General features: G+C 24.7%; 1 protein-coding gene across 11 annotated transcripts; it reads right to left on the minus strand.

The window, feature by feature from the left end:
• Positions 1-18,627: 18,627 nt before the first annotated feature.
• Positions 18,628-79,633, minus strand: LOC129611120 (PDZ and LIM domain protein Zasp-like). Of its 11 annotated transcripts, XM_055524078.1 has the most exons (15): positions 79,486-79,633; positions 79,220-79,394; positions 78,451-78,584; positions 70,738-70,832; positions 65,676-66,045; positions 63,255-63,449; positions 60,973-61,093; positions 45,579-45,747; positions 44,587-44,727; positions 25,174-26,121; positions 24,085-24,966; positions 21,495-23,217; positions 19,234-19,417; positions 18,923-19,162; positions 18,628-18,829 (listed from the first exon to the last, which is right to left on the minus strand). In XM_055524078.1, exons 1-15 carry the CDS (start codon positions 79,497-79,499, stop codon positions 18,752-18,754), a joined length of 5,469 nt encoding a protein of 1,822 aa, XP_055380053.1. In that variant the 5' UTR covers positions 79,500-79,633; the 3' UTR covers positions 18,628-18,751. The 11 variants fall into 11 exon arrangements, with proteins under 11 accessions (XP_055380053.1, XP_055380050.1, XP_055380059.1 ...); XM_055524075.1 differs by having other exon boundaries at positions 24,085-26,121; positions 65,676-66,012; XM_055524084.1 differs by having other exon boundaries at positions 21,495-21,963; positions 24,085-26,121.
• Between the last annotated feature and the right edge of the window lie 64,546 nt (positions 79,634-144,179).

Consider the following 144,179-nt stretch of genomic DNA (forward strand, 5'->3'; position numbering starts at 1 on the left):
TATCAAGAAAATAATAAAAATTTAAATAACACAAAAAAACAATGAAAACAATATCAGTTATTCAATTAATAACTGCGGTAAATATTCAATTAATTATAGAACAGTTTACCGCAGTTATTAATTAAAATTAAATTTTTATTGTAATTTCCTTTACAATTTTTTTCTATTATTTTATTCCTGTGGTTGTTTTGGACTATTATTTTGATAATTTGGATTTAGATTAGTTATTTTGTAATACAAAAGCCCATAAAATATTAATTCAAACATATACAGGACCTTTAATGGTACAATTTTACATTTTTACCGTAGATTGTATGAATTTTTTGTTTGTAATTGTTAGACAACAACAAAACTTTTATAATAATTAAATTTTTAAACGCAATGGATAACTAGAATCACTTAATTATTTAAGTATATACATAAACACATTATTTATATACTTATATGTATATTTGTACATAACTTATATTACGATATACATTTAATTACATAGTAATTTTAAATAGCTACTAATACTTATTTTTGTTGTTGAAAAAAATGTTCATCCTTTTCAAAATATAATTTATGTGTTTTTCTTTATTTCTATTTATATTTTGTTTTTCTTATTATTTTTATTGTCCTTGTTTATCCTAACATTAATCATAATTTTTGTTTTTTTTTTTTTTGAAAGAGTAATATGGTAAACAAACGAATAAACAATAAGGCATAAAATGTTTGTAATAAAAAAATGTATATTACATATATAAGGATATAAATATATATATATATATATATATATATATATATGTATACATTATTTGCATATGTATTATAATATAGTCGAATAAAATAAGTCATAAAGGATAATAATGAAAATATTTATATGAAGAGTATAAAAATCGAGGAAAACAGAAATTAATTACGTTCTCACATTAAATTGCGTACGCGGTGGAAATTATTGTAATTATAATATTTATGTAAATGTAAAACACAATACCTATATACCTATATACTTGTATACAGTTAAATAATAATACATTTACATAATTACTTTGTTATTTTTTGAAGAAAACACAAAATTTGTAAAAGAACACGATAGCATGCTATATTATATTGACAGTGTTTTCTTATGAGAAATATTATTAGAAAATAATGAAGATTTTAAAAATAAATCCTCTGTATACATAGAATTTTAATATTTGAATTTTTATGGAACATAAATCATAAAAGATAATATTATTTACAAACAAGCCTAAATAGTACTTTAAATACGTAATTAATTACTTATTAATTGATAAATTGAATGAAATCGTTGTTATAGCAATTTTCTTGCATATACATACAAACCTTACGATTTTTGAAACGAAATTGAGTTTCTGAATCCTGAAGTTCAATAAATTTTATTTTAAAATATAAAAGTTTCGAAATATTTTAAATAATATTATGCCAGTAATATTATATTGGTTCAATAACATTTTAAATTCGTTTTATCGAATCATTCACCTATATATTCTGGTAGTGGTATCGAATGCAAATATCGCATGAAATAATACTATTACCTCTATATATTATGCTAGTAGTCGTAGTGATAATTAGAGCAATATCAATCTTGACCTCATGGCAGATGTCGAAATTATCACATGTTCTCTTTTTGTAGAACTTTTCATGTGCCGTGATATAGTTATTTTCTATCACCTCAGTGTTTGCACGCGACGCACTATCTTGTCAGTAAAATTAGAAAAATTGGCGAAGTTATATAGTAATAACAAAAATTATTTAATTAAAGTTACAGTAAAAATGTTGCTCTAATAATTTTTATACTGGTAATCGGGATTTTTTTATTTTACAGAACAGAAAAGAATAACAAATATGAGCTTCTAATAAAATTAAAGGTAGACATTGCTGATATACCAAATTCTACCAAATATTTATACCAATTATAATAGAATGTGGGTGATAATTATTTTGTTTGTATTCCAAAGTCTGCAAACCCATTTTGTTTCACAATCTCGCTAAAGCATAAAATTTGAAAATAAGAAAATACTGTCATTTATATTAGCTGTAGCCTGATTTCGTTTAAAAATTGAAATAATTCCAAAGCTAAATAATTTTGTATTTATATTTAAATTTGCATATACAAAAATAATTATGTAATAAGAAATAAAATTAATTATTGTGAATATTTTAAAATTTTAAGTATACATAGATTTTAAATTATTTTTATTGTTTTATGGTTTCTCTTTTAATCATGTAAATTTTCAATTATTTTTAAAATTAAAAATTTTAAACAAAAAATTAATATTAAAAATGGAAAAAAAATGTTTTCCTTAATTTTTAAAATTTAAGTATAACCATTTTTTTTAAAAATATTTCTTTAACATTTTAAACATAAAAGATTTATAATGGGATTAAATCCGAAAACAAAATTATGAAAAATTAAACGAGGTATTAAATGTTATGATGAATGCTATTTTGATTTATACGCCATTTTCGCAATTTCTGAATTAAGTATACTTTCATAAGTTTTTGAGGATAATCTTTCAAAATATGTTATCCGTTTTTCAATATCTAATTTAATTGAATAGATATTCAGCTGTTACTTTGGTCCATCTCCATTTTGTAAATTGTTTTGGGACCAAATTTGATTCATATCCAAAATCGTTGGCGTACGTATCGAATTTTCATACAATTTGTTTTGTATGAAAAAAAGTATACAATGAGAATATGAATGAAAATAAAATTACAAACTTACAATTTCAAACAAATTTCAGAACATACAGAAATCTGTTTTCCATAATATCTAGTTCTAAAAATTTCGTTTACTAAAAATTGCAGATATTTTACAGACTTATATAATATTAGTCTGGAATTTATCTGATATTTAGCATCAAATTAAAATAGTTTATCATTTGGTCTCTTCAGGAGATCCTATTGTTATATGGTCATAGACAAAATATTTGATAGGCAAACTCTATATGAACTGGTTTTTTTCTTCACCAAGAATTATTAATTTATATTTAGACACAAGTCTTATTAATTTTAAAATAATTATTTATTATTCATTAACATTTAACTGAAATATTTAATTTTTGTCTCTTAATGGGATCATTTATGGATGTATGAAACATTACATTCGCTGCTTAATATCTCAGACTGCACAAATTGGCAGCAAAATTGTAATTCCGACATCATGTTATTTTAAAAAAATGCAAGTTTTATTTTAATAATATTTATCATTTGAGAATAGGTCTCTTAATTTTTGCTAACCAGTTATAGTTTCTAATTTCCACAAATCTTTTGTATATTTACATAACACTCTTGTATACTTTCATTTGAAATAAAAGATTTTTTTTTCCTACAAACATAATATTTACCAGTACATTACAAAACTTTTTAGACATCATGTATCAATAATTAAGAAAATTGTAATAAACAAAAATTAAACTTGAAAATAATTAATAGGACAAAGAGCAAAAGAAAATTTATTATTGATTATTTAGAATATTTAAGAAAAAAACAACAATGAAGAAGAAATGTTGATAAAAAATAACAAATTATAAAATTATGTAAAAAATTATAAATTAAAAGTCTTAAAAAATTTTTTTATAATATTATATGAAAATAATTAAGAATTAATTATAAAATAAAATGAAAATATTCTATTTAAACTCCTGTAGCATTTAACACACACACAAACAAAAATATTCTATTATTAAAATAAAAATATAAAAAATTTATGAATAAAAAAAAATAATTATAAATAGCTATACATAAAAACAAATTGTATTTAAAACTCGTGTAAATATTTAAGAATAAAATCTATATATATATATATATATAAAAACAAAAAAATTATAAATATAAAAATTAGAATATAAAAAATTAAAAACTGAAATAAAAACTGAAAAAAAAAAATTAATTATTATTACAAAAAATATAAAAAAAAAATTTAATATTATAAAAATAAAATTGTATTAATTGAGAATGAAAAATACAAGAATAATATTAAACAAAAAAAAAATATTAATTATAAAACGATTAATTATTATAAAAATTGAACCTAACCATAGAAGAAAGAAAAATTAATACAAAAACAAAATACAAAAAAAAAACTACATCTAATATACAATTACATATAGAAATTATAAAAAATAAATAAAAAAATAAAAAAAAAAAAATAAAAAAAGAAATAAATCAAATAAATGTTATGAAAATTTGTTTAAAAAAATTAATTCTATTTCATTTAATTAAAAATTTAAAGGTCTATTGTATTTGTACCCGGTCTGCTCTATTTATTACAATGTCTACCTCTATTATACTTTACGATTTATCGACAATCCTTGAATTTCTATTTCAATTATCACTCACAAAAAACGTAATATTGAATTGAATGTTCTATTCAATTTACCGTACTGCACAATGCAGATTTTATTGAACTCCGTAAATATTGCGAGAATAACAAAATAAATACACGACCCCAGACAAATGTAATTCGAATTATAAAGTAAAGCTGCATTATTTTACTTTATACAATACAATAATAACTTTTCATAAGCAGAATTATTTGTGATGTTTAGTGACACAGCAACTGACTTTAACTGTCAGATATATTGAGCATAGCTGCTGAACTATTATATTTCATTATGGTATTATAACACATATTATGTATAAAACTAAAATATGATATTGCTTATAACGTCCTAGAAGTGCGTACAGAACAACAAAATGGCATTTGGACACTTTGCACCCCAATATATTTTTAATCTAAAATAATTTTCTAAATATTTTTTAATATACCCGGTTTATATCCAGATTAAAAAGAAACTGCGAGTAGTTAAAAGGTTAACTACTGCAGGATGAGACTGCTTAAATTAATATTGCTTAAAATATGATGTTAATTAAAATATATAAGTATGTGGAAAGTAAGTAATATAATTACATATATATAAAATAATTAAAAAATATATAAAATCATTATCTTAAAAAATTAATGTCCGCCTGAGATAATATTTCATTCGAGTAGTCCAAAAATTTTATGAACAGAACGAAGTCAGAGTCTTGCCGAAATACTATTTTAAATAAAAATTATTACTTTCGATTCATTTTTTAACAATATTGAGCCTTATTCTAGTTGTTGCGTCACTTACGTGACATTTTTCATTGTAGGTGTCACATCTTTTGTCGTATCCTGGTTGTCGAGTGACGTGAGTGCGAGAAATAATATTATAACAAATTACATTTTAAAAAGAAAGTTTGGCAAGTTAAGATCAAGCTAAAAAAAATTTTCAGTTTATATATTTTTATTTTTAAATAATAAAAAATGTCATTTGCATTATGGTTTACGGATTCTTCTCACTCCGGTAGTGTTGAAATTAAAAACAAAACAACAATTAAGGATCAAAAGATTTAAGATTAGCGACAGCTCTATAATCCATTGGTTTTGCCAAAGGGAGTGTAAGCCAATACAATAATTTTTTCAAGTAAGTAAGTTACAAACATTTTATTTTATTTCATTTTATTTATATTTACTGAATATATTCAAAGGAAAAACGAGTACCTGTAAAAGGCGTTTTCTGACATTAAAATTCCAATTCGTCAAATTTATAAATACTTTTACGATAAAAACAAATTATATATCTTATGGCTTAATTTATGTATAAAATTAATTTTTTTTATTATTTTGTTAAATTGTTTTGTTTTAACTTAAATTTTTGTTGTATCCTTCTTGCTTGTCACTTGTTAAATACTTTTTGAAAAAAAACGTCGTTTCGCTACACCATATCTCGCATCAGAAAGACAACTAGAATATGGCTGAAATAAATTTTCCAGTTATTCCCCGACAAGTGTCACTGCGATCGCCATTTAGAATTTCAATTTCAAGTCGTAGTGACAATTGTCGCTCTACTTCGACAACTAAAATAAGGTTTATTGTATTTTGTAATTTAAATAGAAAATATTGTCATGACCCGCATCTCAGTCTGTTTTTACATGATATCGTTTACACTGTGATATTATATAAATTATTATTCCAAAATGTATTTAATTTAAAATAATTTTAAAGTTAATAGTGTTTTACTTACTGACCACGGTTCAATATAATTTAAACAAAAAATCACGTGCTTCGCTTATTTCTTGCAATTTTATTTGCAAGATCTGTATTGCCAATCCTTTAATTTTCTAAACTAAAAAATAGCAATATTTTTTTAGGATTAAACTTCAACAAAATTTTAAATTATTTTACGTTTTTTTTCTGTCTTACCAAAAATTAACCAAAATTCTTTTACAAAATTATCTTACCATTTGTTTTTCAAATAAAATTTGGGGCGCCATAATTTTTCAGAAACTTACATTAACTATGGCTTGTTTCTAAAATCCAAAATTCACTCTTTCTATCATTCTGATTTATTCATCAACATTTCCACCTGCTGGTGTTTTGCTACATTGCGTTTATTAATGTTTTTAATAAAATTTTTTAATAATAATTTTTTATTACCTTATATAAATTCGGATTTACTTATAATTACTTACATATAATATAATATTTATACATCCGGGTATACTGTAGTAAATCATATTTTATATTATCCTTTATTTATGACTCAAAAAAGTAAAAGAGAAATTAAAGTAGATCATATTGTAAAGCTCTTTCTGACCTAGTTTCTACATCTACATGAGGATAAAAGGGAAAAAAAATTCATAATTTTGTTAACCATGTTTTACAAAAAAGAAAAAAAATTAACATGGCACGAGTTGTTGATACCTTTAATACTGCCTTACATATTACACATATAGACATCTTATATACATATATTTTACATAAATTATGTGCACACATTCGGTTGTAAAGTTATTTAAATATAAGGATTGTGAATTTGCATGAATATTTTAAATTTTATATTAAAAAGTACGTAGACTTTTGTATTATTGGTTCTCATAAATCTATATGAATGCAATCCGTGTAATACTCTGATGTCATTATAATTTCAATTATAATTGCATTGTAATTATAAAATCGTCATCAATAATTATTATTCTTAATGTAATTACAAAATATTTTTTGCTTCGTCTACATATCGTATAAGTAATTTGTTGAAAAGAATTTTAATTTCCATATTAAAATATAAATTTAATGAAATTGAAAGTAAATATCGTCACCCACATTTCCCATGTCACGAAAATATCGCCATCCACATTTCGAAAGCCTAACGCAAATCTCCGATCGGCGTTTTTATAAACTAAGTTTACTTCAGGATCTGGTTTTGAAATAATTTCTAAATAAAAGTAAAAAAAAGTAAATTCCAAATTAAATTTTCATTATTCGGTTATACTACAAGTAGCAATAATTCCATTTAAATTTAGAACAAAGGAAATGAAAGATTGTTTACCCTATTATAATATGGCAAATATGCCAAAAAAAATCATATATTTTGTTTACGCTGAAGACTTATTTCTTCTTAGCTCGACTTTGTTTTAAAATGGTTTTCTAATTCAATGGCACTATATTTTCTACAGTGAATACCATTCGGACAGACATTGAAACTCTACAAGAGTTATTTACTTGCCGCATGAGAAATTTGAATAACAAGAACGTTTTCTGAATTATGCATAACTCATTCATTTTCTTTTATATAACAGTTAAAGCTTATGGTAATTATAAAGAAAAGTGCGAAATTCTGCAACTAGTTATAAATTACCTTATTAAAGGTCCTGAAAATTAAGAAAATTTGGAATTTTAATTCTGTATTACTTCTTACCGATTGACTAAAACCGCGAGATACACAAACAAAAATCTTCATTTCGAACAGTATTGTAAATTTATTAGCTAAGAACGATAAGAAATAAACTTCTGAAGTGTAAACACAAGTAATATATATTTGATCAGCGTCGAATTCTGAAACTAAAAAAAAGAAACATAAGGCAATCAGTAGTCAATTTTATTTAAACGAGTTTGGTAATAAGGCTAATAATAATTCAACAAAATTATATTGCTATTGAATAATTTCTGACAATAGCTGCCATACAACTTACAAACAAGTTTAATCATATCTTAGAAGCTATGTAGACTAAAATATTTAAATTGTACATAAAAAAGTTGAGCAATACAGCCACTATTCTGATAAAATTTTGGTTCTATTTGCATAAATACTTACGAGAATGTACAAACAATTTTAACAATCTTAAAATGTTTATTACACTGTTCAAACTTTAACTATAACTAGTTTAGTAATAGAGCCGACTTGCTGTTAAAATGTTAACAGGAGCTGTGTGAAAACTCTTATTACATTCGTACGGGTATCATTAAAAACATTCGTACATGTATCACAGAATTAACACGGTTAACCCAATTTTTTTCTTGTTTTACCTTATAAACTGTATAGGGTAGCATTCAGTCATATACCTAAATCTTTTTAGCCGCCAACTTTATTTCTCTAATTTTATTCTTAAAATTACTCACATAATTTCTCTATTAAATTTTTTAAAAGAAAATTTAAAGCAACACCTTTAAAAATTGAATTAAGTAAAATCTACTTAAGCACCAATTTACTTGTATCTATATAATTTAAAATTTAACAAAATAATTAAATTTAATAATGACGTGAAAAATAATCATAATAATTCGACCGGTTTATAATTATTATAAAATTTTCGAAGTTTTCACGTAATTTTATTATAACTATAACTACTTTATTTCTCATTAATTAAATTTCGCTCATTTTATCCCGGTTCTTCCTTAAAAATCCATTTTCTCAATGAATCAATTTGTAATCAGGTATTGTACATATACATGCATGTTTGTATATCAGGTATACTAAAAGGATATTTCCACAACCATTTCCACCTCTAAAAATTTTTTTTTTAATTTTTCTTTAAAAACTCATTCCATTAAAATTTACATTGGATTGTCATGGAATCATAAAGAAAAAAAAAATTCTTTTCAGTTCTTATTTTGTTTTAGTCTGCTCTTTTTTTTCATATTTAATTACAGCTAATTCTTGATCCAGTACATGCAGTAAAGTGCTCCCAAGAAAAGGAAACCAAAACGAAAAAAAAAACAAACAATCGCAAATCTTTTTTTTTTGCGCGTCGTTAGCTTTTTTTTCCGTTCGTTTTCTCTTTTAGCATTAATTATGGAATATGCTTGGAAATCCCACTGAGATTTTTTTAATAAAATTGCATTGAATTAACAAAATTGCTACCTTGGTTGCGTCCATTTACAAAAAAATTAAAACAATAAAAACCTTTTTTAAAAATGGGAGAAATGTAAAAAAAAGAGAAAAGATTTTTTGATTTTAATGCAACGCTCCTCCCTCCCTCCCTCCCTCCCTCCCTTCCTCCCTCTGTCATCGTATTTCTTCCACCAAAATTATATCTAACTGAATGAAAAGGATATCCTCAGAATCCAATGAAGCATTAAAGCTTTATATAGGTACGAAAAATTTTATTTTTACTTTTTTTTGTTCTTACTTAATAATTCCATTCTTTGCGATTATTAAATTCTCTGAATCAGCAAAAATATTAAAGGGTTCCAGAAGCCTTTTTGTATTAAATTCCATATAAAATAAAATAATGAAAAAAAAACGAATCCAGTTACAAATTCCAAACACCATTAATATAAAATTCGTGACCATAAAATTTTTTTCAACAAAAATTTTTTTACCCGAAAAGAATAACTAACAACACATACACAACCTAACAAACCTTAATGGCATACTAACGTATACTATTGGTAAGAAATATGCTAATAGGGGTGTACACACAGGTAAGAATTTAATATTTCAATTTATAAATTAATAATAATGCATGTATAAACGGATATGTGTGTGTAGCAACAATATTGCTATGGTTATTATAGTTTCTCATTCTATTCAATCTGTGTCATGATTAATTTGATTTTACCTTATACTTCTGGAAATTCTATTGTTTATTGGAGTTCATTTTTTTTGGTTCTTCTACATGGCAAGAATATGCGTTATGAATAAAGCAGAAAAGAGTAGTAGAAGGAAGAAAGGGAATTGTTGTGACGCCAAAATAAAATTTTTTATTGTGTGATTCTAAAGTATTTTATTGAACATTAACACAGTCCCAGATAGTTCTTTTTCAATTTATTAAATTCAAATTAAATATTTTGAACTATTGAATTTATAGAAATTTAAATTATTAAATTTGAAAATATTTTAAATTACATTAAATACACACATGAATATTAGAGGCAAAGTAACAATTATATTAATGATGGCGTTATTCAAACGCAAATGATACACTAGGTAAGTAATAGGCTCGCAAATTTAAAAAATATGAAGTTAATTCAGAAAGTGCAATACTGTGATTTGTTTTTCTATGCGGACTATTTTTATGCGGTTTGTGTTTCATATAAAAATTTCTTGAGCAAACATATACATATATGGGGTTGTTCAAGAAAAGCTCACACATAGACAGTCTTCAAAAAATGTGGAACGCTCAAAGTTCACTTAATATGTTTCACTGCCATATTACGTTTATAAATTTATAGGACAACTTAATCTTTCTTAACCCTACACATTCGGATCATATATCAGTGATTTGTTTTTAAAGTGAGCTGTCGGGGATTTCGCTATACTTATCATCGACAAGTTACTGATGGCATTAAAATTATCGCTAATATTGCATTTTAATTTTATTTTAGTGGCATAAACTTGCATAAACTTTTATATTAGAATTACAACTTTAATAACTGAATTTCTCTTAGACATTCGAAAAATTTATTAAGCAGTTTTGGCTATTTATTTCTGCAAAACTTTTTTATCATTATTTTTTCGAGGCATTACGGATTAAGTTTCCAGTACGATAATTTCATAATTCTGGAGCATTCTTCAGTATACTTATAGTTCGTCTTTAATTTTAGTTTTTTAATAAGAGCATTTTACCCCAACCATTTTTAACTGGTTAGGATTTGATAATATGCACTTGATTTCTATCCTATACCGAGATTGGCAAAACAACAGGTTCGTCCGACTTTTGTCATCTTATATTATATACTACATTGATAAACACGTCTATAGCCTTCCATAAGAGTTTTTGATTAAATATTTTGAAATATAAGTAACTGGATCCCATGTAATTTCATACAAATTTCAAATGCGCCTAATTAATTTGTCAGTACGGTCATTAAAATATGGTTTAAATTTTTATTTTGTTATTGCTGACCTTATCCACAATGATTATGACAACACAAATATTTTCTATACTAAAATTTTTTTGTGGTATTTTAACCAACATAAATTTTTTTTTATTTTTACCACTAACTAGAACTCGGTTTTAAATTATTTCAATTGTTGTATGTGTACACAAATTTTAAATGAATCAAGGTTGAGCCTATATAAAAATTGGTTCTATGTAATAATCATTTGGATGAATATATTTATTTATACACTAATAGTATGCAACTCAATATAACAAGTTTTATTTATTGAAATAAAAAAGAAATAGAATACGAATTAAAAATTTAAATTTTCTAGGCAATGGCACTATTACAAAACTAATGAGCTCTATTCATGTTTATAGTTTATAATAAAACAAATCGCATAAGAAAGCTGGAATTATTATAGTTATTAAACCTACGTCACATTAATCGATAGAACCTGTTGTTGAAACAAAAAGAAATTATTTTCAGTGGGATATCAAATCTGAATTGGCTTTTCTTAATTTCAACTTCTGTTCTGGATGCTTCTTGAAGAATTGATAATTTTTTAGGCTGGCAACAAACCTGCTCCCGGCGAAGTGGAGTTTTACGAAGGTCTTGTGTTACATTTTTAGAGTAGGTCTCGGAAATAATAACCCATACTTTATCGGAAAATTCAAAACGAAATTATATTATTATTACAACCGTATGAACGTAACTATTATATAATAATTTTAGTCCTTTTCTGTAATGCTTTAGCTGAACAGCTGGCAGTACCTTATTTACGTAATGAATGTAAATATCAATACGAGTAATGTTGGTCATTTAATGTTCACAACCAGATTTATGATTACACAAGATTTTTTACTATGCCATTTACAATTTCAAATATTTCCTTTTTTAAAATATTTTAAATATTTTTAATAATAATTGTTATATTGCAATAATTCCATGTTTACAAAAACAAAAATGGAAACAAGAATTGCCAAAATAATGTGGTTTTGTTAATGCGATTTTTTAACAACTCAATTTTCAGATATAAATACGCATAGATACAACTATAAAAGAATAATTAAATTGTTAAAATTTACAATTTTATTAAATTTATTTACACATATAATGTAGATATGTATTGTGGGCACAAAATCCGATATAAATATTTAATTTCACATATATGTACATATACACATGTTGTATAGAGCTTTGTAGTATTTTAAATAATGAAAAGAAGCATTAAACACCATCAGTAAATTAATTATAATTAATTACTTATAATACAATTACATATACACACATATAATATAATATAGTTAAAATATTGTAATTCACATTTAATTTTTACATCATTTTAATGAAAATTCATCATTATATTTTGAATAAAATCTAAAAGAATATTATGGGAATAGATTCGTTTTCCTACTATATAATAAGCCTACTTATTTTATGCGTGTACACATCATACATATTTAAATTTAAATTTACATTCCATATTTCCCATTGCATACAGTGCCGGATCTATCATATATGCAAAGTAAGCATTTGCAATGAGGCGCGCAAATAAGGAGCGCCATTGAAAATAAAGTAAAAATAAATTTTAAGAAATAAAAAATTTTTTTCAAAAAAAAATTTCTTTCTATTTATAGCCTAATAATTTGATTACATCCATCTATATACAAACATTGGGAGGAAGCACACTTTTTGAAAATCTCGTAAGGCACAGAACAAGTTAGAGCTGGGCCTGATTGTACATGTACAATATATAAGTTTAAATCTTTACCTCTTGCCAATTTGGAGACTTATTACAAATAACTGTAAAATAAAAATTGTAACTGATTTTGTTTTGGCTATCTGTAAGTTGTCTATTTGCGTACTTTTTCACAAAAGCCTTACACATATTGTGAATTTTGTTTTGGGTGTAATAGTGCAGTCAATTGTGTCAGAACAGTTTATGTCTGCAATATTGTAGTATTTTCATAATTTTGAATTATAGCTTATATGTACATAGTGATCTCTCTCCCATACGACTTCGGGTTAAAAATTTTTTTTGAAGAAATTATGAATCACGGACCTTTATTCACTACAACTACAATTGAAATGTAATTGCGTTGATAATGTCATTAAAAAATATTTTATGCACATGGGAACTATGTTTTTGTAAACTTTTAATCGAATTCTCCAATATATAAAAAAATAGTCACAATAATATAGTACACTTATATGTATTAAAAGAATTGGCCAATTCCGATGATTGACATAATCAAAAACTGATAATATTAAAGTCAAGATAAATTAGTAGTCTGTGTATGTGTGTGTATTTAAAACAAAATTAAAATTATTTTTATTTCTTCAATTAATCAATTCAAAATATTATAAAATAAATGTTGGGCAAACAAATTCTGTTATATGTATATTACTTTTCCAATTTGTGTCATAATATTATTTTAATTGCCTTTTGTTATATTATGAATTTTATCAATTAAATTATTACCATAAGTTCGTACAGCCATATCTGATGATTTCATTTGCATTTCAGCAATATTAATTGCTTGATCAACAATCATTTGGGTATCCTTAATAATTGGTTTAATTTTCTCACCAACATTCTCCAATACTTCAATTGTTTTAATTAATTTTTCAATTTCATTCTTAATTATATCTTCAACACTTTCATTTTCTTTTAATTGATTTATTTCAAATTCATTAAATGACTTTGTATCGGTAGTTTTTGTACTATTCATGATTGGATCAGTTGCAGTAATTGGATGCTTTAAATTATAAAACATTTAACTAAATTAATTTGAAAGAAAAATAAGTAGAAATTTTTAATTATATTTGTTTGACTGTATATTTTATAAACTTACCACAATTAAAATGGAAAATAAGGATAATATACAGGATATAATAAAAATTTTTCCTAAAATTGATTCCATTTTGAAATTTATGTTTAATTAATCTTAGTTAAGTATTCCGAAGGAAAAGAACAAAATTATTAAAAATTTTCTTGACTGTAAAGATTCTTTATATAGCTATAGAGGTTTTGATTTTTTTTTTTAAACTCTCGATAATGGGTCCATGAATTTTCCACCCTTCTTATTATAATAATTTTTAAACATTTACGTGTTATTATTATAATTGAGGTTATTTTTATATTCTTTAAAAAATTATTATAAAAATTATTATGGAGAATTACGTTTTTAATGTTATATAGCATTATTTCTGATAGCAGACATGCAGAGTATATAAAATGCATGCAAATTTATTAACAATAAATACCCTTTTTAAACGACATTTGTAAGAGATATGCAGTGTTAAGATTTTAGCATTTTTAATGTCAAATTTGCCATGATGAATTTTACCTTTTTATTGAGTGTTTAAAAGATTTTTGGCATGCAAGTTGTTTTAAAAAAGCATTGAAAATCTTTGCAAAAATGTTCCTCAAAAACTTCAAAATTTTTAAAGTTTTTAAAATTTGTGCATAAAATAGTATTTTATTTTGCCTAATCTAGCACAATTTGTTCGTTTAAATATCACAACACTGAAAATATATGAAAATCTAATTATGCACACCAACTGTCGGCAAACTTTTTTGGGTTATGCGCAAATATGTACTATATGTGAGCATGAGTATGGGCAACTCGAGTTTCTTACGTTACCTACTTAGAATAAAAATGACATTTTCAACTGATTTTATTGATTCTTTTTTTGTTCTGACAAATAATAAATTTGCATGGAATTTTATGTTCCTATTATCTACAATTGAATTTTCAAATTTTTTTGATAAATTTTAATAGTCGCAATCAAATATATAGTATATGATGGGCCACATTTTGAAATTGAATGAGGTGCATGCTGTCATCCTGGGCCGCACTTTATCAACGTCTGATATAAATAATTACTAAAATCGTTCGGTTCAATTCTAATAAAATGATAATTGATAGTTGCTAGAGCATCCGCCTTAAAAACCGTAAGTGACTGGTTCGAGTCCAGTTCGAGGAAAAAAGTTTTTTTATTTTTCTGCTTTGACTCGTTCCTGTAATTACGTCATCTATTTGTTCTGCAGTTGTGTGAAGAAATTTTCATTAGTTATTCTTATAAGAATTCATAGTATAAGATAAACAACTACACGTTGTATTGGTAATTAGCAATGAGATAATTGATGGATTTTTATGGACCAAGTAAATTCTAATATATAACACAAGAGTAATATTATTTACATATTTAATTTGAATGTTCCATTTGCGGTAGTCGAATAGTATAATATAAGAACTTTCTACAATTTTACAAACTCAAATAAAATGCTAGTAATTTTGGAATATATTAGGAATACAAAACACTTCGAAATCATGAATACTTTGAGACCCATTTTTTTATTAATTTCTTTCCTATAGCAACTAAAGTCATATTGCCGTGACTGGACTGTATTAGCATTACGATGAATTTCTAATATAACAAGGTTTTTACATTGAATGTGTCATTCGATTATTCGATATATTTATTTTTGTATCTAAATGATTTTTATACTTAATGGGCTTATATTACAGTTAAATTGTCGAATGGAGAATAAATTGTTGTCAAAGTTTTTGTAAAAGGAAATTAACTTGGAAAATTTATTTGAAATTATTGCAAAACTTTATAGTAAAATTTATTAAACTTTTATTATTTGTTGAGAAAAAAATATATTTTCGAAATAAGTTTAAATAATTATTGTTATTTTTATAACAAAGCATAATATAAATAAAAAGTTTTCTTATTTGTACTTGTTATGTACTTACATAAGGTTTGTGTATGATCCAATTTTGATTTTTTCATATTTTAATACAGTCGTAATCTGTAAGGTTTGGTTTTAGGGGTATAAATTAAAGGTTGATTTAAACGTAGAAAATTCTAAACCATAAAATTTTATTTTCAATGTTTACATAAGTTTTTAATGTAGCTCGAGTTTAGAGAAAACTATTCAAGGTTGGCCCAGAACAAAATCGAGTATATAACAGTGAATATTTCTTTCTATATGTGCGAATTTCAAAAAACATTAATGAGAACCGGTAAAAGGTATTTTAAACTATACGGAAAAAATCAAATCAATTATAAATAAAATATTCATCTAAGTAAAAGCATTATTTCTCTAGACAAAGCATTATTTTTTCGTACTTACCCACCTACCCAATACATTAGAGTTTTTAAATTCTTAATAATGCAAGTTTTATGGGAATTAATAATAATTTTTATTTTACTAAAGTAAAATTTCTTTGCAACTGTTTTGTTATATAAAATTCTACAAGCCGTCATTTTCTTCAAAACTATGAGCTCTATTTTGAACCCACAATCGTGCTGTTACTCAAAAGTATAATTTATGCATCTACAAACTTAATTAAGAAGTAATCAATTCTATGCGATAATACAGAATATGACTACAAAATGTATTTATAACCCTTATCCCATAGTAATATTAAAGTTCTTTATCATAAACTTATGCAAATTTCACCGCTAATTCAATTAAGTATCAATATTGCATATCTAAGTATTTTGATTATTTTGTAGCTAAACGATAAATAAACTTCTTTTATATAAAAAAAACAATTTGGACTCTAGCAAAAATGTGAAACTCGTATATTTGTGTAAAGTTGACTTGCAATTCACAAGTGATTTGGTACTATGTAACAAAATCGCGGTGCAGAAAAAAATTAAAGTGGCTGCATTTTCTAAAAATTTTTTCAGTTTTTATTATTTCTAACAGTTATTTCAAAGTAAACATTTAAGCTATTTTAAAATGTGGAAACATTTAAATGTACATTAAGGAGGCGCTTACAGCTAATTTTTCAAAAAAAAAAAATATGGATTGTAACAGATTTTTATTAAATAGGTTAAGATTTAAATATTGCTTTTGTCCAGTAAACCATTTCACTTATTATAACCGAAATTTGTACGGCTATAGAAAAAAATATTAAGTTCTATAAAAATAAAACTGGAAAAGAGCATTGTCGACCAAAGGGAAGCAAAGCAAATCTGGCATAATGCATGAAAACTGATGGTGATGGGATAGTTTTGTATTTTATTTTGATCTATAATTATAAATTGTTGATTACAAAAATTTAGTTAAATGCACTAAATTTGAACTGCAATAAGATTCGTAAAGAAAATGGCAAGTGTACGGAAATGTATGCGAAAGGAAGCATTCTGTAGTACAACTTAGGTTACTTTCGCATACGGAAATTTTCGATATTCGATTTACATAGTGTCGAAATTTTAGATGTGGAAGTCGTTTATACGTATGCAAATCGTACTACATGGTACGCCATCAGTTCTAGACTTGAGTTGTTAAATCGAAACAGGTTATTTTACAAATCACAGAACAGAGTCTACATCTACATTAGGGGCCGGAATTATTTGCATTATTTTATCATACTTTTCTATTATCTTGCGGATCTTATTGTGGGTAATCTACTGAATATTTTCAAATAATATAGATAGAAAACGTAAGAGGGAGAAAGCTATTCGTAAATAATACTGTGATAAAAAGAAATAAAAACACATTTTTTTTTTAAACTATTTTTTATATATTTTTTTAATAATTTTATTTCGAAAGTTTCTTTTATATATGTATGCGAAACAACACAATAATAATAATATGCTTTATACAATAATAATAATAATTAATATATTTAATAATATTTTGTAACAAAAAAAAAAATATATAGAAATAAGAATCAAAAAATTAAATTGAAAAATTAAAAAAAAAATTGTATATTTTTAATAAAGCAATTATTTAAGCGCGATGATCAAAAGTTAAAAAAAAAACAAAACATTTTTTGCTTCAACCTACCAAAATATATTTTTTTTTTTTTCTGAAATTTTTTGAACCAACCTAATTTTAAGTATTTAATTGCATGTTAGTTAGTGTTTTTGTGTTTTCATAGAAACGATATTGAATTTATTTGTTTCTGTTGTTTAGTAACGATTACAACCTTCGCGGAAAAGATTCTCGTTTTTACCGTTTAAGTGTATATCGTAAAAATATGAATGTCGCGAGAGTGTTTTTAATAAATGGTTTGTGTTTTTGCTAATAATATTTTTCTTATTTAGAAAATTTATTCGATCAATCAAATTTTATCGTATTTATATTTGTTGTAAATGTACTAAAAAAAAAAATAATAATAATAATGCTAACAAGATCGTTTTTTAAACAGCCATTAAATAAATTAAAATTATTTTCTTTTTTGTTGCTAGCTTTATTATTATAACGTATAGTAAGTGTTAAACATGCGCAAATAATAATATTGTGATCGTAAAACGAAAAAAATTCCTTGGGTTTTGAAAATCTCGACGATAGAATTGAAGAACATATAGTTTTAGAATGATGTTTGTGTCTGTGTGTATGTTATGTAATATTATATGACGTATGTGTACATAAATATTAACTAAACAATTAATTTTATAAAAAAAAAAAATTAACCGAAATAATTTAAAGTTTCCTTTTCTTTTTTTTTTGTAGAAAAAAAAAAATTAAAAGAATATAAAATTTATGAAATTATTTAAAAATTTTGATAAAATAAATTCAAAGAAATCGAAATATTATAATTTATGTATGCATTTTTAGAAATATTTTTAAATCAAAATTTAACGCGCATGATTTTTGCAGAATGGGCGACCGCCTTTATTGAAGAAACTTTGTCCTTCCAAGTTCTTTTTGCACATCTAAAATTGAAAGAAAACGAAGGAAATAATATTAAAATTGATTCTATAAAATTCCGGTTAGTTTTCGCAAATTATAATTATTGTTCAACTTACTGTGCAATTGAAACATTGGCTATGATAATTATGATTTAAGGCTTCAACCCATCTATCACCAGCTTCAACTGGGAAACCGCATGCAAAACATTTTGTTGTAAATAATTCATTCCAATCGGCTTCACAGTAGGGTTCACCATCTTCTAGGAAGAATGGTGTATTACCAAATAATTTACCGCAATAGGCACAAGTGAAACATTCCGGATGGAAATGTTTACCAATTGCATTTAAGCAATCACCCTATTTACAATAATTAAAAATAAAATGTAAAATTTAATATAGAAATTTATATAAAGTAATAAAATAATTACCTTAATCTTTCCATTACACTTGCTGCAAGTTGGTGCTAAATATTTTTCAAAACAGAATTCGCAATATAAATCACCTTTTTCTTCAACAAATCCAATATCTTGAAGTGGACGGCGACAGCTTCCATTAACGCACATAAAGTGATCTGGGCACCAGATACGTCCCAAAGCAGTAATAAATGGTCCTCTGTTCGTTAAAAAAAAAGAAAAAATATTATTAAACAAATATTCTTATTTGTGATATTTTATATATTATGGTCAAAAATAATGGTGGACGCACAAAAAATTTAAATCTTCAAAATGTGTTAACAGGGATATTTAGGAACATTATAATTTCACTTACCTTTTGATTTCTTTGTTACAATCACAGCAAATAATTGGTTCCTTACCATCATATACCTTTAAACCTTTTGTGTCGATTTTGTTTTCATTACTTTCTATACTATCATTGCCACCATTCACATCAGATTTTTTACTTTTGTTGATTGCGGTGTTATCGTTATTACTTCCATTTAACTTGTTACCACTTGCACCATTCAAATCATTATCTGTTATTTTATTTGGTACGTTTTCAGGTGTTGCTATTGAATTAGATACTGAAGATGAAGGAGAACTTAGCATATTATTAACAAAATTTTCCGATTTCATACTAGATTTTAAATTTTTAAGAGAATTTTCATCATTATTTTTCTTACTACTATCTATATTTTTTTTGTTTTGTTGATGCTCATCTAATTGCTGTTGAAAAGAGCTAGCAACAGCAACAGCTTCATTAATAGCATTCATCAATTGATTATCTTTTTCGATATATGAACGTCTATCAAATGCTTGAGTACTTAAACGTCTTGAATCATTACGATTACACTTTTTATTTTCTCGATGAATTACAGCAGTAGCACTTTCAAGTGGTCTCAATATTTCTCTATTGTCATCATCATGTACTGTATCGGATTTGAGTGTATTTGGTTTCGATGTTGATGTTTCTTGTAACGCAGTATTTGTAATTTGATTACGAATATTATTTGGGGTTGGTTGGAATGATGAAGGCCCACTTTTAATATCATTATTAAATGTTTTTCTTGCTAAAAATGGTGATTTTGTTACTTTTTCGCCTAACACGCTTAAATCATCCTTTACTGTTGTTGCTTTAGACAGATCTTCCGATATTGAAATTTTATCGTTAGGTTTAGTTTGTTTATTGTATTGACCAGATTCAATTATATTCCTATTTTTAACGGGATTATTATTAATTGCATCAGAACTTCCTTTAGAATCGCAGATATCTAGAATATTTTTCATTGGATGTGAATTTAATAACTTTTTTGTATTTGAATTTTCATTATCAAACACATTGTCATTATTATTTTGTTTAGGAGATGATTTCGTTTTGATTAAAGTATTTCTGGGGGATGTTGATTCTAAATTTTTATTGTTGTTGTTTTGAGTTAATCGTGCTTCCAACATATTTGATATAATTTTTCCTGCTTCTGACATAAAATTATTTTTATCCTCAACTGAGATTTTATCTAATGAATCAGTAAGCATTTCAGTAGCTCCTATTGATGTTGAATAATTGCTCCCTTTCGGTGTATTTTCTCGTGTAATAACTGAATTGTTTAAATTTAAATCTTTATCAGGATTCATAATTGAAATTAATGATTTTTCTAGTGTCGATTCAATATTCTCTATAGAATTGCTATCATCTGACTGAGAAATTGTTTTTAATTCCTTATCTATAATCGAAGGTATAATTTCTGATGGTGGTGGCGTTGGTGGAGCTGGTAAAGTTGAAATGTCTTGAAGACCTTCAATCAAACTTTGTTCGAGAAATTCTGGTGGCGGAGGTGGCGGCAAAGGCGGAGAGTCACATGTATTAGTAACATCTTTAAAGAAAAACCGACAAAAATAAAAATCAACGCCATGCATATTATAGCAAAAACGAAAACACAAAATATATTATCGAAAGCAAACAGAAAATAAAATTAAAAAGTGCCACACAAAAAATCTTATTTAGTAATATTTGGCTTGTAAAATTGATTTCTTTTTCAATCGTCTTTCGAGAAGTTTAACTCTTTCGAAAAATTTGCACACAAAAAAAGCCTTACCTATTTTACTGATCCAGAGATAGGATATTAGTAATTAAAAAATAAAAAAAAAATCGATAAATAAAAATCTTAAATGGTCATTGGTTTAAGAAACAAAAAATTGCGTATTATATAGAAACAAAAAAGAACAACTCTGAACATTTCTTAAATTTCTTTCACCTGATGTGAGTTTGACAAGCACCACATTGTGGAATACGAGATCCTGGTCCAACAGCTTTGTTCAAAATACCCCGACCACGTTTTGGAGCAGATGTAGCACTAAATGATCCACCAGATTTTCCACCGACACCTGTATCAGCAGCAGATTTTGTATCAATATTTGTTGTTGAATTAATAGAGCTAGTAGTTTGATTAGAAGCAAAAGAAGCAGAGCTTGCAATAGCTGATTGCATTGATGTTGTATTAAATGTGCTATTTGCAGTAGCAGCAGCAGCAGTAGCAGTTTGCTTTGTCTTAAATAAGTCATCTTGAATAAGTTGCTCTGGAGTAGGTGGAAAAATAACTTGTCTAGTATCATGACTAGCAGATGATTGTTGCTTTGGTGTTGTAACACCAGATGAAGGAGTTGGTAGCGGATGTGGCAAAACCTGAATTGCACCAGGTGGTGGTGGTTTAAAACCAGCCGGACCTGTAGATGCAGTCGGTCTATACGTATTAGTGCTGCTAGTAAATTTTGAAATATTTTGTTCTTGGGTATCCCTACTTGTAGTAGTATTGGTTAGAGATGATGTGATTGTGTTAGAATTAGAAGCAATAGAAGAGGTACTTAAATTTGATGTTAGAGGTCCACCAACATAATGTTGAGGTGCTGTTGGTGTTAGGGTAGGAATATCACTCGTCATTAGTTTAGATTTTTGGCCAAATGTTAGTGAAGATGTTGTTAGTGATTGACTTCTTTTGGATATTGATGATGCAGCACATGCAGTAGATTTCGACTGTGTCGCGTCTGGGATTTGTTGGTTGAATTGGTCGTATCGGTGAACGAACCCTGGAGGCGCCCCAGCCAGTTTGTTATCAGAGGGTGAAGGAACGATATATGTTGGCATTTTAGGTTGATCGTGTGGAGGAAGAACTGGTTTAATTGGAAAAGCATTGGACGGGGTTGGAGATTTGGTCTCGGGAAATCTAGTCTCAGATCTAACCCCAAGATTAGCAGCTCGAGCGCTAATTGCTTGTGATTGCGAAGTAAGACTGGAAATTTCCTCTTCAAGACCAGATAGACGTCGTGCTTGATTTGCCACAAAACCGGTTTTGCCATATTGGTTCTTTTTTTCTCCTTGGCTTTGTGTACGTATTTCAACAGTTTTAGCAGATTGAGAGTGTTCATATTCTTCCACAACCTTCCTACGCCTTTCAATTTGCATATTACCAATTTGACTCTTAGTTTGTGTTTCCTGTTCAGACTTTTTCTCTTCTTGTAAATGGCTCTCTTTTTGTTTTGTTTGCACATGTAGGTCGCCAATTTGTCGTTCTTGTATAATTTCTGGTTTATCAATAAGAGAACGTGAACCTGAATCCATTCCCGTTTGATAATGTGATAATATTTGTTCTTGTTGTTGCTGAGCCATCTGTGTACCCAAATATGACTGACCGGTTGTTATTGAACCACCCATAGGGCTACGTGGTACCACATTCAAAGTATTTTCTTTAATACGTGGTGCATGAATTGCTATTGTTTTTAATGGGTTTGGTGGTGGACCAGGTGCTGGTGAATGTGTACGATCTGGGAATGGTGAAGCTGACCTCCGATCGTATGGTCTGGCTTCAACAGATGAACATTCTTCGAAAACTAGTTTCTCTGGTGTCTGGTAATATGGAATTATTGGCGCTGGTTTATTGGTAAACGAAGGCGTATATGCTCCAGACCTCACCGAGTGATCATCTGGAATATCATCCAATGATTGAAAAGTCATTGTTATTGGCCCAACTCGATTTTCAATAATAAGTGGCACATTAGGAGTTGTTGTACTACTAGTTGTAATATTAGTTGTTGAATTACCATTTATATTTACAGATCGACTGCTTGCTGCTTCACCTATTGCATTAGGTGTTTTTGTCGATGATGGTACATTAAGGTGATGATTACTTGAAGGCATAGAGGCGGGTGAAACACTGCGTAAAGTGCGATGCATTTGAGGTTGTTTTGGTTTGATATCTGGATTGGGAGAAGGTGAGCGGTCTGGCATTGGAACAAAAGCAAGTGGTACATTATGCTTTAAATCTTCTGGTTCAGGAGTTCTAACTGGACGTTGGGATGGTAAAACCGTCCAATTTCTTTGGTATTGCGGTATATTATCTGGTTTATGAAGCCCACTTAGAAGGGATCTTTTTGCATTTTTCGAATTTATTGGGGGAAGTGAAGCAACTTGCGCATCATGTTCTGAGACTTTTGTAGCGTCACTGACTGATTGCTTCTTTAGTTCTGTCATATTGGAACCATCTTGTGAGGATCTTCTCTCCGTAGGTATGCCAGTTTCTGTATTGGATTGGAGATGATGATGGGTTTCAGACTGATTAATGGATTGCTTACGAGTAGACTGTTCAGTCATGCTTTGTTGTAATAAAGTGTGTTGATATTTTTGTTCAAAATAAGAGGGAGGCTGTAATTCACACAATTCAGGAAATTCAAGTGAATTACGTGGTGTACCACATAAAAATTGGGATTCAAGGTTTGATTTAGTGAGTTTTGATTCTTTTTCATTCGAATCTGATTGATTTTGGAATGACTGTTTTTTTGAATCGTAATCACCTAGAGAGACAAACGCTGAAATTTTGCGATCCATACTTTCTTGACGTTTTTCGAAAACTTTTTGTTCTGTTTCAGCTTTTTGTTCTTCTAACGAGAGATGAATATACTCAGGCTTTGTTGGAGGCTGATCCAGGCCAAGCTTCAAAATATTGTCAGTTGAAAGAGGAGAGTAAGCTCGTTCTGGGGCCGTGATCAAGGCATCAGAAAGAGTTAGTTTTTCGCTGACTGTTGGCATATCTAAAAGTTGAGAACATACATCACTTTCAAAACGTTTATAGGGTTCATCTGGAGCTGTTATTAAAGCAGAAAGCATTGGAGATTTTGGTCTAAAATCTTCTTTTGTGTAGGGCGTCATATCAATAGGCGGCGGCATATAGGGTTTTGTCTCTTCTGGTAGAGGAATATATTCACCAGCAGCAGGTGCAAATTGAAATTTATATTCAGGTACGCTAGTTAATGTTTTTGATATTTTCGATCCTTTTGGTGGTTCTTCTTTTAAGATACTTTGTTGAATAGTTTCATTTTGTGATTGATTTTTTTTACAGCATATATTTCCTTTTGACATGGGGCAAGTTGTGCACGGAGCTTCTGCCGCTCGTTCGGAGCACGTACCTGAGCACACATTTTGACAGCTTTCTATACACGTTAATTTGCTTGTATCACCTGGAATTTTACTTGAAGATTTACACTCAACGGTACTGCAATAGTATTCGGCGGGTTGTGTTGAAGATGTAGTTTGCTCTGTCTCTGCAGTTAAATCAGCTGCTGATTGCTCCTCCTGAATGTCTGAGAGATATTCGTCGAGGCCAGGATGTAATTCTATAGGCTTATCTGGAGCAATTGTAAGCGCTTTCACCATTGGATTTATCCATTCTTTCGGCACTGGATTAGGAATATTTGATGGAGGAAGTATTAGCGGCGGGGGAAATATAACCTTTATTTCCGGTGTTGGAGGAAACAGTCTTTCAGTAGATTCTTCAATGGGTGTAATTATAATTCTTCTGCCTGTATCTTCAGAAGAACCCACTGAGGATACCTTCTGAGGGACAATTATTTCCTCAACAACGGATTGTCGACGTTCTTCTTCACCTGGTTTTGATTGTTCTTTCTCTTCTGTAACGTTCTTTTCAGTTGTTTGTTGAGCAGTTTCATTTACAGTCAAGGTTTCTTCTTTTTTGGATTTTTGTTCTAAAGTTTCTTCGCTATCTAGGAACTCAACACGCCTTGGTTTGTTCATTGGAGTCGGACTAGGTGTTACTTCCCTTACCATGTCAATTAATTTGTACATACTAAGAGTACTTTGCAAATTATCTGCACATTCTTGAACACTTCTTCTTCCGCTTTGAATGCTATGAATATCAGAAGACATAGAATAACAATGATCTTGCTCTTGTCGAACATTATGTTGATCTATTTCCATGTGATAATCATATTCAGATCCAGATTGATCATACATTTGTTGCATTTGATAGGCTTGCAGTTGCGCTTGATACATTCTATTATATTCTTCTGATGTTGTAGTTGTTGTTGTAGATGTCGATGTATAGCTATCTGAACCACTTTCAACTTCAACATGGTAATGTGAATTGAGTTGAGGAGCTGATCTAACTTGCCATTGTTGTTGCTCTTGCTGTTGCTGTTGTCGGCTTTCTTGTTGAGATAATTGTTGTTGTTCGTAATATTCTTGCGTCTTTTGTTGTGTTTGTACCGTTTTCTGTTGTTGTTCTTGTCGCTGGACTTGTCTATGTTCTTCTTTTACGATTTGTTGTCTTTGTATTTCTTCTTCTTGTTTTCTCATCACGTCTTCTTGATGTTCTTTTACAAGTACGTGTTGTGTTCCCGGTGGTGGTATGTATATCGGAGTTGCAGTTGGTGCCATATCCTGTGTTTCACTTTCTTTCGGTGGCCACGTGAAAGGACGTGTACTTACTGGAGGTTGATTTAAAGTTTCAACTTCTAAGTCTTCGAAGTGATCTGGATGTTTTACTTTCGGTTGAGGTTCTTCCTGGATCTGAATTTCATTTTGCGTTTGTCCCTCTTTTTTTTTATTTATTAATTCAATCAATTAAGGATTAGGGTAAATTTTGTAATTTTTTTTAATATTTATTAAATGAGTGCCGATTTTCAAGAATATGTTTTAAAAGGGATATTTTTTTATGGGATAATTTGGCAGTTGTGTTTTCGTTTTGTATTTGTATTGGTGTTAAGTTTAAGTTTAATTTTATAATAATTTCAAATTTTGTTTCATTGTTTGTACAATATTAATCACACATTTCAGCGTATCGTAAATAAAACAAAACAAATTCAAATAAACAAGATGGCAGATGATGATGAAATGTTTGAAATGTAAGAAGTTAATTCAAAATGGTCGCCAATTTTTTTTTTTTTTTTGTTTTTTGAACAACACATAATTTTATATATGTATACATGTATATATATACATTTTTATTTTTTGTATTGATGAAAACGATTAATGAATGTAGAAAGCAGACGATTATAGAATTTAATGTGAAAAAAAAAAAATTTAATTAAAAAAAAAAGAAAATAAAAAAAATTAAATTAGTACCGTTATTGTTAATAAAAGCCTTCTTTCTTTACTTTGCAATTCAATTTAATATGAACATACACGTAAATACTTTATATATATACATATAAATTTAGATAAATACATACACAATGAAAACACACACATATATACAATAAAATAAAAATTGTTTTCAATTGAAAAAAAAACGACTACATTTTTAATCTAATATCAAAACAACGTGGTATTCGAAATATATTGGAAGAATCAATATCAAGCATCATCAGTTAGCAGGCATCTATCTATATTTAAAGACAAGTTTTTTGGAATTTACAAATTTACAATTTTAAAGGTTGAAAGCATAATTATAAATTTAGCGATTTTGTACAATAAAAGCAGAAATATTAAGAATTCATAAATATAAAAATAAATTTCCTAGAACTTATACTATAAGTATTTCGTTGTACTTTCAAATCTGTATAACAGTGTCATATGGAAGTATATGAACCAAGTATGAGAGTTATATTGTAATAATATCGTATATAAGCGTGTATGTGTTTAATAATAAATCAATATTCTTTTGGAATAAATTAACACGTCCTTAAAAAGAGAAAAATTTAGTAAAAAAAGAAAGAAAAAAATCGCAGCAGGATCTCATGAATTAGATGAACTATTTATTTTTAGTAATAAATTTCTTCCATTTCATTACACGTTTCATGAGCATATACATATAATTTATATGTACAATAACATGCAACATTTTCCATTATAATATTTATATTATACTGATTACTTTCTATAGTAAATGAATAGAAGAGATTGTATAAGAATTTTTTCATATTAATTTTCCAATACCATATAAGATATTATTTATCATAGCTATACGAAGAAATTGTCATTGTGATAATTTATTATTTTCACATGAACAAGTAAATTACAACAAATTTTGCATAATTTTTTTTTCATAAGTAATTTTATCTATATTATTTTTCTTATATTCTATTTTAAAAAATAAATCTGTTTTAACAATAGTGTTTACTTACTCAATTTTTTTTTAAAAAATTCAAATTTCAATTCTTTTTAAAAGGTTGTTATCGTAAACTACACAAGAAATACAGAGAAAAAAAAACACAAGCGTTTAAATTTTATAGAAGATGAGAGTGTAGTAAGTTGTTAAAGAACTTGTTAAAATAAAATCTTGTGTATAGAAGATATTGAAGAAATTTATAATGGAACAAATGCGATAAAGGCAAAATAAGGATTGAATAATAAGTAGAAAAAAAAATTTAATTTAATAAATTTTTCAATACTGTAGATCAATTACAATGTTAATGGTATTCTCAAATTTTTAATTTAAACTAAATAGATTTTTAATAGAGCATTCAATTTAATCTGAAATAATATCGCATGTTTAAGAGAAAGAAACTTTAGTATTGTAAAAATATTATTAATTACAAGGAAAGGTTTTTATTATTGTCAATTTTTCGTATCAATTATTTCTTCGTGAACAATCTGGTATTCATTCACAAAAATACTTAAAAAATATCCTTACAATATTCTTACATACGTAATATACCACAATAGTCTCTTTGAATACAAAAAATCCAGCAACATTAAAACGTATATTAAGAATCGCAATTGAAGATATGAGTGAATGAAGGTGTCAACTACAGTTTTTGAATTTTCGAATAAATTAACCTTATTTCAAGGCGAAATAATTTAAAAGTGTTACATAACATCTTTTAAAAACAAGCTGTATCTTAAACTGAGTCGTTTTTTTTTTGAAAAACGGGGTTTTGTATATGAACAATAAATATAAAAAACTTTAACTTATGCAATTACTTAATTTTCATAAAAATTGTAGATGACTCATTCTTATTCAATAGTGTCTTCAATTCATATTTTGACTAACTAATTAACTGAGCAAATATTGAGAAATATTTTATAAATTCTCCGATAATGATATTGAGCAAATTTTTTTTCAAAAATAAATCTAAAGGACATTCAATTCCTTTCACAGAAATTACAATTTAGCATAAAAAACTTCTACAAAACTTTTATAATATTTAAAAAGTTTTAGTTCTGATTCAAAGAAAAAAGAACGTAAAGGCTTTTTATAAATAACTAAAATGAGATCATAGTGAAATTTTTATTGTAAAAAAAAAAAAAAATTCATTTTGATTTTTCCTTACTTTTCTAAAATTTTTAAAAAATTTCAAAACAGAAATATTTTATTTCATTTTTATTATTCTTTTCGTTTCTTTGCATTATGAGTTGCTTACATACTGCCTGTACATACTTATATATTTCTAGTTTATCCTTCTGTTATCCTGTAATATTTTCTTCTTTGTCATGAAATTTTTTCTGATATCATTTTTCTTTTTTGTCTAAATTTTTTATTTACCTCGAATATATTTCATTATTCTTTCATGTTTTATAAATGGATAATTTCCTTCCTGGCAAATATACATACAACATACGTACGTATAACGTATATAGCCAAAAGTGATTTTTCCTCAATTCAATTTATGCGAAGATTACATTTGCATAATACAAACAGAATATTTTGCATGAATTTCGTTTCAAAAAAAAAAAAATTACAAAAACAAAAAAATTAAATTCAATTTTTAAAAAAGTCACATAAAAAATTAATAAGTTAAAAAAGGTAGAAAGATAAAAATCAAAAAATATAAGTGAATTGAAGGCATCCTAAATGTATGCAATTTTTTTTTATTCTTTGAATTTTATTATAAAAAATTTTCTAATCTTTAGAAGAACATGAATTGTAAGAATTTTGTGTCAAGTTTTATTCTTAAAATATTAAATTATTAAAATATTTTTTTATTATTAAAATTTAAATATTAAAATATTAAAATGTCGTATAGCTATATATGCCGTAAATATTTTTGAATATTTGTAAAAAAATTTGCAAAATAATTTGATCACTATGAACTGAATGAACAAATGTTTCATGTTAATTCAGAAGGCTAGGACTACTTAATTCAGAAGACGTTTTGAAGCTTTAGTTCATACAGAAGTATATTCGAAAATATTAGGGCTTACCTTTTAAGTATTCAATAGTAAACTTGTATTTTTACAATTCCATTATTTATGATATTATAATTTTGTGTGAATCTTAAAACCAAAATAATTTTAAGGTAAGAAAAGTGATAAGGTAATAATTTATTAATGAGAACAGCCAAAAAAAACACTAAGTTATAAAATTCTAAATAAAATAGAATTATTTTTTCTAATTCAGAAAATCTGCTTGTAAATTATTTCAACAAAATATCCATCGTGTAAAGGGAATAAAAAGAATAGCGAAAATATTTATGTTAAGAGTTGCAATTAAAGTACTGAAAAGCAAATTGAAGACTTAAAGTTAAAAGAAAAATAAAGAATATTTTAAAAATCGAAAACAAAATGTTGGAATGCAGATACTATGTTTAAAAAATACTCAACATATAAATAATACGAGTGGCATATATACGCAATAATACATGAAAATACAGTGCTGAGCGAGAGCTATATTAAAAAATTATTAGACTATTCTTAAAATCACAATATAAGACATTAAAAGAATAAATGTTAAATAAATGTATGAGAGAGTGGGCATTTTTTTCAGAAAAATTTAGGAGTTTTTGATTGGATTCGAATTTTAAATGGATGAATAATGTGTTATTCCTTCAATTTATTGAATTGAAATTTGGATATTAATTACTTTTGTTCTAAGAAATTTTTTGAAATTTTTATAAATAATAACAAAATTAAATAATTTTTAACAATTATAATGAAGGAAAGAAAACATTTTAAAATCTATTCTGGCATAAAGCTTTAAAAAGCTTTCTCACTTTTATCCACTGGATGTGAATTAGATGTAACTATTGTAGAGCATGGAAAAGTGTTCACAAGAGTAGAAAAACTAAAGACTTAATTTCTACTTGAATTAAAATCCGTTTGCGAAACAAGGTCCTTTACCAAATATCCTTTATTTTGCTCCCAAATATTGCATACTTATATGAAAAGAATTCGTCCTTAGTTTCTATTTTAAACTAAAAATTTAATAAAGTTCAGTAGGTATAGACAAAAATGAGTCAACTAAAATAGACCAATATTTATATAGAGTTCATATTACAAAGGTATATAAAATTAATCCTAAAGGATGAAAAAATAGGGACGCTTAGAAAAGAATTGCGGATAAAATTTAAACACGAAAAAAAAAATCAAAAAAAAAAAAGCAAGAAAATATGACAATCTACTGATGTTTATATACATACGTTTGTGTGTATATAAACATCACAAAGATTTTTCTTTTCAGTAAAAATATAAAAAAAAATGAGTTAAAAGAGAAAAATTGCAATAATTTTATCCAATTTTCAATATATTTTCCGGCATAATCATATAAACAATTTTTCGAAGAGAAAAAAATATTTTATACGTATAATAAAATTCCACTTCTATTGAAATAAATTTATGTAGAAAAAAAATAATATTGTTAAACCCCGCGATCATGTAACCAAAGAACTATTGTAAGAAAACGTAGAATATTGACAATAACACCAGCCTTCTGTCATGTTAGTCGAATCATTCTAAAATATTTCATTCGCTTATTAATTCATCCAAAGTATTGTTATTATAAAATCAAAAGGATTCTCTCTTTTTGATTGAAAACTATAAATTTTATTAAAGAATTTTATATAAGGACATTTCGAATTTCATAAACTAAATAATTTGAGTTGTGAGTTAAATACTTTCAATTTTAGGCTCACATCTTAGATAAAGATACGACTATTACTTTGAAAAGTATACGACGTTATTACATAACAATAAAATGAGAACATCTATTAAAATATTAATGTCCTTTTTACGCTATTATGTTTTTTATTTGCATAATATAGAGCTGTACGCACAAATTTGAATAAAATACGTGATTTTTTTTTTACATATTAATAAAAATAATGGAAAGAAAAAAAAATCCTTAAAACATTGAATTTCATTTTTAAGTGCGATCATATTGTTCATTTAATGTATACTATAACCTTGACGTTCTTTATAATGGATATGAACCTAAGTAAACGTGTATTGTATTGTTAAAACTAAAACATTTATTTCCAAGATAAGTGATCTGATGTCAGTTAGTAACAAGAAATTACTATACAATGTAGATAGGTACTTGTTTTTATAACTATATTTTGATTTTGTAAAGAATTACGAGTATGTTAACAAAATCCAATACAAATTCTATTACTATACACTCAACTGAGATGAAATCTAAATTTTTTTTTTCTGCATAATCCTTCTACTTCAGATATACATATAATATGTGTGTATATAAGTGTCATGCGAGGTAGTGAAGTATTCAAATTTACATGAACGCCAAAAATTTATATTAAAAACAAAAAAGAAAATTATGTTAACAATTGAACATTGAATAAAAAAAAAAAAAATACAAAAATAAAAGAAGGAAATAAAATGTTTTGCTTTTGTAATTTTTTCATCCTTTTTTTTTTAAAGGAAAAAAAATGGCAGAGAAATATAAAAATCCATTAAATTTATTGAATCATTTTTCAAGCGTTTTTGTTCCTTTAATTTCTTTAATGTACACATTCACTATTTATACTATACAATATCAAATATGTACACATATATGTACATGTTATGTACATATGTTTGTGTACCTTTAAAATATATTATAAAAATATTAAAAATTATTTCTTGTACATCTCATCATACATTCTTTATGCAAGCCAACTAAAAGACAAAATATATGCAAAAAGAAAAGGAGTGAAAATAATATTCTCATATAATATAGCTTTTTAACCCTTTCCCAAAAAAAAAAGTAAAAAAAAAATAAGAAGAAAGAAAAATGAAAATAAAAAAAATAAAAAGCAAACAACATAAATTTTAATAATATTCATCCTTTTAGCACGAAGATGTCGCTGCTATCATAAAATATAAAGACCCCGCTATATTCACTTAACATAAGCATATGCATGTATATATTATATATAGGCTTATTCAGAAAATATATATAAGAATGTAAGAATACGTGCATTTAAGCGTAGAAAACAAAAATATTACACATGTCACATGAACGACCTACATCCTTCATCCTTAATCATACATACACATTTACTATTATAATATTATTTTCAGAGCATATAGCTAGCGTATGTAAGAACATCAATATATACATAATAATATGAACCTAACTAGAGGAAATACTGCCAGGTTTTTAGTCTTTCTACTTTACTTTTCATGTACTGTAAAGCAAAACAACAACAAAAAAAAACAAAGAAAAAAATAAAAATTTTCTTTACTTATTTTTTTTTTGTTCCCTTTTTTTTTTTCTTAATAATTTTACCGTTTTATTCCTTCTATTTTTCCGACATAAACAAAATAACAAAAGAAAAAAAGAAAAGGGAAAACGTTTTTCCGCAATTTTCTTTCATTTTTAATTTTTTTTTGTTTTTATTGTTTTTATTTTGTAATTTCTTATTTTTTGTTCCTCTCATTATTTTTTTTTTGTATCTCTCATAATATTTTCTTTTAACATTACGCAGAATGGTTTTTTGTGTCAAGAATTTTTATTTTATGTAAATACGTGTATGTATGTATGTATGTATATGAGAAAGAGAATGGCAATAAGCTTCTTTCGAACAACTTATCATGTTGATAAGTTTATCTATTGCATATTTTATTTTATATCTGGTCTTTATGTACACTTTAATGTATTTAAGTGTAAAGAAATGAAAGTACCATAATATCTACATATGCATGTATGGGAATTTTAATTGTACAATATTAATTGAACAAAACAATTTAGAAATTACGTTCAAATATACGGAAATTAAGAATTAAAATGATTTTACATATTGTGCTTAAAAATTGTTACCATGCAAAGTAAACATGTGCCATGAGCGCCGGAAAACGGGACAGTAATTATTATGCGCAATATGCAATGTTTACTGCAATATGCACTTTTTGGAAAGTAAAAATGAGAAATTATTCTTTAAAAATTCGAACTACTTTTAGAATGACTTAAAATCAATGTAGCACTTAAAATCAATAAAAAATCAAAAATGGCGAAATTTTTTTGATTTTTTTTCATTTCATTGGGGCCTTTGAAATCTTGATATAGAAATGGTTTTTGTTCTATAACTTGTGTGCCATAAAAAATTTTGGGACATTTTGTAACTTAAATAAAACATTAAGCAGGTGGGCAAAATTCTGTTAAATAGAATTTTAAAATTTCGTACAAAATAATTCGGTTAAAGAAAACTAAAAAATAAAAAAAGGGAAAATTTGATTTTTCCTAAAGTATGAAATATACTTAGAGAAAAATTACTTGGATAAGTAGAAATTTCATGAAAATTCGTTAAAATCCCTGAAACCCAGAAACTCAGAAACCCTTGAAATCTGGCACCTAGTTCGGAACAAAAATTTTACCAACATTTGATCCTGTAACCAATGGTATATGTTGTTATATACTTTCGTGACACCCTGTGCATATAATATGTAAAGGATTTCCATATTCTTAAAAAATTAAAGAGATTGGAAAAATTTACTACATATTTAAAAAAAAAATTGACGGTCACCAAATTTTTTTCATCTACATATATTTTGTTTGTTAAACTACCAAAAAATTTTGCAGGATATCGCTATGAATTTTTGTCCTTTATTCGATAATTGCATTTACTATACGATAATTACGCAGGTTATTTAAGCCTTATAGCTCTACTTAGAGATCACATATGTATGTATGTATGACTTTTTAATAATTTCATATCTTATGAAACGAATGTCATTTTTATGTTTCGTTCCTCATATTTTTTTATTATTAAAAATTCTATTATCCTACTTTCTATTTTCCTCAAATTTTTGCAGTTTTTTTGAATACTTTTATTTATTAATTTTTTTTTCTCTGAAATTTCCTCCTTATCATTGCTTCTAATCTTGTAAGTTAGTATGGAAAAGAGATGAAATTTTCAAGATAAAATACTTCTTTTTTCTTTATAATAAATGAAATATTTTTATTCTTGCTTTTAGAGGAGGAAAAAATACAATGTGGCACTTAAAATAGGCAAAACAATTTAGAAGCTAAAGAACAATATTAAAGAAATACAAAATTGAATGGATAAAACCATAAAAAATAATTTATCATTAAATTAGGAATGGTCGTGACTTATAAGACGCGTAGGCGAATTAAAATATGACAAAAATTTAAATATGATTTTATTAAGGGGTTTTATGCTTCCATCAGGATTTTTTTTTAAGTATAGTAGCTAATATTTTTATTTATATACCTTTTTTTTCCCGTTCTCATGACATTGTTCATAACGCTTAATGGTAATATTTTTACCGAAAATTTAAGGGTATACGTAATATGTATGTACCAGTAATTTGTACATATATTCTTGTAATTTTCAAGATTTTATTACATATTTTAATTTTTATTGTAATTATGTATGTATGTGTATACGCACAACACACATATATATATATGAATATAATAGATTATTACAAAAAATTTGTAGACACGCTTTATGCATTCCAGTTTCAGTTTAAGTGCTGCTGATTTTTCATAACATAAATTTTCAAAGGATTTAAGAATAAAAAAGCAAAAAAAAATAACAATAACGAGCAGCAAAAAACAACATAATTTTCATTTTTTTGTTTTTTCTTCTCATTCTTCCCATTTATAACGTGAAAGCCATTTTGTTCAATTTTCATTTTATCCATAATACAGCTAGAGCTACTTTACATCATATAAGTGCATAAATGCTTACAAAAGTATATATACATATGTACATATACGTATCTGATATTACATATACAACCACATAAAATAGGTCAAGGCCAAGAGTGTACACATTTTCTAACCAGCTATAATATTATTGTATTCACATATTGTAAAAAAAAGAAAAAACATAATTCTAGAAATATAGAAAAATCTGTTATAAGGAGGATAACGAGTGAAAAGAACCTTGTATAATAAATTTTTTATATTTTCTGTTTGAATAAAATTACCTTTACAGAAAAAGTAATTTCAATATAGATTATAAAATATTATAGAAAAGTGTAATGAAAAATGAAATGAATTTTAATGGAATAAAATCAAATTTAAAGAAGAACTATATAAAATGAAAATGTAAAGAAAAAGAAAAAGATGAATATAGAAAAATAAAGTAAAGAATTCTAGGTGACTTTACCGATCGATCATTTTAAATTGTTCTGCATGCTTATTGAGTTTAATATTTCATCAGAAATTAGAAAGTGTATAAGAAACGATTTAATTTTTGAATTGATATGTTGCTATTTATAACAGTTTTCAAATTGGATAAGGATTGGACAAAATTATTTTGAAAGAATTAGAATAATCTCTCAGTGCAGGTTGGTTGAATTAATTTTAAATTTTTAAGCTTATCCTTTTGATTTAATAAATTTATTAATCCGTTCATTTGAAAATCATCCATTCATTGTAGTAAATTTTAAAAGTTTTACAAAAATCCTATACATATACGTTTGGAATTGCCTAAAATAAATATTTCCTATCAAATTGTTTTTAAATTTGATTCGTAAAATTAATTGTATTTGAAGTAGTATCTCTCTTATTGCAATATTATAAGAGGGAGGCAGAGGGATCACATATTTGAACTACTCATTAAACTGGAGGATGCTATACAAAATTTAGAGTGTGTAAATAAGAGTGCGTTAAGCCATTTGGGACCGTTGTCATGCCACTGGATCTCCATGTTCCCACCTTCAAGTGAGCCAGCCCGAATTCAAGACATATAATCAACACAATTTGTATTACTGGGAATTCATCGTTTACAAAGTAATCACCCAAATCGGAAAAATTTTTTTGGAATGATATATGAAAAATTTTAAAATTCTTTGTGTTATAATCAATAAAACCGTTCAAAATTCTTTATCAACAAATATCATATTATCTAATCTGTTTTATGCACCCAAAGTATACCAAATGAAAAAGTCAATTTATTAAAAAAGAAAAAGCGTTGAGTTGAATAGAGTTGTAAACTTAGAAAAATTTTATTATAGAAATGGAAGAAATTTATTCAAATACGATATTTATATTAAATTACTATATTATTTATAGTTTTTCCATTTTATTTTTTTTTTTTTGTAAATGATATGGAAAGTGCACGTATATAATACGCTTATTTATATTATAGATTTAAAAAAAGAAAAACCAGAAATATTATAACAAAGATTTTTTAAATAAAAAAATCTGAAACTAGGTTATATTTTTCTTTTCTCTATTTATCATCATAGAATTAGTAGTAATAATATTAATGTAAGGATTAAATTCAAAGAGAAAATCACAAGATTTTTTTGTATAGTAATACAATAAAAAAAATAATAATATAAAAAATTCTAATTAAAATTTTAAATTAATCCTCAAGGACAATATTATATTCAGCAGTGTTTTCCTCTGATTACTACTTATATTTACTTCATTAAATTAAAAATAATTGAAAATATTGTGGAAAAATTAATTTTGTATATTATTCAATTTTGCAAATTGCATTCGATTTCAGAAAGAAAACTTTTGTTTCATTTCGAAAAAATTAATAGTGACAGTCCAGTGGGGAGAATAAATTTTTCGACAATTTAATAGTAAATTCATATTTTTGGCAATGAAGTTTTCTTATTTTAATTTTGCATCGTAATATAATAATTAACTAATTTGAATGGGCCATTTTACAATTTGCAAGAATTGAAAATATTAAAATAATAATTAAAATGATACTTGGAAGAATATTTCTTCATTTTTTTCGTTCCCAAAACTATTGGGCCAAAAATAACCAACAAATAAGGCAATTTTTAATTTATAAATGCATTTACATGAAAAATTTTAAAGGAAATGATATTTAGAAGAAATTTTAAGGAAATTAAATAAAAATTTTAAATGTAACATTGTAACGGTGACTAATTAAGATTTTACTATAATTTAAGTAATTTCCAAAATTAATAAATGTAAAAATCTTCAATATGTCAACAAAAACTTCAAAAATTTTTAATTTTACTTAAGAATTAGCAATTTTTGCTGTAGAAAGGCTTAAAAGTTCCGAATCAATAATATTTTATTATATTTAATAACCAATAAATTAAAATTTAATTCTAAACTAATATTTTTTGTATATAATCTAAAAAAATCACTATTTTCACTAAATTGAAATTAGTTCTTTATTATATTTTAGTATAGATATTAAAATAATATTATAAAAAATAAATACACACAAAAACACTGTTTTTTATTTGTAATTTTAATTTTAAAATAATTATGTGATTTAAATTAAATATTTTTATAAATTAATAAATTAAATAAAAATCTTGCCACAAAATATTAAAATGTGGCGCTTTTAATATGGTTACTGTGTTGACGCAAAATAGAAAAAAAAATACAATACTTTTATAATATTTTACAGAAAAAAAAAGAAGAACGAAATAATAAAAATCTACAACAAAAATTAAATTAAATCACTCAAAAGTTAAAAAGAGACAACAAAAAAAAATTTAATTTATATTTGAATAAAATTTGTAAAATATCATAATATTATTGAGTAATTCAAAAAAAAAAAAACATTAATTGAAATTAATAAAAATAAAAATAGTTAAAAAAAAAACATTTAACATATATGAGTTTTTTTTTTTTAATTTTAAGTAATAAAAAAAAAATATTTACCTTGGCTAAAGTACTAAATCAAATCCAATTTATAAGCGATCATCGCTTTCAACATCTTATATACATATAGCTAAACATTTCGTATTGGAATAGAAATCGTACTATCATATAATCGAAAATTTTCGTAATTACAATACAATATGGCGACATTCATCTCGAATTTATTTTCCCTAACAAATTTTATTTTCTATATTATCTATAAGAAATTCGATAATCTTTATAATATATACGATAATAATTAAGAAACATTACGATAATTATTATCATACGGCAACATTTTTTTATAATAATAATTATTACATATAATTTCTATTAATTATTGTGAATAATATTGTGAATAAATTTTGTTGATTTTAATATTAATTAAATAGGCCCATTATTTTAAAACACAATACACGTCTATAGTATTATTGCATTACTTATATATTAAAAAATAAGTCACATATCTACAATAATTATTAATTTATCACGGAAAATTTCACATTTTTAATTTTCTTTTCCAAAAATTTAGTACTTTGGCCCACAAAAATATTTAAGAACCTATAAAAAGAAGGTGATTCTTTTGATTTAATTAAAATATTTCATTATTTTTAAAGAATATGGGTTGTAAATAAACTCGTTTATGATTTCACTCACATTTATTTATAATATTTAATATGATTATATAATATTATTTACAAAAAAAATTAAACAATAAAAATTTTATGTCATAATTGTCATAATGAAAAATATTAACATATTTGCTTTTCTTTATATTGCAACAAAAATATAATATTAAAAATTTATAAATTTCTCAAAAATAATATATAATCAAAAAGCAATAATATGTTGTAAAACAAAATGTAATATTATTAAAAAATATGTTTTGTATAAAAAGAAAAGGTGTGATTTTTAAAAATTTAATTAAATATAAAATAAATATATAAATATTTTTTGATTATATAAAAATTTTATTAAAAAATATAATTTTATAAAAAACTTTTAATTAAATTTAATAACACAGTAAAATTTCTTTAATTCCAACTGTTAATAACATGGCTGTAGTTATAAAATTTAGTTTCATAATTAAAATGTTGCATTCATTTATGAATTTAATAATATAACGGCAACACTTATTTTTTAAACTCAACTATATCTCTCATTTTACTATGATGGAAACTGAGTTCAAATTATAATGATTTTACTGTGTTATTCAACAAAAAAAAAATTAATATAAATTTATAATAATTATTTTTATTTTTTTTTATTTTGCGTCAAGTAACCATTATGCTATAAAGACTGTAATAACAATAACAATTGTATATATTATATATATATTTAAAAAACAAATTGATGTATGTAATTTTTGAAATGAGTAGCAGCTATTTGTGTGCATTTATTTAATTATTACTTCTTATATAAATTTAATTTTAATTTAATTCCGGGAAATATAAAAATTTCATGATTTTTTTATTATTTTGTGTGTTGATGTGTGTATACATTATATAGGAACTATTGACGGATTCACTTCAAAAAAAAAAAGTATATTTTGTTTGTATATAAATTTGAAATGATTAAAATCATATTTTAATGCCATATTCAAATTCAATATTGTTGTGAATTTTTTAATAGTAATCTAGATTTTATTAAAAGAGGAAAAAAAATAAAATAAAAATATTTATGTTTAATTATATTATATTAATTATTATGTTATTTAATATACTTTTGAAATTTTATTGCATTAATTAATTTAGAATTAATTTTAATTTTCTTCAATTTTATTTTATAGGTTTTTATATATGTGTTGTGTTGTAATTAATTATAATATAATATATTCAAATATGTTATAATAATTATATTATTTTATGGAATTTTATTTGCCATTTATTTTGGTATTCCTATTGCTTATGCTTGGAAAACTATAAGTAATATTGAATATTGAATTATTATTATTATAATTATGATAAATAATATTGATATTTTTTAAATACAAATTTATTTATATTATTGTATTTTCAATTTTAAGCCTCCCAAAACCCTAATGTCTTACAATTTGAAAAGAAGGAATTTCAAAGATTATAATTCGATCCCTAAGTAAAATATAATATTGTACAGAACTGCTTGAAATTACAGAATATTTTTAAGTAATAATTGCAAAGAAACGGCAATTTTTTTTGAAGATTTTGCCAAACATCCAATCCGTAACTGTATTACATACATATCTGAGTCGTGAAATTTGAAAATATTAAAAATTCTTTAATATAAAATTGTTTTGGTTGTAAAGTTTTATGCCCATTATATTATATGAGTTTATGCCCTCCTACAGCTAAATTTAATAGAGTTTAAATAGACCACTAGTGTTGAATACAATTCATCCGCCATATATTATATTTCCTTATACATTAAAATAATTTTCCTGTCATAACAGCAATTTTGAATGTAAATTTATATGCATATAATTTAATTTTTACTTTACAAAATTATTTACTGCTTCGAAATTGAATGCTATTTTAATAATTATAGTAAAAACTACAATTCATATAAGGTGGGCACATAACCCTTATTTTACTGGGATGAAATTGTTATTAAAAAATTTTTTTATTGTAAAATTAATATTTTTTGTATCAATTGGAAAAATTGATAAAAAAAACCCCATTTTTTATTTTTTTTATATTCATTGTTTAATTATTTCTAATTAGTTTGAAAAAATTGTTTCGCTTTTGTTTTAAATTGCATAAAATATTCATAAATTATTAATTTGAAATCATTGATTTCCTGTAAAATTTTCAATTCGATATTAAATTCAATATGCTTTAGTACAATTATTTTTGTATTTTTAAATAACAATAGGCGAAAAAAATAAATGTGAAAAAAAAAAAAATTCGATATTGTTCAAAAAATTATTAAAAATATTTTTTTTTTTTTATTTCACAATAAATTTAATTCATTAAAATAATTTATAAGCACGCCTATAACAATATAATGCAAAATAAAGTAACCATATGGTGAATACAAAAACAATAAATAAAAATAAATAAAAAATATAGCTGGCAACTTTTTATTTATTTATTTATTTAATAAATTTTTATGACTTTTGGTTCTTTTACCTATTCATTGCATATTTGACCATATACATACACGTTGTTGTGGTAATAAATAATGTATATACATAATATGAAATTTGTGTATACAGGGCCATTATACAATCTACCTACATATGTACATATACTAGTGAATATTCACTTAATTAAAAAAATTTTTGAACTTTAATAATTTTATATGTAAATATTTGGATTATTTTTGTATAATAATTTAATTTAGTACTTTATCTACATATACATATGTACTAAAATGATTACATCTGTTCGATTTGAAGAGTTTCGTACTTTCATCTTGAACATTAAAACGCAAACTACTGTATTATACCTAATTTATTCTGAGCCTTTGACGTAGTCTTAATGCAAGGTAATTATTTAAAAAAAAATATTTGGTGAATGTATTTTGTGATTATATCATATGAGAGAATTCTTATACTTCAATAAAACATTTATAATAGTTATGGAATGAATATTCAATAAATTAGGTAATTAATTCATAAATATTATTAAATATAATATTTTGAAAGACGACGTAAATTTCTAAATAGATTTATTTTATAAATACAGTTGTGGTGACTGCATTAATCGCATAACTTATGACGTTCATATCATTGTCACACCGTGAGTAAAAGGGTGAGAAAATTCAAAACTAATTGTAATTTCTGAATGATTGTCTATATATTTAAAATAATTTTAATGATCTAAATAAATTTTAATTTTCATTACAATTTATTAGAAAAATATGGTCGAAATTGCTATTAAATAAGAATTAAAAGTACAAAAGATAATTGGAATTAGAATCTTACTCTATTTAACTAAGCTTCTAAAATATTATTGAATAATTTCGGAAAAAAATTAAACACATAGATATTAACACAAAAAATTATACTGCTTTTATGTTATACAAGACGAAAATATGGAAATAAGTAGAAAGTTCACAAAAGGTTCTACCATATACTTAACAATTACACGCCATTTTCGTTTTTTGCAATATACAATTCACATTACGTTACAATATTCACAATTATACAATACGTTATTAATATTAATTATAATAAAAATATTGGTATATAATAGTATGTAATTAACCCTAAAATAAATAGCCATTATATAATTAAAAGTAATAAAAGAGTAAAAAAATAAAAATAAATCTAATTTAATTAAAAATGATAATTAACAAAATGAATATCGTAAATATGTGAAATAATAATTATTTTACCTATACTAATAAATTAACCTAGAAGTTAATTAAAAGATCAGTTAATTAACATTTTTGTACAAATAATGAATAAATTCCCAGCATAAAAAACAAATTATAACCTCAGTCAATAAACTCTAATAAATCTAATTTAAGAGTTTGTATTATTATAGACATAAGGTTTCTGATAATTTAATAAATATTCTGACACAATTCGAACTCTACATAATTGAAATATTCATTCATTTCATGTTTTTATTGACAAAATATACCAATTTAAAAAATATCAATTAAATTAAATTGAAACAAAAAAAAAAATAAATTTAAAAAAAGGAAAGAGTTAAATAAATACAAAATAAATATGTAAATGAAAATATAAATATTTGTACAGGTGTATATATTAAATAAATTGAAAAATGAGAAAGGATATTAAATTACTACGTAAATTTATTTTATTTATTTGTTCTTATTGTTTAAAATAAAAATTAAAAAGGAAAAATCTCAAAAAAAATGAAAACACAAAAGAAGTAATGCATCTCTTTTTTCCAACAATTTTTCGGTATTATTTTTAAATAAGGATGATTTTTTAAGGAATTGGAATAGAAGAAATAAAACCAAAATTAAATCATAATTTTTTCTGAATGGTATATGCTGGCAATATTGTCTACAATGAAGCAACCAAAAATTTCTTGTTTTATTTTTTTTCAAAAATTATCAAAATAATTAGTGTAAAAAATGTAAAATTTTAGATTTGTAACGATACGCCAACTTGTTTGCACTTATCACACTTAAATTTCAATATTTTGCATTATATTATTTGTTCTATTAAGATACTACGAGTATATTGTCAAAAACTACCAACTACCACTAATTCTTAAGTGTTTCTACGGAAAGATGGAGAGGGTATTGTTAGAATAAAATAACTTTTATTTTTCAATATAACTTTCGAGTATTTGACTTAATTTTAGAAAATCCTTATTATGATCAGCCTAAATCTACATGATGATGTAAGAAATCTATATAACACACTATTTTAGCTCATGTGACATTGCAATTTGTTTCATGACATAAATTTGTATGAATTATGAATATAGATAGATACCTAATACTTCCAATATTTTCTTAATTTTAAAATTTCATGTTATAAACGAATAATAAAATTTATGAAATAATGAATTTGTTTTTATTTTTATTTTGTTATACTAGCATGTATATTATTATTATTATGCAATTTGTATTCATTTATATAAAATAATATATAAAAAAAATTATTAAATGAAAGAGAAGGAGAAAAGAAAATGTATAAGATGTAGTTTGATATAATAAATTTTCCTTTTAATTGAATTAATTATTATACGCTTATGTATATGCATGTATGTATATTATATGATAGAATTTTAAATATTGATATTTTATTTCATATTATATACTTATAAGGGAAAGTATAATTAAAATTATATGCAAATATTTATTTTTAAAATTTTTAATGAAAATGAAAGAGGAAAAAAAATTTTTTAAGAAAAAAATTTTCAAGGATAATTGAACTATGTATAATAATTATATTAAAAATAATATGAAAATAGAAGTGATATAGAGAAATGAAGACAAAAAAAATAGCAAGAATTATAATGTTATGAAATTAAGCCATTTTTATTAAATAATATAGTCATACAGTCCTATCAGTTCAGTTGCAAGCTTTTAAATTAAAAATAAATGCTTTGCGCAATTTTAATGCATAATTTTTAATAAAATTTTTTTTTCTTTTTTTGGAAAATTTATTTTCGAGAGGAATACATATATACTTTTATGTATATTTGCGATGAAAATATTTTTATTAATTTTCATAATTTTAAAAACGAAAAAAAAATAAAATAATAAGATTTGCAATCTCTCGAATTTAGATTTTCATTTCATAAAATAGTAAATTTAAAATTTACTATCTTTGATTTTCCCTTTATTTTTTTGTTTTTTTTTCAACTATCACATTTCCTACCTCCTCTATTGTAGATATTAACATTATTATAAGCAGATTGAATTGGTACTGGTCTGGAGTATGTATTTGGACCAAATGTTACATGACTTTTGTTGGCACTATAAGCGTTGCTACTAGAATGGCTACTGTAGCTATGACGTCCTATTTTGTATATATATTTTTTTGTTTTTGTTTTTATTTATATTATATATGTATAGTATATTTAATAGCAAATTTGTTTTATGTTATATACAATTATATATTATACATTATATGAATTTATATAGATATATAAATATTATTTTTTTTTAATTCAAAGAAAAAATATAAAGGTAAAAAATAGAAAAAAAAATTTTTATATAAAATTGTTGGTATACATTGAAAAAATGAAAATAAAAACAATAAAATTTAAATATAAAACAAAACAGAACAATAATTATTATTTTAGAACGAATTTGTAAATATAAGAAGGAACCTATTCTGTTCTATATATAATATTATAAAAATATTAATTGTAAAATAAAAAATATTTCATTTAGAAAATTTTTAACTACAACAACACATATTGTTTTTATAATCAAAAATAATGATGCGAACAATTAAAAATATTTATAAAATGTGTTTTTTTTTTTTGCTTTCGAAATTATTTACAAAATATAATTTATAAAAATATTTTATTTTAATTTGAAAAACAAATAAAAAAAAATTTTTTTTTTGAATCAAAAAATTTTTTCTTTGATTCAAAAAAAATTTCTTTTTAAATCAAAAATTTTCGCTTTTAAATCAAATATTTTTTTTTTTCCAAATTCCGGTCTTTCTTTCTAAATTCCGAAACATATTTATATTTTTATTAATTATATTGATATTTTACAATGTTTTATACATATATATTTATGTACATAACAAATTATTATATATCATAAATTATTATATTATATAAAATTTAAAAACATTTAAATAATATTATAGATGTATATTTAATATAAAATATAATTAAAAAATTTCAATCTTACCTTGAGAGGAACCAGTTCTTGGTAATGTTGCATATGGACTTTGTGCAACAATTGGTGCTGGTCTTGGTTGTGACCAACTTGGTGCTCCAGATCCTGGTGATCTTTGACTACCAGATGGTGGACTCAATTGACCTTGATTAAATGGTCGTGGTGCATAACCTTGGCTTACCTATAAATTATACAAAAATAAAAATGACAATAATAATTAATAAGATTTTAAGTAAATGAATGTAAAATAATTTATAATAATAATAATTAAATAAAAAAAAAATTAATAACTAAAAATAAATAATTTTTTTTATTGGTGGTCAAAGTTCTGTTATACAAGATTAAAATATTATTATTGCAATATAGTGTTAGTCTTAAATATCTTGGTTTTAATTAGACGATTATGTTTTTGAAAATAATATTAATTTTGTATAAAAATATATTTTTATTTTCTTATACAGTATTTTCTTATATAGTATTTCATAGGCAAGTTGAATTTAAACCGAAATGCAATAAATTTATACTCGTACTAGTTCTTAAGTAAATTTAAATTTATAACAGTAATAATCCAAAGTATTAATCTCAGAATATGAGTAATATAATCAATAACAATATACGATGCAAAATAATATTCCAAATTATGCAAAATATTTTCCCAAATTTCCAATTCATCATAAATTGAAAGTATATTATAAAAATTTTATCATAAACACACACATTATTCTCAGCACTAAATAATGTCCTTTAATGTTTTGTATTTAAAATGAAGTTGAATGATTTAACAACCTGTTATACCAATTATTTATTGTCTAAGATGGAAGAAAAATGTTCTGATCTTTCATAATTATTTTATGTGGAACCAAGCTTTAAGTCATTATTGCTAAAATAATATTATATAAATGCAAACTTTGACCACACAATATCATTTTATATGCATATACCAAGAAATAAATTATAGAAATGAGTAAAATAACGTAAGATAAAAAATGCCAAAATTTTTTCAGTTTTTTACAATTTTTTTTGTTAAACAGATGGAATTCGAAATGTGGCAATTACAAATTTTATAACCAAAGTCCAAAATAAGGTTCTAAAAATTTGAGTAAAAATTTTGATAAATATTTTTTTTGGGTGCAGCCAGAAATAAATGCAACTACGTGCTAGTTTCTAAAATATTTTCATTTCTATAATTATTGAAATTTTTTAATAAAGTTAAGTTTAATGCTGGTTTTGTTACTAAGGGCTCTTATCTTCTTAAAACCTATTGTTAGTCACATGAAAAATTTTTGTTTTAATATTTATAAAATAAATTTTGATTTCATTATTTTAATAAAACTTAACAGAAGCGTGTATAATTTAAGTTTCTAAAAGATATTCGTAATATATAAGGAAATGACAGAGAACAGTAAAGGATAACAGCAAATCTAAAAAAAAAATGATCAGTAATATTTAAACAAAGCCCAAAAGCCATAATAATATTTTAGTATAATCATCAACCATCAAACATGTATATAGAAGGTACCCAAGAACAACAACAATAACAGTAAATAATTTTATTATATAATCATAACAGTTTCTCATTTTATTTTTACTTTGTTTTTTCTAATAACAACATCATAATTACATTGTATTTAATAATAAATACAATTTAGCGTTTTCTTTTATCATAATTTACCTTGCTATAATCAACGTGTATTCCCTTACCAGGTGGTATAACACTTCTAATAACATTACCCTGAATTGTTACATATTCCATATGGGATGGTGGTGGAATACTTGGGTATGGACTTATACTACCATAAGTTGGTTCATCAGGAAACGGTATTGTTGGGTATGGGCTAATACTACGTTGTTCTAAATTGCTAAGACGCCCGGTATCAATAGATAATTTATCACTATAATGATTATGGTATAGCATATTTATAGGTGTTATTTTTAAATCTTCTTCTTCTTCAAATAAATTATTTGAATTGCCTTCAATATTATTTTTATTAGTGTTCGTTATTCGATGGTTATTGCTATTGTTATTATTATTATTATTGTTTTTTGTATTTTGGTTAACGGCTGTTTCAATTAATTTTTCTTCGATTCCTTTTGTTATCTGTGATACTAAAGATAAAGGATTTGATAATAATGATGTAGATGAGGACGATGATGATATTTTTAAATTATTTTTAATGTTTTCTTCTTTTTGTTGTTGAGATTGTTGTTGAAATTGTTGATTATGATTGTTATGATGATTATTATTACTATTATTACTGTTATTTAATTTATTTAAATCTTCACTTAATATTAATTTTTCTTTAAAATATTTTTTTGTTATATCTATTGGTTGTGTTGATATTGTTGTTGCTGTTATATTAGCTGTTGATTGTTGTTTTAATAAATTTGATGAAAAATTAGAATTTTGATCAATATTTTTAATATTATTATTATTACTAGTATTATTAGTATTATTTAAATAAGAATTATGTTGATGAAATATTGGTGATATTGAGGGATTTGATGATACTCCTGATATATATGATGATGCTGAAGATGATGATGATGATGATATTTGATTGCCGTATATTGATGAAGTTGTTGTTGTTTGTCCAGTACCAATACCACTACTACTACCACTACAGCTTCCTAAACTTGATTGTCTTGAATGAGCTGGTGATAATGATATAAATTTTAAATCAGGTGACGGTGCCAGTGGTATATTTATTAATGTTGATAATGATCCTGATGTAGATATATTTGATATTAATGATGATGATGATGAAGATATTGGTGTTGTCACTATTGTTGTTGTTGTTGTTATTACTGATGATGATGCTGTTGAAGTTGGATTACAATTTGATTGATTAACACTACCAACACAAGAAGAAGATGATGGAGAACAAAAAGAAGGAGGAGAAGATGAATTTTTTTGTCCTATTAAATTTGATGATGTTCCACTTATTGAATTATTATTATTAATACTATTATTGTTATTGCTATTGAGAAATGAAGATGACGATGACAACGATGATGATTGATATGATGAATTAGATGATGAAGTTGATGCTGATGTCGCTGACGATGAACTACTTGTCCGCGAATGTGATGCTTTTATTGGTACATTATTATTGTTGGATTGTTGATTGTTACTGTTATTGTTACTAATACTGTTATTATTTGTGTTATTATTCAATACAATTGTTGTAGTAGTAACAGATGCGGATGCATTTGTTTGCTCATGCTGAATTTAGTTTTTTTTTTTACACACATTTAGGTTTAATCGCAAAAACATTAGACGAAATAACAAAAAAATTAAACAAAATTGCACACATTGGTATTAATTAAATCCAGAGGTACGTAATTTTTACGACAAGTTTTAGTTTTTTTATGTCAAAAATAAAAAAAAAAACACAAAATAAAAAATATATAGATTATGAATTAAAATGAAAAATAAAATATTAGTGTTGTGTTATGTAATAAATTAGAAAATTTCGATTAAAAAATAATAAATTTAAATATTATTTTATTTTGTAGTTCTCAGCTGATTAAAAATAAATTATTCGTAAAAATTTATAAAAATAATTGAAAATCCTTGAAATTAGATTTCTAATACTCTTATTGAAACCAGTGACAAACAAATTTAGCATCCACTAAATTTTTTAAAATGATATCACAATTATATAGGGTGAATACCAGAAGGAAACCAAATAAAGATTTAATTAATTAGAATAATTAAGCTAAACAACTGCAATACCACACCGAATTCAAAAATCTATATATTGAATAAAAGAGAACCTAAAATAACAAAACAGTTTATCCGATCACCACGTTACCTTATAAAAGTATCGAACCCCTTAAGGTCCCTGTTATAAAAAATTTATAAGTCGACAAATGTCATATTTGGGGTATTATTGGAGAGACTTCGGCAATACCTACATTTTTTCTGGGAGATTTTTTAAATAACCCCATATCGGTCGGTAAGTTTCGATAAAAAAATTGACAAAAACATGAAAAACACAGTCTAGATCTAGATATTTTGTATGACTATTAATTTACTGTTATATTTTAGTAGGCTTAACAAGAAGAGACAATCCGTGATCACAGAAGAGGCTTTAGGGGTATGACTCAATTTACTGAAGAATTTACGAGAACTAGAGTAAATAAATAAAGAAACCACTTGCTTATTTCGAAGATCGCAGCAATTCAAGATAAGTTAGATAATAGAATATTACAAATAATTATAGATCTGTTACTTAATTTTTGTTTTTGGAAATTTTCATGTTATTTTGCAAGTTTTTTGTCTTATGATTGTGAATTAAATGAATACTAACATTATCAATTCATTTGGTCTTCATATTAAAAGAAACGAATGTAATTATTGTGACACCTTGTATCCATAAATAAAAATTAGCTATATAAACTGAATTTAAAAAATATCGACAGAAATAAATGAGTAATTTATTATTATTTCAAAAAAAAATTACAAGAACAAATTAAAAACAAATTAAATGATGTCAGATTAAAGAAACCAAAAATAATGTTCCCTACTCTTCTTGATCTTTTCTTTAACATACAACTGAGAAAATTAAAAAGCAAATCAATAAAAGAAAAAGGGAACATAGATCTTAAAAATGAATACAAAATGCATGAATTTTTTTTTTCATTTTGTAAAATGGTAAAATAGATGGTGCCAAAGATCTGGTTTTTTCTTTTGTATGTACTTTGTATTTGCCCCCCTTTTTTTTACTTTAAAACACAAAACATCCCTATTATCTTTATTTTACCCCATGAACACATAACAGAATATTGAAAAAAACAAAAAAAATTAAGACAAAATTTTAGATGAAAATAAGTTGGCAAACTATATTGAAAAATATTTCAAATTTAATGGCTTAGATTCAAATTATTTGGCAACAAAATTGGATGTTTTTGTGCTAATTTTTGGTCTTTTAATTTTATTTTTCTATTCTATTTTTTTTTAATTTATTTCAATTTTATTTTATTAATCCGAAATGCTGTTATAACAACTAGTATTTTGTGTAAAAAGTGAATTTAATAGGTAAAATAAATATTTTTTTTTTTTACAAAATTATTTATTATTATAATTTTGGTGTTACAACCAACTATAGTTGCTAGTATAGTTTTGTATTATAAGCAATATAAGAAATGAAAAACTATCAGGAAATCCCAAATTTTAAAAATTTAATAAAAACGAAGAATAGCTATTTATTTTTTTTTGTATAGTGGAAAATATAAGAGATTTTGTGCCAAGAAGTAATAAGAAATTTGTAAAATTTAAATGAATAATACGATATTGTCGAGACAATTATTGCAACAAATGTTTCTAAAATAGAAAAATGCATTTTGTATCTTTCCTCTCACTCAGTCTCCTTTTCATACGTGTGACTTGACTTAGCATATTTATAATATTAAGAATTTTTTTTTAATAAAACATATGATATTAAAAACAAAAAAAATTGTACAAAATTTCAAAATTTTATTTAAAACTTAAGGGAGATCACAGACCTTAAATACATAATGTTTACGTTTAAGAGTAAAATTTTTGAAAATTACCTTGGTCTATAGTAAAAACATAAAATAGAAATGTTTATGATTTTTACTTTCTGCAGAACAATAACAATTTGAATTTGAATGATGTTTTTTAATTATAATTAAAATTAATTTTTGAAAAGAAAAGTGTGAGTAATAAGAGAGCTTGTTTTTCTTTCAGGAAAATTTTAAGAAAAACTATTTCGCAGCTATTTTATGATTTTATGTAAGAATTAATCTTACAAAAAAAAATTGGTTTTGATAACCATTTTTATGCATTATGGATTAAATTTGTTAAAATAACAAAAATTTTCAATCCGATTTTTCAGATTTCAAAGAGTTTGGTGTGATCATACGCATTGGTTTGTTACTGTCGGTTAGGCTTACAATTTCATTGTAGGTACTCGTAAATATATTGTAGGTGTCAACAACTCGATTGAATTTTCTTATGATCTAACGTAGATCTAACGTAGTAAACTTTATTTAAATTTTTGGCTGTAACAATGCTCAAATAAAGTTAAGATTAATTTTATTGCATCCAAGTATTTGAAATAGAAAATTTCTATTCTGCATTTACAAACGAATATTACAGAAAATCTGAGTTCATTCGAATAATAGTGAAATTTAAAAATTTTGTGTTGACATTATTGAATGTTGACCATGTTATAAGAGAATTCTAACTCGAATTTTAACTAATACTGTGGGGAAGATGGACTCCTTTTAAACAATACTATGGGGAAGATGAATGGAATTATATTTTTTAATAAACTTCTACAAATGGAAACAGATTAGAATAAAATTTTTGAGAATCATAAGCAATTTTGTCATTTAAAACATTTGAGTATTCATTTATTACTTGTCAATGATAGTCAATATCATGATTCTAATACATATTTATACACACATGCAGCTAAAATTACTATGTACAATAGCTACGTCATTGCATGAATGATATACAACTTAAAATCATTAAAATTCCCAATAAGAAATACTATTATTGAATAAGAATATCATTTTCCATTTTATATAATAAATTTCTTTCTTATCCACTCAAAGTTCCTCAAATAATCTCACTTAATTACATTGAAAATATCTACTCAATATAATAAGGAAAAACATATGTGTTTGTATACATGTAATTATCACCTTCTTTCATTTCTAATCTAAATTAAATAAATGATATTTGAATTAGAATCATTACACAAAAGGTCAATAAAAGTCATTCTAAATTAAAAATAATGAAAATAAAAATATACAAAAGAATGAAGACTTTCTAGCAATTCTATATATGTATTTTAGGAAGCAAGGAGAAAAAAAAAGAGCTAAAATTAAAAAAAATTTCGAAGGTTAATTTTATAAAAATTGGTATACACTTGTACGTAACTATTACAAACAGCTGTATACCAATTAAAAACGTTATAATTAAATTTATTTGTAGGATTACTAAACAATTTATTTGAAACAGGATATCAAATGTCAATATAATTATAAAGTTAATATAAGAAATAAAATTAATGAAAATATTATAATGGTTAATATTTTGTTTTTAGTAGTTTATAATTCAAGCCTTATTAAAAATTTTAATGGAAAACGTTACAATAATTAAAAAAGAAAATATGTGTGTACTTGAATTAAAAATGTTCTTGAATTAGAAAAAAAAATGAGTGTTTCTTCATAATTAAAGAAAATTTTAATTAATCCTTGAATTGAATAAAGATGGAAAAAATTTTTATTTTTTCCTTTTTTTTATTTAATTTTTTATTTTATTGAAATAATTTTTAATTATAAATAATTGCAAATGTTTGTAATGCGTCTATATATTTAATGTACATATTTATGTTTAATTAAGTTTCATACTTAATTTCATACGAACAATTTCATTGCATGAAAATCAGCTTCGAATTGAGAGACCTGTATTGTTCAGATTTCAATTATATGAGATGAATGTTATTTAAAATGTTATAAAAAATTTATTATTTATAAGTTTACACTGAATTTTACTTGCAAAATATTTTGGATTTTTAATTTTTAGATCCTGATTGTGTATCTCGCCGCTATTTTACTCTCCAAGTGAGAAGAATGTGAGTAACCATCATATATTTGTATAATGTAATATTTTGGAATGAGAAGCATTATTTCGTATACAAAATCTATTCACTCTGTTTTTGAAAGTGAAAGACGTTCAGTCGATAATTTAACAAAAAATACAAAAATTCAATTGAGAAAATGAGTAATTTTATTGGAAAAATTAAATATCCATTAGAAAAATGAAGAATTCTGATTTGAAAGTGAATAAAAACTGCGATGATTAGGCTGTTAATTTTAAAAATAATGTAAATTTTATTTTATGTAATAATTTTGATATTACAATTTAATTTTAAAAGAAAATAAGAAATATGTTTAAAGTCATAATGTTTTTAATTAAAAAACAAAAGTTTCTTTTGTAATTTTGTTCAGAAAATTTAACAAAATTGATCTGATAATGAGGCGGAGTAGTGTTGTCTTACAATAAGTAAGTAAGGGTAAAAATTATGACTAAAATATCTTATTAATTTTAAGATATGCATGTTTAATTAAAATCATTTATTTAATTAAAAATTCAAATAATTTCATGTAGTTAAAACGCATAAAAACACAAAATTCTAAATTAAAATCCAATATGAAATTCAAAACTTAATTATTGAAAACCTTTTATAATTATTATTATTATTATTATTATTATTATTATTATTATAATTATATCTGAGATTTGATTATTAATATAGAGATTTGTAAAAATATAACAATTGTGAAATAATTGTGAACTATTGTGAATTAATTTCAAATTATAATTTTGTTCAAACAGAAGTTTCAATTGATTTAAAAACAAACATTTGCAATAATTTGAATAAATTCAATAATTTCCAAATAAATTCAATAATTTTTCTAATAAGTGATTAACTTTAAATTTTCAACAATATGAAAAATTTTTAATTATTTTATTTTTTCTTTTTTCTTTTTTTCATCTTTGTTTTTTTTTCTCTTGAGTAATGAAATTGAACTTTTTACATTTATAATAGGTCAAGGTCAATATATTTTAATACAAATTTCAACAACAATTCAATTTTCCTTAAATGAGAAAATTTTACTCCTTTTCACTTTGCTTTTAATGGCTCTTTTGTTTTTTCTTAAATAACTCAAAAGGCTTTTCACCTATAAATTTTGAGTTATTTAAAAGAAAATATAAGAGTAAGTAAATATTATGAGCGGTGTGGATGAGTGTGACACAATAGTATAACAGTTATGTATTTTTTTGGTTCTTTTTTTTTTGAAAATTATGCAATTCGGTGTATTTTTTTTTTTTGTTTTCTTTCGAGTTTTTATTCTCAAATATTACGCTTTTATTTCAACTATATTTTCTTTTGATTCAATAATTTTTGTTTTTTGGGTTTAAACTTGAATTTCACTTTTTTAATGAATTTTTGTTTTCTTTTCGAATTATTTAATATTTTAAAACAAACAAAATTAAATTTTTTTTGGCCAAAATTAAGAAAATTCTGGTGGTATTTTTTTTGGTAATTTTTTTTTTTAATTCTATCCGATTTATATGATTCGCGAAACAACCGTTACACGCTAAAAAATCGTACTAGTTTATAATTAGTTCAAAATTTTTGAATTTTTTCCTCGGAGCTGTTTTGAATGTTTTTTGTTTGTAATTTCTTTTGTTTTAAATTTTATTTTTTTTTTCATTCGTGAAATTGATTGATTTTTAAAGAAAATATTTTCGTTTTATTTTATTTTTTTGTAAATTTTACTTAGAAAAGAAAACAATCGAAATTTTTGTCTCTTTTTTCCTCACTTTTAAAATTTTGAGAATTTTTCGTTGTTTTTCTTATAATTCTATTACTATTTATTTTTACACCTTTCTTAATTTTTTTTTTAATTTATGTATTTGAAAAATGAAATAATTACAAACGAAAAACAATATACATGTAGATACTTTACTTTAATTTTTTTATTTTATTTTGATTAAATTAATTGAATTATCGCGACATTAATTTCATATGACAATTTTCTTCGTCAGACTTGCAAATAACACTGAACTCTAATTTTAGAAGATTTCAAATAGATTGGGTACGTACAACAACTTTAGAGGAATTTTTTTCTAATTTATACATAGGTAAATGTATATATACATATTTCTTATGTACACATATTTGCATACATATATGAAAATATCTCTATGTATAAATTTATTTTAATATTTTTTTTTTAATTTAATGAATAATAAATGTGTGTATAATTGCATTTTAATTGTAGATTTGTATGAATATATAGGAAGAGTAAAAAAACTAATATACTTAAAACAATTTTTATGACAAATTTTCTCAAATGAAGATCACTTGATTTTATATACTTATGTATGTATTTAAAATTAATATGTATTTAATATAAAAATAATAATATTTATGATGAATTTATTATCATACAATATATTATAAGTACGTACAGAGGAATAAACAATTTACAGTGAGATTTGCTTCAAAAAACTTTAATTTTTGGAAAATTATAAATTAATATTGAACAAGTTCAGATGTAACCTTTTGTTTTGTAAAGTAACAAATTTCTCTTGAAAATATTTCAAATTATTGCATGCATTTAGGATGAAAAAAATAAACAATTGAAAGAAGTAGTAGAATAATTGTTAAATTAAACGGTTAATCAAGTAAGTTAAGATAAATTATTATTTATATTTTTTGATGGCGTGGCATTTCCGTTTGGTTTTCATCTTTATAGAAATTTTGAAAAGCTTAATACAAACTGTCCAAAATCCAAAATTTTAGAAATTTCGAGGGGGGTAAACTTTGAAGGTGATGGAGATGGAAAAAAATTTTCTTCTACAAATGAAATAAATTATTTATTAATCTCCAAGAGCTGTTAAAATTTAGACTACATGGCTGCTTAAATTTGAAAAAAAAACATGTTTTACATTTAAGGTCAATTTGCTCAACCAAGCTTTTCTGTGACATGTCCCATTGTATTTAAGAACAATTCCAGAAGAATTTATATTTAAAGTAAATCTTACAAAACTATTTTCCCGCAGAACCGCGCACTTTAAATAAAATTGAAATGTACAGATCGGCTTACAATTGCTTAAAACAATTTGTAATAAAACAAAAGAATTCAGAATTTTAAATATGCGAAATATTATATTTTTTAGTATAACATTTTCGGATTCAACATGAAAATATCAACGGGAACCGATTTGTTAAGTTAACCCTTTATCATTTCTATATTAATCATATTAGTATTCGCAGAACAGCATTATACATATTTTTTCGGAACGTCAAAAAAAATTTAGAATTTATACTTTCTCTTAGACGAGTTCTTAAAAATATTTGACTCCATGAAAAAATGACTCAATTTTTGATAATCTATTCGTAAATAGCAAATAAAATAAAGTCAAATTTTCCGAAATTCCACTGTAATTTTAATATTTACGTCAACATTTCTGCAATAATATTTTAAACATAAATATCTATGTATAATATCTTTCATTTGTTTATATGTTGAAATTTATTTTTATGTATTAATACATACATATATACATAAATGTTATATTGAAAGAAAAATTTCAAAAGTAAAAGTGAAAAGAAATTATAAGAAAAAAAATTAGAAACGCAAGCGAATTGGGTTTTTTCTTTAATATACCAATACGATGTTGAAGAATTAATGTCTCTTTAAAAACAAGTACTTAAGAATTATTTTTATTATGTACCTATTTTAATTTAGATCATTATAATAATTGCTTTTTCTGCATTCTTAAATATTATGCCATTTTAATTTCCTTTTATATAATAAATTTTTAAATACATGTCAATTATATCACATTTGCAGACTATTATTCTTACGGTTAATTAAAATAATAATTATAAAGCGTTGAGAAATTATGTTATAGAATTTTCGAGTAAATCTATCTAGATTTATGTAAAATTAATTAATATATTAAAAAATATCAATCATAAACAATTAAAATAAGTAATCAGAAAATTTTAAAAATTTCTTATTTTATTTGTAACTTAAATATTTAAAGTAAATACTCAAATCCAATGAAAATCAAAACAATAACACTATTAAATCATTGAACGCATTCTCATAAGTAAAATTTAGTTTCCCAAATATGAAATTTATACAAAAAAAATTGAGAATATATATCTTTAACCCGGTATACTCTCATTAGAGTCTGATAGCCCCCAACAGAATTTAATTTGACTTCTCTTTTAAAGTTAATGTAAACAGTCCGACAAGTATATGTTAATTGTCTTTTTACCGACCGTATTGTGTAAACAATAGGTAGGTTATGTGATGGCAACAAATTTTGCATATCGAGTTTTCGGTGGGAACGTACTTCTCCATAGTAGGGAAGTGTAAATAAACTATTTTTAGCAACCTGTCGGTCTGTCGGTCTGTGTGTGCACGCGTGTATCTCAAGTTCGGCTGAACCGATTTTGATGAAATTTTATATATAAGTTTGTTTCTACCATGGCACGGATCGATCAACTTTTGGTATATATCAGGCCTCGGGAACTGCACTTTTTAGCGGGCCTGTTTTACATTTTTGAACATTTTGAAGAAAATATTCAACCAATTTACTTGAAATTTTATATATAAGCTCAGCTCGACCGTCCGCAAAAATTCGTATGTTTTGGAAGAAATCAGGCATCGGCAACTGGACGTTTACTACGGGCCAAATATACATTTTTGTGTATATAAAGAGAAATAATCAACCGATTTCATTGAAATTTAATATATGAACTCCTCGTATTAAAACAATGAACATATAAATTTTTTGGAAAGATCAGGGCTCGAAAACGGACTTGCGGGCCGATTTTACATTTTTCACCATTTTGAAGAAAGTATTCAACCGATTTACTTGAAATTTCATATATAAGCTTTGCTCGATCATACGCAAAAATTCCTAACTTTTGGAAGAAATCAGGCATTAGCAACTGGGCGTTTACTACGGGCAAAATATACATTTTTGTGTATATAAAGAGAAATAATCAACCGATTTCATTGAAATTTAATATATGAATTCCCCGTATTAAAACAATGAACATGTAAATTTTTTTGGAAAGATCAGGCATCGGCAACTAGACGTTTACTACGGGCCAAACATACACTTTTGTGTATATAAAGAGAAATAATCAACCGATTTCATTGAAATTTAATATATGAACTCCTCGTATTAAAACAATAAACATATAAATTTTTTGGAAAGATCAGGGCTCGAGAACTGATTTGCGGGCCGATTTTACATTTTGCACCATATCCACAGAACAAATTGTTGGAATTTCTTGAAATTTGATATTTGAGTTCTGGTTGTTACCGAAACTAACTGGCGAGCATTTCAGGGAATTCGGATAGCACAAAGCGAAACTTTACTAAGAGCCAAATTTACATTTTTCTAAGTATGTTAACTATAAGCTTACTAATGTCCTAAAGATTGGAAAGAAGTATTTAACAGACATTTTTATAATATTCTGTAACACTTTCATTTAACTAGACAATACACAATGGGGTCGGTTATGTGCTGACCACATCAGATTTTTTATTATTAGTCTACGATAAGAAATTAAATGGTAAGTATCTTTTCCCAAAAATACCCAAAAAATAGCCTAAAAGTTGTTTTCCCGTTTGAGAGATTTTAGTATGAGTAATGTATAGGAGATTTGGATTCTAGTTTTTTTTTTATTGAAAACTTATAACCCAAGTGTCTACTAGATCCCATTAAAAATTATTTCACAAATATATGTGTGAGTGTAGACGGTTAAGAAAAGAGAATCATACGGAAAAAAATACGAATTGAATTAAAAATTACGATTTTACAATCATTTATATTCACTCCATACAATTACAGTTACCCCATACAGTCGTATATTAACTGAAACTAGAATAAAGTGATTTTTTAGAAAAATTACAATATTTACACCGAAGTTCTGAAATGGACTTACATTTAGTTATAATTAATCATTGTTAAAGTTGTATAAAATTTTCTAATAATAATGTTCTAATGACAAATAGCTCATTGTTTCCAATAATTCGTAGTATTATCACCAGAGAATAAGATTTCATTCAAAATTATATTAACAGTTTTTGTCCTAAACTAAAGAAATTTTAAATGCCGCATATTTTATTTAATTATTTTGAAATGTAAGCGTGTAAATTTAATGTCTATTCTATTATAAAATTTAATTTCTTTTCAAATTAATTTCTAAATAAAGAAGAAGAAAAATTCCACAAACTTCATTAACCTCAGCCAAAGTCAAAAATATTTTTGTAAATTTATTTTTATTATTCTAGTTCTCCATTTCCTATACAGATGCCTCCAACAAATTTTGTTATTGGCCCATATGTAATAAAATATGTAAAATTGAAAACAGAACAGATTTTTTCATATTATGTGTAAGGAAATTCCTAAAAAAAGATTTAAAAATCTCACAAGCTATCAACACAATAGCTTTACAATTTGAATTGCACGTGTTTGATTTGAGTGTTTATTTTTTTTCTGTATTGTTGTAAAATCATTGAATATTCTAAACTATTTCCAAATTCTATATACAACAGCAAAGTACAATTTTAACAACATTCTATGCATTTGTTTTTTTTCAATCAGTCTTCCTTTACTCCTCCTAATTGGCGATGCTTGAAACAATGTAAACTAAACAGAAAATCTTAAAAATCAATTATACTATTAATTACTAAGATTTTTTATTTTACAAATTTAGAACTTTATTTTTGGAACGGAACTTAATTATAAAATATTTTATATATTTGCTTGTATTTACATGCATATACACATTATTTGTATGTATTTTATTTGTAAGTTTTTTTCATTAATCACACTAATAGTTACATAGGAAAATTTTAATTCTTAATATTTAGTTCCGATTTTCCGAATAAAATAAATAAGTAAATAAATTAGTACGAGTAGTACGAAAACTAAAATCAAAATTATTGTTTGCCAAATAAAATTTAATTAAAATTAAAATTAAATTATTAGGGATTAAAGTATTTAAGAATTTATATATTACCCCCAAAAAGTGAGAAATTTTATTTGATTTGATGACATTTATGTCAGCTTTTGAATAACATAAACAATTCAACATTTATAAAGTCCATAGATATTAGTCAAGGTAGTGAAGAATATAAAATAGGTGACATCAAATAGTTTCCCATTTCTCTTCAAATTTGTAAATATTTTAAACTCATTCGGAAACATAATTTAGCCGGACAACTATGTATTTCTAAAAAGATTATACTTTTTCTGGCCTTAAATTTTCTTGATTTTGTCGTTAAGGCCGAAATAAATAAGTGCTATATTTTTGATAAAATCCAATATATTGAGAATATTCAAAAATAGTACACATATTACACGCAACCTGTTTGATGTCACTAACATTAATACGAACATATATATACGAATCGAATATTATAATTATTAATTTACACACAAGTATAAAAAAAATGTACAAATTATAATATTTGACAGATTTAAAATTAATGGCATTAATGTCAAAATACTGATTTTTTTTTAATTATATTTTTTGTGTTTCTGTTATACATATATTATTTAAAGAATAGTATAGTATAGGTAAATATCTATAATTATTGACACACAACATTTAAATATAAAAATATTTTGGAATGTTTATTTTTTTTTTCGATTTTAATATCTATATGCTTTTGGATTATGGCACTAGTGAGATTTCTATAATATTCTATATGTGTTATATTTCTATATAATTTATATATTATTATTTATTTTAGGATTAATTTAAATATAATAGGTACATATAATATTTGATTTTGAATTTTTTTTGTTTTTACTTACATTGCCACCAGCTGGGGGAGCTGATCCAGTAACTAAAGCTGGGGTTGCTCCATTTGTTTGCAAATTATAACCATGAGCATTTAAAGCATTTGCAATATGACCAGCAGTCAATTTTGGTGTTCTTTAAAATATTTAAAAGAGAAAAAGAAAATGAAATTAAAATTAGAATTAAAATTTTTTCGAATTATATTTAAAATAATAATTTTCAATAATTTTATAATAATAAATTTTTTCCATATTAATTGTTTGTTTGAACCCGAATGTGTTTGGGAGCAATTGGGTTTTTAACGCTTTGTAATAAAATAATGATCTGAGATATATAAAGAGAGTCGAATTCTGAGTCAATTTAGCTATATCTATCAATCAGCCACTAAACCTGATATAAATGGTTTATTATAAAAGTTTGCAGTGTTCCACCAGGAACGAGAGTTTGGTTAGCAAATTAAGTGAATAAAAATTATTTTTATTATTAAAATAAATTTCTTGATGTTATATCGAAAAAAGCCCACAAAACCTGAATTATGTATGAAATTTTTTTTTTCATTTATTTCATTTGTTAACTTTCATTAAGGCAATTACACGAACCTTCCAAAATATTCCATTTAGCTTAACTATTTTAACAATTATTTAAAATTAGCTTTTGGAATTGTATGGCACATACCCGAAACCCTTATACGAATTGAGTTATTAGCACTACCAACTATCCTTGGTAGGAAAGAAACAATTAGGACCAACGGACGGACATGTCTAATTCAACGCAGAATTTTATGCTGAGCAAGAATATACATATTTAGGCCGCAGACGATGCCTTCAAGTGGCTACAAACTCCATACCAAAGTCGATCTACTCTTGTCGAAGGTGCACGAAGGTATTAAAATAATTTATTGTTGCCATTTTTATGTTAATTCTTTTATTTTTTTTTTAAAAAAATCTTCATACCCTTTTGGAATAAAATTGTTTTAAAAGAAAATGTTTCTTGGCTTTGTGAAAATTAAATAAAGAAATCATAACAATAAATTTCTTTTGTTCCAATTCTAATATAAAAACTCACTAACCCAAAAAAAAAAAACAGAAACCCCTTAAAAATATGAAAAAGAAAAATATTAAATTTTAATACAATAAAAAATTCTTGAAAAACAAGGGAAGGCCTTTGCTTCAATTAAGTTTCCGGAACATAAAAGCAAAAAAACAAGAGAATTAAAAACAACAAAAAAACATAAATAAGAGCAAAAACTCCTTGTTTCCTTAGAATATGCATTGAAAAATCTTTTCAAAAGGACATTAAATAGGTAATTAAAAAGAAAAATAAGAAAACGAAAAAAATCACAGATTTCTTTTAATTAAAAACAACGAAAACAAAAAAATTAAAAAATAACGTTATATTTTTGGTTGAGTTTTTTTTTTGTTTTTTGCCCAAACTCCTTTCTTCCTCATTAACTTTCCCGGAGCAATAACTTCTTTTCTTCTTTTTACTTCTATAAAATTCATTTCCTTTGATTTTTTCCCTCAATTCAATCATTTATTTTTAATTTTACAATATTGTCTAAAGAAAATTAATTGTGGAATGACTGGTAAAGCCGGAAGATTAATTTTTCGAGGATATTTTTCGACGAAATGTATGACACACGTTTTCAAATGGTCCCTTAAACTTAATATTAATTCACTATTTTGTTAGATACATGCTGTTTTGTAGGCATGCAGTTTGTTATAAAATTTAAAACGAGAAAAGTAATTGCAAAAAAGGGTAATGGGGCCTAAATCACGAATTTATAAATTTAATACCTATTGGATATAATGACTAAAGCGTATGATATGGAGTAAAAAATCAACATAATACTGAGACTATAAGGCAAAGAGACAATACTAATGGCAATTGTAAAAATTTGTGATTACAATTTTGTTAAAATTTTTATAAGTCGAATGTTTCCTAAATGTGCCGAAATATGCATGACAAATTTAAGGAGGATTTGTAAGTGAGAATTTATTAATTTCAAAATTTTTAAGTTTTTCATAGCTTTAATTGATTTCCTTTTGAGTACATTCGACATTCGTTCACAATTATGTTCCAATCGGGAAAATTACGTCACATTTACTACTATGAACTTGTTTCATTTACCATACACATTTAAAATATTTTTTCTAAATATTGAAAAATAACAAAATATTTACGAAAAAAGAAAAAATATTTAAAAATTTCCTTAAAAATAAATTACAAAGGCAAAAAGGAAGAAGAAAAAATTTTTTGTTTTTTTTTTTTAATTTTATTTTCTTTATTTACTTACGGTTTTAATGGAATTGGAACATAACCCTCAGTTCCGGGTGGTGGATTTTTCATAGCTGCTGCTTTAGCATGAATGTCACAATATAATTTATTGTTGAAATTATAATATCCTTGATTTTTCAATGATGTACCACAGGTGGCGCATTTAAAGCATTCAACATGAAGATTTTTATCCTTAATGCGGCAGAATACACCACTATTTGAGTTACAAAATATTTGAATTGGAGTATTGTTGATCGTTTTTGTCCATCATTAAAATATCAGAAAATGAATTTATGTAACGGTTATTCATTGGTTTTTTCCAAAGTTGATCATTAAAGTTTTGTTATTTTTAATTTTTTTATTTTGGTTGTTCCAGTTTTTTTAATTATTGTCGTCCACCAATTTAAAATTATTGATTATGTTTCAATTATTTTTTCCCCGAATTTATGGCAAATTTCATTTTCATGGTAAGGATTTTTTTTAAATATTTTTTTTGCGTTTATTGCCACCATCATCATAATTGGAAACAATCACAATGTTATTAGAATTTATCAGTTTTTGTTTTAAAATTTTTTGGTTGTTGTTTTAACAGGGTACGGCATTGATTTTAATGGAAATTCGAAAAAAAATAAAATTAAAATAATTAATTATCATGAACAATTTGTTTTATTTAAAAAAAAATATTTTAGTGTTGAAATTAAAAAAAATGTTTTGGAACCGGGAAACTGGGATTGTTTTGAGGGGGGGTAAGGCAGTTTTAAAAAAAAAATTGGTTAGAAAATTAATAAATTGGAAAATATTAAAAATAATTTTAAACAATTGGAAATTAATTATCGGATGGTTATTTTTTTTTGTTTTGGAGGGTTATTAAATTTGGTCAATAATAAAATTAGTCTACTGGGAAAATTATAATGTCAATAATTAAAATTGTTTGGTGTGGTTTTTATTTTTATTTTCATATTTTTTTTGTTTTTTTTTTCAATAATATATTTAATAATCAATTATCGTAATTAATAAATAATAATATTAATTAATTTCGTATTTTATTTTGATTATATTATATGTGGTATTGTAGTCGTATACAAATCGTCCCTAAAGGATTACGATTATGCTTGTTAATTTATTTGTGTTTAAATTATAATTATCCTTTAAAATTACTTTTAAAACCATTAATTAATTGGATTTTAATTATTAATATTTTGCAAAAATAGAAAAGGAAATTCAAATCTGTTTCTTGTTTTGTGATTTTCATTTTTTATTGCTTAATTATAAGAGTAAATATTTTCAGATTTAGTTCATATTTTTCTGTACGACTGGTAACTTTAATTTGTCTATTCTGTTTAATATTCTCATAACAAAACTTGTTGAGTATATCGATGTAGTTGATGATAGCTTTCATTTTATCTTAAGAATATTTGTTTGACTACTTTGAAAATTTTCGTTTAAGTATTTTATTAGACTTTGATAATAATTAATACTTTCGCGCAGTTAATTTATAAATTTTTACAAACCAAAAGAATGGGAAAAAATTAATTTTATAAAAATGGAAAAGCTGAAATTTCTCTTTTAACATAGATAAGGACTATATTAGGGAGGAGTAGAAAATATTCGACAAAATTCCTCGAATTTACGGAGTTAAACTACTAAAAGTATTTGTATTGGGTGGCCGAAATGTAGAGCGATCTCGAAACGGAGCGATAAAATGGGATTCGCGTAGTTTATTTCGATAAATAATAATCATTCGTGATTTGACCTCCAATTTTGTAAAAAGAGACCTTTCAAATTTTGCAATTTTATTTATAATTTGGGAAATATGAAAGCCGTGAATTTCTTTTGGTTTATTTTCTGTTTAAAAAAATTTAAGTATATTTTAAGAAAAATAGGAAGTTTGGCAAAACTGATTGTATTTGTAAGTGCATAATTTAAATTAAGACATAATACGAGGCGAGGCGCACGCCCTGTAAAATGCATATGGATTTTGGATTCAAATTTTGGTTTTCGTTTCATAGAAAGATTGCTGTCAAGTTTGGCACAAATATTTGGAAATTTCTATAACCTTTCCTTAAATTTTTAAATTTAATTATACAATTAATTAATTATATAATTAATAATTATTTTAATTTAAATATAATAATTACTATAGTTCTTACACTCAGACTCGCGGGTATCTTTGTTGCTTTAATCCATAAAATATGTATTTAATTTAAATGAATGTTTATAACTAAGTGTACAAACTTTTTAAAATGGTAAAATAGTGAAGGAACTGTGTATTTAAAAATCAAGTGAAATTGTATAAAAAGTAAATGTTGTAATATTCTAATATTCTAGAATTTATACACAAATATGACGATAATAATATGTAGGAGCATATTATTAATTTATTTTGTAATAAAATAGGATAAATGTAAGGCATCTGGACAACAAACATTAACCCGCTTACGTAATATGAGTACCACAGCTACAGCATACTGCTTGACCTGATGATGAATCAGTTTCTGCTATTTCTTTTGGTGGTAAATCAACATCTGGTTGTGCTTGTTGCATATGTTTTTGTATAAAATATGGTATTGCTTTTGGTTTCGGTTGTATTACTTGTTGCTGTGGCTGTTGTTTTGGTTGCTGATTTTGTTGCTGTTGATATGATTTTTGTTCCTTATTTTGTTGTATTGTTGGTGTACCAGTTCGATCATCCGATTCTGTTTTATTTGCTGGTGCTGGTGTAGCTGAATGACTGACTGGTGTTCTTATTCGTCCACCAGGAGATCTACAATGACTTGCTGTCCAATAGAAATTCATCGGAGAATATGGCTCTTCAGTTTTATATTTTATTTTTGATTTTATTTCAATTTTTTTTGTAACATTAAATTTGTATACACAATTATATTTTTTATTCATATTTTTGATTTTGAATTTGAAGTAAAATTCAAATAGGGAGTTCCAAAATAGCAAAATAAAATAAAAATTTTTATTTGTTAGTTTGCGAGCACTTTTTACAAGAAGCATTTTAAAAATATAATACTATTATGCCTAAAATACTAATTAACTAAATAAGCTTACTTCTAGGTCTAGGTTCGTTTTCTATGCAAGGTTATTACAAAAGGGTATACAAATTAGGAATAACATAGAAGGAATAAACTTTAGGATTTTTTTTTTCTGTCAAAAGTAATTTAAAAACTTAAAATTTTTCATTTTTAGTTGGAATCAGAATATTATTTGGGACTTACACAATAAGGCGTTCACATTCAGCACAAATATTTTGACCAGATGGTAAACCACCAGTATTTTGGACTTTTGGTTGACCAACTGGAGCTGTAACATGTCTTACGGGTCCACCTGATTGTTGATGATGTTGTTGTTGTTGTTGATGTTGGTGATCACTTGATTGATGGTGATGGTGTTGTTGTTGTTGTTGGTGATGGTGTTCGGATGCATAATTATTATAGTGGGCTAAGGGTTATTGTGAATATTTTTGTTTAGTTTTTAGTTATGATGGAAAAATATAAAGTTTATTTTTGTATAACAGTATTACTTTATATTGTTATATTAAGGTTTTCTTCTGTTTTATTGTAAGATATTTTTGGAATTTGAAAAGCTCTTTGTTTTTATGTTATTTTTATTTATTCTGATATATTTAGATATTTGGAATAAAGCTTTTTTACATGACAATGAAACTAACAGGTTTGCTGTATAATATTTTTTGAAATTCTTACTATGAAAATGTATGGTGTTTTGATGGAATGATAAACCTTGACCTTGAGACAAGGTTTTTTTAAATATATTGTGTTTATACTTCATTACATATATATTACATACAGTAGTAAAAACAGGTACCTGTACTGATTAATGATAGGTGCTTTCAAATCAAAGGCCATACTATTTTTCCTTTGGTATTTTAGAGTGTAGGAATTTAAAGCGTCACAACGCGTATTATAATAAAAGTTGTGTCGTAAATTTAATGGTTATTTTATCATTAATTAAGAATAAAATACCCAAAATTAAAAATATTAATAGAATTATGGGGGAAATTTTAATTAAGATTTAATTTTTGTTTTTGAGAATTTTATTGAAATAGTTGGCATGTCAGCTATAACATCTATATTAAAAAGGGATTAATGTACAAATTATATATGTATATGGGAACACATACAGTAAATGGGGAAAATATAATTTTTCTAATATCTACACATACATTAATACATAATTATATTTTTGTTTATATAAATTTTACTAATTCTTATACGCTAATTAAAATCGTTTACTTTTTCGAATACATTCAAAAAAATTTATATTATAAAATTTTAGTTGTTTAATTTAAAAAATTTACCATTAATTTAATTTTTACTATAGAAATATTGTTTTGTTGTATACTTATATTTTTTATGAAATTATTTTATATGAATTATTACCTAATAAATTAAAACCAACAGATTTTGATTTTATCATAGCAACATTTTTTATCTAGATTTTTTAAAGAACTTTTTCTTCAATTTATTCCTAATATAACATTAATAGTTATGATGTTGGACAATCAAGATGGCATTTGTTATGAAGAAGTCAGTCAGTTTAAAAATTTTAATTTAATTATAGGGGTAAATTATTACTAGAACGCAAAATATTCTAAGTCAATCTAAAAATAAATTGAATGCATAATTTTTTCTTAAATAACAACCTTGCAAAATAAAATGTATATTAATTTTAAGAGACAGGCTTCTTCATTTGCAATAATTTCTTGCTAAGAATTTTCTATAGTGTTAAACCGTTATTTCGGGAAAAACATCAAGTTATTAAACGATAAAAATATAATACAGGTTTAAAAAAATTGCATATTTCTAGGTAAATTATTTATTTTGATTCTGTTAAAGGATTATTAAGCTTTCAGCTTGTGGTAAAATAATGTAAAATTATCAAAAAAAAAAAATGTTGCTTAGTAAAATCATTGTTAATTTTAGTTTTTCACACTATTCAACTTTAATTTAATAACAATTTATATTTTATCCTTTTCTAACAAATATTTTTCGTAAATTTTTATTGAAGATTTTGTCTACTTAGAGTTTTATAAATATTTTATTCAGAAATTTAAGCATTTTATCTATTATTAGAACAATAATTGTAAAATATTATATATATATGTAAGCCAATAATCGTAAAATTCAATGAAAGTTAACATTAGTGGAGATTAATACACAGAATGTAGCGTAATTTTAATTATGTTGCACATTTTTTTTCCAACATTTGAAATTTTTCACAGAATTAATTGCACTCTTGCAATTAAAAACTTTTCAAAAGTCTTCAAATTAACTTTTATGTATAACATTTTATTAATTTTAAATAAATTGAGCCAACAGATATTAATGAATTTTAAAAATAAAAATTCATACATATTAAAATATTACTAAAAATTTATAGGCAAAATAAAAAAAATATTTCGGAAATTTTTAAGAGGATATTTTCTCATAATTTTCTTATTTCTTTTTTTCTTTATAATTACATTCAATAACTTCATATGAATTGCAAGTAATTGGCCCAATTATGGACGTTAGAAGGTAGTTAATATTAATAAAATTAGACAACAGATCTTTTTGGTAGAAAAAACATAGAGAAATAATGGAAAATTTCTATTTAAATTTAGCGAATTTTTACTTTTATTCTGGCAACAATGAATTTAGTTATTAATTTATGTATTACAGATTGCTTACTATATTACAGATAATAACATTTTAAGTATAGTATTACATTTAATAGCTAGAATTTTTCATTCATTCTATTGGACAGAATAAATAAGAACTATATAGATAAGTTATATTAATGAAAATTTAAATATAATATAAATGATTAGCAGAAGGCCTCTGATTTATCTTAAACAAATATTTGACAACTGTTCAAAATACAACTGTTCAATTGAATTCAAAATATTTCAAAAACTATTAAAAATATGCCAGGCAAATAAATTTTCTGTTCATAAACTTTCAGTTATTAATGAGAAAATATATTCATAATTAATTAAGTCGCCTGTACGATTACATGAATTAATTGAAATATTATAATTAATTATTTAATAACAAATTACATTATTGAATTAATTAATCTGAAAATTCGATTTAAAATTATATTAAAGAAAACATTACAGGCGTTATAACAAAAAAATATATTTTTGTTTTGAATAAAAATATTTTTATAAATTTTTTTATAAATTTGATAATTTGCCAGGGAAAATGTTATTATGGTAATAATTTTCTACTTTAAATATATACATACATACACAAAATTTAATAACGTCCTTAAAAATTTAATTGAGTAATTGAAAAAGAAAAGAATTAAAATTAGACTAAAATATGTTGAATAATTTAGTAATTAACTTTGAAATACATTCATAATAAAAAAATTTCAATAAAAAAATTAAATTTCAATAGTTTTATTACGTAATTTATTTATTATTTTAAAGAAGCACGCCAGCAATTAAAAATTGCCTTCGCGACAAGAATAATTATGAAGCTTATGCAACTTCAACTAATTAGTAAAGGTGCGCCAGCATTAAAAAGTAAAATTGATAATAACATCGGAATGTTCATTGTTTTTTTTTCACCATTTTGTATAAATAATAATTTTATTTCCAATTCTTTATTTTAAGTTTTAACAAAAACAATGTTTCTTGGTATTTTTAAAAATTTGCTTGGAAAATATGACTTAAAGTGCACCTTATGTATTCAATATACGAGTACTTGAAATAATTTTCTTAAATACTTGAAATATTTCTATTAGAAACTTTTTTATAATATAATTAATCATTTAGGGGCATTTAATTATAATACAATTTTTTAATGTGAATGGAATTGATTTTCATTGGAATTGAAAATTGTGTAACACAGCATTACTACTACACGGTTAACATAAAATGACTTCTACCTTTTAACATGTGACATAAGGTTTCCAAAAATTTTCTTAATGGATTCTTGTAAAAAAATATTTTTTTGCTCCTATTTCGTCTGTATTATGAAGGCCAAAATTATAACAAAATAATTTATTTGTTTTTTGTAAAACAGAAGCAATAATTAAGAGAAATCAATTTAAAATTCTTTATATAATTTCCAATATTAATATCCTTTTTAAAAATGTAAAGGATATAAAATTTTCCTTTTGATATTTTGCAATATATTCAATAAAATATATAATTTCCATGTTTCGTAGATTTATTTCATGATAACACACAAATATGTACAAAAAAAAATTTTACATTTTGTAGATGCATGCACATACACACACACAAGTGGTGAAATAATATTCATATATTTTCATATTTAATTCAATTTTCTTCTTCAACTATGGTTAAATTTTTTCATGAAATTTTATTATTTTTTTTGCAAAAGGACTTTTTGATTAAATTTTTCTCAATTTGTAACTTTTTTTTCATTCAATTATTTGATCTTCTTGAAAAATGCTTAAATTTCCATTTAAAATTTTTAACATATAAGCTAAACAATAATAATCAGTAAATTCTAGTTTACCTGGTTCACGTGGTTCACTTTGCTCTTCATTTAGGAATTTCAATACCTCTGAATTGGTTGGATTGTATTCCTTTTCATGTTTTTTGAAATTAACCCTAAAATATTTAATTAGAAAAATATAAAATAATTAAATAATAAATAATTGTAAAATAAAATTAAAATAATAAATAAATAAATTTCAAAAGGAAAATTTATTCATAAGAATTGTTAATTTTGAATTCAGTTTTTTGCAGCTGATTGAATATTTTTGGTGACAATTTTATATTTTAATAAAAATTTTTAAAGAAGATGTGATTTTTTTCGTTTTTTATATTTAAATATTTGAATTTTATTCCTTGGTCTAAAGGAAGAATATGTTTTAAAAAACAATTCAATATTTTTCTAAAATTTATAATTTATTAAAAATAAAAATTATCAAATCCTATGAATTTTATGAGAGTTTCCACTTTTTAGCATTTTTTTTTCTTAGTAATAAATTTAATATTACTAAGAAAATTCGAGCAAGTAAGAATTTTTTAACTTGTAATAGGTTAGAGAAATAAGCGGTTTATTCATAGCCAACATAATATAATGTTACACGAAAATTTCACAAAATAGAAGTTAATTCTTCATTTTCATGCACACCACAAAACTAACAATTACTGGAGATCATCATAGTATCAACACAAGAAACAGGCAACTCCAACCACTGTTAATTTTCTTTAATATTCTAAAATAATTTTCATTTGAATTATATTTATCTCTTTAGTATATGTACAATATATTTTTTGTCTTCAATATAAAAACTACAATTAAAATTTACAAAAATTTGGGGTAGTAAATCAAAATTCAATGACCCCCAGTTAAATTTATATACGCTTTGGAATTTAGGTTTTTCCTTTTTTTTCATTTCTAATTGAAAAAATTTTTTTCTGAATAAAATTAAATTAAATTTTAAAGTTTTAATTAGATAAAAGCACTTGAGTCTACATAACATATATTCTTCGTTATAAATGGCTGTGTAGCCAAAAACACAAGCGGTTAAACAATTTTATTCCATTATTATTGTTATACATATTATAGTCCAAATCTATATAATGGCCACACTATTAATATATTTCTCTCTTTATTATTGTACATATAGATATAAGAAACAATTTAGAGACTAATTTCCATGGGTTTTCCGTTTAGAATTTTTATATTCAATGGGAATTATTGTATAAAAAGTTTGCATACTAAGAGTGCAACCACCGGTGAAAAAATTCCAAAAAAAAAAAAATATTTTCAACTTCTAAAATAACGTTGTTCCTATACTATCCTAAAGTTTTAACCTCTTTTTTTTCGGAGAAAAAAAAAAGTTTTGTGATCAACATTTTTTATACATACTCTTATATTTTTAAATATTTTGACATGAAAACGCAAAAGTTTTGCAATTAAATATTGTACGGTATGGTCCCGAAATGGCATACAAAAATATAAAAATTAGAAGTTTTGTGGAATGAAAATAAAAAAAGAAAGTTAATTTAAAAAAATTAAATATGCAATGAACAATATAGGCCACAATTTATTTACATTTTAAAAAGCCATCATGTAAATTTTAAAACTAGCTTATATGAACTAAACTAAACTTAAATTGAAGCGTAACACAGAGAATGATATTCAGATTTCGAAAAGAGAATTCACATGAAATCGTCTACATAAATGTGTATCCTAATGGGAAAATTAAATAAAAAAATTTAAAAATTTCAACTCTGCTTGTTTAAGGGGCACTTTAGTAGGCCGGGCCTGAAAAGTGATACTTGCTGATTCTGTGGGTAATGATGATCTTGCCTATTGGAGAAAGCAAATACTTTGCTCTCACAGCAGCGGAGTGTCTGTCTTCCGGGTCTCACAAGTTGCTTGAGTTCACCAAGAGAGTAAGTCTCGAAAGTATGTTATAGGGCATGTTCTGCACTTAGGGAAGGGGGATAGAGCTTTATACAATGATCTATCGCGGTGCACTACCACCCCGATTATAAAAATCTAAAATCTATTACAATCTAATTGAGTCTCCTAAAATAATTGAATTGAATTTTAATTATTCTGATTGAAAATATAATTTTTATTTAAATTCTAAATAATTTTAATTTTTCATTAAAATACTTAATTAAAAATAGATAAATATCTACCAGGAAATTTTAATATTTTTGAAAGGATACTTTTAATTGTTCATTTCACATATAAAATCTTGCTTTGGAAAAAAAAAAATTATGAAAACTTTTATAAAATTGTTTTTTTTTTTTTTTTTTGTATCCAAAGCTATCCACACAAATCTTAAAGAAAATTTCAAGGATTTTCAAGAAATTTCGAAATTTATTATATTATTTCGAAAATCAATAATAATCAAACGAATTCGAAATAGTCATGCATTTGTAACACAGCACAGTGCAATAAAAAAAATTTGCAACACTAAAAATTAGTGTGCACAAAAAAAAACCATAAAGCCTACCAATTCAATAATTACTCGGATATTTTTAAATTTTATCAATTTTCGTAATCTTTTATCGTAATTTTTCCATATGAAATAAAGTTTCCGATTCAAATAAACAATTTAAAAATTTAAAAGAAAAAAATAATTATTTTAAAATTTTTTCTAAAATTATAAAAATAATTTAAAGAATTTTCCAAAACGTTTTATTGTGTTGGCAACATGGTATAGGAGAACAGCTCATGAATTATAACTATGTAACCATAATATAATGAATTTTCTCCATAGTGATAATAACCAAAGAAAAGAAGAATTCAAACAGTAAAAATCAAATGGAAATAGAGAAAAAAAAAACCAAACTAAACTAAATCAAACACCAAGAAGGTAAAATAGAAATCTCTTAAAAGTACTGGAGAAAATAAAGAAACGCTACACGTTTACTCAAAAGTAAAACACTTATTTTGCCTGTATTTTTTAACAAAATAATTTTATCACGTCTGGGCTTCATCGTACATACTTACATATTACAATAACGTTTATGTATATCCTTTAAATTTAATTCATTTTTATTTAGAAAAAGGCGCTTATAGTAACAACAAACAAAATAACAAGAAAAAAATAATAATCATAATATAATACTTCACTTGTAAAAAATATCCTAGGTAACGAAGAGGTGAATTAAATGAAACCGGGAAACAATAAAGGAAATGAAGAAAAATTCAAGTAAAATATAAAATCTTGTATTCGTTCTCAGGTTGGTATTGTCTTCGTTCTCTATATTTGAATGTGGTGGTGTTTATTTTTGTTTATTCGTTCATTGCATGGTAATTACATTTTTAACTTCTAGGATTTTTTTTCATCTTTCCTTTTTCCATCCTTTCTTTTAATTTTTTATTTTTTTTTTGAAGTGTATATGAAGGAAAGTAGCTAGCTATTTCGTTTCCTATATATTTATATTATTTTTGGTTTTGTTTATTATTTTTACATTTTGTAAGAAGACGTAAGAAGCTTTTTCCTATTAGTTAAATGAAAATTAAGTGGGAAAACGCGAAGCAAAAGAGTAGAAGAATACGCTTATTTTTTCTCTTTCAAAACATTTTCTTATTTTTAAAACTTAATAGAAATGAAAAATAATAAAAATAAAGAAAAAAATTGAAAAATACATTAGAGGGAGCAGGGGGCGAAGAGATTTTAAAGTTGAAATGAAACGTTGAATTAAAATGGTAATCACTTGCTTAATATTGTCGTTTTCTTTGGAAAGTAGTTCTGTATGAATAAGAAATTTTTACAGTGTATACCGGGCATTTTGCTCACTATTTAATGTTAATATTACAATTAATTTGTTTTAGTAAAGAATATTTCACATTCGAAAAATTGTAAATTGCAAATTGAACAAGATTGATGAACACCATCAACATTCTGGACTCAAATTTTATACATTTACTGCGTTTCCATATTTAATAGAATGCTATTATTTCAAACAACTCCGGAGTAGTTGGGAGAAATTCGAAAATGGAAAGTTGTTTTGTATGAAAATTCTGATACTGGAGTAAAAAATGCTATGAATATTGCGGATTGCCGAATGAATGCTTCGAACTAATCATATCCCTCTAAAACATTTCTGTATATACTATATGATGCAGTTGGGAGTGTGAGGTTATTAGTTAAGAATTGTAAAGCGAATTTGTTATTAGAACGCATACGTATAAGGGTATGGAAATTGACTCGAATTTATCGCTCATTTAATTCTCATTTTTATTTATTAACAGCCCTCTTTCGAGTACACCTTATATCAAATTAAACATTTATCCACTTTATATTTTTATTTTTTTTTCATATTATTTTTTTAATAGCAAACTTAATTGTTTATTACTATAGAAATTAAATTTCTGTTAATTATGCAATAACATGTCTTGAATACAAAAATATTATATCTAATGGAAAATTCCTGGAAGCGCTGGAAAATAGATTACCTTACAATTTTTCTTAATTTTTATTTTTTTTTCAAATTTAATTAAGAAAATTTTCGGTATATTAACTTGCCATCTTTTGGAGGATTTTTGGAATTTTTTTATGTCTAAACTGATGTTAATGATATGACCGCTTAGGTCTATGTATAAGACGTCGATCAATTTGTATTCAGATTAGTATCAAGGAATTATATCCAGTGGCAGTATTTTTAAAGAGTATGAAAAGCTTCTTTTATAAAAATTATTTGTTGTTTTTAAAACTAAACTAATATCCAAAACTAATGGGAATTAATTTATCCAATAATTTCCGGTACCATTTATTCATCTACTTACTAACCTAATTACATTCAGTATTAAAGAACACGTAGGTACGTGCTCTATTTCGTAATTTCATAAAATATAAGAAAAAATTTAGAATATCTTACATGCGCTTAAATTTTATTTAATCGAAAATTTTCAAAAATTTAAGTAAATAATATATAAAATGAAGAAACTAGCTATAGCAAACTAAAGCAAAATTACGACATTTATTATAAAAATTTATTTACTTATTTAATTTAATTATTTTGTATACCATCATGTCAAGATTAGGTTTAACATTTTTATGACCTTTTACTAGCTTATAAAATTTATAATTTCATATTTTTGTTGGACCATTTCGTACGTCCTAAGATTTTGAAAATAAATTTCATAATTTTTTAGATTAATTGAATTAAACATATTCATTTTCCCCATCTCTCAAGTTAATTTAGAATATTTCTAAACCATACATAACTAAACACTTTTGAGAGCATTAGAACAATTTCTGAACTAGTGTAGCATATACAATGTAAACTATGTAATAGTATAACACCTTAATACATTTTATATTAACAATCAAACTAGTACGATATCTAAGCAATCAATGTGTTTATAAGATTAATAAAATGTTCATGCTCGCGAATTTTCTGCCAGATATGTTTAATTAGATTTATAGAATTTAATTGAAAGTTATATTAAAATTTGTTAATATAAACTCATATAATAGTATGTACATAATATATAAAAATATACAAAGGCATTCATTTAAATTTGTTTATTTTCCAAAATGTCTAGAATGTTCGAATTTATATTCTGAATTGAATAGTAATTGGCAACTAAAAATGTGATTTATATATGAGAAAAATTTTACATTTACATATAAATATTGAAATGATTATTTTAGAAAGATAAAATTTTTAAAATATTTAAAGAATTTATCAATCAATCGTCACGTGTATACCAAATGTGGTCTTTCCTAGTATAAATATAAATAATTGTAAATTTCTCAATATGTACGCAGTAATATTTGTGTGGCCCTAAATTAACAGTTGAATAATAATATTTATTTTTTTTTGATTGAGCAAATTTATTAAAGTGATTTTGGATTTTTGATAAGAGGATGTTGATAACTTCATGCATACTTCAATAAATTGAGTACAATGCAATAATAATATTCAGCACATTGATTTTTATAATTTCATAATTTTCATAATTTTCATAATTTTCCAATTCGAAATTCAAAAGCAAACAACTTATTATGGCTGGGATTTATAGATCAATACCTTTTCAATGCAATAAATCAAAGTATCTTAATTTTTTTCTTTTTTGAATATGTTATTTGAGACGTTATCGCTTAAATTAAAAAATCTTAACAATCTAAATCATAACAAAATTTGGAAGTGTTTTATTCCAACCCAAAGAGAAATGTGTTTGTCAAATGCCCAACACAATTCCTATATAACATAAATGGTAATGAAAAATTCCCATGTAACATAGTACGCCCTGATATGTAGACAAATTTCTTTCTAGTTTAATAGTTTAAACATCATAAAATTTTCAAGTCTAATTTTAATTAAGTGTCTTACATGTTGTATAAAATATTTAAACATTTTCTCAAAATGAAAAATTGTTCTTAGAAATTTAAATTTTTTACAATAACAAGGAAATTTCACTTTGTGATCATTAAAAATTTTCAATTGTTTCTATAATTTGTCCATGAAAGTTCTTTTTTCTAGGTGTGTTAACTATAAGCTTACTAATGTCCTAAAAATTGGAAAGAAGTATTTAACAGACATTTTTATAATATTCTGTAACACTTTCATTTAACTAGACAATACACATTGCGGTCGGTTATGTGCTGATCACATCAGATTTTTTTTAGTTATTATATCAAAATCTTATCGAAATATAAATTGACTTAATTGGCAAGGATTCTAATTCAAAAAGTTCGGTATTCCACTTACATCCCACTCAAGTGTAGGTTATCAAAAAAAAAAAAATTGATATTTTTCAAGTGATAAGTGATACTAAAGTATCCAGACTTTGGGAATCAATAAAAATCGAATAAAAAATAGTAAAGAAATGCAGAAAATTTAAAAAAAATAATGGGATTATGATAAGCCAATTACTAAACGTGATAGTTACAATATTTGATTTTATTATTGTAAACACAAAATAGTTTTTGAATAATATTGGGGTCTCTGCAACAAAAATCACTATTTTTTAATTGATTTATTTTTCAGAATTAGCCTTACTCTTATTTAGTTATTTTACTTTAAATTATGCGATTTCGGAAGTCAAATAAATAATTTATGTCAAAATTTTTAATTTTTTCTGTAATTTTTAACTAGTCAAAAATTTGAACTGTATTGAAACGAACTTTGAATATGAAAATTCTTAATCTTAATTGAAATTTTATTAATTTTAAATTTCAATCTTAAAACAAATAGCATAAGGAAAATCTACGCCACATATGGAATAATTCCTTTTGAAAACTAGAGTGAAAACAATATTTTTATATTTTATACACTATATCTTTAATAAAGCCTTTTTGAAAATTCACTATTTTCGGAAATAATTTGAAAATTCAATAAATTATAATTGAATAGCTTTTTCCTTATACACTTAAAATACTTTAAAATTTAAAAGATCTACTCATTTCTTTGACCTATATTACGTACTCTGCATATATAAAATATGTGCATTTTCATATTAAAGAAAACTATTTCTTTTCCAAAGAAAAAAAAACACTTTGAACTGATATCCTTTCAAAACTTTCTAAAAATTTTTGAAAACCAATATTGTTTTTGTTATTTTTTTCCTTTTCAATTTTCTTTCATTCAAAAATTATACAATATCTTTCTATTTTATTTGAGTAACTATAAAATGTTACAATAAGAAAAGAAAAATTTCACTAAAATTCTGCTACTCGTATATAAGGAAAACATTAAGTTGCTAAAAAAAAATTTTTTTTTTAGGAAAATTAATTTATCTTACCCAAGTACACCACCAGCTAAAACTTCAGCTTGAGCTGTTAAAGTTTCAGCAATTGATTCTTCACTATAAATACCAACTGGGGTGTTATATTGTTTGTTGACAATGCTTTTAAGTTGACCATCGCTGCCATTAACCTAAAAATAAGAAATAATAAGAAAAAAATTGATAAATTTCGCACAAAAAAAAAGAGAATTAATCTACTACAGAGTATATAAAAATAATTGGCATTAGAAAGAGAAATTGAAAGCTTGTAAACGAGAAACAGAATATTTTTTTTACAAGAAAAGAGTTCATGATGCTCTTATATTTTATAACATCAGAATTTTTAAATTCATTTTTATTAAAATTGCTAAAAAAAGTAATATTTATTGAAATTAAACTTAATTTTTCTAATTGATACTTTGCAAATTCTCTAGCACTTGAATATTTTGAGTTTGGAAAAATGATTCATCCTAAATATATGCAATATATTTTTAAAATATTGTTAAATCTTTAAAAAAAATTTCAATTTCTTCATTAGATGAATTAAATTTTCTATAATTAATATTCAAGATTTCATTGAGTCGAAGAGTCATTTTAAGCACGAAAATTTATAGAATTTACTTCGTAATTCAATTACATTTAGAAAATTTGACGAATTCGAGGCCAGAGTCCCTATAATAACTATTATTCAATTATTGGTCATTCAAACTATACGATTTGTTCATTCATAGATTTAATATTTGTAGGCTTAGTCAATTTAAAAGAAATAATAATTGTGAATACTTACTGCACTGAATGGTCTTGCTGCGTTATTGTAGCCACAACCAATATGCTCAACTGGTTGAGGATGTTTGTGAGCAAGAGAAGTTCTCGTCACTGTTTGAACATTATTACCCAAATGACTTTGATGAGCTGGTAATTGACCAGTTGGTGTAACATGTGGACGCCATAATGATCCACCTCTACAAATACATTTTTGTATTTCATAATTTAATGAAAATTTTTAAAATTTTTAATATTTTTAATTTTTATTTTAATATTTTATATTCAAACCTTTGAATTGTCATTGAGAAATTGTTTCCAGATCTAACAACAATATCTTGAGCATCTTTGTGTCTAAGTGTAAAGACATCAACATCATTAATTTTGATAACTGCGTCGCCAGGATAAAGACCAGCTTGATGAGCTAAGCTACCTTCATTGACCTAAAATTAAAAATATTAATTTATTGATTAGAATTAAGTTCAGTAATTAGATTTTTTAAAATAATTTTTATTTCTTTTAAATTTTAAATTTTTTTTTTAAATTTTTAAAATTTTCAGCTTTTCAGTTTAATAACATTGGTTTTAGAACAATTTGATTAATAAAAAATTTTTAGATATGTTGGAAAATGAAACTATTTCTGAAATGTTTTCATGACATTTCTGTAACAGTGTAATTTACATTTTCTCTGTTATCTCTAACAGTTCAATTAAAATCACAGCTACCATTTATTGTTAATGTAACACACTGTGCTTTCGCTGCTTAATAGCTGTGACAGAGAAATTTTAAAAACTTTTTAAACTTTTTATATATGTACACCTCCCCTTAATTTTAGTTTTATCGATGCTCAATTCCTTTAACCACACTTATATATTATATAATAGCAATACACAATATACACAGAAATTCTTGTGTTTATAAAGACCTTAAACTAATTTCAGTTCACATTTCTTCAACTTTATTTTTTGTACCTATACGTATACATACGTACACATAGTAGCGGATGTATGTGTATATATATATATTTAAGTAAGATTCGTTGTCTTCCGTATACCATTAACTCAATTGGATAAAGTTTTTATTAAGTTTTTGTATCGTTTATTTTCTCTAAAAAAGGATATTAAACGTAACGAGTGCACTAAAATGACAGTGACCATAAGAAAATTACGGGTTAAAGAATAAAAAATTAAAATAGAAAACTTTATTACGAAACTTTTAACGAAATTTTCTTTTTTTTTAATATTATTTTGTCATCACAATGCAAGCATACATGCAACTACTCAATATGAAAAGTATATGGAGTTGAAGTGCATTTTTATGCTGTTTTTGTTTTATTAAAAAAATTTTTTTTGATTTTATAAAGAAATTAAATAAAAGTTATCGGAACAGATTTTCTTTAGAACAAAATAAAGTTTTTTTTTTCCAAAACTTTAAACGTTATAATTAATTTATAATAGTACAATAGTGTAATAAATGTAATGAGCAATTTTAATAATTGGCTTGAACTTTATATTGTATAGAAAGAATTATAATTGCCATCAAAATTACTTTTGCATTATAATTTATATTTAAATAAGTTGAAAATTATTTTTTATAAAGTTTAGTTCCTCTCTAAAAGTATTCAAATTTTTAAACGGATACACACAATATAAATTAACTCACTGTATAGCTCTAACATGCTAAGTTTTATGATGCAATTTGGTTGAAATATTCTAAATTCAGGAATACAAGTCGGCGTTTGTGATTGAAAATGTAAAAATTTTTAAACACAATTCTACATAAAATGTGCATGTATTCAGAATGCAAAATTGAGAAATTTCATACATGAAATTTATCACTCAATTAAATACTTTTCATTTAATTTCATTAACAATTTACTACTTTCAGGATGGATAATTCCTCAACTCATCAAAACCAAGTCTATACAAGTACTTATGCAACGCATGGAATGACATTATTTGATTATATTTCAGATATAAAAGGCTAGTTTCTTGTAAACATAATGATGAATAACTCAAAAATTAATTGAGCTAAGTACACCATAAATTATTTTCATAAATGACTTATAATAGGGACAGTCGGAACTCTAAAAAATTGGATGTGATCGAGGCAGTGGTTCGGGTAGCTGACCTACGACTTCAAAAGTTATATTCGGTTGTATTTATATGTGGTTTATTGAAACTAAGAAAATGAGACAAATTTCTTGTCTCCTTGTGGAAGTTGTCATACAACTTTAATAGTTATTTGGCTATTTTAGAAACTACTTAAGTTATTGATTAATACATACAATTCGAAAGTTATTTGGGTGTATATTATTTAAATTATACCGAAATTGCAGTGCTGAAATTTCGTATAAACGAATATGATAAATTGGCCAGTATTTCCAGTAAAAATATTTGAGATGATTTGCTTTCATGTAATAACTACATACTATATATATACATATATGCATAACATAGAACTATACATATGTATAAAAAACAGAGGGTCGTGTGAAACATTGCAGCAATTATAATACAATTCTTAAAATAATTCGTAAAAAGTTTACGTGGTCAACTTCATCTATTCCCGTTATAAATAAAATCAATCCTAATTAAAAATTCTTTAAATTAAATTTGATGGATTAACTTTTAATGATCCATTAAAATTGTTTAACGTGTTAATAACAAAAAAAATGTATGTATATAGCTAGTTTATTTCAATTTTCAAAAGTTTTAAAGAAATTAAATACACAAGTAATTAAGGATTCTTAGAAAAATTTACTGTTAAGAAAAATTTTATTTTAAATAAATAAACTCAATTAAACATCGCAAATAAAAAATAATAAACGATTGCATAAATTTTTTATTATCGACATTTAAAATTTTTGAAAATTAAACTCTTGAAGGCGTTTATTTCTCATTTTTGCGCTATGCAAATATTTAAATTGTCAAAATAAGTGTGAGCCGAAACCTTTATAATATTATCAAGGATATTATCTTAATTTCAATTCTAATCATTTATTAATTCAATATACCATATTAATATTAAAATTTAGAAAGGGTGTGGGATCTTGTAAATAATAGTAATTTTAACATTAAAAGCAAGAGTCTTTAAAACTTGAATATTAAATTCTTAAATAAGAAAATCTTCATTTTGTTTTTATTGTAATAGTAATTAAATCTGTAAAATTTACTATAGTTATATAATAAATAATAATTACTTTTAAAATATTTTAAAATCTTGAATTACCTATTCACAATAATCTTGTAGAAAATTTTCTATTTATTAAAATTGTATGTGTAAGTGTAGAGTATTTATTTTTAGGGGAAAAATATTATTAAGATCTGATATAAATTTAAAATAATAATTTAACCGTTTTATGTTCTTGTTAACATTTTATATAGTAAACTGCGAAAGTTTTATATAGCTAAAAAGTTTAAGGTTTCCCGTCTGTCTAAAAATATCATAAAAGATATTCATATTTTTAATTTTGAATGAAAATGGTTATTTATGGTAATCGCAATAAGGGTTTTAATGTAAAAGCGCAAATTAGTCTAACATCGCGATATTAGAGTATTTTTGCAAATTTATTGCAGTTATTGTTGTTGTTTCACGTATAAAAAGATATGCTCCTGTTATATTTTGCTAGACTAAATAAAATCGTTCTTACTCTATTCCAGTAGTTGGCAAAATGCGGCCCATTCAACTCCTCATGTAGCCCATCATATTGCTTGCAAAAACAAAATATATTTGATTGCGATATTTTTCAAAAAAATTTTGAAAATTCAATCATAGATAATAGATGTAGATGAAATTCCATACAAATTTATTATTTGTCAAAACAAAACAATGAATAAAGTCAGTTGAAAATATCATTTCTTCTTGTAAGTAGATAATGTTAGAAACTCGAGTGGCCCATGCTAATATTCACATATTTGCCCATACCTACAAAAATTTGCCGACGGCTGCTTCATACTATAGATGTTAAATTTAAATATTCGCTAGATAGTGTATATTTTCATTTATTATGAAAATTCCTTTAATAGTTAGAAAAGAACCATACAACATTTTCCGTTTTTTTTTAACAAAACTGACTTTATTCTAATTTACTTTTCTAATTCTAATTTCTTAGTTACCGAGAAATAAAGTAATTTAAAACCTATACCTAAATAAAAAAAATTCTAAATTTAATGTGTATGGAAATGTATACACATACAGTATTAATATTTATATTATATGTGTATATATATATAATTTTATTTTAATTTTTCTTGTTTAAAATAAATACACAAGAGTTTTATTTGAATTTTATTTTATTTAAAGTTTTCTTTATTTATAATAAGTTCACAAAAGTTTCACAAGCTTCTTTTTATTAATTTATAATGTTTCATTCAAATTCTACAAATAAGTTTAATTTATTACTTTATTGATTTGTAACTAATTAATTTATTTCACATAAATTTTATAAGTTACTTAACAAATTCTACAAGTTAACTTTCTTAAGTTTTAACACGAACTGACTTCTTATCATTACTTTTACTTTTTTATTTTTTTATTATTTTATAAAAGAACAAACGTTTTACAACAACAATTATTACGTTTGCCATTGACCTACTTATTATTACGAAATCTGAAAATTAAAACTTAATTCATAATTTTTTATTGGTGTTTCAAATTCATTAACCTTTGTGCATACGTTCTAATGTTTCAAGCAAAAAATAAGTTCATTTGGCTTTTCGCTTGAAACATGAAACTTTCATATAAAAAAAACAAAAGGAAATAATGAATGCAAATTTTAATTTTGATAAAAAGAATAACGTTAAATTAAAAGGTAATGAAATTTAATTAAAAATGAAATTACGAAATTATTGAAAGGGTGAAATATTTGTAAGTTTCCATTAGATTGATACGCGTGTTGTGTTGCTAACATAACACCTCCGCCATTAAGATTCGACTCCTGGCGAATCTCGCCCGGTTGTATTACGATTTTTGGTGAAATTAATTTAAACTTTACAAAAACGAAAAGGCAAATAATGAATAACACTGTAATTATGATTAAATCTAATTTTAAATTCGTGTACCAGCTTTTGTGATGATTGAATTTCAATTCCTCGATGTGCTTTGTATTATTTATTTGTGTGTAATACAAATCATCTACATGAAACTGATTTGAAATTTTTGCTACAGTTATATTGCGATTTACGTATGGTGAAATTCTATGATGATATTCTTCTTCGGAATTTTCTAGTTGGAAAGTTCCAAGAGAAATTTTGCAATTGGTAAATTTTATTAAGTTATTTGCTCGTATTATTATATTACTTTGCTGGCCACAATTATTATAAAGAGTAGTTTCTTTTAGATTTTTTGTTATAATAATACTTCTGGATATTGTCATTAGATTTGTGGTTAATAAATTTGAAACACATTCATCCTCAATTGGGATGAGGTTTTTTTTCTGAATATTATTATTTTCTACATTTTCAAAAATTTTTGTGTTACAACTTATTACTTTATTAAAATTAGTATCTAGTTCTAAATTAGTATCTTTATTTGGTACTAAATTAACATGTTTAGTTATTGTTTCGACTTGATCTGAAATTTCTTTGTTGATTGATATTTAAGTGTTTAAGTTTTCAATAGCATTTTTATTGTTACTGTCTATGACTCTAAAATGTTCTTCTATTTCTTCACGTTCATCATTATCCATGACTCCAGTAAGAAATCGAAGACCACTTCCAACCAAATTTACCAAACCTCGTTTCGTAACGTGGTGGGGAATAATACTATTAAATGCATCTTTTAAACGGTTGAAATTGTGTAAAAAAGAAAAAAAGCAAATCTTAATAACTTTGGAATTTATACTTCTTTTTAAATTGGTTGTTGTAACGAGGAAGGGTTTCCCTATTGATTTTATAGTGATCTTCACCAGAAGGTACCGCTTCGACTTTCTTATAATAGGGCTGCATTTTAGTTACCCTATTTAATTTTAGGTACCCAGATGGCCTTCCGAGGTTTCTCCCTTTGTTTAAGTAATTTATGTTTTTTTCTTTAGATCTCTTGAGACGATCATGAATAGCTGGGTATTCCTCTGGGGGAATTTTTCCGTTAAGGAATTCAATTGGTCTTCTACCGGTCGAACTATGAATCGTATCATTGTACACACGCATACTTTTTACTAATGGGTCCTCACCTGAGGGTAATCCCTGTTCTTTTTCGATAACTCCTAAAATTCTAAGGTGTTCGTTTAACGTGTTGTGAAATCTCTCGATGTCAGCGTTACTACTGTGATTGTTGGGTGTAGTAAAATGAACATCGATTCCCTCGTTCTCTAAATAATTTTTAAAATTTAAGCTGTTAAATCCTTTTTCTCTATCCGTAACAATTTTTTCGGGTTTTCCGAATGAAGCGATATATTGCATTAAACCGTTTTTTAAGTCGTTCCAGTTCCTTGACTTGAGTGAGATAACGTTTGCATGTTTCGTGAATTTGTCTATAAAGGTTAGATAATGCTTCCCTTTGCTTTGAAACCATATGTCCATATGAACTATTTGTAAGGGCCTACAGGGTGTTTCAGTTATTTTAAATGGTAGTTTGAGGGGCTTCCTTTCGTATTTTGCACTATTACATATGTGGCAATCATTAATTATTCTTTGTATTTCTTCTCTCATTTTAGGGAAATAATACCTTTGCTTTAAGTTTAAATAGACATCGTTAATGCCACGGTGATTAGTTTTTTGGTGTTGATCTAAAATAAATTCTTGAATCTCTGTGCGATGTACAATGTCCTCCAACAAGAGAGAACATTTTTTTATTTTTAAAAGTTTATTTCTAGAGAAATGTTTTAAGTATGTGTTTTGAAATATGGTGTAAATGTTTATATCATCAAACATAACACCCACAGTTCCCTTGGACGGAATATGTTCCTTGAAAATATTAATAAAGTATTCTTCGTTAGGGTTTGAATAAAAAATTGTTTTTCTTGTTCTTCCGTAAAATTTTTCTGTTTTAATTTTAGGAGTTGGCCCTATTTTAAAAATTAATTGAGTCTTATAAAGGTTAATTGGAGCTTCAGATATTGGAATGTATTCACTATTGTCTTCGTTAGCAGAGTGAATTGTTGCATTATTTGACCATGTATCGTCATTTTCTATATCATTTGTGTTGATATGAATTCGTGATAGGGCATCTGCAACCTTGTTCTCTTTTCCCGAAAGATACTCTATGTCAAAATTGAATTCCTCCAATTTAATTTTCCACCTTTGCAGTTTGGAGTTTGGCTCCCTTAAATTATGAAGCCACTGTAAAGGCTTATGATCAGTTCTAATTGTGAATTTTCGACCGAACAGATAAGGGCGAAAATACTTTGTTGCCCACACTATAGCAAGCAGTTCTTTTTCTATAGTGGAATATTTGCACTCATGTTCGTTGAGCGTTCTTGAGGCGTAACAAACCGGGTGGTTGTCCTGAGAAAGCACAGCCCCAAGTGCAAAATTACTAGCATCGGTGGTCAAAATAAACTTCTTTGTATAATCAGGATATGCTAATATAGGATCAGTAGAAATTAATAGTTTCAGATTATTAAAAGCATTTTTGTATTCTGTATTAGTAATGTCAACTTGTTTTCCTTTCTTTAAACAACTAGTTATTGGTTTCGCAATTTTCGCGAAATCCTTAATAAATTTACGATAGTATCCTACAAGACCTAAAAATGATTTTATTTCCTTTTGTGTTCTTGGGATCGGGAATTTATTGATGGCATCTAATTTGTTAGGGTTAGGCTTAATACCGTTAGTCGTTACAATATGGCCCAAAAACTCGGTTTCCTGTTTCATAAATTCGCTTTTGTCTAATTGAATCTTCAGATTAGCACTATTTAGTCTTTGCAATATCTTATATAAAGTATCAAAGTGTTCCTCTTTACTAGTGCTAAACACAATAATGTCATCCAAATAAACATAACAGCTTTTTCCAATGAAATCTTTTAAAACAGAATTCATCAGTCTTTGGAAAGTGGCAGGAGCGTTTTTGAGACCAAACGGCATCCTGACAAATTCGAAATGGCCATTATTCGTGCTAAAAGCGGTTTTTTTGATATCCTCTTCAGCTACTTCTATTTGGTGGAAACCTTTCGCCAAATCTAGAGTAGTGAAGTACATTGACCTACCCAATTTGTCCAAAATATCTTCAATGTTTGGAATGGGATATTTATCGTCAATTGTAATATTGTTTAATTTGCGATAATCAATCACAACCCTCCATTTTTGTTTGCCCGATGCGTCTTGTTTCTTTGGAACGACCCATAATGGCGCGGAATAAGGGGAGTCACTATGCCTGATAATACCTTGTTTTAACATGTCTTGAATTTGATCATTAACCTCCTGACGATGTACCTCAGGATACCGATAAGATTTTGTGTAAATGGGCAATTCGTTTAAAGTGTTTATTCTATGTTTAATAGCATGAGTGAATGTAAGATCGTCACCCTCGTGATAAAAGGCACTATCAAATTTTTTTATCAGATTCAAAAGCTCTCTTTTTGTACATGCGTCCAAATGTCCGCATCTGATTTGGTTTTCTGCTAGGAATATTTCTTGGTGAAACAATTTTAATTCTTCAGTTGGGAATGGAATGTAATAGTCTTTTTCTTCATTTTCATTGAAGAAAAGTGGGATAACATTACCAGTGTTTAATTTTAAGGTGTTACTTTGGTAACTAACCTCAGCTCCCAAAACGCGTAAAATATTATTCCCTATGATTCCATCGAACTTATCATGGAAGTTTAATTCGAGAAAACACATTTTATGATTGGAATCGAACTCAACAAAAGAATCAATATTTACTATTGTATCACAAATTGTTGAATTAGTTAAGGTTGTAATAGTTGTGGGTTTGATTTTACTTGCGTATATTGGGTTGCATATTCCTTTATTTATAATACTCATTGACGCACCCGTATCAATAATGAATCGTAAAGGCCTGGTTTTAGATTGCACTTTTATATAGGGTAAAGATTGTTGTCCGAGGCTTGCACACGAAAATTTTGAATACGATTTCTATCAGTTGCAGGGTTAATTCTAGAATTGATTGAAGGATCTACATCCATAGGTTCTACATTCGAAATTTGGTTTCTTGAATTTGTTCTTGAGTTGTGATTATTGGAAAATGGACTCCTGCTATTGTTATTATTATTAAAACTATTTTTAAATTCATTATTATGGTTAAAATTATTGTTTCTATTGTATCCATAAAAATTGGAGCTTTGATTTCGATTATTTGGATTATTAAAGTTTCTGTTAGTATTATAATTATTCCTATTAAAATTGTTACCGTTACTATTAGATTGTGAATGGTTTGAATAATGACTATAATTATTTCTGTTAGTACTAGAATTTTTTTGGTGATTTCTATTATTATTATTTCTAATTTTAGTTTCCAAAGGATTATAATACGCGTAATTTCCTTCGTGTAAAATATCTATTGCCTCTTCGAGAGTTGAAGGGTTTCTACTAAAAATTATCGAACGCATGGGTTCGGGTAGTTTATCTTTAAAAATTTCTAACGCGGTCTTAATATTTGTATCGGTATTAAAGTTTGAATTAGGTTCTTCCTTTACTTTATTATTTAATCTTCTTAAAATACTTTTTATGTTATTATATAACTCTACACTATTAGAAGTAAACGTTACGTCCCTTAGTTCATTATAAATTTGGAGTGAATTTTTCTTTTCTCCAAAATTTTTTATTAAAACTTCGCGTATCTCAGACCAAGTCTTTGCATTATTGTTTATTTCTATTATCGTTCTAGCTTTACTAATTAATTTACTTTTAATTCTACTAAAAAGTAAATTCTGACTACTTATATCATATTTAATTATAGATGGAATTATTAATTCAACTAATTCTAAAAAATTATTTAAGTCGTTACCTTTCCCATCAAATTCTGGCAGACGTTCGATGTATTTTAGTGGATCTATCTGTAACGTAAGTTGTTGATCTTGATTTGCGTGAGATGTCCCGGCTGATGCTTCCATGTCTGAATCCTCTTCACTCTTCTGGTAAAATTTCTTTGCTGTTGTTCTAGCTCTTCTGATAGCACTTTCGCGTTTGAACATTCAAATTTAATTTTTTTATTTGTTGATTGTTTTTTTTATTTTTTTATTTTGTTTTTTTTCTCTACAGGTTTTTGTTAAAATTGGTTTTTATCATAAAATTTTTTTATTGTAATTTTTGTTTTTGTTAAATTTTGCTTATTAGAGTATTAGGTTAATCAAATTTTAATTTCTTATAATTTTTATTATTTTTATTTCTTGATGAATAATTATTAAATTTAATTGTTGTTTTGTGAGTTCGTTTTTAACAGTTAACTTTGAATTTTTTCTGATTTTAATGCGTCACAAAAAATTTGAAAATTTAAGTGTAACGATTAGACAATTTTAATTAAATTAATTTCTTAATTTTTTTACACTTTTAGAGTTTTTTTTTTTTGACAAATTTATTTAACATAAATTTTTTATTATACTTGTGTAGTTTTACAATTATTTAATTAAAATTTTATTATTACACTTGACGCATCCTACCGACTGCGCCAATTTTATTTTAATTTTTCTTGTTTAAAATAAATACACAAGAGTTTTATTTGAATTTTATTTTATTTAAAGTTTTCTTTATTTATAATAAGTTCACAAAAGTTTCACAAGCTTCTTTTTATTAATTTATAATGTTTCATTCAAATTCTACAAATAAGTTTAATTTATTACTTTATTGATTTGTAACTAATTAATTTATTTCACATAAATTTTATAAGTTACTTAACAAATTCTACAAGTTAACTTTCTTAAGTTTTAACACGAACTGACTTCTTATCATTACTTTTACTTTTTTATTTTTTTATTATTTTATAAAAGAACAAACGTTTTACAACAACAATTATTACGTTTGCCATTGACCTACTTATTATTACGAAATCTGAAAATTAAAACTTAATTCATAATTTTTTATTGGTGTTTCAAATTCATTAACCTTTGTGCATACGTTCTAATGTTTCAAGCAAAAAATAAGTTCATTTGGCTTTTCGCTTGAAACATGAAACTTTCATATAAAAAAAACAAAAGGAAATAATGAATGCAAATTTTAATTTTGATAAAAAGAATAACGTTAAATTAAAAGGTAATGAAATTTAATTAAAAATGAAATTACGAAATTATTGAAAGGGTGAAATATTTGTAAGTTTCCATTAGATTGATACGCGTGTTGTGTTGCTAACATAACAATATATATAGATATATATATATAAGTATCTATATATATATATATAGATACTTACACGCAATTATAAACAATAATTAATTCTTAAATAATTTCATAGAAATTTTTTTTGCTATTTTTCCACTTTTCTAATAATTTCTTTTCTTACCACATATCTTTACGGTTTATAAAATGCGGGAAATTTTCTTAAGATTCATTATTATACAGGAGTTATGTACATAGATACAGAACAATGTTAATTTATGAACAAATAATATACTTGAAAACCTCATTCCACCACTTTTTTTTAAATCATGTACATATTTACATTATATGAGGAAAAACTAATTTAACAAATTTAAATTGTATACTATATAACCTTTAAAAATGTATATATATTTGTATATTATGGGTGAAAATCACAATAATTATAAAATATTGCAAAAATGAATGTAAACAAAAAGTAGAATACGTACATATATAAATATATAGATATACGAGCATATATGCAAGTGTAAATATAAAATGTTGATAAAATTTTCTCGGAATTAACAATAGAAAATATTCACAATAGCAGTAATTAGGATGTTATGCTCCTTAAAATGATGTTAAGTGTTCAAAAACACACATTAAAATTTTTTAAAATGTAGTATGCGAACTCAAACTATAAAATCTAACACTTTTCTTTAATGTTAAGACAAAATATTTTCTTTCTGTTTTATTTTTTTTTCTGTGTAGAAAAATTTAAATAACTCTTACAATGTTTATAAATTGATTTTTAAATTTTAATTTTTTTTGTTTGGTAGGCAGTAATTGAAATTTTTGCTAAAACAAAATTTATTTATTTTCAAACACATTACAATTATAATTACAATGAAAACTTTGTCTTTTCAGAGGCAAAACATGATTCTATATGAGCTAATTAGAATTGAGAGCAAATTTATTAAATATTATTAATGGTTTATGATTTTAGAAGAAAAACGCTAATTTTTCTCTCTGCTTGGAAAATTAAATGTGAGCATTGTATTATATAGCCATATTGCATAAGCCCATTAAGCTACAATTTAAAATTTTCCCATGATTTTTTTCATGTTAACATCCAATATTGGCTTTAAATGAGTTAAAATATTAATTTCATAACATAAAAGAACTTCCACATTTGTTGAAGTTAGTTCTCATAGTATATGTATATACTCTTAGGGTATGAAAATTTTAAAAGAACTTATAATATAGCCAAACATTAAATGACTAAAATTTCTCTTACTACAAATTAATATGATAGATTACGATTAGAAAATTTACAGTGAAGCTCATATTTTGTAGATCGTTGAACCAATGAAAAATTTTAAAACATTTTTCAAAATAAATTTATATGGGACCATTTACATTGATTAGAAGCAAATCTGTTTAGGAAAAAAATAGTAAGATAGAAAGCTGAAATTTTAAATGTACATAATCTTTACTAGAAACTTATTGCCATAGAAAAAAATTTTTACCTATCTCACCCCCTTCAAAAGTTATACCCCCCCCCACAAACCCTAAAAATAGCCTTTTTTTATCATTTGTTGCAATGAAACCATAAGCATTTTTCAAATTTTGCAAACGCAGAAAGGCAGTGGCTTGATTCTGTCGGGGCATACTACATCTGAACTTTAAAAAAGCAAAATAGCCGTCCAAATTCACCGTTATCTAAAATCCGTTTTTCCCAAATTTTTTAATTCTCAACTTATCGCCTTTTGAAATTCGTAAAATTTGAATTTTTGATGCTTTATATTTTCGAAACCGCAAGTTTTCTCAAATTTCTATGAACGGAAAAAGCTAACGGTAAATTCCATGGCATTGAAAAACATAATTACTTTTCTTAACTCACGAAATTAACCCTTAAAATCGAGCATTATGTTAAGCCCTCTTTAAATTAATTTTTGCTTTATTTCAAAGACTGCATAACTCGTTATCCGAAATATATGCAATTCTGGAAATAGTTTCGTATATGAATGAAAATATTTTTAAAAGTGTTGTAGATATACTAAACTGTGTTTAAAAGCAGAATTTTCACGAATTGTTGAGGGAAAAAGTGCTACAATACAAACCATTGGTTTAACCCAACTTTATTTATAATAACTTTAAATTAAAACAATTAAAATCACAATTAAAAGTTGACAAAAATTTTCTTTAACATTTTACCAAATATGCATAAAAATAAAAGCAAATGTACATAATATACATAGGTTTTCATTTATCTGCTTAATATTATTTTCTATTTAAATATAGTATGTGCTGAGAACATATAATACACAAATATTTTTCAATAAAACCAAAATAAAAAGAACAGGAAAAACAGAAAAGCGGGTACTAAATAATCGAACATTGCTTATTTGCACAAAATATATAAATTTCATTTTAACCCCCATTCTTCCTTTTTAATGTTATACAAATTAAAAAACAGAACACACAGAAAAAAACTTGAGTTTGAAACAAAACCGTTACCAATACAAATGATCTTTTTCCTCTGTTCGTTTTTTATGTATAGATTAGGGTTTCACGTGTACGTGTACATAATAATTAAAATCATTTGAATTATTTTACCCACATGTATTTAATACTGTTACATACATTTGCTTACATAATACACTGTATAATTTAGTGTATGTACACATGATGTGCATAAAACATCTATCACAATTAATTTAAAATAAAATAAAAGGATCTTTAACGCAGAACTGAATTTTGAACATCAAAACAAAGTATAGAATTTTCTTTTTAAAACAAAAATGGCGGCAATATAATATATGTAATTATAAATATGGCTGGAAGATATTATATTCATTAATATACAAGGTATATCCAAGCACAAATTAAAAGGAAATGTGCTCAAACAATATTGTTTTTCAATTTATTATTATTTTTTAAGGAAATTGCAAGGAAGAAGATTCCATTTAAATTTAATTTAAATAGTATAGTTGTATATTATTATTTAAATTACAATTTCTGGAATATATTTCGAAAATGGAAGTGTAAAAAAGGAAATTTACATTAAAATGAAGTGAAAGTAATTTCATTTGCAAAAAGTAGTTTCCATAATTTCAAACAATAAGAGGAATTTTATGATATCTTATAAATTTTAACGTAAGAAAGAAAAACTATTACCATTTTATAAATTGGAATTCTTAATCAGTATACTGGATATAATAGATTGTTTCACGCACTCATTAATTCTTTAAAAAAAAATTGGAAACGAATTAATAATTTTGAAGATTCGGGTTAAAATTATTAAAATATGGCAATGGAAATTTCGAAACACTTACATATTTAAAGGGTCGATTGAAAATTAACATCCATTTTGAGTTTTAATTTACCTTAAGAGCTTCTTACGAAACACTTTGTATACATTAATTTATGTAAGTATATTATATACGCATGTATGTATTTTAAATTAAATAGAAAAAAATATTATAATGGTGTTGAATTCGGTATTCAATTTTAATCGTGTTATTTTTCAATTCTATTTATAAAAGTTCTAATAAACATTGTATATACTTTTATACATGTACAATCATACTAATGAACAAGCATATATTCATACACGTACATTAATATTAATATATAATTTTATCTTATATTATGTAGGGTCTACATATTTTAATTATATATACATTTATATATGATAACCATTTATATATTAATGTTTTTCATAACTCAAACCATGAATGTGGCAGCGAAACATTGAATTTGTTACTTCCTTCCATTCCATAATCAAATATTATACAATCATTATTTAATATGTTATACGTCATTTCCATATATATATATATATATATATATATATATATATATATATATATATATATTGATTTTTAACATTCATACTCTTATACAACAAATATATATATACATGTAGTTTAAAGTAAAAAGTGTAATTGTTCTCTTTAAAATTAAATTTCATTTAAAATGGCTTCATATAAAATTGTGTAATACATATATTATATACTTTTAACTGTCATATTGAGGTGTCTGCATGTTATTTAATTTATATAGTAAATGTATAAACTGATAAGAACTTTAAAAGAGTTAATTTTTCTATATATAATATGCATATATATATAAATGTATAACATAATATGTTTTGTACACATAATATACAAAATAGCGAATATTAAATGAAATTTATTATTACATACATACACATATTGAAGTACATAATTCAAATAATATTATACAAATTCTCATTTTATAAAATTTTTGATGAAAAGAGATTGTATAACAAAACCCTTTACTTATGAATTATATATTATTATCTCTATCATATACATACATACATACTATAATTTATATTTTTCATATATTTTATGCATATTATGTGCATTATGAAACTTTAATTGAATTCATTAAAATATACTGTCAACTAAAACTTTTATATATTATAGAAATTTTCTAATATAACACATTAGTTCTGTCAAAAAAAGATTTTTTTAAATATAATATGGCAGAGAGAAATGAGGTTCACCTATATTTTCTTATATTGTATAAAACTTTTTTTTTATATCAGCATAGAATTGCAAATAAAACCATCCGAACAATATTATATAATTTCAATTATTAATAACGGATGGGAATATTTAAAATTATGGAAAATATACTTTTATAAACATACATAAATGTATAATATTTATGTATTCTGTCATATTTTATAAGTGAATAAATTTTTATGATTATATGAGTATTTGAATAGCGGTTGAATAATAAATTTTATGTCACTGACAAAATTATTCAAATTAAAAGGAAAATTCATTCTTGTTTTTGAAAAGTTATACAAATTTTAGATTAGAAATTTTTTTTTTAATTTAAACTTTATTATAATTACAAAATTTTAATCGCTTAAGTTTTATATGTAATGCATTACTTCAAATAGTGTTCTATAATAAATGTCCTTTTTGAACTAACTATACACAATTGCAGATAATGAGAAATGTGAATAATTTCATCTATTAAATTACTGTGTCAGAAAATCTGCTTTCTTTAATTATTTTATAATTTATAAATTTTACATGAATAGGTGCATTATCTCGATTTTAATCGTAATTGAATTTAAATATAAAAATTATTTTGGATGGATAGTGAATTGTAATATTTATTTCAAATTCATTTTCTATCCAAGCGACTTTCTTTTGTATCGAATTATCCTTATTGAAATAATAAAAAAACTCAATTATGGAATTTATCATTTTTCAAGAAATTCTAACAAAATTTTAGAGTATTATGAACTTTTTGATTACTGAATACGATTCTAATTGAAGTACATAGTTCGCTTTAACTAAAGATTTATTTGTAGTTTGTAACATCGCCGATTTAAATTAGATCAATTTAATTTTTAAATTTCTTACAAAAATTATGCTATAAGGCGTTCGTTTTTAAAAAATTTTGAAATTTAATAGAAATAAAGTTAGAGATCAGATATTCAGTTATAAATTCATATAACTCCAAAGAGTACATTTGCCTATCCTTTAACAAGAAAAGTGGTACAATTTTTACGTTTGATTTAGAGAAATTTTTGAGTAATTCGCAAGTGCATTTTAAAATATTAAACATTTTCATTGATTTCGTTACCATTTTATTTTAACTCGTATAATTTGATTGAAATTCAACAAAATTACACAAAACTATTTAACAAGTTAGGACTTTTCATTCATAAAATTAAGTCCTTTTGTGTAGTCTTTTATAGTTTTGAATGAATAATTAAGAACTTTTTTATTATTGAAGTTTCATTCTTCCATTATCCTTTTTTTTTTAACAATAAAAACAATTGTTGTTAAACAAAGTTTAAAAAAACTTTAATTGCTTCAATTTTATTTTCAGAATTGTATAAAATTCCCAAGAACTCTACAAAAATTGTACTATAGCATGAAACTTAATGACTTATAAGCATCCAAATATAGATTTCTTATAAATATAGTATAGATTTTCATAATATTGAATGAATTATAAGAAAATTATGTACATATGTGTGTAATTGATTTATTATGATCTCTCAGTACAGACAAATGAATCAGAATTAATTTTATACTTTTTTAAACTGTTATACAAAAAACAAATTATAATTATTGTTTATACAATATTGTTATTATACGAGCATATTATAATAGTAAATTTAATAAATTAAATTGAGAGAAATAATTTTAATAAATAAATTTTAAAGTAAATAAGATGATATTAAAGAGAATGATATTTTACTATTTGTATATTATTTAAATTTGTCAATATTATTTGTTTTGTATTATACATTAAAGAAACTTTAAAATTTTCAATATAACTTTATTTTTACCAATCCTATTGTATATACAATAAGTGAGGTATTGTTGTAGCGCTAATTTTCAAATTCAAGTTGTGGAAAAAAATTAGTCGTCTATCAATTGTAAGCTTTCTGCCTGTGCCTTGGATTTTTACTGACACAAAATCCTGAGTTCAGAAATTTATTAAATTTTGACTAATTTCTTTTTTAAGATTTTGGAAACCAAACTTGGTGCAATTCTAATTTTAAATATGGTTATTGCCTTTTCCTCAAGGAAATTTTCTTGTAAGTCAGTTAACACACAAACAAGCACTGAAATAGTGTGTAACATGAGTGTTTATCAAAAATTATCTAACTTTCATATTATTACGAATAAAATGTTGTAAAATTTTCAATTTTAAATCAAATAGAAATATGAAATTTTATACATTAAAAATTTAAATAAATTTATTATGAACGTACATTCACACATCATAGTAAATATTAAATATTAATAAAATATCCAAGTTGATGACAAAAGTAGTATAGGTGTAGGTGGGAGAACAAATTTGCTACAACAATAAAATTTCTAATTTAAAATTTTGTTGATGAAAAATTCTGATTTGTTTCATAATTATTATTATTCATAATATACTTTACAACTGTTTTATTCTGTTAAATTTAATTTTTGTATGCACCCAACACTTGTTTTACATTTCCTGAAATGTAAGTGCTTAACATAGTGTTAAATAAAATAATAAATGTAATATGGTTCATCCTAATAGCTAATATTATTAAATTGTATGAAGGAAAAATTGAAATAACAACACTTGAACTGAATCGGAAATTTTATTGAGCATGAATAAGGAAGTAAAGTGTCTGGCCAAGTGGATATGGCCAGTTAAAGTTCTAAATTGCATGTGCGCAAACTAAAAATGAAACAGCAACTTGATAAAATTTCGTGCCTAATTATTTGAATTAGCATAATAAAAAGACATCTTGTAGCATGGACTTGTACTAATAGGTACGAGTGTATTTATTTTCGTATTTATTTATTTGGGAAAATATTTTAATGCAAAATTTTTAAATAATTTGATACAATGTTGTGAACTTTTTGAAAAGTGTGTATTACAAGCATTGAAAAATTGTACATTTTTATTAAACCCCACAAGCATATTATCATATAACAGCTATATTTCGAATATAGAGAACGCATAGTATATACGAATACTTTAGTAATATTTTAAGGTAACAGGTCGTACATAAATATTAAAACTTTATTTCCAAAAATGTAACAAAATATATAAGTACAAAATATACATACATACGAACTGTATATAATATGCATAAGGGGGAGGGGTTAGATTATTATATTGCTAGATATAAGAAAAACAAAAACTTTTAACAATACCAACTATTTGGTTTTTTCCTAAAGTTTTTCTTTTATTAAATATTTTGTTTAGTATCTCTGTTATATACAGTGTGATCTCCGTTCTGAGAGAGCTACCATGTCCAAAGAATAAGGGGTTAATATTTAAAATATTTTTCAGTGTTGTTTTTTTTATTTATTGCACTTATAAGATTCAGCTGTATTTTTGTTCACTATCATAACTATGATATTACAGGAAACTCAATAGCAATTATACTAGTTTTGTACATTTTGGAGTCATATAAGTTTAAGTGTTTAACGTCTAATTTTTATAAAAATAACTTTTATAATTTCAAATTTTAAACCCATGAACTAACTTTCTTTCAACATTAGTTAACGTTGAAGGCATGAAATGTAATGCTTTCCTCCATTGATTAGAACTTATAACTCATCCTTGTTCTGGTAAAGAGAATTTTTCAAATGGTAAATATGAGTATGAAATAATTTATTCCTTTCCTATATTCATTAAGCTTGAAATGTATTATCAAGACGGCTGAACTATCATTTTGAAAAACGAGTGGGAGCTCTGTTTTAATAACATCGTTCTCAATAAATGCAAGGGAATAAAAAGTACTGTAGAGCGTCAAAGGAGTGAAAATTTATTTCATACAAATGCTTTACTTACTCTATGCAATGTCACATATGAATAAATTTATAATGAAAATACCCTGTATTCAGGTACCTTGTGAACAAAATAAAATTTTTGTTTTTAAAATATTCACAAACATTATAATATTTCATTTACTTGCTACACTAATATAAAAATTTTCTAAGGTATTTATTTTAAATAATATACCACATTTTCCATTCTTGGTTTCAAAATATTATTTAAATATATTTTAAATATTATATTTTTGGACAGACCCTAATCATGTTAGTTTTTTTTTTTGTTTTTCTTTCTGTATAATTTTTAGAAATGCAAATTTTAAAAAGGAAATTGTTCATTCATATGATATCTGTGCAAAATATCCTTTGCAGGTATTCGAATAAGAAACTTTTATATTTATGTCTAAAAATAATGTTGTTAAAATTTTCAGCAAGTATTGAGATTTATGCTTTTGCTCTGGCATGTACCCATATATAAAACAAAAAGCTACGTCCCTGTGGTAACTGTGTTATAAATAATGAAAAAGTTTAAAAAGTAATTAAGAGTACATGCATTATTTCAATTTATTAATTCAAAGTTTTAGGAAATTGGTGATATTTTTTTTTTTTTTTTTTTTTTTTTTTTCCTTTATTCACTCCTAGAAGGAGCATAGGGCTAGTGCATGATATCACGCACTAGTTTCGTAGCGTCATAGAGTTAACTAGGTAGGTGACTAGCCTACCGTAGTTTTTTTTTTTATTTTATATTAATTATTTGGATTATTAATATTTACTGTTTATTTTTCTTTAGTTTTTAATATCGAATATTATTAATATTTTAGAATTACTTGTATAATATTTATTAGTATTGCATATTAAGTTATATAATATTGAATATAATTTTTATAGTGACCTGACCGGGGTTTGAACCCGAGACCCTTCGGTTAAAGGGCCGGTGCCATAACCACTGCACCAATGGTCAGATTAATTGGTGATATAATTTTTCAAATTATTATGATAAGTTTTGTAAAATTTATGCTTACTACATAGTTATCTATTGTCATTTTTAATTTTTCTATTATATCTGAAGGATCTAACAGTATAGTAAGAGATAAAAGTATAATTTGATTGGAGGTCCATTCTTTAAAGGACACTAAAAGTATGAACATATAGGCATTGACATTATTCAGTTTATAAGAAATTTCTAAATAAAATATTCTCATTTTTAAGAATTCGAAACTGCATAGATGACAATAAGATAATTTTCATGAGGATGCAAAAAAAAACATTGAATTGAAAATTAGATTTACACCAATTGTTATAAAAAATAAATAAAAGCCTTTATAATCAAATAGTTTATACTAATATTAGGTGCCGATCACTGAGCAATTTACCCATATATAAAAAAAAAATATACGAATAAAATACCGCTAATCACTCTTTTTTTGTTCCCTCCCATTTCCGATTATTATTTCCGTTTCATTTCTAATAAATTTTCATCGCAAATTAAAACAATGAAAGTGTAGCTCCTAATAACTAAAAGTATTTCATTATTTGAACTGCACTCTTATTCTCTTTCAGTATGAGTATAACACTTTTAATTTTCCTCATCTGTCTCTTGTCATATTAACAAAACACCGACATCTGCTTTAAATGTGACTAAAATAACGCGATAAAATAGAACTAAATTTCAAGCAATAAATGCATTCTAGTAGCCTTTATACCTGACTACTTAAAGCTTACATAAAATATTTGAAAGCAAAATGAAATAAATGAATTATTTAAATTAAACAGAACAGTATAACTGGTATATGAGAACATAATTAATTTCTGAGATTGTTAAAAAATTAATATATTTATATAATATACTTATTGTCTTGTCTTGCATCTTAATTTTGAAATTATCAACTTTATACGAAAATTCTTATGTATGCACAACACAATTTAAATACTTTACAATTTATCCAATACACATACATTTATCGTACCTCTTTATTTAAATTAGAATAATGTTAGAATTTTCTTTTCAACTGTTTTAATTTTATTTCTATACAAAACTTTCACTCGCTATCCTTTTATTGTTTTATACGTATATAGGTTATCCTAAATTATACCGACATTTTCCACAATACCAGAATTATTTTATTCATATACACATACAATATAAAACAAACAATAAACTACAAAATAACAAAAATTGCAATAAAAACAGAAAACATAAGAATAGCATGCATTATGAAACAAAACAAAAAAACAAAAACAGGCAAGCATTGTTCATATTATCATCAAAATGAGTATTATAAGTACAAACAATTAACCAGTATAACCTAAAAATTCATCACAAATCCTTGAGGCAATAAATGTGGTTTTAACTCATGATAATGACATAAAACACAAACATATTCTTTATTACTTTGCTAAATGTCGCAGGGAAGAAAAACAGCAAAAACAAAAACAGGGCTAAAAAGGACCATGAATAAATAAAATGTTGATGTTAAAATATGACTAAATTAAAAAAATTTTTTTTTATGTATAATAAAAAACAACAACAACCTTATAATGTGAAGAAAAAAAAAGGAATTTTTACCATGTACCAAAGTGTTTTTAGTATAGAACGTGATAAAAAAAAAATTACTGTTATGTCATTTATAAAGTGTACTAATACGGCAACATTTTGTGATTATTATCATTTCCATATAACATTCAACATTCTTACCAAAATAAATTATTGTCACTCTTTTACATAACAGACAAAAAAATAAAAGAAGAGATAATGTTATGTAAGCATCATTTAAGCTCATTATTATGAATAAATTTATAAAAAATTTTAAGAACTTCCCTAATTAGTGAATTTTTTATTACATACTTAATAATTTAAATTTGTATTGTTTATTGTATTCATTTTAGGTATAATCGTTTAGAATTTCAGGAAATTTTTAAAAATTTAAAAGAAAATTGTATGCCCCACATTTGCAACACTATTTTTTCACAGGTTTAAATTACAACTCTAAATGTATACTCTTTGTATTAAAGCAAACTGCGAATATAAAATTTCCTAATTAAATTTGATAAATAAATAAATTTTGCATATTTTTAGGCGAACGTAATATGGAATATATGAAAAATTAATATTTTATCTGAAATAAAGCTAGACTATTTATTTGAGGAAATTTTAATTCTGGCATTTGCGATGTAAATTCCTATAAAAATTTAATCAGTAGCTATGATGAAGAATTATTAGATTTTTTTAGTTTTTGTAGATCAAAAGTAGAACAAAAACCGAAATATTTCATAAGATATGAACAGAATATCATTATAATTAGTAATTAGTGTTTTTTACAGTAGACACATTTTATTTTTAAAAATTAAAAATTTTAATTATTTTTCCGCCTTCTTATAGGAACATGGAGTTCGATGTTATTCCTTTTGTTTTGTGTGTTATTTATTTGAGACTATTCACTGCTGTAAAATCAAACGAAAAACATTTTAACAAGCAATTAAAGATTTGCTCAAAAATACGAAAATAAAGTTTTATTCCAAAATTTATTTTTTGAATTGCGATATCCCTCCTCCCTCTGCTGGTTGAGGTGAATGTTATGATGGATTTCAGTTTCACACAAGTTCGCAAATAGACAGGTCAAGTTAACAGACGCGGTGTTCTTTATTTATGTTGGTTTTTCTGTGCCAATTATTGGGAATATTGTGCCACGTTCCTTTATGTTAAAACGTAAATATCGTCCTTTAAAATTTATACTAAATGAAAATCAGTATGTGAACAACCCTCTCCTTATTATTTATAATATTATACAATAGATATGTCGCTCATATATTCTATATATATACAAATTTTATTAACCAAAACTAGTTACATTTTGCAATTGATTATTCCATAATTCATTCATAATAATGTCAAAGTAGAGTAGAAACAAGGACAACCACAATTTTAAAATGTATACCTAATATTTTATTTGTAAAATTAAATTATAAAAGATTCCAAACTATTATATAATATAACAAAATCCTTTGTGACAACCTGACTGTTACTTTATTAAATAAAACAAAAAAATTTATAAAAGAAGATGATTTTTTTTTAGATTCTATTTACAAAATTTTATTATAATATTTCTAGCAATTGTTTTAGATTTTTTGAAAAGTAGAATATGAAAGGTATACACAGAAAAAAAAATAACAAAAAAAAATATTGCAGCATATATAAAAAAAGTGCATATACACAAAAGTAAAATCAAATGAATTTACAATATTGTTATAATATTAATAAAGTTAGATATCCTTTAAAAGGACCTATAATATTCTTTATCTCGAGATTTTATGTTTGAACTAAAAGTAAATAGAAAAAATAAAAAAATTTAATTTCATTTTTTTTTGTTTCTGCTTTTTTAAAACTATTCATTTATTCTTGGTATTTTCTCGAAATTTTCGCTCGAAAATCAACTTATTCATGTAAACCTACCTGCCCGACTGGTTAATTGTTATGAAAACTAGAAATAAAATTTGACTGTATTTCTCTGAAACCTGATTTCTCAAGAAGTAATACTTGCTTTTCGTTAAGCTTTCATATTATAGTTAAATCTGACTTTATTTCTTATCTGCCCTTACTGTCAATTGTTACAAATTTTAAAAGTATTCGCAAATTATAGTTATAGACGTAAATAAATATTCGGCTCTTCGTTTTTCAAAACTACTGTTAACGCGGCGCGAACAATTGAAATATCTTCTCAGGTTTTAATTAATCAAAGATTTTTCAATTATAGCTAAAACAGTCAAAGTTTCCTTCATAATTAAACCAGAGAGCTACAAATATTTACAATTTTTCTCATTTCTCTATTAATGTGGAATTGGCTGTTTACTAAATGGAATAAAGGATAACAAGTAATATGGCTAATAAAAAAATGTCTATATCTTTACAGTAGTAAATTTTTGAAAGCACAAGATTAAACCACGGAGGAATTTCAAATGTATAAAACAAAAAAGAAAAACCAAAAAGGAAAAATTTACTTTAAAATATTTTCAAGCAAAATAGGAAAAAAAACCACAAAAAAATGAGGCCAAGTACAGAAAAAGAAAAATAAAACAAAGCAAAAGAATTTTTTCCCAATAGTTATTTTTTTAGTAGTACTTTTTTTTGTGTTCGTCAATCCTAACTTTAATTTTCATTCTGTTTTGTGACTTCCTTTAAAAATCCCCTCTTCTAATGCTCTATTTTGTGGCCTAAAAAAAGTTTTTCATAATTGTACACTAATTTAAAATAAATATGAAAATGTTAATGCTAATTAGAGCAAAATCATTTTTTTATAAACTTTTAAAGTGTAAAATTATGTTCTTTAGAATTTCTATTTGTTTTATTTTATTACGTACCTATGTATAAAGTAGCTACACAATAAAATATTAAAAGGGAAAATGGGATTTGAACAATATTTGGAATTTTATTTTATAAGTTTCACTTTTTTATTAAGTTATAAGAAAATTTAGTGTAGTAAAATCTCGCATTTGACAATAATAACAATTTAAAAACAAATGCAAATGAACTCCAAAATTCTTACATTTGTCAATGAAAATAATATAATGGTAATTTTTCTTATAAAATCGAAATTCTCAGTATCTGATCCCTAACTAGTTACGTAAATGATAATTATCGTAACAATTTCTCACAGTTGTAATTATCACTGAATGGTTCTATACTCAGAATTCAGAATAAGCCCCACTAATCCCATTTTTATAGAATGAGCTTTATTGCGTAGAAAATTCAATTTTAACCGAATTCCAGCGTTCTTCAACTGGACGCATTTTTGAAAATAAATTGTCATTTTTTTTTATCATCATGGAGAAGATGTAAGTATAGTTAGAATTTCAATAGCAATGTTTAATAATTTTATTAATTTTAGTATAAAAGTAACCAATCGGCAGCAATTTCAAATTTTAATCGATTTAATGAAAAATTCTTTCCTTAATTTTCTTCATCACTTTTACCTCATATTTCGCGTATAGTAGAATACTAAATGTGACAAAAAAAATGTGATGCGTCTGGTAGAATAAGGCTGAATAATTATTGAACAAAAACTTTTTGCGGTTTTGCCACTATAATTACTATAAGTTGACAGTAAAAATCTATGAATTACAATGAATATTTTTATGAAAAGATGATTTTACTTTGAATAAATTCTAAATTTTTTTTTCTAATAAAAATTTTTTATACAAATATTTTGCCACAAAATATTTTGAAACATTTAAAAATGTAAATAATTATGTAAAAGGTTTTTATTTTAAAAGCGTAAATAATCCAATAAGTAAAAACTGTTTTCGAAAAAAAAATATTTAGACAAGCTTTGAAGAAAAGTTGAAAAATGAAAATAAAGTAAGTTGAAATAAAAATTACAGCCATAACATGTTGGTACACACAATAAAATATGAAGGTGCTGTGGTTGAATACCAAGCCAAAAAACAATAGCAAAAATAAATATTAGAGTAAGAATTATGTAATAAACAAAATGAAAACTTATTCCCGCTAGGTAATAGGTATAAGACTTATAGTTTAAAGTTAAATAACGAGTGTTTGACAAGAATAGCATGAAGAATTCAATTTTTTGTTCATCCTTGTCCCGCCCATGAATAGTATATTTAGTTGACACACTTAAGAATTTTTCGCAGTAACCACACTGAATGAACACCAAATACAGATGCACACAGAAAACTTTAATCTCCAGTAAATGTATTTAATGACGTTTGACTAATAGGCAAAAGGAAATGCGGATTATCTTTAATGTCATATCTTAAAGTTTAAAATATATTTTAAAATAAGAAGCAAAAGTAATGGTGTAGTTTGATAACAACACTCTTAATATTGTCAAATAAAAATTGAATATTTCAAAATGTAATTAAAGGTTTCTGAATAAGATGAGTCAAAAAATTAAAGAGGCGGGTATATTAAGGAAACGTTTAAGATTCTTAGTACTAGAAGATTTTTAGTGAGAAAAATTATATAAATGTGGGAACAATGGAACAAATTGGCAGTCAGAAATTTTGATAATAAAATTGTTTTTCGATTGAACCAGAGAGCCCTTTTACACAGAGGCGGACGTGCTACTATTCTGAGATATAAATGTCATATTATTCACGGTCATTATTATGTGATAATAGTTACCGTACACAGAGAAAATTATCTGTTCTTATGCATTTAGGCGGCCGCAAATATTGTGCCCGAAATCACTACAAAATTTATAATAAATTCAATCTAAACTACAATTGCTATTCAATACTCACATTTTTAATAAAATTTTCATATTTTAAGTCAACTAAAAAATATTTTATCAAAACGTTGAATTCCTTTGACAAAATCCATAACTTCATTTACAATTTCTATACTAACCTAATATGCAACTATTCAACTTTTTGTAACAATTTTTTTCCAAGTTAATTTTAGCATAAATTTACAAAATAAGTTTAAAAATAATATTTTGTATTTAAAACATTTCTTTTTTTTTAAAAATTGTAAAAAATGTATGTAGGTTAAAAAGTTTTTTCATTTTTACCCCCCTTTCATATTACTTATATAGTAATGATTTAATTATATACTGTCGAATTTAAAATGTAATTAATATATGCATATTTCAGGCAGAATGAAATGTTTCTCATAGTTATCAACTAGGATATAATAGTCTTTTTTAAAATAAAAAAGTTTTTCATTAAAATTTTTCGCAAAAAAAAAATAATATGCAAAATATTATGTACAATAAAGTTTAAATCCATAACAATTTTGTGTATACAGTTACCCCCAGAATATTATTTAACTTTAAAAATTAAAATATTTTTAGTATATTTGAAAAAAAAAAAATTTAATTTAAACAATAGAACTTGTTGCTCTACTTGTACACTAATATGTATTCGAATGAAAATTTAAAAAAAAATGAGAATAGAATGATCGTGCCAACTCTGTGCTACCCGTACGAATAAATGATTTTAGATATTGAAGGTAATTGACGTACAGTTTCAAACAACCTCTTACTTTTTATAGGTCTAATGATATTTCATACATATATGGTATAATTTCTGAGCTATGAACAAACATTTTATGATGTTGAATGGCAACTGCCATAAGCAATCTAAAAATTTCAACGGCTTTTATCAAACACAAGAGCACTGACAACATGTTTTCTAATTAAAATAATTTCCGAAATATGGCCAAATAACTTTTCAAATTGTATGGCAGCTACTAGAACGAGGCAAAAGATTTCACCTATTCGCCTTAATAATATAGCCAAATAAATATTGAAGTTGTATGGCGGTTATCAGTACTTCGATTATATCCGATTTAAATAGAATTCTGGCATTTACTATAATAAATAATTTGTGAAAATTTGATGAACTTAGCTCAATGGTTTTTTGGGCTATCATTGGGACAGACGGACGGGCGGATATATATGGTAATATGGTAAAAACATACGCTTGGCTTTATATATCAGATCATTATTTCTTAGCAATACAAAACGGTAAGAGAAGTTTGCCATACACTTAAAACATGCGTTCGTGTATGGCTATAAAAAAAGCAAATTATTTTTAAGAAATTTTTTTTTATAACCAAATGTAAATTAAGAGTACAAAATTATTTTAAAAATATTCAGTTTTCAGATTTTAATTAGAATATTCAATTTAAAATACAATGTATTCAAAAGTTTTCTTATTATTAAGTTTAATTCTTTTTAATAACGTACCTAATTCTAGAACATTTAAAAGTTTTGAAAAAAAAAAAAAAGTATTTTGAAATTTGTATTTAGGACTCTTCCGGTCCAGAACTTTTAAATTAGTTTATTTTTAATTTAAAGTAAAAAGTTGGTTTGTAATTTGAAACTTAATTTTTTTTTCTTGAAATAAAAATTTATTTTATAATTTATTTTGATCTACTTTAATATTGTAGAGTGCAAATATTAATTTTAGAGAATTGGTTTTAAAACTATAAACGTTTTCTTAAGCTTAAAATTATAAAATTTGAGTAAAATAACATTTTTCTACAAAATTTTATACCAGAATTATAAAAAAAATTACAGGATCAAATTAAATTTTTGTGTTCTGAAAAAAGAGGGAAATTTGTAAACAATTTTTTTTACCGAACGCATTGCACACATTGTTATTACGCATTGGTACGCCATAACATCAAATTTCGAATTTTCAGGGGGAATGCATATTAGGGAATTGTAAATAATTTTTTAGAGAGATGTCGGTCTATCGTTCTGTTGATTTGTCGACCTGTCCATCTGTGTGTGCACGCGTTTTTATAAAGTTCGGCTGAACCGATTTTATATGTTAGGAGTATTTCGGTAATGTTTCTTTGGATTAATCGACTTTTAGGATATATCAGGCCTTGGGAATTGGAGTAATTTTTCAATCAAAATTAATTTTATTTTTTCAAAATTATAAATATTAATAATTTATTCTTTTTTAATGTCGTCAAATTTCAAAATAAATGAAAAATTGAATAGAAATATGGAAATTAATTTTTTTACCTATCTTGAGCCCGTAATTTCAGGAAAATTTCATTATTTGCACTAACTAGTGTTTTCAAATAAATAATCCTACTGTTTGTTATTTAAATTGGACTGATTTTAGAGAATATTACGAAATATTTGAAGATAAGATATTGACATTTTTTTTTTGGTCTTTAATAGTACAATTGAACACGGAGGCTCCAATTTTTTTAGCAACAATTTAGTTTCTTGATTATTAGAAAAATTAAAATGCAGTTTTTCAATAGAACATCAAAGTTTGACCGCAATGATATTTAAAACTCAAAACTACTTCCTTAAAAGATAAATTATCATTGAATAAAATGTCAATAACGTTAAGCAAAATTAAAAACTAAATTCCAAACAAATTGAAATCAGTAACTTTAAATTAAAAATGGCAGCTTTTAGGACTTAAAGTCTCCGTCTCTTAAATTTTTGGAATCAAATATTAAGAACACAACAATAGAAAGTTTTTTTTAAAAAAGGCTTAAAGAGTAATGTAAAAATTTTTCTTTTGAAACCAAAGCTTCTTAAAATCCAACAGAAATGTTTTCAAGTTAATTTTAATTAAAAACAAAAAAAGTAATTTAATTTGCTTTTTTAAATTAAATCTTCACTTTTTTTGACTTGCTTTAAATCTCGTACACTCTTTTCACCTTAGGGTAAATGATCCAATAACTTTTTTGCTCAAAACTTGAAGTAATTTTTTGTAGTAAATCCTTTAATGACGAAAAAACAAACTACTATTTTTTCTTTGCTAAAATTTTTTTTTTCTCAATTTCATTAAAATTTTGCTTTGTTTTTAGTTCTAATTTCGTTACAAATGTACTTGAAATGTTCTTTGAAATGACGAAACCAGAAAACTATATAAAAAAAAAAATGAAATGTTTTTTTTTATTAAAATTGAACATCCTTCAAAAAATTTCCTTACACACTTATAATATTATAAGTATATAAACAATTACATATAACGGTAAGCCAAAACATAAGTAACAAATAAAAAGTAAAAAAAAAAATTTTTTTTTTTGTTTTTATTTTTATTACTCTTGTTTTGCAGTACTTAGATTATTGTTCAATTGGGAGAGAAAAATTGAAGGAAAATACAAATTGCAAAGTTTATTTTACAGGAAAGAGTCAAAATGATGATATTAAAAAGTATAGAAGAAAAAGAACAGAAAAAAAATTATATTTCCTTTTCCCTCTCGTTTTGTTCTTCTTTTGATTGCCATCCATTACTATATAAACTTATGAGTATCCTTGACCCTCATGCAATAAACTTACTTCTATTCTATAATTTTTTCTTTTTTCTTACAATAATGATTTTAGTTAACTATTGTGTTAAATTACGAAAATGTTGGTATACATTTTGTAATTGAGAGAAAGTAGTGTACAATCAAAGAAAATTTAAGAAAATTCATAATATACATTTAAGCAAACAAAAGGAAATAATTCGAAAATTAATCAAGAATCCGACCTGGGTTAATGGAGCGATAATTAAATTTTGTTCTCATAATATTAAGAACAATAGAACAATATGATTTCTTAAGGAAAACATTCAACGAGGATGTTGATTTAAAGGACTGTAATAATATTATTGAAAGGTATACTGCATGCTATTGTCTGAGGAAAAATTTAAATAAACGCATATTACGTACGTCAACAGATTTAATTACATAGATAAACTATTTGAATCAAATTTCAAAAGCTGAATACTCAATATAATACACAAAATTGAGAGGATATTGTCATGATGACATGAAATTGTTCTAATAGGTAATATTCCCAAAATTTTTTGTATCTGCAGCGCACCAGTAGTAAGTAATTCTTTAAACATTACTAAAAGCTGATTCTAAAAATCTATTAAATTATTTTCAAATTTTTGCTGAACAAAAAACATTTTCCCGATAAAACAGAAATTCCATTTTTATTATTATCCTCATTATTTTAACATAAAATAATACCAAAAAATAAAAATTTACAAATTAAACGCTGCAATTTCCTATTTTACTTGACATTAACATCAATTCTAAGCGCCATTAATACAATAATAATTCTAATGGAGGAAAATTTAATGGACGACATTTTCAATTTTATTACAATTTGAACACAAAAAAAGCAAAATCAAAATCGAACAAATTTCAAAAATAAATATTTTTCTTCAATTTTAAACAGTTTTCAACATTATTGGGAAAATTTTTTTGAAGAAAATGAAAACAAACAAAAATTATTACCAAAAAGGGCAAAAAACATACAACATTAAATATTGGATGGTAAATGGTAAGGAACCATTTAGTTTTATAACTTTTTTAAGATAAAAATTGTTCTTTTCCTTTTTTTTCTTTGAACTTAAAATAAACGATCAAATTTGCGACCCCAAAACCTACTCACACTTAATTCATGTATTTACACATACTTTAACTACATATATAATTTTTTTCTTTCTCTTATATCCTTTAAGGATTTTTTTCTTTCGTTATTGTAAAATTTTCATTTATAAGTGCTATTTTTTCTTCTTAGCTCTTGCTTTTCTTCCCCGTTTCACAGATACAAAAGATAAAGATGAAGAAAAGAGAAAACAATATATGAAATTTGGGATAACAATGAAAGTAAATAAAAATGGAGAGAAAAAAAGAAAAAAGAAAATTTATCTTTCTGATAAAATATTTATCGTTTAAAATCGCCAATTTAAGTGGAGGATCTAAAACTGGCAACAAAAAAAAAATTAAAGGATATGCGAAGTGAAATATATTGAAATAATAAAAAAAAAAATATAAAAAAATACAATAAGTACGGTGCGGGAAAAAAAACAAAATGAAAATATCAAAATTTATTGTTATTTTGTTATCCTTTTCATTCCCGTTAACATCAAAATGGATGCATTCCTTCAGCCGTACTTTTATAATCAAATCAGACTTGTTACCATTCAAATTCAAGAATTTATTTTTAATTTAACTATTCTGATTCTTGAAATTTTATACTTGTATTAGGGCAGTTAAAATCGAAAAGACATCGTTAGCTAGTATACTACTAATGACAAAGTAGTATAACAATTATTAACAGATTTTTGTGGCGCACAAATCATAATGTACGAATTATCGGAAAAGCTTGAACTTCCTTAAAAGTGTTATATGTTATAGAAACGCAATATTTTGTGCTGTATTCCAATTTTTTTTGTACACGAATGGGTTAAAAAAATTAATGGAAATTTTATAATATTTTATACCGTTATTTTAGCGTATCGAGGCAGGAAAAGGATAACAAAATATTAAGAGAATATCAAAGGATAATATTTTTTTGTTGTTCTCAATAATAATAAAAAAAAATACATATATATTTTTGTTTTATCATTACTACCATCTCAGTAGTTAAAAGACGTCCTAATGGTTGTATGGAGGGGAACAGAAATGATTTTTTTTGATTTTTATGTTTTTACTTGATACACTTTTCCTTTGGAAGAAAACTGCTTATTTAAAAAATAAGAAAAAAAATTGGATTGCGATATAAGTACTTTTCGAAAATTATACTGGTTTTCGGGCTACTGTCATCATATTTTTCGAAAAATTTAATGCCAAATATTTGAATAACAATTATTTTGTTGCTTTTTAAATGTACTTAATAAATTTAGAGGCATCAAATTAGGTATGATTCCTTTTTCACATTAATTTTTAAAATTTCTAAGATTAAATCGAATTATTCTGTAAAATTTTCGAAGGAACACGTTCATATGATTTAATTAAAAATAACAAGTAAGAAAAGTTGCTAAATATTTTAATTTTTTGTGTTAAATTGTATATTTCTTTTATATTTTCGATATGTTACCCATTCTTTGGATACTGATCTAAAATATTGTTCCTTTATAGTAATATGAATATTAAATTGTTACAATTTTATATTCTTTATGAATAAAACTAAAGAGTAACCACATTTCGCCTAACAACACAAAAGGATTTATGTAAAAAATTTAACAATACAAATGTTTTTCTTTTTAATTCACATACCATGCATTTGCGAGCATTTTACCAAGAAAAAATGCTCCAAAATGATTTAAGTGTATTTCTGCTGAGTTTAATCGATTTTAAGAAATTGTCTTAAAATATATTATGGACATGTACATTAAAGTAAAATCAGAAAAAGGGACGACTTTCTGGTTTTTATAAGTAATGATTATTTTTAGGAAATACCTTTAAGGGAACAGTATTTAGTATGGTACATAAAAAATATGAAATTAAGTGGTTGAAAACCAAAAAAGAAAATGTTTTTTTTTGTTGTTCTTGCTTTTTTTTGTGAAAATTTTTGATATTTCAAATTTTATTATAATGGATTGGCGAATATTTTCGGTGGCGAAACAGTTGTCCGAGCAAATTTGATACAATTTTTACAATTCGATGCAATCGTTTTTTTAGTATGGATATAAACTGGAAAATCCGGTTAGTTGGCAATGGTTAATGATAAACCGCCAATTTTAAGTATTCAAGCTATTTACGTCCAAAATCCTTAATCAAAACACAATACAGGATTATAAATGAACGATTTTAAATACGATCAAACTTTTGTATCTTATTCCCCTTATACAAAGACGAACTTTTCTTTAACTCGAACTATTTCTGTTTATTTAGCATTAAGAAATATTTTTCCACATATTTTAGTTTTTTCAACTTAAACATATCTCTAACTCGACCTTTTTTTGTATCTTCAACTGTTTTGTCGTTTTTATTGAATTTTCAAATGTTGTTATTGAAGGTTCAATATATAGAAGTTCCACTGTTAAACAATTGTTACAAATAATACTGAAGAAGTATAAATAAGTCAAGGTCCATAAATTTATTGTTATTTTTAGCCCTCAAATATTGTTCAATATGTAAATTATAATTAGATTTTCAATATAAATTACTGATAATAAAATATTTTTTTATTTTACACTTGTTTATGGTACCATTAAAATATCCTTTTCACAAACTGACACTGTTCAAACGATAAAATTTTAATTTATTTTAATATGTGATAAAAAATATTTGGGTATTTGAAAAATTTAACAAAGAATAGCTATTTAAATAATTGATATTATTTATAATTCATGTTTTCTATTTAATTATTTTTTTAAATTTTCTATTATTACAAGGTCTTCTCTATGAGAGGAACCCCATTGCGAATTGAAAAAAAAATCTATTGATTCTTTTGTGTAACTAATAGTAGAAATAAACTAATTAATTTAATTTGTCATTATTATTCATGGAAATTTAAATATTGAAAATCCTTTATTTGTTTTTTGTTTTATTATAGCTAATATTTAATTTAGATATTAAAATAAAATAGGGTCATTACATGGAAAATAAACTTAATTTAATATTGAAAATAAATTACTCATATACAACAATTTATAATTAAGTAATTGAAAACTATAACCACCGGCAGTATCATAAGGGACCTTACTTTCCTATGTGTAACTTGCGATAGGCGCGTTGATCTAGCCTAAACCAAAAATTATAACTAATTGTTTTAATTACATGGTTTCATCAAAAAAGTCGCCAGATAACATTACTGATAATCTATTGCTACTAAAATCTTTATTATAATATTTGTTTTATAAAACAGAATCAGAATTTAATATATTCAATCTTCGATTAAATAGACAATTTAGTAGTTTGATTTGAATAAATTCAATTATAAAGAGTCCTAAATTACCTTTTTTTTTTAAATTTTCAATTTGAAAAATCACCATATCCCACAGTACCAAAAAATTTACATACTTATTACAAAAAAATCAATTAACAGGTTACAATGTTTTAATTTTATGTTTGTTTTCCGTATTGATTTGACTGAACCTACATACTACAAATAATTTAATTAATTTTCTACTTACGCATAAAAAATTACAAAATAATTTGTAAACCAATTAATATAAGTATGTGTTGTATAATATTTTGTTTACCTGTAAAGAAAAATAAAAATATTTATGTAATGCGTTGTAAATTTAAATATTTAATTAAAAAAATTGGAAAAAGTTTTTATTAAAATATAATTTGTAACTAGGTTAGAATGGAAGATGTTGTTAAATCATCTTTTGAAAGAATAGTGTTTTTTGCTCTCTCTCATGGAAAACAAATCGATTCTTAATAAGTAGAACAATTTGCAACATACCAAAGCTTCAGAGTGTAGTGAAGGAGGTACTTGTAGAAAAAGTTAACGCGTAATATTATACATTGTAAGTTCTTTGAAGATCACAGCATTGAACAAGCAGATCTATGTGAATAAAGTTATGCGGGATTATTTATTAATTCATGGGAAGAAAATTTTTGACTCAATCTCCCATTCAAAATTTTAAATTATGTGTTCAATTAACTTTCAATAAAATATTTCAAATTTTAATAAAAATATTTCCAATAAAAATTAAAAATAATTTTATAATATAGCAGTATTATTCTTGAAGCAAATATTTCTTGAAAAAATTGCATACTTTTAGGATAACGAAATTTTTTGTTGTATGTATATTAATTAATAGATAGAGATAGCTATTTTTTCAGATTTTTCACAACTTTTGACTTTAGTAACGAAATATCACAATACGCAAAAATTCAACTCTAAATTTTGTTTTTATTCTTAACTTATTTTAATAGGGTAATCTTTTTTTAATCATACCCGCTTCTTAAATATGTATATACATAATTTATATATAATTCAGTAGCCAGCTATTTAATTAAACACCTTGAATTATTTTCACTAAATCTACTTAATATTATAGCCATTTTAAATAGCACAATTAAATTTTAAAATTAATAATTTTCACTACTTTTAATTTCTACAGTACTACTACAATCTAACTACAAACACTATACAAATTATTATACTAAATTTCAAGGATACTATAGAAATTAAATGAATTTCACTGCGTTTTTAGGATTTTAATTTGCATGCCGAATAAAAATATCCTTTATGAAAATCTAGAAAATCTAATCAACTTCCAAAGAGAACATTATCCATAACAATTTTTACGTAAATTTTTCTTTTATTCAATAAAATTTAAAAAGCGGAAAATTCTTTTAGCAAAAAAAAATCAAAAACGCTTGCATTTCCTTTTTAATTTTGTTGTTTTTTTCTTTCGCCTATTTTAAGTTTTGTTTTAAATTACTCGACCATTTTTTTCACTTTATTTATAAATTGTTCTAAACCTGCGAGTATGCATATATATATAGAAAATTTACTTTGTTATAATTGGTAGAAACCTTGAAAATTTTGCTTTTTTTTTCATATCAAATTCAATCGCGGTCATAATGTTATAATTGTACTTAAAAAAAAAACCTTATTCCATAATCAAATTTCATTTTCCAGTTTAGTTTTTTTTGCTTTTCAAACGCCATACTATAGAAATTTCCATTAGAAGTATAAAAATAGCAAAAAAAAAATATTATTATTTTTCTATAAAACATAAAACGCGTTAAATATAAACAAAAGTTTCACGATAACGGTTTTGTTTAGAAAATATAATATTTTTTTCTAAATTCTATGGTCTGTGAGAAATATAGCGTTTTCATGTGGTATGAGAGAAAGTCTGTATACAAGCAAAATGCAGACCTTAACCTTAATTTGCTCATAAAATTTTCACTAAGGGAAAATTTTTTGTTTAGAAAAACTATGAATAGAAAGTGTTGAAAAACAAAGTAGAAAAAAAGGAAGGACTATAGGTAAATGAAAAGTAAAGGTAAAAAATTAGCAATAGGCAATTAATAGCCAACACTATAACATTCAATATTCATAGTTTGACTACTTAAAACAAAAGCAAACTCTGTATTTGAGAATAAACGAAATACAAATTAAAGTTTTGTATAGGTGTATGTATTTGTACGTATATTATTTAGAAAAATTTGTTTTAAGTCCCGGAAAAACATTGAAAACACTTGTGTAAATCGTACGGAATAATAAAATAATAGTATTGAATTTCTAATATTCAAGGATAGCATTGTTGAAAACAAAAGGTTTTGTTTTTTCGTAAACGTTTCTATTTTTTATTCTTTAATCCTTAGTTTTATAATATTTTGATATTGGTTAGTTAAACAACTACCCTACGTCTTACCATACATTACATTTCCTTCGCATACTAGATCTTTTATAATGGAAAGATTTAACAGTATAATTCGAGTAATTTGTATGTAATAAACTTATTTAGATGTTTATCAAACGCTTCATTTCCGTTATTTCCTTTCCATTTTTTTTGTTTTATTTATTTTTTATTCTTGTTGTTTCTTTTGTTTTTCTATATACTTAAAATGTGTGAATAATAAATTCCTTTTTTGTTTTTCATCTGTACATTTCTGTTATTAAATGCTAAAACTTCTCTTACGAAATAAGAAGATAAACAAAATCATCTTAATAGCAATAAGTAAGAGCAAAAATAACCAAAGACACAGAAAGAGAGAGTAAAAAATAAGAAAAGAAAAACAATAACATTATTAAGGACGAAGAATAATAAAACCATTATTATTGTAGATTTTCATTTATTTGTTTTTTATATTTCCTTATATATATATTATATATAAACATGAATGTTTAAGAAAATTGCTTTTAGCTTAAAAGTGATGAAAATATCCTTATTTTCAACAATAATATCACAAGTACATATGATGGTATAAATTCAGTATGTTTAGTATATTTGTGTACTTGCATGTTGTTTTTAAAAGGAAGAAGCATTTTATATAAATAAACTGTAGTATTTATACAGCAGCTTTCGAAAGTAAGTATAAAATAAACGAAAAATATAATAAAACATTAATTTATATGGAAGTTTACATAACTGAAAGTTTATTTGGAAAACATTTTACATCCACCATTTTTTAAAAATTTTTAAAATAATTCAAAAAAAAAAAATGGACTGTTAACATTTTCCATTACAAGTAGTCAACAGATTATCAACTGACCTCATCTGATGTCGCAAAATTAAAAACTAAACCTTTACACGAACCATTCATTAGCAGCAATTTACACGGATATTGTAGGTACTCACATTATTTAAATGAATTTTGCAAAAAACAAGTGAATGCTTGTGTTTTGATAATCGACACAGATTCTAATGAAATTTTGAATTAATTAATTATTTAATTTGTAAAAAGTAAGTTCATTTTCCTCCATTTTATTCCGACATTTAATGTTATTAAAAGGTTTTAAAATATGGGCTTTTAAGTATCAGACTGAGTTAACAAAGTGTCTGAGTCTATTGGAAACAACTGCGTCTTGTGGAATCCTAAAATTTACGTCTTTTTGGGAACTAGTTGCGAAAATTCAATAAAAGGGTTGAGATATATAGCTATTTATATTGACAAAATATTCGTAACCATGAGAGGAGAAAGGTAATTTGAGGGATTTCTACTTCATGTTTCAAAATTTTCATTGTGTTGGCATTTTTATTGTTCTATGACTACATTTTGTAAAAAATTGTAATAAAATGGAAATGTTGTACATGTATAAAATCAAATTAAGATGATTCCTGAGAATCGGCGTCTGAGAATTTTTGTTCAATGTTTAATGAAATTTAATTTTCAGTTATAATACAAGTAATTTGGTAAGTACTTTGGCTACATTTTGCCAATGACAAAGTAACACATACCTTAATAAGTCGCTATTATTATTTTTCAGAAAGAAACTTAAATCTAACAAGTTCATTTATATAATTAAATTCTTAATTTAGTGCATGTTGTATAAAATTTAAGAAAATGATTTTATTAAATCAAATATCCAATTTATTTTCATTATTGACAATGCCTACAAGCAAATGTAAAAAATCAGAAACTATAATAATAGCCAAATGTTAAGAAATTATTTGTATAAGCAATTCCTTAACAAATACAATAATATAAAGTATTAAAGTGATAGTAATCGCATGTCAAGAAAAACAAAAACAAAATAAAAGACAAGAACATAGGAAATTGAAAGCTCAAAAATAATACGTGAACGAGCTGCTGTAAATAATTTTTGACATGTAAGAATTCATTCAAACTTTCTTATTTCGATTAAAATATTTGTGATGAATAAAATTTACACTACACCATATTACATGCGTGTATAATAATTTTATGTATATATTATATTATATAAATTTCATATATTATGTCAGAAGATCATTTGTAAGCTATTATGTAAGTAATAGTATATAAAAGATACAGAACAAGCCATTATAATTTTTTTATTGTATTTTTATTTATTTGAATTAAAATTATTCGTGCAAGATATTAAGAAAGTAAATTATATACCTACCAATTCTATGATATATAAACACACATATAAAAGTAATATGTATATAAACAATTTCACATATATTACGACATTAAGATGAAAAAGTTAAAGAAATGATTAGGAATAAACGAATTTACGTGATGGATATTTGACTACATATATGTATACATACCTATACGTATATTATGTATGTATGTACATACATAAAAGTATAATAAGAAAATGTTTATACTAGAATTAAGTGTTACTTTTGAGGAAAATTAAGATAGAAACAAACATGTTTGCGTGTATGTAGATATATAGGCATGTTATAAATTTCGTGCAGAATAGCTGCTATTAAAAGTAAAATATCTGCGTAAACACTCACTTTTATATATAAGCATATTTAAATATATATATGTGCAAAAGTGTGAGTATATAAATTTCTTCATTTACTTTGAAAATTAACTTGAAAATGGTTATTTTACGAGCTTCCATATTTTTATTAATTTACTTATTACGAGCTATACAAAGCACGCATGTACATACATCTGTGTGAATTATAATTTCTTTTATGTAATAAATACATTCATACACGCATATTATGTACGTCATATGATTCTTTAAGCTTTTTAACAGTTCTCTAGCAATCTAGTTACTGTATGATTGTGAGCTTACATAAAATTTGTTTCGGCTGCTTTTTTTTTCAATTACTTAAAATTAAACAATAAATTCACGTACCAGGCTGAAATAGTGAGTTTTTATTGCAATGCACATTATGATTCTCTTGTTTTAAATTAAGATGATTTAATTGAATATGTTATATGATTTAGACTCTACTTAGGGTATGACATGGTATTTAGAGCCTAATTTTAACACAAAATTATTTGGTTTCAAAACTTTTTCAAAACAAATTTAATTTTTTTAATTTTAATAAACTTCATAATGAAGTGTGCAGAAGATTGCAGAAGCCAATATTGAGATTAAAAAAGACACTATTTACATAAATGTTAAATGTGAATAAAGCAAAAGTAAAATTTACTTGCACTATATTCCTACAAATGATTAAGTTCAAGCTTATAGTAAGTAATAAAGAAATCAAAAAATTTCAAAGCATAGGTACAACCTGGACATGGTATAAAAAGGTAATTGGTTAAGAATTCAGCTCTAAAAGCCTAAATCTAAACAAGAAATATTTTTTTAAGCAACACTTCCCGCCTTAACTCTCAATTTAAAATAATATTAATAAAAGCCATTAAAACAATTTCAACTAAGGTTAAAACATTAAAACTATGTACTGCAGAATTTTAATTGTCCAAGAGAAATAAACAACTTCATTAGATAATTGATAATATGTGGTGTACCAAAACAGAGAATTTTCAAATTTAACATTTGAAATTTTTAAATTTTTATAAAAAATATTTTTGGTTTAAATATTAAAAATTTAATATTTGTGATTTTGAATGATACACAATAATGTTGCCATACAAGTACGTACGTATATAAAACGCATATTGAGAAAACATACAACTCATAAATACATAAATAAGTACTGCTTGGAAAACGCAAAATATTCTACTATTTAAATTGAGTCCTCTTAATATTAAAGTACCAAAGAAAACGAGGAAGGATAAAGTTGATCATGTCATCTATAAATTATTCGTAAGAATGCTTCTATAGCTCTTATTGATATTCCTGTAGAATATTCGCTTTAATATTAAAAGTACTAGCTAACTAGCAACATGTTAGCAACATTACTTGGTTCTGTAAGGTTTATAGCTTCCGCATCAAATTATTCTAGAATCGGTTTTTTTGATATAACAGAATTGTTTTTGGAGCTAAAATATGACAGCTATAATCGAATAGGGTTCGTACTATAACTCCTATAACCAATTTTTATAGCCTAGTTCAATATACTTACGAGTTGTCGCTTGGACAGGTCAACGGAAAAACATGTTTAAAATAATAAGTGACTCAAAAATTCAATAAAACGTCTGTCTCTTAAAGTTGGAAACTGTGTAGGAAATTTATAACACCTTTCGAACATTCGTTCGTACGACTATAAATACAGTATATTGCATATATTTACCTATACATATTATACTTGGATGGAATATAATGAAAATTTTCTTTGAAAAAAAAAATATATATGACAGTACCGGATATTACAATCCTGTTTTACTCAGACTCTAAAACTGTATAAGCACATAGTTATACAATTTACCGAAAAAATGGAGTAGTAAATTAACACTTCTTTTGTCGTACAAATTCATTTTCTGGGATTCTAAAGTATATTCCCCGTAAAGACCTATTTTCTAAGCAAAATATTCTTTTTTTCTTCTTGTTACTTCATTAAAATATCAGTTTCATTACAAAATGTCTATTTGGTCTGGGTATATGAAATTATATTTTGTATTATATTGTGTATAGATTGTGTATATTTGAAAAATATTGTAATAATGTGTAGGAAAATTTCATTTCCTTACTAATATTGACAATAACCTAGCTAAAAAAAAATAATAATAAAAAAGACTACAAAAATACAACCGCAATTGTCATTTTAAGGATAATAATAACGGATATAAGAAATCGTATATTTCTGTTATTTTTCCTATTCTATATAGGTATATATTTTTGTATTTCAAAATAAAAATCTATTTACTCTATTCGAAAATATGAGAACCACATGACTTCGAAAGAAGAAAAATACTATTATTATTGTATATTTTATTTAGAATACAATTTGATATTATTAAGCAAGGGATTTTGATTACAATTGAATATGATTACACATTTGATTTTAATGGAAAAATCATGGGGGAAAAATTCATATTATGTCATCATTTTCTCTATGTCCCACATTGATTTCTAAATGAATTTTTGCGTATTTTAATTAAAATCTGTGTACATTATAATATTAAAGTTAATTAAAATTTATTTATAAGTTCTAGTTCTTGCAATACCAATATTATTTGTACAGGGTGGTCTACTTCTGCTGTAAATCTACTTGGAAGGTGTGATTCCTTGGAGTCTTAGATAAAAATCGTATTTGAGAAAGGGGGGATGTGGGCAACTCGTACTTCTAGGGGTAGTCTTGTTACTTTATAAACAAAAATATACAAGTAAAGGTTTGAGTTTTGGATTTTTCTTTGGTAAAGTCGTCTTTTTTAGAGGAATCGAAAAAATTATTTTCATAATTATCTTTTTGCTGGCAAACGACGCATGCGACATGAAAGTTATGTATAATAAAGTTTTAGGGCATGTTGAAGCAAAAAACATGAGGACATTTTTGAAATAATTAACGTTTTTAAAAATTTTTAGAAATTTTATGTTTGAATAATAATAACTCGAAAACGGTAAGTATGACACCTTATATCCTTATGTAGGTCGGCATATCCTTATGTAGATGTATCAATTTCAACCACTTCGAAGTTCGAGTGAGTATTTGTGAGACAGAATTTTTCAATTCGATTATTTTTAACCCTTGAAAATTACCCCAAGAGGTCCGAGCCTCCTCTCCTCCCCATACATTTTTTCCCTAAAAACTCGAAGAAATCACCACCCAGCGCGTTTAAAACAGAACCGGACCACACTGTAAAAAAATTTAGTTTTTGACAACTGTTCACGATATTGTTATAAGGTTAAAATGAAAGAAAATATTTTTATTGTAATTTAAAAGAGCCTATAAAATTTACATTATTAATTTACCATATTAAATTTTTAACTCCAAAAGGCTATTTTTTTACAAAAAGTATAAAATGACCCCATTATTCATGTGAATATCAGATTAAATCAAATAGAAATATTTTCAAAGCGATTCAGATCTTCAGATTAACAGGCATATTCCTTAAAGCGAATTCGCTTACATGTTCGCTAATTCTATTGAGCTGTCGAATTCGCTATCACTATTGATATTGTGTATGACGAATGGACGAAAATCAAATCACTTTTTCTTTCGCCGGATTTTTGTCGAATTCCGCCATATATAATAGCAAATTTCTTGGCGAATTCACCATGCTTATAATTTAATTTCAATAACGTTCACGTTTAATTAAATTTATTTAAAGAAGACAATAACAGTCTAAGAAAAAAATTATTTTTGATAACTGTAATGTTCTTTATTAAAAAAGAACTCGAAGAAAATTCACACCCTTTTAAACTTTTTCTCTAAGAAAATTATAAAAAGAGGAAAAACTATAAATGTATAAAAAAAAAAATATCAAAACTGCGTTATAAATTTTAAAATCAAACAGAGCGATTCTTGTTTTTTGTTGTAAGTTTCAAATAGAATCCGATTTTTTTTTTTTCAAAAAACTAAAAAATGAATTTCTACTTTTTTATTCGAAACAATAAATTTACCACAAAGATCATAAGGATATTAAGACATACATTATTATATTTACTTTCTCTGGAGCAAAACCCTTTATTTTTGACTCGTTATACATTTTTCTTTTCAAGATCTTGGAAGAATCAAGTAATTCTTTTGGTTTTTTGTTTGTGTATTTTAAGTCCTTGTTATGGGCTAGGTATAAGCACTTAACATTTTTTTTTTCTTCGCAAAACTAATTTTTTTATGGGAAAAATTTAACTTCAAGATAAAAGGAAATTTTTCATACATGCATATAAGTTTTAACTTTACATAAATTGCTCTATTCTAGGTAGCAATAACGCATTTTAAAATTCCCATCCCTAATAATTATTTCAATAATACAACTTAAAACAGTGGTCAGATTTTATACCTCTTTTTCTATAAGAATTACTTTTTTTTGCTTTAACATAATAATTTTGTATGCGTGCATATGACCTATGTATAGGTATACACATTATTATTCACAAACATACCTATTCATAGCAGAAAAAAAAAATAAGTACAGTCGTACATCGCATGATTTGCATGTTTACGCATAAATATACTTGTACCTTATTGGTATTTGTAATTTTTTTTATTGTTCTTTTTCGTTCTATTCTCTTCTCATACGCATAATGCAAATTGTTGTTGTAGTTTTTTTCATTTCAATTTGAAATATTCTAATTCTTTGCTAACCCTTATATGGCATATACTATTCTAATGTGAATTATAGGTGTGTGCATGATCATGTTGGTGTTATATAGGGAAAAATTGTATTAAATATTAGGTAGAATCCTGTTTAGGGTTAAATGTCATAGCATGCAAATTTTTTTTTGTGTCATGATCTGATTTATTGTTGTTGGCTTATTTCTATTAGGAATATTTTTTTTTTCTTCGGAATCGAAATTTCCAGTAAAATATCATACGATCTTACCGTTAGGAATTTTGGAGTTTTTGTGTATGTATGAGTAGTGGAATTTTTTCTTCTATTCTTGATGTTGAGTTTAGTTTGAAAATATAAGTCAGTAAATTTTTGGCAGTTCATAATTAGAGTTTAATCAAAAAGGTGGAATGAATAAAAGTGCGTGGAGTTGAAAAGCGGTCGATCTCCTGTATTCGTTCAGTTCGTGTATTAAATATTTTTCTAAAAAAAAAAGATATTAAAAAAAAAAAAAAAAAAAAAAAAGGAAAGTTACTTAAATACTTTTAGAAAATTTAAATAAAATATTAGTGTGAATTTTGAAAAAAAAAAGTATTTTGAAAACTCTAACATGAATTTATACTGTTTTCTTTAAATTATTTGATATAAAAGGATAGATACCCTACGGGTTGTATTTTTTTTCTTAAATAACATCGACTAAGTGGTCTTTAACAAAATCATTTTAATAAACACTGTATAATATGAAAATAGTTGTAATTTTTAAAAAAAATTGTTCCAGAAAATCGTTTTTCACTTCATTTTAATTTATAGTGTAATTTAACTTTGTTATAAAAAAAAAAAATTTGCGTCGCAAATTTACCTTGAAATATTAGAAAAAAAAATCAAATATTAACACATTGGTTATTCTTTTGTAAAAGTTTTCAAATTTTAAGTGCCACTTTAAGTTCAAAATCATTGCTAATGTCATGGATTTAAGTAGTATTAAATTAAATAAGCTCTAATAAAGCATAAAAAGAAAAAAAAAATATATAACTAACTTTTCGTTTACTTATTTGTTTAATATAACTTTTTTAACAAACAAATTATAATCAAAGGTTTGCGGTGTAATAAAAGTTATAATAATTATAGTATTATGAAACTTATTGAATTTTTTTTGAATTTAAATGTATAATTGAAAGATTTTCGTATCTCTTTCTAAATTACTAAGAATAAAATAGACTACAATACAAAAAAAAAAAAAATACAAAAAAAAATAAGACAAAAATACTCCTTTAATTACTTTAAGTTTTTTTTTATTTTTTTTATAATTTTTGAAAATTTTGTAATTAATTAACATATAAAATAATATATATATGAGGAAAGAAATAATTAAATAATAGTATGTAATTTCTAATACGTAGATTAATTTTAAATAAGTAAAAATAAAGAAAAAAATATATAATGAGACGAAATAAAAACAAGTGGAAATGTATATAAACTTATATATTTTTTTTAAAGAAAAAAAAATAGTTTTTTTTATTTGCATAGCTCTTTTAGAATTTTTTTTTAACATTTAATTATAAACTGTGAAAAGAAAAAAAAAACACTAATTTCATGTTGGTTAATAGTCATAAAAAAGAGCTTTTATTTTTTTTATTGAAAAAGAAAAATATATTTAATAAATAAAATTAAAATTTTACATAAAAACGAGAGAAAAAAAAATATATATATGTATGATGGAAGGAACCACCCCCGAGTATGGAGTCCCGAAGAACCACCGAGCACGTGAGTACTGGGCCCAGTCCATAATTATTTTTTTTTTGGTACCATTAAATTAACATATAGAATTTGAATTTAGAAACTAACATATACTTATATATAAATAACTTAATGTATACTAAGAAAAAAAAAAAAAAATGCTGATTCAATAAATATTGCTATTAAGCTTGTAACAAACAAAAGGAGAATTTTTTTTTATAACAAGAAAAGAAAAAAAAAAAAAATTTATAATTATATTAAATTTATATTTAAGAAAAATTATTTTATAATGGTAAAATTTATACAAAACATTGCTTTTTTTTTCTAACCAGACTATTTAAATACTTATATTGTCATATTAAAATTGAAAGTAGTTCACAAAATCTTTACTATACGTTTTTCTTCTGATTAATTGTCCAATAAAATTTTAATACGGTTTTTCTAAGATTAAGGAAAAAAGGCAATGTTTTATTCAATTTTTTTTTGTTTAATTTTTAATATTATAAGAATTTTTTTTTAAATTTTCAACTATGTATCATTATAAAAAAAAAAAAAGATTCTATTGTAAAAGAGATTCGAAAATTTTAATAAAAAAAAAAACAAATACATATGACAAATAAAATTTTTTTTGTTTTTTTTGACGATATCTAATTTTACACGTTTTAGCTATGGTAAATTGATTTTTTTTATTTTAAATGTCTAAATATTCCGACCGTAAATTGGTATTTTTTTCTTTCTATAGCCTTTTGGTGTAGTATCTAAATATATGGATTTTATTCATAAATATAAAATTCCTACCTTATATTAAAATGTTGATGGAATCGTAGTTCCGCTTTACCTTAGGGTGTCCAAAATTTAGGGGTTTTTCGAGCAAATATTGGGAGTCTCAACAACATCTGAGACTCATGGAAGGGTAGGGCTCGGGACAGTGGTGATTCGTCACCCTGTCAGCACAGTGGTGTACAGTGTGGTGCACCCTATCACAACGCTTCACGTTCTGGTTCGCTACAAGGTGTGCAGTTTAATCCAACCTCACTATTTTTTTTTGCAATCGCATTAATTTTTTTGTATTTTTTTTTCAACGTGTGCATAATTTTTTTTTCTGTTTATGCTACGTAGCCATTGGTGGTAACCGGCTACTTCTATTTAACCCACCCCAGGCTGAAGCTCCGGGACACAGCCAGATGCACACTGGAGTAGCTGGTGGCCGATGCCCCAACCAGTGGCGGATGACATGCTTTGCCAGGTCGTCCCCTCAACATCAACTACACTAGTTTCATAACAGAAAATGGCGCCCAACGTGGGGCCCCCGAAACTGAGGCTTCCAACAACACCGCGAGGACTCAGGGGGGCATCCAAAAATTATTTTTTTTGTCCCGCGATTGCGTATTATTTTTTTTTGCTTGAACACCTTGGCTTGTATTCTTTTTGAAATGTGATTTTTTTTGTTCATTTATTTGTAGCTGGAATTACTGTTGCAGATCTGGCTATATGCTGTTCTGGCAGGCCGCGCAAAGAACATGAACACCCTGTGTTAAAATTTTTTTTAGGTTTCTTTTTGTAGAGTCGATTCGGATATTTCTATTTTGATTACTAGGAATTACTGTTGAAAATTAGCTATATGCAGATTTTACAGACCAGGATCGTGATAGATTTATTTTAGCTAGAATTGAAGTTTTCTACAAATGTTTTCGAATTGGATAGTGTACTTCGTTACTCGTTCTGGAGTACGTGTTTGCTTTAGCTGGAATTACTGTTGCAGATCTGGCTATATGCTGTTCTGGCAGACCGCGGGCCGATACGTATTTGCAGTTCGTGTTGCGAGTGCAATTTGGTTGTGAACCGTTGTGAACTCAATTTTGTGGAGTGTTGTTAGGGAAAGTGTGTCTCTGCACTGTCATTCATTGTGCATAATTGTATGAATGTTTTTTTTGAAAGCCTTGAAAATTAGGACACCCATATTGGGAATGTGAATATTTATCAAACAATTTTATCTTTTTATTCTCTTTTTATATTATCTTAATTATATCTTTTCTGGCAATCTTTCCTTTGTATTGTCAGATTATTTTTTTTTGTTGTTTATATTATCTTGATTATATCTTCTTCTGATAATCTTTCCTTTGTATTATCAGATTAAAATTTAATTTTGTTACCTTGCGCGTGTACACTCTATTGTTGTATACGCTTACTTATCTTTACCTTTATTTACTTAGTTTGATTTGTACTTCGTGCAACCGATACTTGGTGTTGCCCAGTATAATTCTGTTTGTCAACTGCTTTTGAAGTTGAAATTATTTCTGAAGCACCCTGTATAATTTTTTTTTTGAATTGTTATTGATTTTGTTTGAGAAGTGAATACAAATCTGGTATTGCTTCATATATATTATTGTTTGTTATTATTAATTATTATTAATTGTATTATTATTATTTGAACTACTTTAATTGCCTGGGTTTTTATCCAGGATTATTGAATTTACCTAGATTATTTTTGAGACACTCTGTATAATTTTTTTTTCTTAAAGAGTGAATATCAATATATTATTACCTTATATTTAATATTACTACATTATTATTAGTAATTATTATTAATTGAATTATTGAAGGTTGAAATTATATTTAAATTTATTGAATTTATTTCTAGTTTTTGTTTGAGTACTTTAATATTTCTTCCTTAGTAGAAGGAAATTTTGAATTATAAATTTATTCGGAAGGTTCCGATTTGGGAACTTGAATATGCATTTTTTTGTTATTTTTCAGACATAATTTGGGGGTATTACACAACTTGTAGTACTCTCACATATCATTTTTAAGCAATAACTAGTTAAGTTAAATTTAGATTTTAAGACTTTTTTTTTTGGGCTAGGATTTGGAGTCCAAGGTCTAACTTGTTTTTTTACATCACATTTTTTTTGTCCTATCCGTTTTTCAACTTACACAACCGTGTCGTGTAACTTGCCTTGTTATGGGCTAGGTATAAGCACTTAACATTTTTTTTTTCTTCGCAAAACTAATTTTTTTATGGGAAAAATTTAACTTCAAGATAAAAGGAAATTTTTCATACATGCATATAAGTTTTAACTTTACATAAATTGCTCTATTCTAGGTAGCAATAACGCATTTTAAAATTCCCATCCCTAATAATTATTTCAATAATACAACTTAAAACAGTGGTCAGATTTTATACCTCTTTTTCTATAAGAATTACTTTTTTTTGCTTTAACATAATAATTTTGTATGCGTGCATATGACCTATGTATAGGTATACACATTATTATTCACAAACATACCTATTCATAGCAGAAAAAAAAAATAAGTACAGTCGTACATCGCATGATTTGCATGTTTACGCATAAATATACTTGTACCTTATTGGTATTTGTAATTTTTTTTATTGTTCTTTTTCGTTCTATTCTCTTCTCATACGCATAATGCAAATTGTTGTTGTAGTTTTTTTCATTTCAATTTGAAATATTCTAATTCTTTGCTAACCCTTATATGGCATATACTATTCTAATGTGAATTATAGGTGTGTGCATGATCATGTTGGTGTTATATAGGGAAAAATTGTATTAAATATTAGGTAGAATCCTGTTTAGGGTTAAATGTCATAGCATGCAAATTTTTTTTTGTGTCATGATCTGATTTATTGTTGTTGGCTTATTTCTATTAGGAATATTTTTTTTTTCTTCGGAATCGAAATTTCCAGTAAAATATCATACGATCTTACCGTTAGGAATTTTGGAGTTTTTGTGTATGTATGAGTAGTGGAATTTTTTCTTCTATTCTTGATGTTGAGTTTAGTTTGAAAATATAAGTCAGTAAATTTTTGGCAGTTCATAATTAGAGTTTAATCAAAAAGGTGGAATGAATAAAAGTGCGTGGAGTTGAAAAGCGGTCGATCTCCTGTATTCGTTCAGTTCGTGTATTAAATATTTTTCTAAAAAAAAAAGATATTAAAAAAAAAAAAAAAAAAAAAAAAAAGGAAAGTTACTTAAATACTTTTAGAAAATTTAAATAAAATATTAGTGTGAATTTTGAAAAAAAAAAGTATTTTGAAAACTCTAACATGAATTTATACTGTTTTCTTTAAATTATTTGATATAAAAGGATAGATACCCTACGGGTTGTATTTTTTTTCTTAAATAACATCGACTAAGTGGTCTTTAACAAAATCATTTTAATAAACACTGTATAATATGAAAATAGTTGTAATTTTTAAAAAAAATTGTTCCAGAAAATCGTTTTTCACTTCATTTTAATTTATAGTGTAATTTAACTTTGTTATAAAAAAAAAAAATTTGCGTCGCAAATTTACCTTGAAATATTAGAAAAAAAAATCAAATATTAACACATTGGTTATTCTTTTGTAAAAGTTTTCAAATTTTAAGTGCCACTTTAAGTTCAAAATCATTGCTAATGTCATGGATTTAAGTAGTATTAAATTAAATAAGCTCTAATAAAGCATAAAAAGAAAAAAAAAATATATAACTAACTTTTCGTTTACTTATTTGTTTAATATAACTTTTTTAACAAACAAATTATAATCAAAGGTTTGCGGTGTAATAAAAGTTATAATAATTATAGTATTATGAAACTTATTGAATTTTTTTTGAATTTAAATGTATAATTGAAAGATTTTCGTATCTCTTTCTAAATTACTAAGAATAAAATAGACTACAATACAAAAAAAAAAAAAATACAAAAAAAAATAAGACAAAAATACTCCTTTAATTACTTTAAGTTTTTTTTTATTTTTTTTATAATTTTTGAAAATTTTGTAATTAATTAACATATAAAATAATATATATATGAGGAAAGAAATAATTAAATAATAGTATGTAATTTCTAATACGTAGATTAATTTTAAATAAGTAAAAATAAAGAAAAAAATATATAATGAGACGAAATAAAAACAAGTGGAAATGTATATAAACTTATATATTTTTTTTAAAGAAAAAAAAATAGTTTTTTTTATTTGCATAGCTCTTTTAGAATTTTTTTTTAACATTTAATTATAAACTGTGAAAAGAAAAAAAAAACACTAATTTCATGTTGGTTAATAGTCATAAAAAAGAGCTTTTATTTTTTTTATTGAAAAAGAAAAATATATTTAATAAATAAAATTAAAATTTTACATAAAAACGAGAGAAAAAAAAATATATATATGTATGATGGAAGGAACCACCCCCGAGTATGGAGTCCCGAAGAACCACCGAGCACGTGAGTACTGGGCCCAGTCCATAATTATTTTTTTTTTGGTACCATTAAATTAACATATAGAATTTGAATTTAGAAACTAACATATACTTATATATAAATAACTTAATGTATACTAAGAAAAAAAAAAAAAAATGCTGATTCAATAAATATTGCTATTAAGCTTGTAACAAACAAAAGGAGAATTTTTTTTTATAACAAGAAAAGAAAAAAAAAAAAAATTTATAATTATATTAAATTTATATTTAAGAAAAATTATTTTATAATGGTAAAATTTATACAAAACATTGCTTTTTTTTTCTAACCAGACTATTTAAATACTTATATTGTCATATTAAAATTGAAAGTAGTTCACAAAATCTTTACTATACGTTTTTCTTCTGATTAATTGTCCAATAAAATTTTAATACGGTTTTTCTAAGATTAAGGAAAAAAGGCAATGTTTTATTCAATTTTTTTTTGTTTAATTTTTAATATTATAAGAATTTTTTTTTAAATTTTCAACTATGTATCATTATAAAAAAAAAAAAAGATTCTATTGTAAAAGAGATTCGAAAATTTTAATAAAAAAAAAAACAAATACATATGACAAATAAAATTTTTTTTGTTTTTTTTGACGATATCTAATTTTACACGTTTTAGCTATGGTAAATTGATTTTTTTTATTTTAAATGTCTAAATATTCCGACCGTAAATTGGTATTTTTTTCTTTCTATAGCCTTTTGGTGTAGTATCTAAATATATGGATTTTATTCATAAATATAAAATTCCTACCTTATATTAAAATGTTGATGGAATCGTAGTTCCGCTTTACCTTAGGGTGTCCAAAATTTAGGGGTTTTTCGAGCAAATATTGGGAGTCTCAACAACATCTGAGACTCATGGAAGGGTAGGGCTCGGGACAGTGGTGATTCGTCACCCTGTCAGCACAGTGGTGTACAGTGTGGTGCACCCTATCACAACGCTTCACGTTCTGGTTCGCTACAAGGTGTGCAGTTTAATCCAACCTCACTATTTTTTTTTGCAATCGCATTAATTTTTTTGTATTTTTTTTTCAACGTGTGCATAATTTTTTTTTCTGTTTATGCTACGTAGCCATTGGTGGTAACCGGCTACTTCTATTTAACCCACCCCAGGCTGAAGCTCCGGGACACAGCCAGATGCACACTGGAGTAGCTGGTGGCCGATGCCCCAACCAGTGGCGGATGACATGCTTTGCCAGGTCGTCCCCTCAACATCAACTACACTAGTTTCATAACATCCTTTGTAGTTAAAGGAGTTAAGAAAAGAAAAATAATAAATTTTTTTCAAATATTTTTTTTTTTTAGTTTAATTTTAAATGCAATAGAAAAAATATTCATTTTAATAACATTTGTAGTCTTTGTTTTCATATAACAAAGCTGAATTGTAAGATTTGTATTGAACGTTTCTTTCATTTATTCTGGTAAATTGTAGTTTTATGATAGTAGTAAAGAAAGTAAGTAAGGTTTAATTTTTTGATACTATGAATAGCATATTGAAAATTTCTATACTTTTCTTCATTATTATGGTATAGTATGTGTTCAAATATGTATGTATGTGTATGAGTGATTTATTTTATTCTGAATAAAAAAAATCTGATGTGGTCAGCACATAACCGACCGCATTATGTATTGTCTAGTTAAATGAAAGTGTTATGTAAAAATGTCTGTTAAGTACTTCTTTCCAATTTTTAGGACATTAGTAAGCTTATAGTTAACATACTTAGAAAAATGTAAATTTGGCTCTTAGTAGAGTTTTGCTTTGCTTTTTTCATTGCTTTAATATGAGGAATTCATATATCAAATTTCAATGAAATCGGTTGATTATTTCTTTTTATATACACAAAAGTGTATGTTTGGCCCGTAGTAAACGTCTAGTTGCCGATGCCTGATCTTTCCAAAAAATTTACAGGTTCATTGTTTTAATACGGGGAACTCAAATATTAAATTTCAATGAAATCGGTTGATTATTTCTCTTTCTATACACAAAAATGTATATTTGGCCCGTAGTAAACGTCTAGTTGCCGATGCCTGATTTCTTCCAAAACATACGAATTTTTGCGGACGGTCGAGCTGAGCTTATATATAAAATTTCAAGTAAATCGGTTGAATATTTTCTTCAAAATGTTGAAAACTGTAAAAGAGGCCCGCTAAAAGTGCAGTTCCCGAGGCCTGATATATAGGCCAAAAGTTGATCGATCCGTGCCATGGTGGGAACAAACTTACATATAAAATTTCATCAAAATCGGTTCAGCCGAACTTGAGATACACGCGTGCACACACAGACCGACAGACCGACAGGTTGCTAAAAATAGTTTATTTACACTTCCCTACTATGGAGAAGTACGTTCAAACCGAAAACTTGATATGCAAAATTTGTTGCCATCACATAACCTACCTATTGTTTACACAATACGGTCGGTAAAAAGGTATGAGTACATAAGTATAGAAGAGAAATTTGGAAATAGATATTACATAATATGAAGATCGAATATGTGAAGAAAACATTAATGTTTTTCTATACTAACGCAGTTGAACCTGTCACTTTGAAGTATCCATAAGCAAGCCTAAACAATTATATGCTGAAAAATTGTCTATACTTTTAAAAACAGTGAAATTGCATATTTTTAGTTGATTCATTCTTGTCACGAGAGTGACTTTGTTATAGACAATTAGATTCACTCACTTTCATAATTACCCACTGTCCAATCTCTATAAATGCTTTAAGAATTTCAGCTTTTCTTGCTTGTTTTCGTTGACATAACAATAAATTTTGTAAAACTTTTTAAAATAAGTATACTGTGAGTGCTGGTAGTTTTTCTTAGAGAAATTGTTGCTTTTAAGAAAATATGATCGAATTATTGAAAAGGTTGAGATTTTGATTTCCCGAAAAAAACTGGTTCAAATTTACTTAATTTTTATGGCGTATCATCAATTTTACGTATGATTCTTGCCAATTAACTTTTGGTATTATATAATGTTAGTATATTAAAAACATAGATCTTGATAATTTTTTTTTTTAGCATTATAAACGAATTTTAAAAATTGTATTTTCTTCAATTATCCATTTATTCCCCCTATTCTTTAATAACTTAGAAGCCCGAAGTATTTACTACTTACATCAAATTTATATAAGGTGGTTTTTCGAGATGCATGTGATGTATAAAACGCCTTTAAGTAGTTGTTCTTTTTAAGCCTTAAAACTTAAACAAAAAAAATTTCGTTCTTTCAAAGAAAAAAAGAAACGACAAAAGACAAAAATTATTATAAATCCTTTATTTTATGATAGTGGGCGAAAATTTATATAAGAAAAAAAAAAAATTCTTATCCTTGCAGAATCGTTTTTATTTAAAGTTTGTTAAAGAGTACATATGGCAAAACTACATAATATAGAGAGATTTTATCGTTCATTGAAGTAGAACAATAAAAATAATATTAATATATCTAAGTATGTAAAATCCAACCAAATCCTATAATGTTCATATTATGGAAAAATTCTAAGAAATGAAAAAGTAAATCAGATCACAATATAAAAGTGGGAAATTGTGGGCAACTTTCTTGCATAAAAAAATAAAATTTTTAAAGATATCGGCTTTACTCATACGTACATATAGCTTTATACAATATGCATGTATATTTGTAAATTCGATAACGTTAACATTAAACCGGAATAAAAAATGTAAGGAAATAAAGAAAACGGTAAAAAATAATACCGTAGAAACTGTATAGGAAACAAAGGGTGTAGATAAAAAACTTGATATCCGTTATTCTGTTCAATGAAGGAACGATTTTTTAAACATCACATTGTACCAAAATACATATACCAAGCAATATCTGTAAATAAAGTAGAAAAAATACAAATAAACTTACGAAATTATTTACATACGGAAATAACAGAAAAAACCAATCATTCGAAATGCAATTCCAGACAATGATATTAAGGAAAATGTGTTTTTAAAGTAGTATAAAAAAATATTCTTATCTAATTACTTGTCCAAGAAGGGAGACAGCACATTTTAATTTTGTACACTTTGTTTCTACTTTGCATACACATACTTGCATCCTGAAGAGAATTGCTTCCAACACTATGCTTTACAGCATGTGAACAGTTTAAAATTTTGAAGATAATGGCTTGTATTTAGACAACTTTTATACCACAAGTTGAAAAAAAAAAAACTGCTAAAAAAGTGCCTCTTCTAAGTAAGCACAATAGTGCGATCAAAATCTAAAAATAATATCGAGATTTGGGCTTTAAAGGCTTATACATATCAATTTTCGGTCTGGACGAATTCAAAGAATTTTTGTAAAATAACTGGTTTCAATTTAGTTGGTCTTTATTTGAAATATGAGTTCAGGGTTTGTAATATGTGCAATCGATTATCGTAATATTGCTAGACTTGCATGGAAATCTTCTTCACTTTCAACAGTGAGCAACACTAATTGCAAGCACATTCTGTGAATTTATTCTAAATTAATCTTAAATCCAATATAAATTTTAAGTAATTCCGCCCTCATTAATTTTTCTAATTTATCACGTACCCTTCTTTTTTCATAAACATTGACCAGATGCATTATAGTTTTACGTACTTTTTGCAAATTGTTCTTATGTAATAAAGTTTTTACTTTAATTTCCTCTTTTTCTGTACAATATTTTGATTTTAATCTTAAATCTCTGTACAATTTGTTTCTTCAGGTTCTAAACATACACAGAAAACAAAAAAATAGTAGAGGAAAACAAAAACTTTAATAAGTGACACAAGATTTAATTCTTTTATAAATGTTTTTTTATTCCTTAAAATTTTCATCCTTTTTTGCTACATTCCCATTTTTCCTTTCCATTACTTTTAATTCTTATACAATAGTTTTCATTTTTTTTGTTTTGCTTATTTTTTATATACGTTTGAGTATCTTTTCTAAAAATCAGGATAATGGTGATTTAACATGCAATTTAACCATGTAAAAAGGAAATTACTAAATGAAAAACAAAAAAAAAATAGCAAAGAAAATAACAGAAAAATTAAAATTTATGTGGTTTGGTACTGCACTGAGTTTTCTCCTGCTCTAATAACCAATTGTAAAACGCTAACTATTTTTGCAAAATATTTTTGCTTGTAATTTTTTTGTTATTGCATGCTATTTTTATTTGCACTCTTATACGTTGAGTTTAAGTTTTAAGAATTTCTATATACATTTTACAAGTTTTATATTTATTGCTACTGTATTTCAACTTCTAAATTTAAATCATGCCATTTTTTCCTCCCATAAATGGTTATTAAGATGCGTGCTGTTAGATAAATAAAATAGCTTATGTGTTTGTATAGAGAAGAGTAAAAAGAGATGCTCTTACAGTTGAAATTATATTGTTGGAGGAGGATGTTTTTATCTCTAAAAATGTTACTGTATACAATCGGAAATTGTAATAAAACAAAACTAAAGTGTAATTCTGTTCTTTAGTTTGTGCTGGAGAAAAAATACCCAAATTACATTGTGAATTATTTTGAGATTTTTTTCCTAATGGATTTTAGTCCTATTAGTTTTTATTCGTATGGGTTATAATTTTTTTTTGTTTTAAAATATTTAATTAAATTTTCATAGCAGTATACGAGAATGTTATTGAAATTTTGTTTTTGTGTTTAAAAAGCAAACCCCCTTTATTGTTCACAATTTTCTGGCAAGTGAAATTAAATACATTAAAATAAAAAAATTATTAATTGAATCATAAGAAACTTTTTCTCGTTGGCTTTATGCTTTACATTTTTTAATTATTTACGGAATAAATCATATTAACTTTACGGATTGTCCAGAGGGACATTTAAATAATTTTAAATTCACGAATATAAGCGGCATATACGCATTTACTTTTTTTAATGTAATGCTTAAGTTTCGAATAAATAGAAAGTAAAGAAACAAAATTTACATTCTCTGAAAGAAAACTTACACGTTAGAACTCTTCAATTTTAACATTAATCGTAATATAATTAAAATTTTTCGTATATGTCAGCAACTCTACAACGACCTGGTGGAAGAAGAAAATTATTTCAAAATTTTTGATAAATTTTTTTCATAAGCATGCAATATTCTTTAAACCAATAACAGTAGATTTGAGTCTCCTTCATATAATTTAAATTTATCTTCAAAGCTCTTTAAGGGCCAAAAATTATAAATAACACGTGTTTGTCTATTTAATTGTTATTCCGCTTTAGAATTTCATACAATTTTCTAACCTTTATAACAGAATTTAAAACCAAAAATATTCTAGCCTTACACTGAAAAAAGGAAATATAAATTTTTAAATCGGGAAAGTTTTGATTTTCCACAATCCTTTAATTTTCCCTCAAATACCAATAGTATTTCCCTTTTATATTTATGTACAAATAAAAATTTCAATTCACATAAATTTTCCATAATTCATAATTTTTATAATAAACAATAAGCTATCGTATTACTGAAAACTTTTATTAAAATAAATATAATAATTTTTAATAACCCGACAGGTAAAATAAATTATCCTTTTATAAAAGAAAAGCAAAACTCTAATCATATTTTGCAAAAAATATTGAATTACTGAGAATTTTTTTTGAATAAAAGTTTTCCCTAATTAATTTTTAAATTTAATCTGACAAAACAAAAGCAAAAATTTAAAATGATTCTTAAAATTTTACTCTTTCATATTTTATTCTAGACCCATCATACATATGTATACCCTTATATAACTAGCTAATTATATTGTATAAAGAAAATGTGTGTATGTGTGTGTATAAAATTATGTTCTCCTAATATTCATATCATTCATTGTTTTGTATATCATATACAAATTTTATTACATTTAAGGCCCCTAAAAATAAAATCTTCTAATTATATCCTTTAATGATAATTGGTTCTATATATAATCTATAAATAATATAAACGAATGTAAATAGTATTATTTTATGTATAAAAGGAAAATATATATGTAGGATATAGGAAAACATTAATTGAATTTTTTTTTTCTTCCATCTAATTTTTCGTATTTTAAGACCATAAAAATGGTTACTAACATTTCAAATTTCCTATTATTTAATTTATATATGAATATATAAACATTAATGTTAAACATTATATGGTATTTAAGTACATATTTATATACATATGTATATATACATATATTGTGAGCTATATAAGCCATTATAATATAATTTTCATTAACCAGGTGTAAAAAATTCGTTTTAATACAAAAAATTCTGTCCGGATATCAAATTATATTATCCCAGTTTATAAAACTATATTAATATAATAAAAATATAAAAATATCTACCTATCATTCATCAAGGATATTTTTTTTTCTCTTCAACTTTTGTATTTATATGTATCTATAAACTTATATTTGCTTTTGGTTCCAAATAAAATGTATTATAATAACAAGATATACACGCAAAACGAGGGGGAAAAAATTAAATAAATAAATTTTATATAATACGAGTATAGATTAAATATTACACATATTATATATATTAGAGCCTCCCATCCCGGAAAAAAAAGGATAAATTTACAATATCTACATAATTATTATTACAAACGTTCTCATATTATGATGTAATGAAGATGTACGTTTTTGTAAATGAACATTATTACACATACACCTGCAAAAGAAAATGTTTTAAGTCGACTTACGGAAAAAATTAAGAAAAACGAAATTGTTCTTCATTAGATAACTATATGGTTTTAGGTGCCTGTTAATATTTTGAGCCTCATTTAAAAATGTTAAAATTTCTAACAAGTGCAGTTTTCGTTTTTGTAACTAATTTTAAATTATTCCAAATAATTCTATAATATTAGAATCACCAAAACGAAAATTCGTTAAAATTCTTTAGAATTCCATTGAATGATTCTCTTTTCGAACAAATAACACTTTTAGATCACATTATTTCTCGCATTTTCATGTGTATGTTAATCCTCTAATTCACCTATATAAATATATTTTGACATTAAAATTTATCATGTGAAAATTGATTAAGGCAACTTAAAAAAGATAAAAAAAATTTTCATAATTGAAACCCCCTGTTCTTATTTGAAACTACCATGTAGTCGTAAAATTCTGACTCCATTTTTTCAACTTTCTCAATAATTAAATTTTCCACTTAAACCGTTTGAATTTTAGGTTAAATTATTATATAATAGCAATATGTTATACACACACATGTTATAACAAATGTGCATATTAAATTGTTTCATATTAAATTTGGAAGAAAGTTTATACATGTATAATTGGTAACGTAACGTAATTTTTTAAGGTTCCCGGAAAATTCACTAATAAGTTTTCTTTGTTTTCTTCCTGTTTGTTTTTTATTTTTTTACATAAATATTCTTAATTGTTTCATATATTTTTTTTTCATAGTAATGTATGTACTTATATGTTTACGTCTCGTATATTTTATGTCAACTTTATTAGAAAGTTATTAGAGCTACCGAATTTCATTAAGAAAAGAAAAAAATGTATGTTATATAAGTATTAGAAAGATAATTAAATATTATATGAGTAGAGGGTTGTTGAGTTATTTGTGCATTTAAAATAGAATTATTTAGAATTTATAGAACATATTTAATATTAAATGTGATGGGAATAAATCGCGAGGAAAAACTGATTTCATTTAAAATAATTATAAAGATTTCAAATGGTATTTAATATTGCTTTAACACTGTCTAATATACGTTCAATATGTAAATGGACATGTTAGCAAATACCATTCGTTAAGTAAGTATGATAGATGCTTATTAGTTTTGTCTAACTACCTTTACTTGTAAAGAGGTACATGAGGAACAATAACGTTCAATTTAAGACGTTCATTATACATAATATAAAGAAATGTCCATTAGATTGTTTACTCCTACAAAAAATATATTAAAAACATAATTCGTAAATGACAATGAAGGTCTTGCATCTATATCTACTTTAACCATTACGAATTTAAATACCCTTCTAGTATGCTCATGCAGCAGTATAAAATTTTGAAAATACTTATTGGCAATCCAAAAAATTTCTAAAAAAAAAAACTTTTTGATAGCTATGTTATACACATATTTTGTACGAGCACATACCCAATATCTCCTAGACGACACGTTTCACATATTTTTTATCAAGTACATAAATTGAACACCCAAATTTTATATTTGTTTAGTTCACATATAGCTACACAAAATGCAAAGTGTATATGAAATTCTAAATTACATATACAATTATAAAAAATATCCTTTCCCTTTTAAATTTGTTTCATTTTAGTTTTTTGGATTTTATCAAATTAATGATTGAAACAAGTCCTTGCTATTAATAAAATAAAACAAACAAAATAGAAAAAAACAAAAACAAAATTTTTTTATCTGCCAAAATGTACTCAATTTTTTTTTTTTGCATTTGTGTTTTTGGTTTTAAGTTTTCATTTTTTTTGCTTTTTTATTATATTTTTTAGTTTATGATCCTTAAGGACCCACCCTAAAATAATAAACATTATCATAGATTAGCATCCTTAAACCTCAAAACAAGTAAAAAACAAAAAATTAAAGACAAAATTACTTTAGTTTATCTTTAGTAGTTAAACGCCTAACACACAAAAAAAAAGAGGAGAAAAAAAACATTTAGCATAAAAACAAACATTATCACGTACACTTTGGTAATTCAAAGGATAATGGTATGAAAAAGCACACACATAGGAATTATTTTTGGTTCGTTTATAAATTTTTTTTCTTTCAGCTTTTTCTCTTCTTATTTTGTTGTCCTTTTAATTTTATAAAGTTCTCATTTTTTTCATAATATTTTTGTTTAAGTTGCAAAAAAGAAGAAAGAAAACAAAAATAAGAAGCAATAAAATGATTTTTTTTTTTTAAAGGATTAACCACAACCCATCCGTTAAATAATCCTTTTTATTATATTATTTTATTTTATTCTCTTTTCTGCTTTTCCACATAGACGTACGTATGTGAACATATGTGTGATTATCTTATTTATAATATGGAAATTTTATACGCCAAAATTAAAAGCCCCATACAAACATACACACGATTACTTAGGGACGTTATTAAACAAAACTACGATTACTATACTAGGAGTGCAGTGAAGGAGCTGATTCGAAAATTATTTTTTATTGTTTTTTTATTAAATTCTACTTTGTATAATATGGACTTCACTACAAAATGGAATACTTAGCTTTAAAATGAATCATATACGGCTCATGGTAAATATTTCTCGAATAATTCGATTTTAAGGGTCTTTGCTTAAATTCTGTTTTAAATTTTATTATTGCCTCAAATCAAACTTGAATTTGAACTAAGTGAAAATTGATTTGAGGCTGCGATTGTTGATTATATTTTTGATTTTCGTCAAAACGAGAGATTCTTTCTAGTATATATTTTAAAATTGTAACATTAACTAATTTTTAATATATTTTTGATATTAAGTTCTATAAAATTCAAAGCAAATTTAATAGTTAATTTCAAACACTAATTAATGAATAATGTATTATTTTTACTCTATTATGTAATCATTTTTAACTGAGACACCCTATTATAATTTTAAATTAGGTATATTGTTTTCATTATTAAAAGAGCACATTCAGAGCACCACCACCAGAGGTTCCCAATTAAAATTTTAAATTTAATATTCCATTCAGAAAATTTAATATTTTATTTGAAATAAAGTTGTATTTAAAGGATTGAATAATAAATCAATTTTGTAATTAATTTAACAAAATTAAATCTAGAATTATTTAAAATCTCTTGAAATTTGTCAAAACTCTTCTGTCCAGAAATTGACATCTAGCTAAAATGGTATTTAAGGTATTTATATGTCTATTATTGATCATAGTTCGATTTCTTTATTTACTATAGTCCCATTCAGTTTACAATTGTCGAATCTTGAAAGAATTTCGCTCAATGAGATGCAACAATCCATGAACTATTCAAGGGTTTGCATAATGATGAGCTTACTTCATTGAGAAAATATTGCTTTCCTTAAAACTTTTTATTTAATTTTAATTATAAACTAAATTACATGGTTTATTTATCGTTTTCTAACAAAAATCTCTTGTTATATTGAGGAAATAAAATTTTAACAACTTATTTGAGTTTTTAGGTTTATTTTTTTTTTTATTTTTGGAAAATTTTTGAAAAATTACAATTAAATTCTCATTGTAGGAATTTTAATGAAAACCCCAAAAGAGCGAATCCTCTTTTAAAATTTTATTTTATTTTTTTTGCCTTTCTTTCATTTTTGTGATCCTTATCACAAAATTTTTCGTATAGCTATACAATATTCTTAAAAATTAAGTTCATACATAATCTTGGTATAAGAAAAAAAATTCCTCTATATAGCTTTCCCCTTTGTGTCGCCGGTCACCTCATCAATTTAAGTTTCACTGCAGCAAAAACAAGAAAATGAGAAAACACATAAAATTATTTTATAAAGGAAAATACGCAGTTGTCGAAAAGAAAAAAAAATAAAGAGAAAACCATCAACCCTTTTCAATATGTGGCCTAACATGTGGTTAAGTCCTTAATCTCCTATAAATGCTTTTATTTTGATTATAGCTTTAAATAAACACAGCCCTGCGTGTATAAACTTTTATTTCTGTATTTTTTTTTTGTTATACCAAAAGCATGTTCCTTTGATAATCATTTGATAAGATAAGCAAAAATAATAGTAGTATTTTTGTTTTTTTTTTACACATTCATTTCAACTTTATATATACTTACATATGTATATAACATATATTGCGGCTGTACGTTTTAATGTGATATTTAAGGATATTTCTAGAATATAATATACTTTTTGTGTATACATAGGAGGACATGCATATATACGGATTACATTTTTTTTCTCTCTTTTATGGGAATTATTTTAATACCATTTTCATTACACAATCAAATTGAGTAGATCTAATGGTGTTCATTTCATTCATTATCCTAGTATATATAAGGGTATTTTCACTAATCTACACCCAGAAAACAAAAAGAGAACATATAGCGTTAAAGAAAAAAAAAAACGAAAAGAACTAAGGCAGTATTGGAGCACAGTTGGGGAAAGAAATTTTTTTAAATATTTTTAATGTTAAAGAAATTACGAAACTTACCTAAAGTCGTATTCAATAAATACGAGAAACTAGATGAATTTAACTCTAAATTAAGAAAAATTACACAAAAGAAAATCTCTTTTCCATATACATCATAAATTTTTTCATATACTTTTCTATAATAAATATTTTATTTAAAGCAAAATCCCATTCAAAGCAAATTCCTTCCAGAAAACGCTGATCACCAATCTACATCTGGTCAGTATCTACACAAATCTACTCTAATCAATATCCACACAAATTTTCTTAAGATTTAAATTATTTTCAATGAAAATTAAATCTTTACTTCAAATGATTACTTTTTCACAAAAAAATACAAAACAGGAAAATTGCCTAGTCTATATTAAAATCTAATACAAACTGTATTGAAGCGGGCTCATTTAGTTAATGATAGAATGTAGTATATTAAGTTAAGAGAACTTGAATAAAACCAAATTGAAAAGCTCTGTTGGAGCAAAATTAAATTAGTTAACTTTTAAGTATTGTTTCTAATAGAATCAAAGCGCAAAAGATCTTCATTGTATTTGGAATATTTGTAGGTAAAAACCAATTCAATATAGTTAAATTTTGGTTTTTTCTAAATTTAAAAATAGATCTGATTTGGAGAAGAAAATCACTAAGATTGATAATTTGAAAATATTAAAAATTTTATGATTACAGACATAAATCAATCGTATGCATTGGTCTTATGGTCTTTGTTAACAATATCGAATTTTTTATCGCTTCCCAACAAACAATATTGCAAAACTTTATTTTACAATATAGAACAAAAATTGCAATTTTTAAAATCAACAACAGGAACAATATTTATAGAGACTTCATTTTTGTCCTGTACTGTTGGTAATAATACCGTAATGTAGCGTATAAGTTGATTGAATAGGATAATGCGTGTTGTACTGGATTAATGAAGATTTTCATATTTAGGATTGATAGTTTTTCCATGTATAAGAAAGGTTGAAGAAAAAAAGGAAATTATATTTTAACTTGTTCCTTCAGTCTTATTGTTTTAGTGGTCGATATTTTTTGCTTAGGCATGCTACATATGTTCTTATATAAACGAATTTCTTTTGGTTTCTTAAAGGGCACAAAAATATAAAAAGGATTTATTAAGAAAACTTTTAGTTTTTTGGTTTAAGCTAATGGTTTATAAGTAATTCTTATTGTTGTTTATTTAATTTTGATTTTCATCTCTTTTCTCTTTATTATTATTTTATTAAATTTTTCCATTTTATGCTTATACAAAAATATAATGGAAAACATGAATTTTATATTTTTAGGATCCTTAAAATATTCAATACAATTTTTTTTCTCATTTTTCTCCACTTCCAATTTTTATATTGAAAGTCCAACTATTATTGGAATTGAAAAAAGATTTAAACTCTTAAATGATTATGATATTAAAAATGATTGAACAAAAGCCAAAGAATAAAAAGTAATTGTATAAAATGAAAAAAAAATAAAGCATTTGAATAATAATCTACATAGCTAGAGAAATGGGAATGAGTAAATGGAGAAAAATTTGAATGGACTGTTGAACATGATATCAACAAATTACATTTAATAAAAATAATCTAGTCTAGACAATAAGGAAACTGTAATACCAAATGGCACCAATCAGATTATTTAATACTTTTTATCTTCTTTATAATTTTTTTCGATTTTTCATTTTCATTTCTCTATGCTAA

Source organism: Condylostylus longicornis, unplaced genomic scaffold (assembly GCF_029603195.1).
Source record: "Condylostylus longicornis isolate FDR11 unplaced genomic scaffold, ASM2960319v2 ptg000048l, whole genome shotgun sequence".
Classification (NCBI taxonomy): domain Eukaryota; kingdom Metazoa; phylum Arthropoda; class Insecta; order Diptera; family Dolichopodidae; genus Condylostylus; species Condylostylus longicornis.

Bases quoted from the DNA above. Each gene is read 5' to 3' on its own strand.
- LOC129611120 (XM_055524074.1), bottom strand. The intron at 78,585-79,219 runs GTAAGTATTCAC...TCTTATTTTTAG, and splicing joins CAGCAAGACCATTCAGTGCA to GTTAATGGCAGCGATGGTCA. The intron at 44,728-45,578 runs GTAAGATTGAAA...TATACAAAATAG, and splicing joins AAGAACTGGTTCCTCTCAAG to GACGTCATAGCTACAGTAGC.